General features: G+C 54.4%; 1 protein-coding gene and 1 long non-coding RNA gene across 3 annotated transcripts; both read right to left on the reverse strand.

Moving 5' to 3' along the window:
• Nucleotides 1–8,143: 8,143 nt before the first annotated feature.
• Nkd1 (NKD inhibitor of WNT signaling pathway 1) lies at nt 8,144–89,567 on the reverse strand. Of its 2 annotated transcripts, XM_047528892.1 has the most exons (10): nt 89,352–89,567; nt 89,183–89,215; nt 88,395–88,528; nt 33,843–33,909; nt 20,001–20,113; nt 16,554–16,649; nt 12,966–13,113; nt 12,430–12,514; nt 10,148–10,275; nt 8,144–9,427 (listed from the first exon to the last, which is right to left on the reverse strand). In XM_047528892.1, the coding sequence occupies exons 1-10, from the start codon at nt 89,374–89,376 to the stop codon at nt 8,838–8,840; spliced, it is 1,419 nt and encodes a 472-aa protein (XP_047384848.1). In that variant the 5' UTR covers nt 89,377–89,567; the 3' UTR covers nt 8,144–8,837. The 2 variants fall into 2 exon arrangements, with proteins under 2 accessions (XP_047384848.1, XP_047384849.1); XM_047528893.1 differs by lacking the exons at nt 89,183–89,215; nt 89,352–89,567 and adding an exon at nt 23,392–23,483 and having other exon boundaries at nt 88,395–88,457.
• Nucleotides 89,568–94,533: 4,966 nt separating this feature from the next.
• Nucleotides 94,534–99,451, reverse strand: LOC124965993 (uncharacterized). Its single transcript, XR_007105304.1, has 3 exons — nt 98,921–99,451; nt 98,216–98,459; nt 94,534–98,127 (listed from the first exon to the last, which is right to left on the reverse strand). It is a non-coding gene; the product is annotated as an uncharacterized LOC124965993 (long non-coding RNA).
• Between the last annotated feature and the right edge of the window lie 42,534 nt (nt 99,452–141,985).

A 141,985-nucleotide genomic window follows, 5' to 3' on the forward strand; every position in this document is an offset into this window, starting at 1 on the left:
CTGGGGGCAATGGCGCAGTGTTCGCTAATTCAGCATTCGAGGCGACGCCTAGGACACAAGCACCCAGTGGGTGACGGTAGTCACAAACACGACTGGCATTGTGAGTGAAGGGCGCCGGAGGCACCATGACAGCCCAGGGCCTCAGCCAGGCCAGCAGCGCAGCTCACCGGGTTCCCCCCTCACGCCTCCCTGGACCTGGCTGGAGTCGGACGGGCCCTGTCGGTCTCCGTGGGTGTCCACTGGTTTATGAGGAAGGAGGGCCAAGTGGCTAAGAGCTCGTCCCCATGGACAGGTGTCACACTGGGTTTAACTCCACCTCGCACCAGCCAAGGGTCTGGCGTGTGGATTAGCTGGACAGTCGCCTCATTGGTTTCCTCCCAAGGCTGTTCTAAGGACATGTAGGCCAAGCATACAGTAGGTGGCCCATAAGCGGTAGACAAGGCCATCTAGACTCCTCGGCAATCCTAGGGCTCGGGTTGGGCCAGATTCCTCGAGGGCGGGGGCCTCCCCAGACGTGGGGCAGCCAAACGGTTCCAAAGGCCTCCCCTTCTTGAAGGAGCCTTCAGGACGGCAGCCGCCCACTGCCTGGCCCTGTCGGCGCTCCGAGCTGTCACCCACAGGGTCCAGCTTCACAGCGGAAGGGAACACATCATCTAAAAGTGGGGTTTGGAGCTCCGAGGGGAAAGGGGCTTGTCCAAGTCCACCCGACCAAATCAGGCCTGGAAGGAATGGGGTGACCCCGTGACCTTGGAAAATCAGCAGGCAGGGGGACCAGCTGAAGCTCATGGCAGAGACGGCACCGCAGCAGCTGACCCCTGGGGGGCTCTGCAACCTGTCAGGACGGCCCCTTCCCCGAAGCCGTCTGCGGGCACAGTCTCCCAGCAGCAGCTGCTGTGTACGGGGGCTGCTACGTGCCAGACTCTGCGGGCAGCTTCGTGCCCCTCCTCCCATTAAAGCAGATCCTCACAACAGCTCAGCCGGGGGGGGACTCCGATGAGCCCCGCGGAGAAGAAAACCAAGGCACACAGAGGCCAGGTCCCTTGTCCAATGTCGCAAAGCTTGTAAGTGGCAGAACTAGGATCCAAAGTCCACACTGTCACCCATGGGTCCCTCCCTCAGCCCCACGCCTGCATTCTGTGACCTGGCTGCTGGATCCGTCACCTCTTCAAGCTCTAACCACTCAACCAAGCGTGCAGGATCCAAGACATCAGATGCCACAGGCTCCCAGAGCGTATGGAGCTATGTCCTCCTGGGTCTGTAGAACTTACAGCCCGTGCCTGAGCTGGACAGGGCAGTGCTGGGTCCCCTCGTGGCCACCCTGGGCCTCTGCAGACCAGCAGTCTTTCTGTTCCCCTCTCCAAGGTAGCAAGGGCATCCATCCAAGGAGCTCCATGTGTGAGAATCTCCTCCCATGCTTCTTGCCTGGCTGAAATCTCCAAAGACCCTGGAGCTGAAGCCACTCAGGCCTCATGAGGCCCACTTTACAGGAAAATAAACTGAGGCTCAGAGGGGTGAAGCCACTGATCTCAGTTAGCAGCTCACAGAGGCACTACCAGAGGGACTCCAGGCATCCTCGGTGGTACGTTTCCCCCCACCTTTGCGTAGGTAAGGAGGGTGGAGCAGAACTCACACAGGCGGGGACCCTTCACCAGGGGCCCCACCTAAGGGAGGGTTGAGGGTATGTGGTTTGTGAGGTTCCCCAGGATGTCCCCCAAAGCCCTCCCATGAAAATCCTCCCATGTACCAAACACCCCCTTGGCCATTCTCTCTATAACCCTCCACTGAACAGGTTGTTTTTAATTGGTGCCATTGACCCCCGAAGACCTAGAGGTGAGAGACACAGGGGTCGTGAACTGGAAGCCAAGCCAAGGAGGACACAGGTAGACAGGAGGAAGGCCATTTGCTGGGGTGAATGATGCTCAGCTCTTCCAGACCATTCTCATGAACCATGAACCTGGAAATGTGATCTTATTTTCTCATTTTTATAAGAAAAGTAAAAAAAAAAAAAAATTCTGGATTTTTAGGCAAAAACTTCAGGTTCAAAAATTCATCTAAAGGATTTGAAACCCTGGAGAGGTCGAATGTGACAAGCTGCGGGGCCACCCTAGGTGTGGTCCCAGCCATCAGAGGGTCGGCTCCTGGGTTGACGGGCGGTAGCCGGAAGGAGAGGGGTGGGCCAGAGGTCCAGACCCCGCAGCTTCTTGGGCAGAGTGACTGGGCAAATGGATCCCAGCCCTGCCCCAATCCTGCCCCGATCTTGCCCCGATCCCTCTGCCAGGCATCAAGGGACGTGACCAACTGCTGGACCAGCAGACAGGACCCAAATGGCCGGGGCTGCATCTGGGCCCACCCATACAAGCAGGACCACCATGGCTTCTGCAGTCTTGACCTTGACAGAGGCCATGCAAGGCCCTGTCCAAACATCACAGATGCCAACTCCAGGAGCCTCAGCCGGCAACGGAGGCCACAGGCTGGAAAGAGGCCTGCGAGTGGACCAGGCTGAGCAGCAGGCACACCATCGAGCTGGACCACATCCCTCCCTCGGCTCAGCCCGCCCAGCTCTAGAATGGGAAGCCTCCTTGCCTTACCCGATTCACTGTTCAAAAGCCCAAGAAACATGACCAAATTTTCACTGATTTCAGGGGTGGGAGACACTAAAACAACACAATGAAGGATTTTTCTTTTAAAATAAACTAATTAGACCTTCCTTTAAAAAAAAAAAAAAGTTTTTCTCTAAACCCTAAGAGACTACAAGTTTTTTTTTTTTTTTTCTTTTGTATCCTTATTTAGCAAAATTAAAAGTTGGAGGTGTTGTGTTGCTTTCCCAAACTTCTATTTGAAATGTCCCTGCTCCGTAAAATCCTAAATCAAGGCCTCACGGCAGGCAGGTGTCATGACTCTACGGCCCACCGATCCCTCGGGGATGGGAACCCTTCCATCCCCTCCCCTCCCATTCCCTCTCTTCCATTTATTAACCACCTACTGTATGCCCAACCCTAACGAGACAGCGGCCCGTCGGGGGAGGTTCTTCCTGCAGGGCTTTGCAGGCCAGGAGGACACAGCCCTCACACCAGGGCTCCGATCCCCTCTGCCCACCACCGCCCTCTGCCTGAGCACCACCTAAGGTGGCTCCAGGAAGCGAGGCCTCGCTGGAAAGGAGAAGCGTGCAGACCTGTTTTGATGAACTCATCCAGAATTTTCCCATCAGAAATATCTAAGAGAGTTGCTCAGTGGCACAGGGAGACTCAGAGCCTGGTGGGGTGGAAGGGATCCTTCCAGTGCCTGGGTCCTGAGGCCGAGGTCCTTTCTGCTTGTCACCCTGAGGCCGAGGTCCTTTCTGCTTGTCACCCTGCGGCCTCAGTGGTAGCCAGAGGGTCCGCTCATTCTCCCCATGCTGTTCTCAGGCCCCGCCGTTCCTGTGGCTGTGTGCTCTAAGCCTCTCGCGGCCTCCCCAGCTACCTCTCTCCCCTGACGGGGCTGGGGAAGGGCTCTCTGAAGGGGGCGTCCGGAGGTGACCCCCAAGGCGGACACTCATAGGGGCAGGACAGGACCCTATAGCCTGGGTCTGCAGGCAGCCATGTGGGACCATTGGTGACCTGGCCAAGCTTCTTCCCCAGCGCTGGCCTTGGCTGGGCCCCAAGGCCGTCAGAGCCTGCGGAGGGAGGATTGTGAGAGCTCGCTCACATCACCAGGATTCCAGGTCTCTGTGAGCCAAGGGAGGGCAGGGACTGGGTGGCCCACACACCAGGGGTCCCTCAGGCCACCCTCGTTGGAAGACATTCAGTCTCACTAAATCTGGCTCCCCTAGGGTGCCTGCGGCTTTATGATGGGGGAGAGGTGGGTTACTCAGGGGCCAGTCGGCAGAGCATCTAGCAGGCGGCACACGGAGGAGGGCCGGGGCTCTCTCTGCCTCCCCTGCCACTTTAAGACACGTGCCAGAGGCGCAGCCCTGCAATCCCCCCTGCTGGCTTCAGGGGGTAGGCACTGGGGTTCTCAGACTGTGGTCTGTGGGCCCAACTGCGACACCATTCCCTGGGCACAGGGAGCTCATTAAAAGTGCTGACCACGGCATCTCCCCGCCACACCCACTCTCGGGGCGGGACCGGGAGTCTGCATTTAATATGCTCTCTGGGAGACTCACCCAGCTTCTGGAGGTGTTCTGAGGTCATCTGGGGGAAATGCAAGGGTCTTACCCTGGCCACACAGGATGTCACGCAGGAGACTGAAGCGTCTTAATGCCCGGGCCACACCCAGACACGGACGGGCATCAGCACCGTGGGAGGTGGGACCCAGGACCAGTCTTTGAAAGAATTCTCCCCAGAGATTCTGAAATGCGGATGGGAGTTCCTGGTGTCAGCGGCCTGCTCTGCCCTCCCCAGCTGCTGCCGACAGACTGGTCTATGCCAAAGTCACACCTGTCTCACACATCCACTGGGGACCCTCTTGGCTCTGCCAGGCTCACAGACAAGTGTACCAGGATTCTTCTACCATGTGGGAAAAGTGGAGGGAGGAGGACCGTCCACACGGTCAGCTGGAAATAGGGCTTCTAAGCAGACTCTGCCTTCTTCCTCGGCTTCTGCTACTGGCAAGCGGTTCTCGCTCATCCCCTCCCAGGCTAGAGGAAGACGTGGGCTGCAGGACGACCCTGCAGGGAAATTCACTAAGCAGGAGAATCACTGGGAGGCCTCAGCCTCGGGAAGTTGAGAAGCGGAGGGTTGGGTTCAAAGGCGTGCTGGCTTGAGAAGCGATGAGACCAAAAAGCAGACCTTAGCCCCCAAGAAAGGGTGTGACAACAAAGAGAGGTGATAAGATAAAGCTTAATGACAGGGAGGGGCGCTCTGGGCGTGGCTCTGGGGACTTAATAAGCAGGTAGCTGAACCCACTGTCTGTTTTGCCAAAATCAGTCTGGAGCTTGTGAGGAGAAGGGTCCTGGGGAAGGCAAGGCAGGGACCCTGAGGGTGGCTAAGGAACAGAGTGCACAGGCGGCAGGCTGCTGTGGCGTCTCGCGGGCGCGTGGCCGGGCGTCTGCTGCGTGGCAGGTGGCCCCATCTTTGGCGAGGCGCCGAGGGTAATGGGTGACACTCAGCCCACCCCAGCACACTTCAGGGCTGGCTTTCACTCCCCGGAGCACCGCGCCTCCCGGGAGCCGGTTATTAGTGCAGCTTCGGTCAGCACTGGCGCTGAGGCGCGGGCCTCCCACCGCCACCTCCACGGCTGCCCACCCTCTGCTCAGGCACGGTTCAAGCTCTGGATGCTGAGAAAGTGGGGAAAGTCAAAGAAATGGCCCCAGTCTGTCCCCTTTGCCAGAAAAGTGTAATCGAAGGACTGGGCATCTGGGTAGTGGCCACCAGGGGCTCCCTGACCCTCCTTGCTGCAGCCCCCTTGAGCCAAGTGTCCTCAGTGCCCAGTGACAAGCCAGAGAAAACAGGGCAGTCTCCTGCCAACCAGCTCTGCCGTGGGTCTGAGGCTGGCAAAGCCCGGAGTCGTCTCCCTACAACGGCTCCGGGTCCCGGGAGCGCCACCCCATGCTCAGGACTCAGGGCCAGGGAAGTAGCAGCCGTCCTGAGCACTGGGGATCCGAGGACAAGCAGCACCCAACAATGGTGCCCACCCAGCCTGCGGGAGAGTGTGCTCAAAGCCACACAGGCGTCCGCCTCTCGGTGCTTTTCCTTCTTCCTTTATCCTTCCTCCCTTCCCCGCCCTCCTTCCCCCTCTCTTTTCTTTCTTCAATTTCTAAAGAATTGGCACAACCACTTTGTGAGGTCACTTCCGATAGCATCAACGTTGAAATCACACTAGCTCTGGAGCACAGCAGTTCCATGTTGACACCTTCCTGTCACCAGTGCACTTGGGGGACACTGAGACAAGACACATACAAGACCCTCTGTGCCGTGTGTCTGTCGCAGCCCAGGGTGAGAGATGACCCGCATTCTGGCTTCCAAGGGGTGACAGCACTTCTAAGCAATAGAAGGCCAACAGCTGTTCCAGAGAAGGGGACAGAGCCCGGTGACAGTGGGAGGGGGGCTCTCCAGATATATTAGGTTGCAGGGAAAAAGGACTGAGGTATGAACACTATGCTGCTCCTGTGTAAAAATAAAAGGGCGGGTTGGGAGGGGATTAGGCAGTAACTGAAGAGTTTTCATTCTTAAAAATAGATCTGAAATAAATATTGCAAAAGAGCAGCATTTATAAACTCTGGGTGGCATGCTCAGTTACTGGTACAGGCTTTTGCTTCAAACTTTATGTTTGCAATGTTTTAAAAATTAACAAAATTTGAATGGGGAGGTGTTTTATAGAAATGCATTTATTCTGGGAACGAAGGACGGCTAACACTGCATAGCGCTCACAAAAGCGAAAGGGAAAAAGAGACCCAGCGTTTCACTTGAAGCCCAGAGCCGTGAAGAGGGGCTGGACGTGACCCCAGCAGCCGCACCACAACCCTAGGGAGCTGCGTGGAGACTGGGCGGTGGGACAAAGGGTCGCCGACTTGTTACTGTGTGCTTTTTTGGTGCTGTTGGGATTGTTTACATGCTCACGTTTCTGTTTTTAAAAAATGAGGTTTGAAAGTTGGGTCAATCACAGTTACCAAGAAAGAGCAGGGTCCTGACAGGTGGGCACCAGAGGCCTCCTCGGAGGCCAAGGACCCCAGCTCCCTGGTCAGTGCCCACTGTCCTAGCACCTCTGGGCCAGAGCGTCCTTAGTTTCCTCTGCTCAGCACCCATCCCGACTGCCTTCAGGAGCTGACCAGCACCCCTGCTGCAGTGGACATGTGACCCCAGAGGGGTCATGGTTCAGGGATGAGCACCTGATCTAAGCCCAGCCAATCAGAAAACTTTCATTTTGGTCATGGAACCCAGAGTGCCAAGGGCCAGGGTCCCCTGCCACAGCATGTCTCAGGGTCCAAGTCCAGAGAGGGAAGGACGAGGACCCAGCTCAGCTTCAGACACACCTGGATGCCACCATCTCATCCCCCAGGTTTGGTCACATTTACCGCAGTCTGAGTTGGATCCTAATGGAACAGAAACCCACAACCTCAAGCAAGGAAATCCAAACCGGGGGTTTCGCCTCTCATGGTGCTTACCAGACCCGGGAAGACTGCAGCCCCAGCGCTGCCTCCTACTGTGTGGCCTCAAGGGAGTCGCTTAACCTTTCTGAGTCTCAAGATGTGCTGCCTGAGCTTCCACCATCTGTCTCTCAGGGTTGTCCTGGGGATTGTCTTCACCCAGTCCCAGGGACATTAGCAACTAGAGACATTTCTAAAAGGGGGACTGCAGCTGCTCACTGACCCCTCCAACCCCAGCTGGAGGCTCTGGAGGGAGGATCCCAGCTGTAGCAAAAGCAGCCGGAGGGAGGAGGCTGGAGTCCAGATTCACTGCCTACTCCTGAGAATGCCCACGGGACCCACATCCACAAGCTCCCCGGCTCCTGCTCCCGGTGGCTCGGCCACTGGTGCCTCAACAGAATATGGAGCAAGAAAGTGGGTCAGGATTTTCACTCCCCTGGAAGGTTCCTGCATCCCTCCTTCAGGTATTCCCTCAGCCCCCAACTTTGTCCTCACTTTGTCAAAACCCCTTCATTAGCCTCTCCTCAAATGACCCAATTTGAGTAAGTGATGATTTGGGTAGGGACCCCGACTGGCTGACAGTCGTTCTCTTCCTCATCTTTCCAGATCCTGGCCAGACAAAACTTTCCTCTGCAGAGGACAGTGCCCCAGGGTCCCAACTCTGGCCACTGTCCCTATTCCCCTCCAAGCTTCACTGCCCCATCAGGTCTCTCCAAAACCTAAAGACCCCAGATCTTGAGAGAGGACCTCCAATGAGAGGCAAGTGGCTCTTTGCCTCCCCACAGGAGGCGCATAGGGTCCCGTCTGGTCTCAGGAAGCATGCAGAGAAGTAGACCAGATTCCTGCACACCAGCACCTGAGAGTGCATTTATAGAAAGGTACGTAGACACAGAGGCGGCGTCTCCCTAGAGAGACAGAAGCTGTCAGAGGACCACGCGGGTGCATACGTACTCGCTGATGGTGGGAACCGGGTCTCCACAACCAACACAACACAACTGTTCCCTCTCGGAAAACCATGCTTGTTTATGTGGTTGGTACTCTTTAGCGGTTTCCAAAATGAGAAGACTGGATTCAGGGACAGTCCTTAAATATGTGTCTATCTTTCAAAAGAAGAGAGGAGAAACAGGGAAGGAGAAGTGGAGTCTCATGTTGTGCCTGGCAGAAGAGATGGGGCTGGTCTGGGGTGAGGGCGTGATCCCACTGGAAAGGCGTGAAAGAACACTCCAGAAAGGAGAGCTAAGGTTTCTAGGTTGGGACATAAAAACACAACAGTAAGGAGGTCGCGTGTCTGCAGTCCGCTGAAATCCCTTGTAGCACGTCACAATCAGTTAAGGGCAAAATCGAATCAGAAGAATACTAAGAGGTAGCAGCTGTTTGTCTTCTCAGAGATTCTGAGGGTCTCTGAAGCTGGACCAGGGAAGGGCGTTCTCCTGGGAGAGAGATTGGGGCGGGGCAGAGTTTTGGCTCCCGTGGCGCTGGGAAGGGTGTGGGCCGGTCCTCAGGGACACTGCAGCTTGGGAGCCCCGAGGGAGCCTCCACCTGCAGACCCCTCCGAAACCCAGAGTCGTTTCTTGGGTGTCAGGCAGTCCCCACAACATATAAATAAAAATTTAGTTCTGTGTTTCCATATATCTTCTACATGAAGGCTAGCTAAATATTAGTGGAGTAACAATAATTATTAATAACAATAGTCATAATAACAATAATTAATAGAATAATGCCTTGGGGGTGTGGGGCAGGGGTCCTTCATGTGGCGGGAGGGACTGGCAGGGCTCTAGGTCTGGTAGAAGTGGTGGTAATGGTGGTGATGTTCGTGGTGGTGATGGTGTTCGTGTCTCTGGACCGCCTGCCCGGCCGGGCTCTCATACACCACCACGGCGGGCAGCTCCCTCATGTGCTCCCGCCCCAGGACGGCACCACCTGCGGCCAGTGGCGCCTGCAGGCCCCGGCAGCCCGGCTGACTCTCCTTGGCTCGGTGCTTGTGCTTCTTGTGCCCGAGGGGTGCCAGGGTGGGGAGGAGGGCTGGACTGGTGGCCAGGTGGGCAGAGGGGGACACCACAGGGACCGCAGGTGCCAGAGGGGGCTTGCTCCTTGCTCCTCTGGCCATGTGGCCCACACCCACGCTCTTGCCCTGGGCCTTGGGGGACCTCACAAAGTGCTTGCTCCCATCCTGGGCGCCCCGGAGCCGCTGCTGGAGCTCTGAGACCTTGGCGAATGGGGTGTCAAGGAAGTGGAAGGAGCTGGGGTCCGCGCCTTGGGGCTTCCGGTGTGGGGCGTGGACGGCTTCTGGCTCATGGGAGCGAGATCGAGTAGGGTTGGAGGTGCGGGGGGGCAGTTCTGACTTCTGGACCACAGACGGGGAGCCTAGAAACCAATCGAACAGACACTTAATGAGCACCGACAGTGTGCGTGGGCTACCCCAGCAGAAATCACCCGGCCCTCAGTCCACCGAGCGAGGTGAATGCCAGCTCTTCCTTATCAGAGCTTCGGACCCCAACGCCCCTCGCTGCCTGGAAGGGAAACTCTGAGAGGTGGAACTTCTATCTGCTAAGTAGGACGAACTGGTTCTGCCATGGGTCTTCAAAAATAATAATCCTTCTCTGAAAGAGAGCTGGCGGGGAGAGACGGTGACGGAGACGAGATGATAAGGTTGGTGGGGCAGGAGAGAATTCCAAGCCTATTACCCGAGGACACCTGTAGAGGACAGGAGAAGGGGAGAGGAAGCTGGAGGAGTAAGAGAGAGGGGAACAGATGTGTCGGGCAGGCAGAGCAGGCGTTCCCGAGGGAGACCGTCCCGAGGGGCCGGAGGGGCCACCTTGGCCGCAGGGCTGGGGTGGGCCATGATGCAGCAGGGAGCTCTTGGTTTTTATTACCTTCTAAGCCCTCAGATACTATTTGGTGTTGTCCCACTTTGTGCACGTATTACTTTAATTTTGACAATGTTTTTAATGTCACCTCCTCCCAAGAGAGTTTTTGATCTGTCCAGTAAAAGCCACTTCTCCCTGCAAGCCCGGAGGAAGAGTGACCACCACAGACAAGGTGCGTCCCACCTGTCCAGCCCGCCCCCAGGCTGGCGTCCCTTACCGGGCCCGAACTGGGACGTGTAGTTCTCTATCCCTGCGAGGTCTAGGTAGTGGTTTCTCCTCTCGATGTTCTCATCCACGCAGTGGTGGAGGCAACCCGGCTGCTCCAGGCGGCTGTCACCCTGGAACCTAACCAAGAAAGGCCGGTGAGGGATCAAGCACTGGGCACCAGGTGGGGGCACCCCACAGGCTGCCACAAAGCCACAGGACAAACACTGGACCCTTGGATCATTCTCTTCGGGGTCTTGGAATGAGGGTGGGGGGAGGAGCAGACATCTTTGCAATCGGGGTCTGCACTGCCACCCTGCCCACGGAGTGTGCCCGCGGCCCAGCCTCCCTGGGGTTGCGGGAAGCGTGGAGAGGAACTGCACTTTGAACAGGCCCAAAGCAAAGGTGAAGGGTCAAACTTTAAGGAGACTCCAAAACCAGGCTTCGAACCACAGGTGCCCACTGGAGTCAGGTGGCCTAATACCTGGCCTGGTTCCCCAGGGGGTGTGGGCAACAGAACCCCCCAACTGTTGAGGCTCCAAGTCCTACGGGACATGTGTGAGTGCATGTCTGTTCATGAGTTTGTGCATATGATACATGTGACTGCACAACTGAGTGTGTCTTTGTGTATGAGAATGAGAAGGTGTGTGCATGACGGTGTGTTGTGGGTGTATGTGTGCACAAGTGCATATATGTGCTCTGTGTGAGCATGTGTCATATCATGTGCTGGTGAGCATGTGCACGTGTGTGTATATTTGTGTGTATGTGAGCACGTGTGTGCACCAGTGTGTGTGGGGATGTGTGTGACCATGGATGGTGTGGTTCGCGTCTGCATGTGTCAACGTGTACATATGTATATGTGTCTGCATCTGTGTTTGAAAGTGTGATGTGTGGGCTTTCATGTCTGAGTCAGGGAGGGGTGGGTGTGTGGATTTGTATATATTTATGTGTGTTAGTGCATTCTGTGTGTTTGTGTGTGTGCACATTAGTATGCAAGTATATGTGTGCATGCATGTGTGTGCATGTCATACAGGTGTGTGGTGTGTATATTCACATGCACGTACTTCTGTGTGTGTATGCTGAGTGCATGTGTGCTTCTTTGTGTAAATGTGTGCCTCTGTGTTTCTCTGTGTGAGTGAGCTTGTGTGTGTTTGGTGTGCAGGTATGAGTGTATATGTGTGTGCATGTGTAGTGTACAAGTGTGATGGTATATTCACAAGTATGTGATTGTGTGCATGTGATTACAGTATGTATGTGCTTTGCCATGTCTTTGTGTGTGTGTGTGTGTGTGTGTATGCATGTATATATGAGGAGGTATCTGTGTGAAAAAATATGTATGCCATTGTGCATGTGTGTGTGTGTTTTCACCAGTGTGTGTATGTACACACGTGCTTGTATTTGTGTGCATGGCCACGTGCACAAGTGTGTTCTGTCAGCGTGCACAGGAGTGGTAACAGTTGTGTGTGGGTGGATGTGAGTGTGTGTGCACATCAATGTGTGTCCACACCGTGCACATGGTGTGAGTGTGCATGTTTGTGTGAGAGTGTGTAAGTGTGCAGTCACAGAACTCCTTCCTCCCCTGCAGGACGCTGGGCCACCTGCTCCTCCTTCCGGTCCACTGTGGTCTGCCCACCTCCTAGAGGCCAGCGCCATCCCCATCTCCAGCCGGCCTGGATACCTCTGGCCCCAGCCTCTGCCCACCATGCCGGGCTCTGCTCCAGTCCCTCCTGGGAGGACTGCCCCTTCCGTGATGTCTGCCAGCAGGCGTGACTATGGGTGCACCTGCTGCACTGCTGTCACTCAATGTCGTCTTTAAACAGTCTCTCCCATTCCCTTTGCAGGTGCAGAAGTGACAGGGGGTGACACATAACTGCAGCCTTGCGAGCCGTTACCCACAATTTTGAAACCCAAAGTCTGAAAATAAGTGTCCCAGGCCACCCCAAGGAGGGAGAGGTGTTTGGGCCCTTGTCTTACTGCGTGAGCAGGCACACGTCCCCCAGCAGTGACACCACCACCAGGTGGACCCCCAGGACGCTGCCCAAACCCCGCCTGCAGTGCAGGCATACCCGCGGGGCTGCTTCCAAACTGCGCAGGGTTTTGCATCAAGGAGCATGCGCCCACAGCTCCTTATCTCTCAAATCCGAAGAGTTTATTTGCGAAGCTGTGTGTGTGAAATCGCTGGCCCCTGAAGAGAGCCCGGGCTAAAGCCTCTGGCCCAGAATCTTCCAGGTGCAGCTGGTGCTCAACAGGCGTTCAGGAGCACCAGGCTACCGCCGGCGCCCATGCCTGCCATACCTGAGGGGCGCGCGCTGCTTCTTCTCCCAGCTTCGCAGATCCTCGGCGGGCTTGGTCTCTGCTCTGGGCCTTGTGCTCTGCAGGTCTGAGTCCCCCCAGCAGCACAAGAAGCATCTGATGAGAGGCTTGCTCCTGGCCCTGCCCAGGGCTGCCTGGCCCTGCCGGAGCTGCCTGGCATGCAGCCCTTGAAAACCGCCCATAGCAGCTTTGCCACCACTCTGTGGAAGGGTCCCCAAGCTGACGCTAAATACAGGGGTCTCACAGCTACTTGTCCCACTTACCACCCCCTGGGACTCCCTAGCAGGCCTTCCCCGCCCCTCCCCAAGCTCCCTCGCTCACTGCTTGCCAGGCCCACGCCACTCCGCACCTGGGCCAGTGCAGGGCCTTCCATGGGGAACCCCTCCTCCTCTTCCCACCCCAGTCCTAGCCCTTCAAGGACCCACAGCTGCCTGTGGGAGCCCCTAAGGAGCCCCTGGAAGCCCCTCCCTCTCCCAGGCAAGCTCTGTCCCCATGAGACGTGGTCGGGGAGCCCTCACCGGCTTGACTGAGGAGGGTGCTCCTCTTGCTCTGGCTCCCGTCGGGGGCCACCGTGAGCTTCACCCGCAGCGTCTTGCTGGACGCCGGGGAGTGGTTGACGGAGGAATCGACCACCTCGTAGATGGTGTGCAGCAGGCTGGTGATGTCCTGCAGGGAGGAAGCAAGCGCCCGCCTGGGGTCAGCCACAGCGCACACTCGAGGGCCTGCTCGGGGCTTAGTGCTGGACCCCGGGCTGCCCAGAGCAGAGACGGAGGCAGAAACAGGTGAAGGGTGGATTTGGAGGTCCTAGAAAGCAGAAGCCAGGCAGCAGCGCGAATGAAGGGAGAAAGAGGTACAAAGAAAAATTCAGAGGGTGGTTAGGGCCCTGAGCAACTGGGCTCAGTGGCACTGGGACGCTCTGAGGGACCATGGGTTACCTGTGCCAGGCAGCCTCATCCAGATGGCGGGAGGGTTTACAAACACCCCCAGCCCTCCCACTGCCTATGGAAAGGTACCCCAAGGATGTCATGCCCCTGTGCTTTTAGCCTGTCCTGCAAGGGCTGAGCTAGCTAGCTCCCAGCACCAGGGGAAGCTCCCCACTGCCCACTGTCCACAGAGCACCAGGTGAACATAGAGGTGGGCTCAGGGAATACGCAGCTGGGCATTGGCAGCATCTGGTCTGATGAGCACCTTCTGAGCCAAAAAATGGAAAAGCAGATGTATCCCTGCTGCACCCTCCTTCATACGCTGACCACCCCAGGCTGGCTGGTGTTGGCCTAAGGAGGCAATTAGAGCTCAATGGGGTCATGGAAATGGGCCCGAATCCTACAGGGCTGGTCCCCTTATAAGATGAGGAGACGTCAGAGCTTGCTTGCTCTCTCCATCCTGAGAGGAGGTAGCAGGAGGGAGCCAGGAAGAGCCCTCGCCATGAGCCAAATCAGCTCGAGTCTCCAGCTTAGACTTCCAGCCATCAGAAATCCAAGAAGATAAACTCCTGTTGTCAAAGCCACCCAGTCTGTGGCCCTTTGTGTGGCAGCTGAGCTGCCTAAGACAGTCCCTAAAAGACATTCTGCAAGAGCCTGACCAAACCTCATCTCTCTGGGCCTCAGTGACCCCCTAAATCGTAACAGGGGTCTCCAACTGTATTCCGCGTCTCAGAGACTCTGACCTGGTGGAGGGATCCCAGTTCCCCAGGCTAGGCCTCCCTTGGTTCTGGGAATCTGCTAGGGTCCTTTGTGGTGTAGCTTCCTGCTTTAAATAACATTAGAAACTTCTGGAAAAGACATTTCCTTTCTACCCACCAGTTCCACAGATAGTTTTCTGCTCAGAAGCTCCGACGGATTCCACCCTCCCTTTCCTGCCTTCAGCTGTGGGGGCAGAGGAGCCCCTGTGCTGCACGCCGGGTATATGGTGGGGGGCCTGAGTGGGGGTTTAACCTGGGAGCTAGTCCCACCCACAGGAGGGTTGTCACTCCGCTCAGCTGACTTGCCCTTTGATTCTGTGGGCTGAGTCCTCTCAGAGAAGCCAAAAATCCAGAATCTTCTGTTAAATCTTCAGAATCACTGATATGGACAACTCAGTTTAGCTCTTAACTAAATCCTCGAAGGGACCAGTTAGCCCATGTGGGGTCAGACTGGAACCGTGGGGGCTGCCAGCGAGCGCCTCACTCCGGCTCCTGTGGCTCTCCTGGCTGTTCCAGCAGGACCCGTGGGGACTCTTCTCCCTCCCTTTCCTTCCTTGAGCTTCTCTGTGCAGCCACCTACTCACTTGCCATCTTAGGAAGACCCTGGAGGAAGCGTCACCAGAAATGTGACGTAACTGAGGTCCACCCGGAGCATCTCCTAAGCACCACACACCAGAGAAGGCCTGAGGCCCTGCCTTGTGACCTCAGTGGGTCCTGCCAATCTAGGGTCAAGAATAAGCATGCTTTGGCAATTCCACCTTGAAAAGCGACCCACCAAGGGCACCGGGCCAGGCGTGCGGGAATAGGCGCTGCTGTGGGTTAGACTTTGATGCTCTGCAAAGGTCCACATGGTAAAGGTCTGGTCCCCAGGACCAAGGTGGGGCCTGACTGGAGGTCTTGGGTTATCGCGAGTGTCTCCTCAAAGGGAACTGTGGCTCCGGCAGCAAGTCCTTTCTCTTTTTTCACTTTCTGGTCATAAGGTGGGCAGTTCTGCCAATCAGGATGTGCTGCCTCACCACAGGCCCAAAACCACAGGCCAACCAAACATGGCCTAGAACCTCCAAAGTTACAGACCAAAATAAACCTTTCCTCTTGATAAGTTGATGATCGCTGTTACCTGTTACAGCGACAGACAGCTAACGCTGCTGCCCACAAAGACTGACCGCACAAACAAACGCCTGAGAAGCAAACGCCTGCCTGGCCGGAGAGGAGATGAAAGAGCACAGCTTCGGTGCCCCGCCAGGGACACCCCAGAGCCCCCACATGCCAGATGAAGGCAGGTGAGGAGCCCAGCGTGCTGATCCAGAGCATGGGAAGCAAGGGGATGACACCAAGCCACCCGCAGCTCCCTGCAGCACCGAGAATCAAATCCAGTTGCCTTCAGGGCCTCTGAAGCTGGGGGGTGGTGGGGGTCTGGCCCTGCCGGCTCCTGGCCCCAGTGTCTCCTGAGAAGCAGCCACGCCGCCAGTCTCCTCCCGCTCCTCCAGCTCCTCCCGCTCCTCCAGCTCCTCCAGCTCCTCCCGCTCCTCCACGCCCTGCACTCGGCCTCCCCTCGCTGGCTCTGCAGTCTGTGGCTGCTCAGCACCCACGCCAGGTCTCCTCCAGGAAGCCCTCCCTGCACCCTGCAGTCTGCACCCCACCCTCCTGCTATGTCCTCCATGGACACAGCAGCTGAAGTTCTCCTAAGATCGTTTGCTGCTCTCACGGGACTGTCAGAGCCAAGAGGTGAGGAGCTGCGCCCACCCATGCCCACCGTGTCCCAGAGCTGCCACAGAGCAGACGCAGAGACGTGGGCGTGGAGCAAGGCGAGAGGAACTCTGGGGCAGGGCGTGGGCAGGAGGGCTCCGACGGGGAGGGGCGGCCTGCACAGGGCAGAAGCAGGGAGACCATGCTGCAGCAGGGCTGTGACCAGAGCCGCGATGGCAGGGCGTGGGCCGGGCTCTCAGCAGGCTGCTCATCCCTGTGCCGCCGGCCGCAGGAGGGGCTGCGTGGCCATGGGTGCCCGCCCCGCCCAAGCTCCTGAACCGAAGAGCTGGGCAGAGGAAGTGGCCTGGGGTGGCCAGGCCCTACCCCTGGAGCTCTGGGGCAGTAGAGAAGACAGCAAGGCGAGGCTCTGTTGGGACCAGGGTCCTCTCCAGACTCTGGGCCCCTCTCCCCAGCAGGAGCTCGGCCCAGGCTAAGCGCAGGGGACCAGCTGCCCTTTCCTGTCACCTCTCCACACTTCCCTGCAGCACCGGGGGGGGGGGGGGGCTGCCACGTCTCCCGGCAGCTCCTGGCTCCCCACCTCAACCCCCAGCTGCTGCTGGTCACAACTCTCTCAGGAGCAGGACTGACGTGGGTGGGGGAGTCAGCAGAGGCGGGTGCTGGGTGGGTCCCCAGGCCCAAGGGCCTGGCAAGCAGCCAGGAGACCCAACAGTGCACTCACCTCGCGGGTGACCTTGCCGTTGTTGTCAAAGTCATACAGGGTGAAGGTCCACTCCTGCCGGCTGTCCTCCTCCACAGACACATCACACTGTAGCTCCTGGACACAAACAGATGGGTGGGGCTGGTCACCTACCAGATGGAACACTGGCCAAAGAGTGGCGGGTGCCTGGGTCCAGAGGCCAGGCCATGGCGCAGCTGCCTGGCCTCCCCAGACTCTGAGGGAAAGAGAGGCACAATGGCCAACATGTGGCCCGCCAGGGAGAGGGTCACGGGGCACCAGCAGTCTCTGAGTCCCCAAAGGCAAGGGAGACGCCAGCTCAGAGGAGGCTTCCTGGCCTCAGGGAGGCTGAACGTGGGCCAAGGGCAGAAGCCTCTGGGAAGTCAACTAGGAACAGGGGCTTGGCAAGTCAGGCAGGACCCCAGGACAGGCCACCTGAACAGCAAGGCAGCAGAGGATGGCCAGGGGGTTCCAGGGTCCACCAAGTCCAGCCCCGGCTCTCCAGAGCTGTGCGCGCTGGAGCCCACTGTTTTCAGGTACCTCCGTTTCCCTCAAATAAGCCATGGGAAAGGACAGCAGCTGTCCATCACACTGGCGAGAAGGCAGACGCTTCCCCGCAGCTGCGGCACAGTCCACCCTCCCACCTCGGGCACCTGCTTCTCCTGCTGACACAGCCCCCAGGCTCCCAGAGGCACCTGGGCCAGGGCGGGACAGGAGCCAGGGGACGAGCAGCCACCTCCTTACCCCTCCAGGGACACATCCGAGCACACTCCATACGGCTCCTCGGGGGTACCCACAGGGACAGCCCCGGCTGCCAGGGTGGGTGACCCGAGTGCCCCCCACCCTTTATTAGCTCTCTCCCCTGCTCCCTAGCACTCTCCCTGGGATCCTCCCAGTACGCCGTCTCTCCCACGTCCTCTAAGGACCACGCTGCAGGAGCTGAACAGGGAGCAAGGTTCACAGTCCATGTGCCCAGCACTGTCCGGCACACAGAACCCAAGTAACGGTAGCTGTCACTTTTACGATCATGATTAATCCAACAACAATTTCATTATTATTCCTCACAGCAACTCGCAGCCTCCACGTCTGACTCCAGGGAACTGAGCTGGGAAGTGGTGAGCTCCCTCACCGAGGCCTGGCAGAGGCCAGCCGGGGACTGCACGGACGGTTCTCCAAGGAGGGCCACTTGGGGAAAGAGGTTCTAGAAAAGGCCTTCAAGAGCCGTCGGTCGGATTCCATCCACCCGCAGACAGGTGTTCCCCACTGCACCTGTCCTTCCTCTGCCACATGCAGATCTGGCTCACCTGGCAGGATGACAGGCTCGGCCCCCAGAGGGGGGACCTGGCCGGCGTGTGCTGAGTGTGGCCTCCCTGCCCAGCCTCTGCGGCTGGGAGCCGTTCCCTCCAGCAGCTCTCTGGCGGCCCACACTGAGTTCTGGGTCGGCCTTTCCTGAGTGACACCCGCCCAGGCCTGCTCTGCGCTCCAAGGAAGGATTCGCTGCATCATGACCACACGTCTTCACGAACGCACACCCACACACGCCTACCCGTACCTCCCCAGCGCCTTCATCCACGTCTACACCCCTGCACACGTGTCTACACCCACTCTCCACATACACACCAATCTCCCCACACACCTACACACACACCTACACACACACCCACACACACCTACACACACACCCACACACACACACACCTACACACACACACCCACACACACACCTACACACACCCACACACACACCCACCCCACACACACACACCCACACACACCCACACACACACCCACACACACCTACACACACACACACACACACACACACCTACACACACACCCACACACGGAGCATTCACCTATTTCCAAGACTGCAGCTTGCGTCTGGCCTTCCGAAGGTGAGTGTGGTCACTGGCCCTGCCCCCACCTGACCCACCTGGACTGTTCAGGTGAGCTCTTCATGGACCACGCAAGGCTCAGTCCCAAGCAGTCAGCTGCCCCCTCCAGAGAGAGCACACTGGGGCTTCCGGGCAAGCCGGATGCCTGGGTCTGGACCTTCCTCCTGCTGCTGGGCTTGGCCCTCAGCTTTGCCAGGCACCCAGAAGACCCTGTGGGGACCCAGGTGGGCTCAGGACAGGGTCGAGCTCCAGGGAGAAGCGGGCAGCCCTAGCCTCTCAAGTAGACACTGCCTGGACCCCCCTGCTGCCCCCAGGCCCCTCCACCCCTGGGCAAGACACGGTGCAGCCGGATTCCCACACACCATGCTGGTGCTGTCCAGCCCGGTGCTCCTGCTGCCCCCTGTGCCTGAAGGGCCCTCCTGTCCAAGGGCTCCCGGGCACCCTCCCTAAACCCTACTCCTTCACGCAGAGGGTCAGCTCCAATGCCCCTGCCCAACCCCTGCCCATGCACTGCTCCTGGCTCAGGCACCACAGTCTGAGATGGCCAAAGCGTCCCTCTCCATCCCACCCCACCTCGGCCTGCACTCGGTGACCACCTACCCTCCCAGACCCCATCTTATCACTGACTGGGTGGCCTCTGGGTCTGGGTCACTCATCTGTCCCCCTGACCACACTGCTCACTCTGTAAAGGCAAAATCCATGTCCAGGTCACTGCTGGGACCCTGGCCACCAGCAGGTGCCCCATTAGCACTAGTAGGGAAAGAGGGACGTGCCAGCTGTGATGGACACCCTCTTCAGCACCAGGTGCAGGAACCAGAAATGCCCACGGCCTCCCTCCACGCCGAGACCACGGCTATCCCCCTGCCCAGGTGACACAAGGGAAGCTGAGATGTTAAAGGACTTGCCCCAAAGTCACAGCTACTCTGCTGACTCCAAGCTACCTGCTGTGGTCTTGGGATGGACAGCAGAGGGAAGGAGGGAGGAGAGGGAGGGCGCAGAGACGCAGGAGAGTTCCGCATGGCAGCTGGGTCCTGCTCTCGGCCCCTGGCCCAGCGCTTGGTGTGGAGGAGCCTCGGGGACTCCTGGGGTCAGGCCAGACGCAGGTCTCACAGAACTTGAGTTCTAGGAGGCCACAGTCCTTTGTGTTGGCCACACAGGGAAACTGAGGCCCAGTCACCCAGCCTACCTGAGAGCCCCAGCCTCTACAGATCAGCCTCCAGGGCTGCAAGGGAAGAGCCAAGGAGTCAGGTCCAGAGAGGTGGCAGCAGCACCAGGGGTCAGAGCCTGTCCCCCTCACTCACAGGCCCTCCCCATGATGCTCCAGCCACTGCCCATGTGGCAAGGCCAGGGATGGGCAGCACAGAGTCCCCGGGGCCTGTGCTGAGCCCAGGACACCCTGATGCAGCAGCTGGAATCTCACGGAGGAGGCAGGTGAGGGCCCCTCTCATCTGACGGACTCCACTTCCCTCCTGGAACCTCGGCAGCAGGCGGGGAAAGCCCGGCTTGTCTCCCCAGGGCTCAGCCCCAGGGCTCAGCCCCAGGGAAGGACACTCACCTCAAATTTCAGCTGCTTCTTGGAGCCCGGGCAAGATTCGCTCACTCTCTCCACCCTCTTCTCATCTGCGCCACCTGGGCCTGGACCGTCGGTCTTCTCGGGTGGCAGGGCCACTGCAGAGAGGCAAGGGAGAAGGCGTGAGGGGGCGTCCACAGGTGGGGCTGCCATGGCTTTGTCCCCTGGGGCTGGAGTGGAGCACATCCTCGCCAGGGTGCCTGGCCATTTCCTGCCCTGCCCGTTGGCTAGAATCTACAGCCCTCCACTCTCCGGCCCTGGGAAGCCCCTCCGTGATGCATCCACACCAGCCACTCAGGTGTGGCTCTGGGCCCCTTGGATCCCCACTCTCTGCCCTGCTCAGCAGCCCAGGTAAGCAGCCTGTGACTTCAGTGCTCTGCAGGGACATGCCAGGCAGGGCAGACTCGGGCCGCAGAGCAGGTGGAGAAGGGCACAGAGGAGCTCCTGGAGCAGAGAGGGAGCGCGGAGACTGGCCATTCTTCTGCAGTCTCGCTGTCTTCTGTGCTGACATTCTGGCCTCTCAAAGATGCCACCTGCCTGGACCCAGCCTAGGGCACATTAGTGTAGACAGGAGGAGTGACAGAAACAGCTCAACCACTTGATTGACAAGGGCACGTGCGCCCAGCATGCTCACGCCAACGGTCTCCCAGGGGCTCGCTCACCCTGCGCTTTGGTTCCACCTCTGCTCACCCAGGTCACCCAGGGCACGGTTCTTTGTGTGTTCTTTCAGGAGCAGAGGGAAGGTGACCCACGGGCACCTCTTCCCTGGGAACACCTCCGAGAGGTGCCAGAAGGGCAGCTCAGGGCTGTGCCATTGCCCCGGACCTAGGAGCCAGGCTACGAGTTCCCATCCACTCTTCAAATGCCCGCCCAGAGCTCCCTGGCCCTCCTGCCTCCCTGGTCCCTGCCTGACGGGGGACAGGCTGGATTTGCAGGGACTTCCTTTGCCTCACAGGCCCACAGCCCCTCCCTCCTCAGATCCCCTCTGCTGACCAGGGCAGTGACCTCCTGGTCCTGATTCCTGTGTAAACCAACTGAGTGTGGCTCCCACTCAAGGGACCGTCCCTGGCCATCCTGACCTGGGTGGCCAGACTGCCGGGGGGCCCTGAGAGGAGCTGAGGTGCCCCAACCCGTCAGAAAGACACGGCCGTCTTCCCTGGGACGACAGGAGTCCGCAGCAGCGAGGTGCCGGCCAGGAGCCCAGGCGGGGACACTGCTGCTCCGCTGCTCACACACCAGCTTTGCAGACGTGCAGCCGAGAGCCGGGGACGTGGAGCCGGGCTCTTCTCGGCTTGGCCCTGCGGTGGGAGCTCTCCCGGTTCTCTGCAGTGCCCTCCCCACCACGCCCTGGGCCGCGACGCACACAGAAGAGGCAGTGGCCTCCGCGCTGACCCAGCACCCACTGTCTCCCAGCTGGGTCCCCACGGGGCCCTGTGAGGCAGCTCCTCCCGTGAGCTCCGCTCTCCACGGGGGCGACTGAGATGACAGAAGTGACAGAGCTGGGACCCGGACCCCAGCAGGCTGCCCCACGGTGCCTTCGGCGGCTTCCCCCTAGAGACTCCCCACCGCTGGACTTTGCCCACTGCACCGGGACCTCTGGAGGCCGCTCTCCCCAGCTGTAAAGCAAGCATGCTAATGGCTCCTTCCCGAGGGCTCCGGTATGGATTCAATGAGTCGTGACGGGGAAAGGCTGGAAGACCAGGCCCAGCGCACGGGTCCCCGGCCGGAGGAGCAACGGTCAGGGTAAGGCAGGCCCCGCCCTGGGGTCTTCTGGGAATCAGGATGGCACATGGAATAGACCCAACAGGGGTGGGAGCAGGAGGGGCGGGCGCTGGAGCTGGAGCTAAGGATGCGTCAGGCTCCCGATGTGGACAGGGTGGGGACAGGAAGGCCACAGCAGCATCCATCCCAGCTGCCCTCCCCACCTGCCCAGCAGCCCCTTGTCTCCCCCAATTCCAGCACAGAATGCCCCCATCCCTCAGTCCCCGACAGCAACAGTTCCTTAAGGCCACTGGGAGCACAGCCAGGGACTGGGTACTGGGTACTGGGTACTGACCTAGCTCCTTGGCTGCTGGCTGCCCAAACCTAAAGCAGCCAGGGCCTGAGACAGAGGCTGGGGCAGGTCGCTGACACCACCCTCCACACACAAAGCCCTGACCCCTGCTCCTCCAAAGCAGACCCCTCCATGGCCGGGCACCCCACTCCCGGGGGCCCCCACGCCCCAGGAGGCTAGGTGGGTGACCAGCCAGGGACCCAGGGACGGTCAAGCTTCCAGCCTGGATCACCTGACTCCTCCACACCAAATCCACCTGGTGCCCTGCTGGGCCACAGTCACCACACCACAGGTCCAGGCAGGGCACGAGGCACAGTCTCTCCCACCGGGCCACCAAGCAGGGAGCACTGCTGTCATCGCCGGGCCAGGGAGCTGGGGCACTCCCCACTCCTCCCTAGAAGCTGCCAGCACCTCCAGGGGTGCAGATGGGCTGGGCAGGGAGTCCATCCAGAGGACAGGGTGGCTTCCTGTCATCCTGGCTCTGCCACCGGCTGGCCTGGGCAGCCCTGGACAGGCACTTGATGTCTCCGGACCTCAGTCCCTCTCTGTAAAACGGAGACACGGCATCTCCCTCAGCACTGATGGGAGAGGGCGATGAGGAACCTGCTTACTGGATACAGTGGCTGGCACACAGCAAGTGCTTAATAGATGCTGGCTTTGCAAAGGATGGAGCTGAGCCATGGTCCCAGTCACAGCCCAGATCCAAAAGATGCCTCTTGTTCCAAAACTGCCCCACCAAAAATCCCATGGAGATGAGGTGGCCTGCGACCGCCTCTATCCCTGCTCCCCGGCGGAAAAGCAACGCCCGGGTCCATCTTCAAAGGCGCTGCTTCCCCCCGAGGTCCTGGCTGGAGCTGCCAGCCAGCCAGGCTTATCGAAACCCAACTCGAGTTCAAAGGGACGCTATCAGAAAAGCACCTTCAGGTTCAACGTGGCCTTTCCCGTTCCTCTTGATAAGAAACCTCCATCCTTGTCTCTTCTCTGGGGCACCCACCCGGCCACGCCCAGGACAGCCCGTCTCCCCTCGGGTCCTCCCGTCCCCTCCCTTTCTCCTCACCCAATGGGGAAGCGCTCCTCTCCACCCTCACTCGGCTTCCCCAGAGACCAGCCTGGCTGGACTGCCCTCTCTGCCCCTGCAAGTCCCTCATCCCCACCCAGCACAGAAAACCCCACAGCCAGCGGGTCAGCCAGCCTGCCGGGTCCTCCCCGCCAGGGACCAGCACAGATGGGCAGTAGCTCTGTGATCCATCCTGCCCTGGAGGGGTTAGGGGTCAGGGAAGGACAACCAGCACCCTCTCTCCCCACCAAAAAGGGACTTCTCACCTTTTGCTGTCTCCTTCCCAAGAGGAGATGGCAGAGAACCCATCAAACGCCACACAGACCCCAACGCCAGAGGCAGGACTGAGACTCGGGCCCTAAGGATGATCCTCAGATGAGTCCTTCGAAGCCCCCTGGCACCCTGTGCAGAGCAGAGCCCCCTCCCGTGGCAGGCTCCAGGGCAGAAGAGGGCGCTCACTGCGGGTGTGGTCACGCCAGCCAGGACACAAGGGTGGCATTTTGTTGAGTGGACTCTGGCATCTGAGCCTCATCCATTCTCTGCCTCTGCTTCCTGTTTAGTCCACCCATTTGGTTTCTTAGGTGATTTTCCAGGGGTATCATTACAGGGGCTCCAACTGCAAGTCCAAATAACGGCAGGAGATGCTGCTCTTTTGAAAGAGAAAGCCCAGCGCAGTGGTGCACACCAGTAATCCCTGCCGCTTGGGAGGCTGAGGCAGGAGGATCGCAAGTTCAAAGTCAGACTCAGCAATTTAGCAAGGCCCTAAGCAACTCAGTGAGACCCTGTCTCTAAATAGAATACAGAAAGGGTTGGGGATGTGGCTCAGTGGTTGAGGGTCCCTGTGTTCACAACTGAGAAAGAAAAGAAGGTAGGGGAAGGGCAGGAAGAGGAAGGGAGGAAAAGGAGAGAGGCCAGCATCACCTTCCACCTGCCTAGGATGCACCAGCTGGAAAACTACAGTGGTTTTTGTAAATAAAGTTTTATTGGGACACAGACACAATCACACAGGTTGTCTCTGGTGACTTTTGCTCTACAAAAGCAGAGTTGAATAGTTACATCAGAGACTAGATGGCCCACGAAGCCTATGGACAGGTACTCTCTGGCCCTCTACAGTAAAGTCTGGATGGCTGCTCTGCATATGCAGCCCTCCACCCCAACCAGGGTGCATGCTTGATAAGCAGGGCACAGACTGGATTTCACCTCCAACTTGCTTGTTCATCTGGAAACCCTTGTGCAGTGCACAACCTGCCCAACCATACACAGTGACCATAGAAGAAAGAAAATGCCAACTTTGCTTTCTTAAAATGGATTCTCAGCCCAAATGAGTCTGGGGGCAGTTTGTGGAGCTCTTTCTCTTTGGAAGTTGCTCCCTATCTCTCCTTACACCACAGCCACAGCCACAAGGAGTCTGCTCTGTGTTTACCAAATGATGATTCTCTCCCACATTAGCTCCCAACCTGGCTGCTCTCCACCCCCAACAACTGCCAGATTAAATGCATTACTTGACCATCTTCACCCAGCTCGCTTTGATGTTCCCTCCTCAAGCTTCAAAATACCTTTTGGAGGGAGATCAGACAGCATTAAACAGAATTACTAATTAATTAAGCAAAGTTAAATTTTAAACACTGTTTGTTGTGTTAGCCAAAAGCCTGAACAGAACAGACTTTTTTCCTCCACTGAGATCAAAGAGAGTCTCTTCCCTCTCCCCTCCCCCAGTTTAAAAAAGGGAAGGAGGAGGAGGAGGAGGAGGAAGAGAGAAAGAGGAGCAGAGGAGACACCTGAACAGAGCCAACTTTGATCACCCTCCGGACTCCGCCCCTCTCCCCTGGGGCCCAACTGGAGGCATGGAGGCCCCTCTGGGACAGCGTGCTGGGAGAGCCTCCTGGTCACTTCCTGGGGGCTGTTCACCCTGGCCAACAGCGATGACCCAGGGAGCAGGATGGCAGGCCCACCCTGCCAGAGCTGCTGACACCTGGCACCCCCCAAACAGCAGGAGCAGGCCCATCCCTGGCAGCCCACCCTCCCCGGCCCCCCAGCCCTCGCACACCGTGGGGCTCTGCCTGTGGTTTGGGGTCATTTGGGGTCACTGGGAGACAACGCTGAGAAACAGGCTGCGCACTGCACAAGCCCGGGAGGCGCCATTCCCATGTCAGACACCGCAGGTTTGTCAGGCCTGCTTCGACGTTTCTCCAACAGATGGCAGGCAGGTGTCTGGGGAGGACCAACCTCTGGTGGTAACGGGGCCAACGCATCTGGAGCCGGCGAGGCGTGTCTGCTCTGTTCGGTCTCAGGGTGGCTTGTGGGCCGTCTTTCTGGGAGCCTCTGACGGCTGCACAGCCAGAACCCAGCTTTCTGGGGTGCGGGGCCGGCGGCTCCTGCCCCTGGGCTGCCCGCAGGTGCGCAGGGCAGAGACTCCACCGTGGCTTGCTCAGCCGCGCCCGATCCTCCGGGCGGGCAGGGGCAAGACTGGCCACTGAAAACAGGCCGCGAGCTCCGGCAGGACGAGTCTGGACGCGGGGAAGGAGGCGGCCCGGTCAGGCGGCCATCCAAACCCGGGATGCTATCAGCCAATGCCAGCTCATCTCCCCGCCATCCAGGAAGGCCCCGGTGACACTGGACTTTCCAAAAAAGAGGGAAATCTGAACCACAGTTACGACTAACTCGGCCCCGCGGAGGAAGAACAGCAACGACCGCGTGTCCAACGCACGGCGGACGCCTCTCAGGCCACGGCTACCGGGCGCCCTGCAGCAGCGCGGGCAGCTCCGCAGCCCTCCTGTCAACCGCCGCCGGGAGGCGCTGGAGCCCCCGGCCCACCCGCAGCTGTTGGAGGAGGGCAGATGAATTTTAATATTAGCCTGTGCCAAATATAATCAGGCGGGTGGACCCGCTGCCAGTAACGAGAGAAAGCCATCGCCCGCGCATTCCAGGCCACTCGGCGCGCCTCCGCGCACCGGCTCTCCCGGGTGGGGCCGCCCCGAGGCGCACAGACCTGCGGCTGCTGCACGGCGGCCCCGCCCTGGTCCGCGTCTGCCCACCGCACCCTGCTGAAGGCACACAGCGTCCACGGCACTGAAGGCGACCGTCACCATCATCATGTCCACCATCATCGTCGTCATCGTCACCAGCGTCAAAACAGGGCTGCAGCACACAGCAGAACCAGCACAGGAACCCAGAAGCTTCCTGCCTCCCTGGCCACTGCGTTCCTGGGTCACACTACGGCAGTGGACACCTGCTCCCGCCTGTCCAGCAGCCCTCCTCCTCCTTCCAGTAATAGCATCTGCTCCTCGGCCGGGCTGCCCACCCCCACTCGACCCACGTGCGGGAGCAGCTGCCCGCCACCCCCTGCTGCCATGCAGGGGCGCACCCAGCACCCCATCACCCCCATCCTGGCAGCCTCCGCGGCTGGTCCCAGGTCAGGGGCTGGGGAAGCGGGAAGCTGGGCCAGTCTGGGGTTTTATCCTAGATCAGCCTAGACGGCCGCTCCTTTCTATTCTGACGGCCGGAGCTTCTCCTCACGGTGGGCAGCGTGGGGAGGACAAGGGCCCTCCTGGAAATGAGCTAAGGGAGGCTGAGCTGCCATTCAGGGTTTCAGATTTAGCAGGATGAAGTGTGTGTGTGTGTGAGATTCCATGGTCATTAAAAAAAATGTGTCTTCTTTTTTTTAAAGAGGTTCCCCCTGAATTGTACAAACTTCAGGTCTCACAAAACCTGGTGAATAAAGTGAGATTCAAACATCTTGTGAGTGGGTGGGTACCGGGAATTGAAGCCAGGGGTCCTCTAACACCGAGCTACATCTGCATCTCTTAGGGCCTCACTAAGTTTCCCAGGCTGGCCTCAGACTTGTGATCCTCCAGCCTTAGCCTCCCAAGTCGCTGAGATCACCAGTGTGTGCCACTGTGTCCCGGGAGATTTGAACAAGACACACCAGACTCAGGAGATGTTGTCTACCTAAGGCAGTCGAGCTCGCAGGATGGAGAGACTAGAGCTGGGGCCACAGGGGCCACATTCTGTGTCACAGCCCACACTGGGGCTTCTGGAGGTACTGCAGGAGAGCAGGGTAGGTCACGGGACCCTTCTACACAGGACAGGCTCTGGCCTCAGCAAGAGAAGCCAGGGGGTAGAACGGAGCTGCCCCTCCCTGGGACCAGTCCCTGCTGCTCTCTGCAGATCTCCAGGGAAGTCCCCAGGCGGCCCTGCAGATTGACAGGCTGAGAGGAAGGTGGAGGGAGGGAGGGAGATGGCATACATGTGTGCATGCGTGTGCACATGTGTGTGTCGACAGCATGGGCTGAGCCCCTGGATCCAGCAAAGCCTTTTAGACAAGATCTGCCCTAGGAGGACTTAATTTCATGAGCCAGAAGCTGAAGTGACTTTGGGTCCAGTTTCCAAAGGACCCCAAAGAATCCTGACCTGACCGACCCTCCCACTTCTGGGTGAGGACCACTAAGGCCCCGGCCAGCGGCAGCCCACCGGGGCTCTCCAGGGCGGCTTCCGGCCTTTTCCACCAGCAGGTGCCTGTCCCTTCCGGAGACCAGGAGCCAGCAGGGTCTTTTCCAACCCCCCTCTCGGGTGCATGGGCTTCTCCAAGATTCCGCCTCAGGAAGGGTTGCAGCTGAAAGGGCGGAAATGGAAGCAGGGGAAACGCCGTCCACCAAGGGGACGCTGGGCCTTGCGTCTCATCAGGAGAGGCCGCGGCCACTCTGCTTGGAGACATCTGCTCAGGGAGGGCCTCTCCCGGCCATTGGAGAGGGAGGGACCTTCTCTGGGCTAAAAATACCGCGTCCCCTCACCGCCCCCCTGGCCCCCAGAACGTGTGAGGAGATCCAGCTCCGCAATCTTGCCCGGCTGCTTGAACTCTGAGCCCGGGTGTCCGGCAGAGTCAGAGTTTCCACTGTTCACGCTGCGCTTGAGGAAGGACGGGCTGGGCCCAGCGGCCCGCAACAAAGTCCGCTTGTTCTCTGCGTCACTGCCGAAGCTCGGGCTTCTGGGGGGCCGGCGGGACGGGCTCCGTCCCAGCAGAGGGAGGGAGGCCCGAGGGTGGCCACCAGCACCCTCCCCTCTGCTGTCAGGACCTCCCTCTGCCAGGTCGAGGCCAGTGGAAGGGCCAGTAGCCACTTCCTGAGAGGAGTCCACTCCCTCTCTGCGGCCCCTGCTCGGCCTCAGCCTGGCCTCAGGCTCCGCCCAAGTCTGCATCCCCACCCAGATGGCCAACGGGCATCCAGACGGAGCAGGTCTGGAACAGAGGGTCTGTGTCACCCCGAGTCCACCTCCACAGTGACCACCACTGCCCTGGGTCCTGGCTTTCTTTCCTTTTTTGGTACTGGGGACAGAACCCGGGCGCTTGACCACTGAGCCACACCCCCAGCCCCTTCTGTATTTTATTCGGGAGACAGTGTCTCACCGAGTTGCTCAGGGCCTTGCTCACCTGCTGAGGCTGCCTTTGAACTCACCATCCTCCTGCCTCGGCCTCCCGCGCCCTTCCCTCCTTAGGCACAGTGGAAGGCACGTGGCGGCCCCTGCCCTTCCCTCCTGGACGGTCTCGCGGGCACAGCTCCGAACTCATGGACTCCCTGCCCTCTGGAGGGCCCTCCCGCCCAGGAGCCAGGCCTGTCTTACCGACATGGAGTCTGGACTGGGTAGCCCCAGGCGCCATCGGGCTCTCAGGGACAGTCAACCCCCTCCCTGACAGCGCCTGCCACGCTCTCCTCCCCAGGTTCTTCCCTGATGGCCAGGTCCCATCAGCCGCAGGGCCTTGCTCTGTGCCACTTGCTGCTCCCCCTCCACATCCTCCCATGGCTGGCTCCTACTGGCATCTGCATCTCAGCTCCCCAGAGCCTGCTCACCTCCACCCTCCGCTGGGCCAAGCACACGATGGGAAGCTCACCTGCTCATTGTCACGTCCGCCTCCCTCCCAGGAGTGCCCCATCCAGGGCCTACCTATCCCATTCACAGCAGAGCCCCAAAGCTGTAGCAGGTGCTCACCCTAAATGAGGAATTAGGGACCTGGAATCTAGTCTCAGTCTGCTGTGTGACCTTGAACAGGTCACTTCCCCTCTCTGAGCTTCCATTTTCCAACTAAGTTAGTCCCCAAGTGAAAGGAACTAAGGGTCTCTGCAGGGCTCCTCAGCTGGCTCACTAGCTGACCTCTCACACCTGGGAGACTGGACAGACTGGCACAGGACCAGGGAGGAAGTCCCCTGATGGCAGTGCTTCCTGGTGCCGGCTCACGTTCTTCCACTGAGTATTTATTGAGCACTTACATGGCGTGCCAAATTCCATGCCACGTACTGGGAGCACAAGGAGGTATTCAGAGATTCTAATGGGATTAAAGAAGCTTTGAAAACAGGCCCTCTTTGATCTGGACTAGGTAAATGGTCATAAACATGGGCTGGCCGCTCTTCAAGAAAACCGGACCCATGAGACAAGAATCGTGACAGCTCACGTATGCTGGGTGCTTGCTCTGTCCCAGAGCTGTTCCCAGGGCTTACATAAATCATCTGACTGTCTTCACAACAACCCTGATGCAGAAGTGCTACAAGGAACCCCTTAAAGAACTGGAAGCACAGAGAAGTTAAGTGACTTGCCCGAGATCACACAGCAAGCTGCAGTAAAGCTAGTTCCTAGAAATTCCTAGAAAGTCAGAAAAAAGGGGAGAGGGTGCTGCTCCTAGACTGACAAGGAAAGCAACATTCAGGACCAGTTCTGAGCTTATGGAGAGCTCCTCAGCCCCCGATCTCAGCCCCAAAGCCACTGCTCTACCCTGCTTGGCAGAAGCAGCTCCTCTAGGATCTCCAACCTCAGCCAGAGGAAATCAAAGACCCTCCCACAACTGCCACGTCCACACTCAGGCCCGAACCAGTGGGGATGGGCTGGGGGCCCAAGAAAGGCCTGCTGGGCAGCAGCCCTGGAGCCCGGAGGGTCTTGGTGGGGAGGGGGTGCAGCAGGGCAGGCCAGGTTCTGTGGGGCCAGCTTCCTGCAGAGCACACTAAGACGGGGAGGTGAACGGGCACTGGGAGGGACGGGGCAGAGCCAGAGAGCCACAGTCAGCCAGGAGCCTCGGCAGAGAGGGGACCAGAGGAGGCAGACGCAGCATTTGCAGTAAGTTGGCCAGAGCCTGCCCCTCCAGCAGGAGGACATCCTCAGACACAGAGTCCTGGAGGCCACGCGGGGTGACGTGGGTCTGCCAAACAGGCCAGCCCCGATGTCCACCTTGGGGCACAAGCCACGGGCTGCCACCACCTGGCCTACTGCCCAGCTGGGGAGGCAGGGAAGCCAGGTGGGCCTGGAGGTGAGGCGGGGGTCCCCCCTCCCCTGTCCGGAGACCCCAGCTGGGTCAGCAGGAGGGTCCCCTCCCCTCCACCCGCCAGAGCCTCAGCTCCCCATCCCGCCACGCCCGCAGCCAGGACTTGGAACTTTTGATGTTTACTTTGTTCGTCCCTGAGTTCAAAAGGAGCTTGGCAGCCCGGCCCTGCGCCGCCCGGGCCTTAATCTCCCTCCGCGAGCTCCCAGCTGGCCAGTTAAGGCGGCTAAGACCCGGGATTAGGGCCGGCTTTACATAACAACGCGGGAGCTAAAGCCACCCTCTCCCGGGATGGCTAAAAGACTTCTTTTTATCTTCACGCCTCAGATGGCCTTTTTTCTCCCTTAAACAGCTCTCCAGCCCGCCAAGAGGCAATGAACTTGGCCAAGAGGAAGACAAAGAAGACTTTCAGGGCTCAGCTGGCTCCCCCTGGGCCAGCCAGTGGCACCGAGGGACCCTGCAGCCCCAGGCTCAGGCCAGGTGATGGCCCTGCAGGGGCTGCGGTCCCTCCCCATCTCCAGCCACCGCACCAAGGGCGGACACTGGGCCCGGGTCCCTCCGAAGGGCCTGGGGGACTGAGTGGCAGGACGGGCCCAGGTGAGCAGGTGCTGGAACCAAAGCAGCTGCTGATCGGCTTCACTCGCTGGCTGCTCCGCCTGGGTGACTGCAGGAGGGACGGGCGCTCCGGAGAGCCCAGGCGGCCCTCCAGGACACCCTCGCCGACCGCCGAGGCCTCTGTCGAGCCAGCAGCACCTGCAGGAGGCACCCCAGGGAAGCCCAGGCGCCTCTGCTCACACCGGCCACCTCAGCCACACCAGGGCCTCGGCGGCCCGATTGCTCCAGTTCCCGTGGGGGTTTCTGTGCGCACGGGTTGAAGGAGGCTGAGAAGCCACACAGCACCCACCGCGCCCAGGCCCTACCTGGGAAACTGAGGCGGGCAGGTGACCTGGGGCTCCACCAGGCCTGGATGTCACCGGTGGCTGGAAAGTCTGCCAACGTGCGGCGGGTGAGCCTCGGGTCAGACTGAGTGCGCGACCCTCCCGCCTTCCCTGGTGGGAACCAGGCGCTCAGGCCCCTCACCATGTCCCCCACCCGCCAATCAGTGTTGGTCAGCAGCGCCTCCAAAACAGTGGGTGCCAATTCACCCACGAGGTGAGCGACCACCGAGTCCAGCTCCCTGTTACCACTCGCCATGCCACAGAGGGCAACAGGGATCCCCGCCGGAGAGGGAGAGACCTGCCCAGGTGGCAAGGCCTGAACCGCGAGGGAGCCAGGCCCACGGCTCATTTCGTTTTGTCTGTTTGCAGGTGGACATGGCCTTTTCTGAAATCAGTCGCATGACTTCAGATGGACCCTCAACACAAAAAAGGCCCAGGCTTTGGCTCTAACCAGAAACCCAAACTGACGGAGACCGGGCTCAGCAGCGCAGGCCTGTAATCCCAGCAGCTCTGGAGGCTGAGGCAGGAGGACCAGGAATTCAAGGCCAGCCTCGGCAACTCAGTGAGACTGGCTGGCTGGGGATGTGGTTCAGTGATTCAGCACCCCTGGGTTCAATCTTTGGTACCCAAAATACCCCGATGGAGCATGCAGAGACAGAGGAGGGGTGACGGGTCATCTGTGGAAGGTGTCTGAAGGGATGGACGCCAAACAGATGGTGCAGATGGTGCAGGACCCACTGCAGGGCTGTCAGATGAGTGGCGGGGACTGGGTGAGGGGCGAGCGGCAGGTGACAGGGGTCAGGAGCGCTGGTTGGCAGGCCAGGGACCAATGGGCGAGCAGGCGGTGACCGGAGGGAGACTGGATGGGTGACGGTGGGACAGAGAGCACACCGTCACGTGAGTGAAGGAGCCAATGAACGGGAACAGCCGCGTAACCCCGTAACCACAGGCCCGGTCTCACCCCATTCGCCGACGTCCTGCAGGCACCAAATCCCAGCCTCTCCCCCCGGAGCCACGGAGGACAGCTGAGGCTTTGGGAGCCCAGGGAATGACAAGAGTCGGCGCCAGGGCCACAGACGACCACGGTCCGGGGACACCACGGCCGGGACGGGGCGCTCTGGGCCGGGGACCCCGCCCTCCCTCTGGGGCCTGCTCCTAGATGGCAAGGCGCGACAGGCCGGGGTCCTCAGCCTGCCTCCATCTCTGGGCGAGCAGTGTCGCCTGGCGGCTCCTGCAAACGCTCCGGACTCACAAGGGGCTCCATCCATCACAGCTCTCTGGCCAGACGGGGCCCCCGCAGACAGCCCGGGCGCCCCGAGAGAACTCTCTGGCACTCTCTGCCCTCCACTTGCAGCCCTCAGGACCCCCAAGGCCAAATCCCCAGGGACCCCCGGGGACTCCTGCACCCGGCCCCTGCTTGGCCTCAGCTGAGGTCCTTGGATGCCCCACGTAGGCGACGCTCTTCTCTGACACCGAATAACAGACGGAACTCAGTCCCAATCAGCAAAAGCTCTCAGCTCAGGAAGTCAGCTGTGCCTTGAGGCAGCTCCCAGCTCCGGCAGCCTCCCAGGGAAAAGGCCCTTGTTCCCACCGGTGGATGTGGAGACAGAGGCCAGGAAGGTGATGTATTTTGCCAAAGTTGAGTCTGTGTGCTGGTGGCCAGGCCTGCACACAGGTCCCCCATCTCCCTACAGTACGCCCTTGTCTTGAAGAAAGGGAGAGTGAGACAGGAGAGGCTGTGCGTGTGTGTGCAGGTGTGCGGGTGTGCATACAGGTGTGCATGTGTGCGCACAGGTGTGCATGTGTGTACATGCGTGCATGTGTGTGCATGTGTGCAAGGTGTATACATGTGTGCAAGGTGTATGCATGTGTGCGCACAGGCGTGCATGTGTGCATGTGTGTGCACAGGTGTGCATGTGTGTACGTGTGTGCATGTGTGTGTGTATGTGCAGGTGTATGCATGTGTGCGCACAGGTGTGCACGTGTGTATATGTGTGTGCATGTGTGCATGTGTGTGTGTGCAGGTGTATGCATGTGTGCAAGGTGTATGCATGTGTGCGCACAGGTGTGCACGTGTGTACATGTGTGTGCATGTGTGCAAGGTGTGTGCATGTGTGCAAGGTGTATGCATGTGCGCACGCAGGTGTGCATGTGTGCACGCAGGTGTGCGAGTGTGCACGTGTGTGCATGTATGTATGCGCGCACACATGTATGTGTATATGTGTGTGTGCGTATGACACAGGCCGTGTGTGCCAGGGGTGACACACACCAAGAACTGACCACACCCACTGCAGCCTGGGGCTTCCACGAGGCCCTGGCATTGCCAGTGATACCTGACCAGGGCGTGGCTGACAGGCACAGGGCCAGATGGCCCGACTGGGCTGGGGCTCCTCTTGGACTGCGACCCCATCCCTTCTCCCGACCGAGGGCCAGAGACTGCAGACCAGGCCCCTCCCCAGCTCAGCCGGATGCCAAGTACCTTCCAGCCGGAAGTCCTCCTCCTCCTCCTCGCTGAGTGCGTCTCTGAACACCTCGCCCACGAGCTCCTGGGGAGACAAAGGTGAGGGCGTTACAGAGGCGGGGCAGGCGGGAGCCCAGGGGGCTGGTGCTGAGCTTCGGACAGGACTGAGGTCAGCTGAGGCCGGCACGCGCCAGGAGGGAACCGTGGCGAGGCTTTCCAGGAAGCCGGGAAACCCTACCCAGGACCCTCAGAGAGGAAGTCCCCTGCCCACCTGGAGCTGCCAGGCAACTGTCCCTCGTCCGTCCCTCCGAGCCAGCCCCGGAAGAGACCTCACTCTGGATCCACCCCGTGGACGGCCTCAGCGGGTTCCAAAGCAGCGCTGGGGCCTGGAGTGCACTACGGGGACCCCTGCTGCCCTTCACGTGAGCCCAAAGCCTTCCGCAAACATCCGGGGCCTCAGGCCCAGGCTGCGGCCGGCCCTCGCCAGCCCCCAGGTCTCACTGACCCTCCCATCTTCCGTCACCGGCCTGGTCCTGGCACGCGCCTGGTCTGTTCCCGCTGCAGGTGGAACACGAGGCCTGGCTGTCCCGCGCGGCAGGGCTCCTCCTGCCAGCCCCACCAGGCCGCCTCTCAGGTGTTATCAGGCTGGCAAGGGGAGCTCTGGTCCACAGGCTGGGAAGCGTCCACAGTGTCAACAGACTCAGCCCCCGTCCACCTGTCTGCCCACCCCAGCAGGACGACCCGGGATAGGGCAGAAGCTCGAACAGGGCTTGCCAGACTCGCTTCCGTATTGATTGGGATTCTGCCAAGAAGAGCTCTGTGGCCAAAGCAGATTGTGCCCCACAAAGCGAAGGAGGTGCTGCTGCAGGACTTCTCAGGGCCTCTGCTGTGCTTCTGCTCACTGGGGGTCTCCAGGCGCGGCCCACCCTGCCGGCTCCCAGCCAGGCTTCGCCTTTCAAAAGCATCGTATGAGATTCAGGTTCCCAGGGCTCCACTTTGGGAAACAGTCCTCTCTGGGGGCACAGACGAGACTGGGCGCTGTTCTACCACCTCTCTCTCCACAGCGAGGCTACGGTGGTGCTTCCTGAACCCACCCAGTGACAAGCAATGACAAGGCCACATGTGGCAGCTGTCACGACTGCTCTTTGTAAAAAGAAAAAAAGAGAAAGAAAAACACCCTCTCCCTGGGGGGAAAAAACCCCGCACCTCGGATGCTCAGAGGAAGAGCAGGGCCTGCCTCGGCGCACCAGAGACGGACAGCGCTGTGCACCCAGCTCACCCACGGCCACAGCTGGCGGCCAGATGCTTGCTTCCTGGCACTTCGTTTTAAAGACAAACAGTTCCCATTTGGTGGCTGAGGATGGTCTCCTCCGCTCGCTCTTTTCTTTCCAACCATTCCAGAGCACCACGCACTCCTCAGAGGTTGTTAAAATGTGGCCATTCGCGGTGTCCCGGGGACTTCAGAACCAGGCTACTTTCTTCCCGAAATTCCTGGCTGGCTTCTCTCTCCTCCTCTGCCAATTATTATAATCACCAAACATTTCCTGGGCTTGTAAACTGGCGGTTTGTGTTAACAGCCAGAGCTGATGGGGAGCTGAGAGCCAGCCACAGGAAAGGGCGCACACAGGTGGCACCGTCAGATGGCGGGGACACCCCAGCAGCCAATTAACGCCCGCCTTTCATGCCAGAGAAACACGGCTGCTGCCTCCCCCGGGGGCCGGCGGGCGGCGCTTCCTACAGGGCAGGCGACAGTCTTCAAGGGAAAGCACAGACGCACCCTGCCGCGGTCCTCTGCAGAGAGGGGCTCGGCGCTGACCCCGCCCGCTGCCCTGGCCACACCACGGCGAGGCCTCCAGCACCAAGGAGCCTTCTGAGTCCCTGTGTCCCCTGACTGGCCACCTGGAGGAGGGGCTTAAAGCCTCCAAGGGCCGCCCCAGACAAGGCAGTCCTGGGGCCCGGTGCTGCACCCCAGCAGCCCCGCTGTGACCAGGGCCACTGTGCTCCCTGTGGGGACGCAGAGCCCAGGCGAGTCCCGAGGCCCCCTCTTACCCCTGAACTGCGCCCAACTCTGCAAAACACTGTGAATGCTCCCTGGCAGGCACGCAGAGCCTGCAAACAGCAAAAAGTCCTCTCCTCGGCTGAGACACGGGGACGGGACGGGGTTTGTGGCATGCAGTGTCTGTGGTCCTCAGGGATTGGGGCACCAGACCCAGAGGCCAACTGGGACGTGGGGCCAGCACAGGAGCCTGCGGTTTCACGCCTCCTGTGTGCTCAGACCTCAGTCTACTGATCTATAAAAAGGGCACACTAGAAAAATCACACCACATCCACACAGCAGGCACCCTGGGTGCCTTCCCTGCCTGACAGACCCCAGGCTGAGCAGCTGAGGTATTCAAGCAGCTCCCCTGGTCACCAACAGCCCACCCTTTCTGCCTCCCAGGAATAAGTGACTTGCAGATTGTAAAATGAGAGGTATAATCATTACCTTTATTTTATTTTATTTTATTTTCTGCAAAGAATGAAGCCCCAATCCCCCAGGGACAGGGGACAGGACGAGGCCAGGACACGTTCACGATACCCTACCAGGTGGGGCAGGGTCTTGGATCCTCTCCAGAGAGGGGCACTCCAACAACCTGGGGCTTCAATGCCAGACCCCAGGAAGCAGGAGACCCACTCTGGGCTGGTGCCCAGACCCTCGGCAGCCCCACGCAGAGGGCACACCCCGTGCAGACGCCAGCTCTGCCCCCACCCGCCGTGCCATCTGGCGGAGGGACTTCACTCTGCGTGGCTCAGCCCTCCCACTTGTGGGCCTTGGGGTGGCCCGCGGGCAAGTGCTCATCCAGTCCCTGCTGCCATGAGTGGGACAGGGCCACTGTCACGGTTTACTGCTTCTTCTACAGTTATGACCAAATGGCTGAGAGGTTGAGGGACTCACAGGTCCCCAGACAGCCTCACAGGTGCCCAGCCTGCCCGACACACTGCTGGCAGTCCTTTGTATTTGACCCTCAGGGCAATCACTGAGGTATTCCGAAGGACTGCCACTATTATGCTCACTTGATAGAGATAAAACAGAAGCACAGTGAGGTTAAGTGACTTTCCCAAGGTCACACAGTTAGCAAATGCCTGAGTCAGAGCCTCTACCCTTCACGGCTGCATGTACTTACAAGAAGCCTGGTTGGGGGACTTGCCATGCAGTGACTGCCCTTCACTGACTTATCCACTCACTGTCCTTCTGGCCCCCAAACCCCAGGCCTCTCCTCTCAGGTCTCCGGGTCTATTAGCTTCAGCCTCTGCTCTAAGGTCTGGTTAAAATCCTCCCTGGATCCCCAGAATTCCTGCCCAGGGGTCTGGCTTGGTAGCCTCTCAGGTCACAGAGTGTAGACATGCCTCCTTCCTGAGTCCCAGCACTGTCCCTTCTGCTGGCCCCAGGAACCCATGCCCTGCCCCTCGCTGGGCCCCAGAAAGAGAGGCCAGCTCCTCCGGGCACTGGATGTGCAGCCAGCACCAGCCCCAAGTCCAGAATTGCAGGCACAATGCCTTATAAGGCCTCTGGGGACAGGAAAACCACATCAAAGCGGGGCCTTGGGGAGCGGCTGGGCCGGGCTGGGGTTTTCTGCTTTGTCTCTGAGACCTCCTACTCCTGGACTTCATGTCCCCACCCACTGCCCCACAGGTCTGTGTCAATCTTCCTGTCTCTAAGAGCTAGCAGATGTTGGTACCCTGGGTTTCAAAGCAAACTCCTGGCGCCCACGGAACACGGCACGACTTACGGATTCCAAGAACGGGGCTGGGACGGTCCAGCAGAACACAGGCAGCTCCCGGAACCCTTGGATCTGAGCGGCCTGCCCTGGGGCCACCCCAGGAGATGCCTGGCAAGCTCTCCCCTCTGGGCACACTGTGGGGATGCAGCCAGGTCAGACCCTCCCGGACCCCGCTGAGAGCAGGGTAAGCCTTCCTCTTGTCCGCCCTCAGGAGGCAGGACAGGCAGGACAGGCCGGTTCCCCAGCCCTGGGAGGGCTCGGCTCGGGCCCCTCCACCTGCAGCTGCTGAGAGGCAGCACTTGACTTAACTTCCTGGCCCCCATTGTCCTCCTGGGAAGACAGAGACAGAGATGCCCCGGAGGCGTCCATGAGAAGATGGAGACGCCCAGGAGGGCAGCTGACCTAAGGCCAGGGGTGCTGCCATGCGCTCTGGAACATTCTCAGAGCTTGGCCTCACAACCCACAATTCAACCATCTTCACACGAGGCGCCTTCAAGTTCAGTGATGTTTAGGACCACGTGGTTCCTCTGAACCAGCCGTCAGAACCACCCTGAAGGTCATCCAAGGACACTGCACTGAGGCCCTGCAGTGGAGCACTGCTCTGTGGTTCAAAAGAACGAGGCAGACCCGTCCATCCCGCCACGCCACCGGAGGAGCGAGAGAGCCAAGGCAGCGGGGAGAGACGCGGAGGAGGAAGTTACCCGGACACCCAGGGAACACGGTGGGCCAGGCGCCCACAGGTGGGGTGCATGGGAAGAGACCACCGAGGCCGTCTCCCTGGGAGGGACGCAGGATGGAGAAGCGGCGGGTCAGACACTCCAGCCTTATCAGAACTGCTCTAACGTGGAACCGAAGGGCACACTTGTCTCCGGTATCCGTGAAGGCCTGGTGCCAGGACCCTCAGATACCCAGATCCTCAAAGCCTCGAATCCCTTATGTAAAACAGTGTCCTGTTTACACAGAAGCTACACACATCCCCTGCCGACTTTCGCCGTCTCTAGAGGACCCATAATGCCTAATAGGATGCCAATGCTGTGTAAATACCTGTTGCACTGTATTGTTTGGGGAATGACAAGAAGATAAAAGTCTGCGTATGTTCAATAAAAACACAACTCTTCCCTCAAAAACATTTCTACCCAGTTGATTGAATGCGGAACCCAGAGGTCCAGAGGGCCAACTCTATATTCAGGTGTTACTTGGTAATTAAAACCTGATTTGACAAAAACCCAGACAATGACCCACTTTATAAGAGAAAGAACTGAGGCTCAGGCAGATGGAAAGTGTTGGGTCCAAGATCCCACCAGAGAAAGTGGCAGGTTAGGAGCCTCCGGGCCTCGGCCGCCGCATCTGCTAGAACGGCAGAGGCCGAGCTGAGACTCATCGTCCCCTCCAGGCCAGGCCTTCTGGGGTTCCAGCACCCACCCCATCAGCGGGCAGATTCCCTTTCTGGGTTGTGCCAAGGAAATAAAAGAGGAAACCAGGGAGGCCCACTCTGGCCTCAGTCTCTGTATGTCTAATGTGCACCTGTGGCCCTCTGTTCCTTCTGCCAGTTTCCTGGACCCTGCTGGGCTTCCTCTGGTCTGCAGAGCCCACTCTACTCCAGAGCGCAGCAGGCCCGAGGCGCTGGGGACCGCCCACTCTGGCTCAGCCACGTGTGGCCTCCAGGCTAGGGGTGCAAAGTCGATCGCCAGCACGGGGCCGGGAGAGCAAGTGGGCGGCTCCCAGAGGCCCGGGCTCCAGCGGGCAGCTGGGGACGCCCTCCTGCTCAGGGCGGGAAGAACCCCGCTCACTGGCTCCGTGAGCATCATCAGAACCTAGACCTCACGGGCTGCTTCCGAAGAGACTCGGCACCTCCTCGAATGAGCGGAAGCATGGAGCAGCGCCCTGAGCCACTCCCCACGACGGCGCGCCTGCCGCGGCCACAGGTCACCCAGCGGCGGCTCTCAGTTCCATCCCACCAGCACTCGTCCCCAGGGTGGCCAGGCCAGCAGGACCCTTCCCTGGGATCCTCCGCCTGGGAGCTGGCGGGAGGCGACCTCTCTGGTGCCAGGGTCGCATCTCGTCTCTCCTCCAGCTTCCGGAGTCGGTTCCCTTGAAGAGGAAGCTCACGGGGACACAGGGGAAAGCAGGCAGAGGCCAGTGCTGGACGGGGACAGGCCTCAGGACACCGTCCCTGCAGCTTGGTCCCAGGCTTGTGCTGGCAGGGTGCCCACCACCTGAGAGGGGCTCAGAACATCTGCTGGAGGAGCCCCAGGGCCAGGCCCAGCCTGCTGCCTGTCCTGAAAGTCACAGGAGCCACTGACCGCCCAGTTGCTTCCAGCAACTTGTGTGGAGCTTCCACTACCTGAACCACAGGGCCTGGCCCCACAGCCCCCAGAGCCCAGCCACAGCCTCCAGAGGCCACAGTCCACCTCTCCCGGCCATGGACACTTCCTCCCACCCACACACCACACTGCGGCCCCTTCTCCACCGGCCTTTTGCCTTGGCCTACGGGGAATGCGACTCCAGCCCCCAAAGACGCAGTGAGCCATTAAGATTCCTCACATTTCTCCCTGACTATTTTTATCTGCTTGAGATGTGACCCATGTGTATCTCATTGCGCATCCCCAGGCCTCAGCTCCGTCCATCCGGGGACTCCAGTGCAAGCTTGCTTCTTGGCTCCAGGGGCCGCTTGTGGAAGGTGGGTGTCCAGCACGGTGGGTCAGTAGAACTCATCGGGTGGACCCTCGGGCCTGGCTCTGAAGCCTCAGGCCTGCGACCCTCAGGGGGCAAAGTCCCTAGGCATGGTTTGCACGCCTTGGGAACAAGCCAGCCAGAGGCAGCAAAGGGTCCACCAGGTCCAATCCCCGGGACATCAGCCCAGCCAGCTGTGGGCATCTACGCATTACCATCCCACCTCCTGCCAGAGCCAGGCCCACCTGGGCCACTATGAGCACGCACTCCTCCTCTAAACTAGCTCTGGCGCTCTCCTGCTCTCTCTCCAGCTCTCTTTCTACCTGGTTCTGCCCTAAGCAATAAGACCGGTGAAGTCATGGAAATGAGTCCTGGTTAAATTTGTTTTGTTAAATATAATTCATATTAAACAAACACAGAACCTTAAAATAGAGGCTGTGCAAAACGCACCACCGCCAGGCCCTGCTCGCGGACCAGACTCTGGGACTACAACATGTATTTATTTATTTATTTTATTTTTTATTATCAGTTGATACCAGGGATTGAACCCAGGGGCACTCGACCACGGAGCCACACCCCCAGCCCTTCTGTGTATTTTGTTTAGAGACAGGGTCTCGCTGAGTTGCTTAGGGCCTCTAAGTGGCTGAGCTTGCTTTGAGCTCGCCACTCTCCCCAGTCATGGGATTACAGGTGTGCACCCCGAGCCAGACAGGAACTGTGAGATTTGAAGAGCCCGAAGATGAAGTCCTGTGCCCCGCATGTGGTCAGGCTGGTTCCCGCAGGAGAGAGGAGCGCCCAGGCAAGGCCGGCACAGGGTGAGGCCCAGCTCCCCGCCCACCTGCAGGCTCATGTTCGAGGAGCACAGAGAAAAACGGCTGATGGAGGTGGGGGAGCCAGAACTACCAGAAAGTGGTACACTTTGGCCCTCCCAGAATGCTCTCGTGTCTCAAACTGTAGGCATGGCGGAGGTCTCCGGAGGTGGCCCAGGGCAGGAAATGTGTCCGGAGCAGGCCAGGCATGGACTCTGCTGCTGGCCTGGCTGGGATTCTCCCGCAGGCAGCGTTCAAAGGCCTCTGTAGTGGGAACCAGGATCCCACGGGTCTGCCGGGGCGTCAGGGCAACGGAGGTCGTGAGTGTAAAGCAGCCTCGGTGATGAGTGACCGGCAGTTACTGGGCGTGGGGCACGGCAGGTCCTCTGCAGAGCACCAAGAGTGTGTCACTAACTCTACGAGAGCCCTGAGCGGAGCCCTGCCCTCGCCCATGCAGGCCGCGGGACACGGAGCCTCGAGGAGGGCGAGGACTCCTGCCGGGGCGGCCGGGCCTGGGGCTGAGCCCGCCGCCTCCGCTCCACGCCGCCTGGCTTTGTACAAAGGACTCCACCTGCCTGTGCCTCGGTTTCCTCAGCTGAAGAGGGAAGTGACGGCCCCACCTGGGAGGGGTTGTGAAGGGGACAGGAGCCTGCCTGGGCACCGTGGCTCCTTCCCCAGCCTGTGGCCTCCATTCTCCCCTGCCCTCCTCTCTCCTGCCCCCACTGTCCTCGAGGACCATACGGCTGAGCACAGCCAGGGCTGCCTCAGTCACCCCAAAGGCCGCCATGTCCCCGCCTCTGTCCAGCTGCCTGCACCCCCCGGCCCCTCCTGCTGGCCCCGCCATGCCTGGGCCTGTCACGCTGCTGCCCTGCCCAGCGCTGGCCCGCCATGCTGGAGAGCTGAGAACCAAGGCCACAAGCGGCCATGGCCGAGCTGCTTCCCCAGCCGCTTCCAGCTCAGGGTTGGGCTCCAGGTCTGTGCCCAGGTCCAGACCCTGGTCCTACAGAGCAAGGTGGCAGTGAGCCAGGCTGCTGTGACAAATAGTCACATGGTGCCCCCACAGCCCGTGGGCCACCGCACTACGGGAGGGATATGCACGGGCCCGGGGTGGCGGCCAGCCCAGCCGCACACCTCACAGGGGCCTGGAGCCCAGGAGAAGCCTGGGGAGAGGGGTCGGGGCTTCCTGCCCCTGATAACTAGAGGTGCAGTAAGATCCCTGCCATTCACGTCCCGAGGGGCCTCGCTTTCTGGAGAGGACAAGAGGACAAAGCCCTGGGCCAGACTCTGGGACCATCCTGCTGTGCAAACACTCATACACACCCAGTGCTCCAGCGCTCAGGAGGAACCTCCCTTTTGCAGTCCCTGGACCCTCTGTCACCTGCCCCACCATCCAGCGCAGGCCACAGACCCTCCTAGAGAGCTTCACGGTGGAGTATCCCCGCCCTGCAGCAGGAGGGACCCCGGCCGCCCAGCCTGGGCAGGGTCAAGGGTCACGACTCTGGACTCCTCCTCTCTCTGACCCTCCCCCACCATAGTGCTATACTTTAAAACAGTGGTTTTCCATGAAGAGGAACGCAGGCTCCACTGCTGGCCAGACGGCGGTCACCAAGAGCCCAGCAGTCCTCTCCAGCTTCGTGGGTCCCAAACTGGCTTGTGGCACCACAGGGCTGTCGCCCCTCTGCTCAGACTGCAGCTCCCACGCCCCCGTCCTGGTCAGACCCCTGGAGTCACCTGCAGCTTCTCTTCCGAGCCGGGATCCCCTGCCCCGGCACCGCCGCCAGCTCTCCCCATAGGGCGCGCCCTGGCCGACCATCCTCACCCGCTCCACGGCTACCCAGTGCTCAGGTCGCGGCCTCGCACACCAAGATGACGACAATCATGTACTGTTCTCTTTCCATCACTGTGACAAAATGCCAGAGGTTACCAACTTAATGGACGAAAGGTTATTCTGGCTCACAGTTCCAGAGGTTTGAGTCTCTGGTTGCTCGGCCCAGTCCCTCTGGGCCTGGGTGGCACAGTACCTTATGATGAGACCTGCGGCAGAGGGGCTGCTCGCCTCAGGGTGGCCGGGGCTCGGAGTCCCAGCAGCCCCATCAGCGGCACATCCCAGTGACCTAACTAGTCCCTCTGGGCCTCCCCTCCTAAAGGTCCCACCACTCCTCAGTGGCACCAAAGTCCAGGGAAAACCCTCTAACACACGAGCTTCTGGTGGACATTCAAGATCCAAACGATAGTGTGGTCCTTGCCCTACCCAGTCCATTCCCGGTTCTCCAGAGTCCTACCAATGTCCCGCAAGGCCTCACCCAGTCTGCCTGCCCCATCTCTTCCCTGGCCTTGTCCCCTACTCCCTCCACACTTCCTCTGCTGAAGCCACCTGGACCTTCTTATCGTTGCTCGTGTTTGGCACCTGTCCACCTCAGGGCCTTTGCACTCGCTGTTCCCTCTCCCTGGAATACTCTATCTCCAGACAGTCCCTCCCTCCTCAGGTTTTTGCTTACTGTCACTTTGTCACCTCGTCATCTTGCTGCCTTTCCCCAAACCTCTGTGTTGAAAGTTGGAGTCTCCTCCTCCCCACTCGGCCTCATTTCCTCTGGGGTGCTCACCACCATCTGACATACCATGTGTCAAAGCCTGAAAAGAGGGTCACCAGTGAGCATGGTGACCCATGCTGGGCAAATAACACGCCTCTATATTTACCGACTCAGAAAAGCATTCCCCGCATTTTCCTGAAAGAAGAAGGCAGTTGCCAAAGAGCACGGAGAAGGGACCACGCCTGCTAAAGTCATCCGTGCGTCCCGGGCACTGTGGTCAGGGACAGCTGTCTGGAGAGACCGACCGGCACCCAAATGCTCCCGGAGGTCGTGCGGTCATCAAATCGTCCGCCGTGAGCGTGTGAGATCACTTGTTCAGTCGGAAAGAAAAGCCAGGCGTGCTGAAGAGAACACCCCAGGGCGCCGACCAGCAACGGGACCAGGGGCGCTGGACGCGCTCGGACGTCGGCTCTGAGGTTCCCGGTCCCGGTGTTGGGAGCTCCGCTCCTTCCCAGTGAAATGGGTGGCTTTCTGACTCCAGCTGGGAGGGAAGCAGAGGCCCCAGACCCCCTGCGCCCCAGGCCCCTGCTCTCTGCCACAGCCACGCTGTGCACACGGCCCCAGGGGGCCCTGCAGAGCCCGCCTGCTCATTGCCCTGGGCTGCACACACAGGAAGCTGGGAGGCTGAGAGACCCTTTCTGTGGTCATGTAAGGCAGACAGGGCTTTGCTTCCAACAGCGGCTGAGCCGGCACTGAGGACTGCGGATCCCCCCTCCCCACACCGGCCACCACCGCACACCAACGCTCAGCGTTTCTGTTCTCCAGCAGCCAGAGAGCTCAGTGACTCTACCCGCACCTGCCACCCAGAGGCCGACAGCTGAGCGGCCACCCCCTTCACAGATGAGGAGACTGAGGGTCTAAGAGAAGACCCCAGGAAGGGATTCAGTTGAGGTGCCGAGTCCTCCTGAGAAGGCCAGGCTCTCGGGAGACCACGGCACGTGGAGAGGTCCTCGGAAGAACAAGGTCTGCAAGGCCTCCAGGCCAAACCCAGCAGAGGGGCCAGGCCAGAGGCTCTGACCCGGGAGGACGCAGACCCCTCGGAAAATGCCACACAAATAGAATGGCAGGCTCAACACCGCGGGCTCCTGGACCCCCGCTACGAGTCCATCAGCAAAGCCAAACAGGCCCTCTCAAGAGTCCAGAAGAGGAAAGGGGGGTCTCAAAGGGTCACAAGGTCAGAGAGCAGCTGGGCCAAAGCAGGCGCAGACGAGCCAGCAAGAGCTCAGCTCAGAGCCCCAGCTCCACCCGCAGGCCTGGCCTTCAGACGGTGCTGCCCAAGCAGGGTCCTGTGTCCAGGAAGCTCCCCTCATGACCTTTGGGGAACGTGGGGCAGGACTTCTGGCACTTTCGCTGACCTTGTGGGTCAGGTCCACGGAGCTGGGGCCTGCACATCCCCTGGGGCTGGCTGGCCCTGTGACCGGGGCCCACTTCCCCGGGGAGTTCCCATGCCCATCTTCCCTGTGGGCCTTCCTCAGAGGCCTGCCCCAGGGCTTGGCCTGCGGGTTCAGAGAACTGCTAGTGCCCCCACCCCACAGGTGGCCCTGAGCCCGGTACAGGAGGTTGAAAGCCCATTCACTGGAATCTGGACAAACTCCAGGCATGATTTAGACCACACTGCTCCCCCGCAGGGCCAGAGCCAAGCCAGGACTTGGCCTGAAAGGGCACCTGCGTCCAGCCTCTTCCCATCCTCTGTCCTGCGCCCGCCCTCCCCTGCGGGTCTGCCCTGGGGGACTGTTCTTAAGGAATCACTTGCACAGAATCCTTGCCTCAGGCTCTGCTCCTGTGCCTGGCCTAGGACAGGTTCCCACTGAAGCACCTGGGGAGCGGGAGGGACCCCGGGCCCCTTGGGGTTTTCAGAGGGAGCAGACAGGCCAGGGGAAGGCCAGCAGCTTAACTTCAGGCTAACCCAGGGGACAGTGGTCCAGCCTGGGCAGTCAAGTGTCACACGGTAGCCAGTGTGGCTAAGTGAGGACCAAGGGCCCTAATGCTACGGGCTCAGGCCTGCATGGCAGGTGGATGGGAATGAACACTTTCTCCACCCCACGCCACCAACACCCCTCTCCATCTTAGGGCCTAACTCAAGTACAGGAGGCCCTTTCTGAGCACCTCACAGACTGCACCTTTAAGAAGGAGCCAACACTATAAAGCTCTCTGTCCTTTTTGCTCCTGGGCATCTGTGACCTGGAAGACCCCTACCCGACCCCACTCCCAGCATCCCTTCCCTGTCCTTCTGGGAATATTAACGATTTACCTTGGAGAGCCACCCCTACCCATAAAACACAGGACACTCAGTTAAAGGTGAATTTCAGACAAGCAAATAATTGCTTAGCATACACACATCCCATGATGCAATATTCGAAATATATTTAAAACAAAAACATTGTGTGTTCCATACCCGAAATTCAATCTCGAGGGGCCTACAGTTTATCTGAATCCTACCCTTCCTTAATCTCATTCTCAGGGTACAGGCAGAACAGATGGGCACATGACCCAGTTCTGACCAGTGAGAACTCTGCACAGCCCCAGCCACAGGAACTGGTCAGGGTGCATGATTCAAGCCAAGTAAAAATGATATAGTCCCAGGACTTGTAAGTGTGGGAAGGTGACATTGCTGAGAACGTTTCACCTCCTTACAGGAAGATCCTAGCTAAGAAATAAGCCAACACAAAGGAAAAAGGGTTAAGAAGAGAGTCAAGAGAAAATGGGTCCTGATGACATCACTTGACCCCCTAGATCAAATCATGCCTGAAGCTAGTTCCCTAGACCTTTCCATAATGTGAAACCACTAACTCTCCCCTTTTCGCTTCAGCCAGTTTGAGCTGGTTTCTGCCACAGGCCACTGAATGAGTTCTGCTCAGTCAACGTGCCCACCCCAGCATGATGACACTCGGGTTTACCCTTCACTTGTGGAAGGCAGTATGGGAGTGGGGAAACCCTGGCTTTCAAGTCAGACAGGCTCAGTTCCCATTCCGGCTCTGTCCCATCCCTATTCCAGAGCTCTGCATAACTAATTCAAGGCACTGTGAGCCTCGGCTTCCTTATCTGTAAAACACAGATCTATTCCCACATTTGGGGTTCGCCTTAGTCAGTTTGCCATCACTGTAACGCATGCTGGAGAAAATCAACACATAAAGAGAAAAGGGTTATCCTGGCTCATATTTGAGAGGCTCTAGTCCAAGATCAGGCAGACTGACTGCTTCAGGTCTCTGGCTGCAGAGGGCATGGTGGGGACACATGGTGGAGGGAGCAAAAGAGAACCGGGAGGGGGCTGAGGCTCTAAGAGTCCCTTCAGGGGCACACCCTTGATGGCCCAAAGACCTTCCAACTCTTCCTGCTTCTGGAAGCTTCATCGCCTCCCAAAGGGCCCCGGCCCCCATGAACCTTGACGCTCCACCACCCAAACACCGAGTGCACCTGAGTGCCGTTAACCAAGCAGGACAACGGGAGGGACCGGAACCGTCACAGGGAAATGGACGCAGGACGTACCGTCCACCACTGGCTGGTCTGCCCGCGTCTCTGCTCCCAGGGCACCATGGCAGTGCCTCCATGCCACGCACCCTCCCCCGACCTCCGCTGCCCTCCGCCCGCATGTTCTCCCTCCCCTTCTAGCCAACTCCTAATTCGGGGTCAGCTTCAGTGTCCCCTCTCAGAGAAGCCATTCTGGGAAGCCAGGCTCCCTGTGGAGCCCACTGTGGCCCCCAGCACCCTGTGGGTGGCTGCTCTCCTGGTGCAGCTGAGCTCGGGGACCAAGGGCCCAACATGGCCTCCCCTGACTGACAGGCCTCCTGCCCCAGCGCTGCCTGGCACACACCACGGGGCAGACGGGAACGGCAGCCCCTCGTCCTGGGCCGCTCTGAACTCTCTCCACAGCCACGAAAACCACCCGCAGTGAGGTGTCAGCAGGGACAGGGACCAGTGGGACAACCACAGAGCGGGGAAGGCAAGGGGCATCCCTGGTGGGCCTGGGGCAAGCTGACAATGTCCTCGGAGGCACTGGCTCCGGGGACAGTGGCCTCGGGAGGCCCCGCCCAGCCCAGCAGCCCCCGGGCAGCGGTGGCGGCAACTTGCTGGCCCCAGGACAGCCCTTGCTGATCTGAGGCCAGCAGGACTGGCCTGGAGCCGGCGTTATTCCAGAGCCTGCCCTGGCTCCTGCCCAAAACCCAGGCCCGAGCCTCCCTGCAGCCTCCCCAGCTCCGTCCTCGGCAGCAGCCAAGTCACTGCCCGGAATGCAAACTGGGCAGGTGCAAAGGGACCCACCACGCCGAGCCCGAGGCCATCACGTCCCACCCACGGCCCAGGCTGTTCCACCCCCGAGCAGACGGCGCCCCTGGAGTGGCCCGGCCTCTCCCACACGGTCCTCCCGGCCTCCCCTGGGCGGCCTCCCTCATAAGCGCTTGGCTCGGTCAGGCCCACAGCCTGAGGTCAGCTCCCTGGCTGTCACCCCAGGCCAGATGGCACAGTCCCTCTCTGTTTTCACAGGATCCCGTCCCTGTTCCCCAGCCCTCCACGCTGCCCACGCCAACCAGCCTAAACCCTCTGAAGTCCTGCCCGGCCTTCCCAGTCCTGCCCACTGGGGAAAAGTGACCACAGGGGTAGAAGTGACGCCCGGAGAGCTGAGTGTCCGCCTCAGTTTCCCCGTATGTACCAAGGCGGCAGAAAGGGCCAGAGGGCGGGCATCCCCAAACTTGTTCCTGCTGTAAGAGTCCGTGATTCCAGAGCTCATGTCAGGGTCAATTCAACCCCCTCTTGCCTCTGTGGTCTTCAGGTCACCCTGAAGGGCCACTGCCCACTCGTAAAGTCCCTCAGGGCCTCTGTCTCAGGAGGCAGAAGTACCTCAGGGAGGGAAGAAAGGGGGGACTAAACACCTCCCTGAACCAGGCTCTGCCTTGGTGCAACACCCAGCTCTCCCAAAACCCTGCACCAAGGAGCGGCAGACAGACGGAAGCTCCGCTGGCAGACGAAGGGACAGCCATGTGTACAGGTCGAGGATCCCTTATCCAAAACGTCTGGGTCCAGATGCATGCTGGAGTTCAGATTCCGCACGACTGGCACATAACGAGCTTATCTTGGTGACAGAACCCAAGTCCGAACACGGAATTTGTGTATGTTCCACACACACCTTCCACACAGAGCCGATGTTCATTTCGTACAACAGTTTTGATAATTCTGTGCATGGAACCAAGTTTCCTGGCAGGGGGTTTCCACGGGCTGCCAGGGCAGCACTCATGGGGTCTTGGATCTTGGAGCATTTCAGGTTTCGGATTAGGTGAGCTCAACTCGTCCCACGCCTACACGTCCACCCCGCGAGGGAAGAACACTCACAGCTTTGGCCTGACAACTGGCACCTCAAAAACTGAGTGACCAGGTCAATTTTAAAACAGGTAGAACCCTAATGGCCACAAGACCACAGCGGAGCTCCAAGGAAGACGCCCTGCCAAGGGGGATGTGGCCCCAGACTGTCCCCCGTTGCCGAGGGGCTGGGGGCTGGCTGTCATTCACCAGCTGTATGGAGCTGGGCCAATTATTAAACTTCTTGGGGTCTCAGCTGCCTCCTGCAAATCAAGGCATGTCAAACCTATCTTACGGAGCTGTTGGGACATTTGTAAATGCTCTATAGAGTGAGTGGCTGGCTCATTGGAACCACTACACAAAAGCTTGTTAAATAAAGAAAGATGGATATAAAGCACACACAGATGGACTTGCCATACCAAAGAACGAGGAGCCCAAGGAAAAGGACGACCATTTCAGAACACCTTCAGCATTTATTGGTTACGAACACAGTACGCGGGTATTTTTGTCCTTCCACTGGGAATGTGGCGGTTGTACAGGAAGTACCCAAGCCTTCCTGGGTCGTCTGTACAAGCACAGAAGGATCGATCGGAGGAGATGGAAGTCCTGGGAAAGGTTAGGCCGCTTCCAAAAACAGGAAGGCTGGACGGGCAGGAGAGGTCACCCACGGTCCCAAGGTCGAAGGAGCATCTGACACAGGGCTCCAAGTGATCGACGGGCCCGATGCCTTTAGACGGGGCCATGAACTACCCAGGGTGCTCCAATAATCACAGGACGGCACCAGCAAGGCACAGCCCTGCCGTGGTCGCGGCCCTGACCAGGCAGTGGCAGCCGGCTGGCTGCATGTGGCAGGGCACAGGGTTTCCACCGTGCGGCAGGCACCTCGGGGCAAGCTGGACAGCAGAACAGCTGAACCAAAGTACCCACCAGAAGGCGAGGGCGTAAAAAGCCCTGTTGTGGCACAGTGGAGCCGAACCCTAAAACCAAGTCAGGAAGGTCGGCCGGCTGCTGTGCCCTGGCAGCTGGCGCAAAGGGACTCGTTCCTGTATTCTCTCTACTTTCGTGTATGCCTGAAATTTTTTTATAATAAATAGGGAAGAAAGGAAGGGAGGAGACCGGGAGGGAAGGGAAGCTTAGCCTACAGACCAGGGGCTTGAGCTTGAATTGGCTGGGAGAAGCAGCAGGGTCCTGGGAGGCCAGGCTGGAGAAGACACCGGACTTCCTTGAGGCATAGTGAGGTCACAGCAAATCAGGAAGAAACTGTGTGGCACACTGACCAGGGGCCAGACGCCACCCCAAGCCTTCACTGTTCACCAACTCATCAACCGTCACAGTGACCATGAGGTGGACGCCGCTACTGCCCCACTTCACTGAGGAGGAAACTGAGGCAGAGGATAACTAAGAAACTTGACCAAGTGCCTTAGAAGTGACAGCCTGGGGATCCAAACGGAAGCCACCGTGATGCACAGGCTGTGTCCTCGCCGGCGTGCTGACCTGCTGCTGTATTTCAGCCCAGAGCAGACCTGGGCCCAGCAGGAGCAGAGAGAAAGAAGGAGAAACACAAAAGGCCAAAAAATACATGAGAACATGTTCGACACTGTCAGCAAGTCGGGAAATGCAAATCCAAGCCACAAGGAGATCCCGCCTCACCCCAGTCAGAACGGTGGTCATCAAGAACACAGGCAAGGATAAGTGCTGGAGAGGACGTGGAGAAAAAGGAGCCCCTTCACACGGTTCGCAGGACTGTAAATCATACAGCCACGACGGAACTCAGTATGGAGGCTCCTCCAAAGACTAGGCATGGGACCACCATAGGACCCGGCTGTACCATTCCCCAGTGTTTATCCTGAAGAATTAAAGTCACCGTACTGCAGTGATCCACGCACACCCCTGTTTATAGCTGCACAATTCACAATGGCCGAACTATGGGACCAGCCTAGCTGTCCACCCATGGATGAATGGATAAAGAAAGTGTGGTGTGTGGACACAATGGAGTTTTATTCAGCCATGGAGGAAAATGAAATTATGTCCTTTGCAGGAAAATGGATGGAACTTGAAAACATTACGTTAAGTAAAAGAAGCCAAACTCAGAAGGTCAAAGGTCATATGTTTTCTCTCATTTGTGGAAAGTAGAGAGGAAAAAAGAAAAGAAAGGTGGGGAGATCTCATGAAAATCAAAGGGAGATCAGCAGAATAGAGGATAGGGAAGTGGGAGGGAAGACAGAAGGGGAAATATTGATTAAATCGTATTGCTATACGGTGCAGGTACAAATATGGTACAAGTCCCACCGTTACATACGACTATAATGCGCTAATAAAAAATATGGGGAAAAAGAATCAACAAAGAAATGCGAGTCAGGACCACTGGCTGACATCTCAGCTCTGGAAGAGGTTTAACTGTAAGAGCCAGGATAAGCTGGTAACGACAATATCTGCAGTTCGAGTCATCATCTAAAACTTTTATTCTAAGTTCCAACTGTTTATAGGAACCGACCATGTAATTAGCACTTAAATATTTAAGAAGAATTGGTCCCTCCCATAAAGATGGAAGTTGGATTAACGGAGCAATAAGCAAAGTTTTAAGGTCCAGGGTCTCCTTGGCAGGCACAACGTCTGCCAGACCCTAAAGAACCCAGAAGCACCAGGAGGCAGGCCATTGCTGTCACCTGCCGGGCTCATTCTCCACCCACCTGTATCAGCCACCTCTGCACTGAGGACACTCACTCGCCAGGCTCCTCTGGGGTGCCACTTACTGACTGAGCTCCAGGTTTGGTCACATGATACATCCCAAGTCCTGGAGCAGAGGGACGTCCAGAGGTCAGCCATCACTCCCCAGAGACCCTCAGTCCTTCAGATCCATCAAAACACAGCAAACTACAGGGCAGTGTCTCCCGAGGTGACTGGGTGAGACTCAGAAGCCCAAAGATAAAAATTATCCTGCTAGCCTGGATAACTTTAGTTGCTCCCCTCAGTAATACAGAGCAAGTTGCATCAATGGGATTAATGTATACCGGGGAGGGGACCATACTACCACCACTGGAATAGGGCAGACCCCGGCTGGAAAATGCAGCTTCGCACCTAGGAAAGGCACAGATACATTAGTCCTGCTATTCACAGTGGGGGCTGGTGTGTCTGGGTACGTAGTCTTCACTTTGGGAAGTTGTCAGAAATGCAGCCTTGAGCCTCACTTAGGAAATAAGAATATACTTAAGAATATGCATTTGCACATGATTCAGATGCATATTCATGTCTGAGAGGCCCTGGTCGACCAGGAAGGTGACTGCATTAATAGAGCTAATGTTTTATACTTAGCATGTCCCACACCCTATTTTCATACATGGAAGTACTTTACATGTATTATCTCATTTAATCCTCACAAGAAGTCTGAGGCAGGGACCATGGCTACCTCCTTTTTATAAAAAAAAACTAAGACTCAGGCTAAATAACTTACTCCAGGGCACACAGTTTGGTGGCAGAACTGTTAGTATAATGGAGAAGGACTGGGAACAACTTTACTGGAGCAGCTGAGAACCTAGATGACCTGAGAGAGAGGGTGGGAGAAGCCAGGTTCCTGCCTTCCCAGGGGAAGAAGGGCCCCTCAACAGAACAAGGTCATTCTGGGAGGCTTTGGGAGGCAGAGCAGGCCTAACAGCAGGAAGAATCCAAATTTTCTATCTCAGGAGCTGCAGCCATCATGAAGGCAGTGAGCTCCCTGTCACAGGAGGCATTCAAGCAGAGGCCAGGAGATCTTTCCTATAGAATGCACTGGAGCAGACTCCTAGTTCACCAGGAAAGCAGTCTTCATGAGGTGGACTTTCCCCTCTAATTCCAAGGCCAGGAAGATGTTTTCTTTTTTCTTTTTTTTGTTGTTGGTTTTTTGTTTTTTTCTTTTTTTTTGAACCCAGAGGCACTTAATCACCGATCCCCAGCCCTTTTTTATATTTTACTTAGAAACAGAGTCTCCATAAGTTGCTGAGGCTGGCTTTGATCCTCCTGCCTCAGCCTCCCGAGCCGCTGGGATTACAGGCGTGCACCCCCGCGCCCAGTCAGGAAGATGTTTTCTGCATCCACCGGGAGGACGTCACGGCGGGGTGTTGCCCTTCTCCACCCTGCACAAGCTGCTGGCGACAGCTACAGCCCAGGAAGCCTCTGAGGCCCTCCAGTCTGAGCAGATCACGGGGCCTATTTCTGACCCTCCAGCCTAAGTACCACCATCCCTAATGCAGGGCGCAGCATGATCCTCAGACAACAGCAGAGCTAACGGAGCCCTGGAGGGGTGGTAGGGAGACCTCTGTGACCCGCGATCCGGTTTTTCTCAGGCTGAGAAGGCCTGGAAAGTCCCCCCGTAGAGTGTCAGCAAGGCCTTTGCTAACCAGAGCCACTTGCCAGCATCTTCAGGGACCTGCCATTTTTCTCTTCCCACAGGAGCACCAGGTGAAAAACGGGAAACCCTGATAGGAACCTGCCTTCTAAAATGTCAAAGACCAGGGAAATTCACAGGGACAGCAACGGAGGGCCAGCGGGGAGGCAGCAGGGCAGAGGGCAGCGCCTGACCACCAGCGTTCAAAGCCCAGCACCCGGGGGAACCAACCACTTGGGGCCTCCCATTCCTGTCTGGGACGTGAAGACAACAGCAAGGCCCCTAGCACGGTGCTCAGCACAAGGCAAGCACGACGTCTGTGAATGCACAGGGAAAGTGGACACACACTTGACACCGAGGAGGACGCACCCGACTAGGTGAAGCAGCAAAGACCCAATGCAATGGGAAGCAGCGCGCTCGGCTCCGGGACCCGCGGGTTCTCTGGCTGCCGGTCAGCTGTTACCGCTGCGTTCTCCCGCCACCATTATCACCACAGTTACCAAACTCTAACTGGAAGGGGAAAATGACCTCGGTGTCCAGCTCCGGGGTCGGGGTACAGCGAGCAGCGGATGTGAGGCTCTGGGCGCAGGGCTTGTGGGGGAGGCCCTGCTTGGAGAAACGCTTGGCGGCTGGATCTTGGAGGCAACGGGGCCTCGGGAGAGCCAGCTCCACAGGCCTCAGAAGTCAGGCCAGCTTTCGATTCCTGGCATTCCAGCCCCGCGTCCTCGGTCGGGCCTGCTGCCCAGGGTGCTTGGATTCTTCCAGGGCCCGGGATGTGCTTCCAAAGCAGCCTCATCTCAGGCTGAGGCCGAATTCCTTGGCAGGCAGGGATCACGTCTCCACGACACTGACAGAGTCCAGCTGTGGGGCACCTTCTCCTTTGCTCCCACCAAGGCCCCGTCCAGCTCCTAAGCAGACAGACCTAGCGCTACAGTGTCCCCAGTCCCCACTCCTGAATATTCAGTACAAATGCCAGGGAAGGACTGCAGTGACCTTTCTCCATCCCTTGGTGTCTGAATGGTGGCAGGTGGTCAAAATCTGCATCTGATGACAGGTTTCCCCACACTCCCTCTGGGTCCTTTTACGAGGCTAAAATCAACTCCCACAAAGGGGCAAATTCTGAGCTAATCTGTAAACCTAGACCAAATCTGGGAACCTAGGTTTGGGCAACTGGGACTTGTTGGTACCTATACGTGAAAGCACAACGTTTTCAGATCCACAGGGTCAAGAGGATGTCTGGGGAAGAGGTGTCAAGGGGCCCCTGCTGTCCAGTTACAGAGAAAGGGCTCATCAGGGGCTACTGAGATGGCACAGACCTTTATTTTATCCATGAAGGTCGAATAAAATAAACCAACAGCCCCAGTGGCTAGCTACCAATTATCCACGTGCCTGTGACCAAGGGTCACCTGTAAGATGGCTGGTATTTTTAAAATTGCCACATTGTTAAGTGCTTACTCTGTGCCAGACCCTGTGCACCATATGCTTTCCATTTATCCTCTTTTAAAACCCTTGCAGCATCCCTTCGATTGACAGAATGCCCATTTTACAGATGACAAGTTGAGGCACAGGATAAATAATGCCCAAAGTTACACATTAGAAAAGTGGCTCAATAGGAGTTGGCCTGACTACAGGGCCTGTGGTCAGGAGAGAGACTACTCAACCCAACCGTGGTTGACTGGTTGCATTGGTGGCTCCAATTTGTTCACGCCTTCCTGAAACCCATACCCTTTGGCGGGGTTCTCCCCACACTGAGTCTGGAATTAGCCACTTGACCCGCTCTGGTCAATGGGACAGTAGTAAATGTGACACAAGACTTCATAAAGCACTTGGGATTTGCACTCCCACCCTGAGGCCTGTCCCTGTAAGGAGAAATGCCTGGGCTTGGGCTTGCCTGCGGGATGCATGTGAAATACACATGAAGAGGCGGCAACTCATCCAGGCTAATCTGACTCTAGACCAGGTAGTTGCCAGCTGACCTGTCAACTGTCCCCAGAAGCAAGAACATGTCCAATCTAATCAGCCTAGAACTATCCAGATCAACCCAGATCAGCCTCGACTGGCTTAGCCCAATGCAGATCAGCTCAGCCCAGCCCTGATCAGCTCGGTCTAATCCTGCTCAGCCCAACCCTGATCAGCAGAGCCCAACACTGATTGGCTCAACCCAACACTGAAGCTCACCCTGATCAGCTCAGCCCAACCCAACCCAGTCCAATCCTGATCAGCTCAGCCTAACCCAGACCAGCTCAGCCCAACCCTGACCAACTCAGCCCAACACAGCTCAGCCCAACTCAGATCAGCCCAACCCAGTTCAGCCCAGCCTAACCCAGACCAGCTAAGTCCAACCCAGACCAGCTCAGCCCAACCATGATCAGCTCAGCCCAACACAGCTCAGCCTAACCCAGACCAGCTCAGCCCAACCCTGATCAACTCAGCCCAACACAGCTCAGCCCAACTCAGATCAGCCCAACCCAGTTCAGCCCAGCTCAACCCTGATCAGCTCAGCCTAACCCAGACCAGCTAAGTCCAACTCAGACCTGCTCAGTCCAATCCTGATCAGCTCAGTCCAACCCAGATCAGCCCAACCCAGTTCAGCCCAGCCCAACCCTGATCAGCTCAGCCTAACCCAGACCAGCTCAGCCCAATCATGATCAGCTCAGCCCAGCCCAACCCTGATCAGCTCAGCCTAACCCAGACCAGCTAAGTCCAACTCAGACCTGCTCAACCCAATCCTGATCAGCTCAGTCCGACGCAGATCAGCCCAACCCAGTTCAGCCCAGCCCAACCCCGATCAGCTCAGCCTAACCCAGACCAGCCAAGTCCAACCCAGTCCAGCTGAGCCCAACCTGATTAGCTCAGTCCAACCCACACCAGCTCAGCCCAACCCTGAACTCCAACCCTGATCAGCTCAGTTCAGCCCAAACCTGATCAGTTGAGTCCAACCCAGACCAGCTCAGCCCAACCCTGATCAGCTGAGCCCAACCCAACTCAGATCAGCTCAACCCAACCTAGTTCAGCCCAACCCAATCCAGATGAGCTCAATCCAACCTGATTGGCTCAGCCCAATACTGAAGCCCAAATCTGATCCACTCAGCCCAACTCAGACCAGTCCAGTTCAATGATACGGTGCCAACTAATCCACAGATGCACAAGGGATAACAAATGTTTTAAGTTACTAAGTCTTGAGGTGGTTCGTTACACAGCAATATACCAACTTTACTGCTCGTTCTGACATCGGAAAAAACTTCCTGAGAATTAACAGGGTCAATTGTTACCAGAGGTTGAGTGTTCCTGATTCACAAAGGGATAGAAATGTTTCAGACCTTGAACTTTTCAGATTTTGGAATACTTGACATTGTGGTAAGATACCTTGGAAAGGGGGACCCAACTCTAAACATGAAGTTCATTTATGTTTCATACACACATTATGCACATAGCCTGAAAGTCATTTTACGTAATATTTTCAGGGTCCATATTTCAATGGCCACCTGCCACATGAAGTCAGATGTGAATTTTTTCACTTATGGAATCAGGTTTGTGCTCAAAAAGTTTCATATTTTGGTGCATTTTTGGATTTTGAATTTCTGGATTAGGGATGTTCAGCCCATTTTTCATTCGAATGAGAAACACATTTAAATCAAAGGCTTTGCTCTAAGTGAGCGATGGTGGATGAGTCCCCATGTTTAGACCTGGATTTGAATCCTAGAACCTACTACAACCCCAACGGGATCAAGTCACAACTGCAGTCACAGACCGCCTTGCTCCCTCCATTACACCTGTGCACCGTGTCCCTTAGGTGAAGCTCTTCGCTGCTCCTGCCCTGCTCTCACACGCTTATGAAGCAATGCTGCACCACACGCCGAGGACACACCGTCTTTCTTCCACGCCAGCCTGACATTAAGCTACACCTCTCTTTCGGTTGTCCACTGTCATGTAACTAACCACCCCCAGACCCAGAGGCATAAACCCACCCTTTATTATCTCTCGCAATGCTTTGGGCTGGCTGGACTCCACTGGGCAGCTCTCTTGGTCACACCTGAGTCTTGCATAGCAGCACACAGGTGAAGGCTGGGGCCACCATCATCAGGAGCTCCACTGGGCTGGTTACACAAAATGGTCCCCTCCGCACCTGGAACCTTGATGGGGAAGCCTGGGGTGATGGGGTCTCTCTCCTACTCCATTCTATCTCTGAGCCCCACTCCCCTCATGTGGGATTCACCAGCAAAGTGGCTGGACCTCTCCTACGGCAACCGAAGGGTCTTGAGAGCACAAAAGCAGCTGCCTAGCCTTCTTAGGTGTCCCCTCCACGGCCTGCTACTGGTTCAAGTAGTTCCAGGACCTGCTCAGATTCGAGGTCAAAGAATAAACTCTACCTCTTATTGACAGGGTGACAAAGAAGTGCAGCCGTTGAACCCTCCACAACCTCTGACCTCCACATGCAGCCCACTCAGCCTAACACCCAAGTCAGTAGCGGCACAAATCCTCGCGTGGCAGACGGCCCGACCCGGGGCTGCAGCATCATGCATCAAGGAAGCCAATGGCATTTCCCCTAGAATCAGGGACCTTCCCCTACACGAGGCAGCAGCAGGACCCCAGGATACCCGTCACAGTATCTCTCCAGAATGAAGCTGTGTGAGGACCATTGCAAGGCGACGGCCCCTGCCTGCACATACCCAGGGGCGTCCGGCAGATGCAAGGCAGCCCCGTTCTTGGTGAAGAACTCGGTCTGGAAATGGGCACCTGCAAGATTCAAACTCCCTTGCTCTCTGGGGGGCAGTGCTTCCCCAGGACACTAGCGAATCTTGACTTGGCCAGGGCTCTAGGCACAGGCCTGAGGGACTGCTGTAGGGAGAACAGCCCTGGGAGAGCCCTTAATCGTTTAACTAAAATCACATTCAAGGCATAATTAGCAGACAGCTCCAAATTCATGATCTGAGGCCCATCGGCTCTAATGGGCTAATTAGTTCAGACATCCTTGGGCGGGCAATACACTCTGGCCTTCTCAGAAACAGCCCAGGGAGCTCAGGAGATCAAGGCTGGCATCTGGTCCAGGAGCTGCCTTGCTATGACTGGGCAAAGAGACAAACGCATTTCCTGGGCAAGAAATATACCTTACCACGTGCACAGCTTAGAGAGAACAAGCATCTCCCTGACTCCCAAGAACCAATCCTCGCAATATTCGTGTCCCAAAATTCTTCACTCTTGGCAATCAGAGGCATGATCCCTGCCTCCTGAACTACCCAGCTCTTTCCAAATTAAAGCTAATAGTGATAAAGGGCATGCACACCTACACATACAATTCTGCTCTGCCCAGGTCCCCCTCACAGCAACTGAGAATTGCTGGAAATAGCGACATCATGCTGGAGCAGAAAAATGAATGAAGCCCCCAAAATACCCAGGGCCACAAGCCAATTCCAGAGAGCAGGTACTTGCTGCTTGGCCAGCTTTCTCAATCCAAGCGCTTCTGAGCAAGAGGCAAGGGTCCCATACAGCGAGGAGGACTCAAATCTCAGTCAAAAGTCAGCAGAAGCATGGTCTGCATCTCTGGGAGGCCCCCAGTGCGTCTGGCATGGCAGCAGGTGCAGACACAGAGCGCGGTCCATGCTCTGAACGCAGCAGACAGCACCCAAGAGGCGAGGGTGCTCCAACCCCCCAGCGCAACCTCCCAGAGGGCTCCCTGGCTGGAGAAGCTTGGAAACTGCTCCCTAAATGGGAGGCACTGAGTTACACTGAAGCCACATATTTGAGATTCACAATTTTATATTAGCACAATAAAGGCTCTAAGAAGTTCTGTGGTCAAGAGATTTTGTTTAACTGATTGTCACAGTCATTGTTTTCCAAACTTAGTTTTGCACTGGATCTTTTCCCCCCAGAATCTAGTGGGATAATAATTTGGGGAACTAGTGTCTTTAAGAAAGAGTACATCTGGGCAGGGTAGACAGCACAAGCTGCAATCCCCTGGGGGCTGTGACTGAAAAGTGAAGTGGCTAGGGTTAGGGTCTGCGCAGGAGCCACAGAAACATCCACTTCCAGGAAGAAATACGCTCTCGTTTTTCTTAAAGAACCATCTTGGCTCATTTCTCCCATACCACTTCTTTGGTAGCAATTTTTTTTTTCTAGGAGAGAAATAGAAAGTGTTTATTTAAAAGGAATATCTCTGTAAGAAGACTGTGCAAGAGGAATGATTAAAAACAAGAGAACCAGATACAGGACTGGTGGACACCAAGCAGCCTGGGGGACACAGGCCCCCCAGAGGCACTGGTACACAGCCCTGGCCAAGAAATTAAGGCTGGGGAGACCAGGTTTCCAACTTTTAAACAGAAGTCTGAAATCTGGACCTCTACGTGAAAACCCCAAGTTTCTTTAACATTAGCTCAAAATTTTTAAAAAATTGGTAGGTCAAATGAAACCTTCTTCACGAGGGCAAGAGTCAGCCCACCAGGCTGCAATCTCAGCCCAACGGGATGGAGTGAACGCTGAGGAAACTGAGGCTGCCACTCGCTTCCTGAGTCTGTGGCCAGGGAAACCTCTGGGAGAACTGGCCCCACGTGGCTGGAAAGGTCTTACAGGTGCCACGTCCTGCAGTGCCCTGCACCCTGGCGCTCCTGCCGAGATGCCCCATGCACTGAGGGCCTCCCAAAGACACAGACGTGGCCTCTGCTTAGCCACGCTGCACCGCCCTCCGATCAGGGTGGCTCCCGGGCTGCGCAGGAGAACCACGGGCCTGGGGGAGGCCTCCAGAGCACTTTCAGAATCGTGAGAGATGGGGTGTGTTTCTCAGAACATCCACAAGTGTGGGCAGGCAGGGCACATGATGAGAAGCTGGGCAGGCGTCTCTCGGCAAAGCACCTGCAGCCCCCAGCAGCAGAGCCACTCCACGTGGTAAAAGAGGTAGAAGCTTCTGGAATGCAGAGCTAGACAGGGCCAGCTAAGGAAGCAGAAGTGGGCTGAAAAGGAGGCTCAGGCACCAGGGCATTTATAAAGGGAGTAAGGACTTGAGCCTGCGGCAGAGACAGCTGCTGGCCCCTCAAGATCCCTGCTCTCCCTTCATAAGAATGAATGTCACTGGAAGGTGGCTTCCCAGATAGGACAGTTCCCAGCACCTCTTGCCTCAGGACAGAGCCAGGCAGTTCATTCTCACCAATGAACATGAACAATGTGAGCACAAGTAGCACAAGCGCCTTGCAGCCAGGGGTCTCAGGAAGTGGGGAGAGTTGCCCCTGCCATCCCCCTTCACCAGCTGGAAGGAGGGCGCTCGAAGGTCCTGGCCGACAAAGGAGCCACAAGACGGAAGGCACCTGGGCCTCCCTGATCACCTTGACCTTCCAAATCAAGATACCGGTTCTGGACTGGTACATGATAAATAAAAATTCTAGTGCACTGGGCCACTACAGTGTCAAGGTTTATTTGCACAACTAAGGTTAGTTCACCTAAAATAGGAGAAAAAAGAAGGAAAAAAATACCAAGGGTCAAGAAAACAACTCCTCAGCTGCACGAGCAGCTCGAGGCCAAAGCACTCTGCTAAGTGGGAGCGGCCCACCTCCCAGCACCATGGGCTCTCGTCACGCACACTCACACGCACTCGTGCAGACACTAGTGCTTTGGAAGACGACAGATACGCCTGTGGCCTTGATGGTCGAGGTTTCACGGGTATATGCTTAACCCCAGACTCACCGGGCTGTACATTAAATAAGTACAGCTTTTTAAATGTCAATCAAATCTCCATAAAGCCAATTTTAAGAAGTGAATTGTATAAACATAATTTTGGAAAAGTGAACTAATTTACCAAGCCTACTCTGTCACATACCCAATGGTGCTAGGAAGGTATCATACTATCTCCATCAACAGGGGAGAGCTCTGAGGTCAAGAGGTCGGAGGACTTGTCCAGGTCACCATGCCAGCAGAGCCAAGGTCGTACATCAGCCCTCCTCCTTCCAACAGTCCCTCCTGCTCTGGAACACTGTACACCTCGTCCCTTTCAGCCTGTCCAAGCCACACAAGCAGGGTGTCACGACACTGGGAACCACCTAAAAGTGGGGCTTGGGCTATCAGTGTGAACTCAGGGCATGCAGGGGGACAGGGGTCCCTCATTATCTCTGCAGCGAGTGGCAGGCCCACTCGCAGAGCTCTTGGGCCAATGGTGGTGTCCCCGAGTACACTCTGGCTCACACCCCAAGTCCAGCTCCCTCAGCCAGCCCTCTCCACACGGGACCACCAGACGTCACGGTGGGCAGGCTGCTGTTTTCCTGAGCACCGCTCCATCACACCGAGAATCTTCTTAGTCCCCAGTTAGCATGGCTTAACTAGGAATTCCCGGGAGTTTGCATCTTCTTTGCTGCCTGGGGTGTGAACGTCCTCCGATCCTTGGGCTTGACAGTGTAGACTGCTGCTCCTCCCCGCTCTGCTCTGCTGAAGCGATACACACCTCGGGCGGCCACCGAGCGTCCCTTAGTCCAACACTTGCTCAAGGGCTGGGTAGGACCCTTGTGGGAGGGGGGAGGGCAAATTAGCACACAGTTCCAAGAAAGGCAGGTATAGGCCAAGAAGCCAGCAATCCATCTCAGGAACATGGAATCTTCTAGGATTATTCTGAAGAGGTGTGCTTGTCACCAACTGGAGCCCGCATGCTCCCTTCTCAACCTCAGCACAACTGACACTCGGGGTGGGTAATTCACTCTTGGGATGGGGGCTGTCCTGTCCCCTGCGGGATGTTGGGGAAGCAGCCCTGGTCTCAACCCACTAGATGCCAGGGGCACCTCCCACTCAGTCATGGCAATGAAGAACGTATGCAGACGTCACCAAACGTCCCACGCTCCCACTGAGATCCCCTGCTGGGAAGGGCGCAACGAACAGTTCCACGCCAAAACCTAGGTCTGGCGATCTCACATCCTCCATCTTCTAAACCTAGGTTTCTATACGCCAAATCTGTTTCTAAATTTTGACACCTGGTTAAGTTCTTTTATGCCCTGAGAGTCCCAAACACGTGTGCAGCCACCACCTTTCCAAGCCCTCTGCTGAGTACAAAACGATAAAGGGCCTAGTCCACCTCTCAACGAGGGTGGCCCTGAGGTCCCAAAAGACCAGAAGGATCCAGGCCTGGGGAAGGAGCTGGCACCTGAGGGATCCAGCAACGGTGGAGGTGGAGAAGAAAGCTGCCCGTCTCTCCCCGTCCCCCAGCGCTTCCTCCCCTCTCCTCTCTCAGGAACCCAGGCCAACGTGGCACCCCCGGGGCTGGGACCAGAGTCCCTTTACAGGTCCCGTCACACCTTTCTTCTTTCTCCCCGCAAACGCAGCTGCCCTCCTGCTCACGCTCCCAGCTCCTGTGCCGAGTCGGCTTCTGGTCTAGGAAGCAAACACCGAAGAACCTCCCTCCTGGAAAACCAGGCCGCCCCAGAGCCAGTGACTCTCCTGGTGACAACACGCCCACTTCAGAAAACAGCGTCTCCTCTCTCCCAGCACCTAGTTTCAGAACGTGTTCTGAGCAAATTTCCTTTCCTTTCCTTGGAGCAAGAATCTGGGTTACTAGGGGGAGGGCAGTGGAGAATCTAATAAATCTTCCAATATACTTCTTGGCTAAAGGAGGAAAACACACACACACACACACACACACACACACACACACACACCTCCTTACCGGTGTCATGAAACAACTCTGCCCGCTCTCTGAAGAGCCCGGTTCAGAAGTTACTATTGTATTCAAGCTGTATTAAATCAAGCTGTGAGAAGCTCCGGGGTGATGCTTTTAAAGAACGCCCTGAGCCAATTCTGATGTTTAAAGGGAAAAGGAAAAAGTTTGCAAAGCTTCCATAAATTCTGAGGAGAGGAAGTTTCAAACTTGGGTGTTCAGAGTCCATGGCCCCCACATGGAAACAGCTTGGTTTCATGTATTTGGTTTTACTGTTCAAACTTTAGGGTCTTTTAACTTCTTATTTTTACAGGGCTCAGAAGAAAAGGGAGACGGAGCCATTTGCTCAGGCAGTGCCAAAGAAAACCCCAGCGCTCCCTCAGAGGGCCTCTGCCCGCGACGGCAGCGAGGCGGGGACGTGGGGAGGGACCCCCTGGCTCCTGGCACGCCCCAGCACAGCTCCTCCTGCCCGCTGGAGGCCAGGTCTGCAAGGCCAGCTGCTAATTAACTGACAGGATCAATTCGGGCCAGAGCTTGCGCAAGTGGAGGCCAGGCAGGGCTGTCACTCGGCTGCCACAGGGCCCCAGTCCGCAGCGGCAGCAGAACAAAATGGAGACTTTCCAAACACAAAACGAGGCCCAGCCAAGACCCCGGGAATCCTAAATTTAGTCCCCAGGGAAGGACAGCCAGGGCACCCATGAGGCCTGGCATTCCTTGTAAATGTCAACTAAACCAAACAGGCCCTCTCGGACACCTCAACCCCAAGGCCCGACGTTGAGAAGGTCACCCTCAGCTGGAAGAGTGATCCATGTGCACCAGTCTCCAGCCCCAGGTCCCAGGTGCCAAGTCCACCAGCAAGCAAGGCCAGTCTACCCACCGGACAGGTGAAGAAACCCAGCCCCAAACAGCAGCCGCAGCGAGGGAGCATGTGCACAGGGGTCCTGAATCTGGATCCGATACTGACTTTCTACCCCGGATACCCATGTGACTGGAAGAGGGCACTTTGTCACTTTGAGCCTCTGTTTTACCATTGGTAAAAGGGGAGTGAGGAGCTCCTACCTGAAAAGACACCGACAGGACTTTAAAAGGTCCGTGTGAATACACATGCATGCACGTGGTTAAAGAAGAGCCTCCTGGAGGCTCCCTGGACAGAGACAGCCACAGCTGCTGTGGGTGCCAGCTCAGCACCACCCCTGCCTGGTGGAAGCTCCAGGTGTCCCTCTGGGTGGCCACCTCTCCCCCCCTCACCCCATGGCTGAGGAGGTCTGACCCATTTCCATGAGCGTGCTCAGCCTCCATCCAACCCCGGGTCAACTCCCCAGCCTGTCTGTCCTCATGCCCAAGAGACAGTCGCAGGAACAGCCACCAGAAAAGCCCTGGGGGTGAGTGGTTGTGCTGAGAGAGGGCCCTGACCAACCCCACCCTGCCACACCGCCAGGAAGCTGCTCATCTACATGGGTCTCAGGTTCTCAAGGACATCAGGATAGGATCCTCTCCCAGTCCTGGGACAAGATGGTGTCCACAAAGGAGGGTGAGGACCAGCCCAGATGGGGCAGGCGGGGAATGTCCACCTGCCCACAGGGCAATTCAGCATATGGAGGTTTCCATGGCAACCCTCCAGCTGCAGTCATTTATGAGGCACCTGGAGACCAGACGGAGTGCAGGGGGCACCCTAACGGACAGGGATAGGGCGGGGTGAGGGTTTCCAGCAAAGAAGGAAACAAAGCCCCTTCTATGGTGGGGGAAAGAGTTCCGGAGAGGTTTCCTATTGGAGGAAAACCGCTCCTAGGAAGGGCAGCTTCACCGAGCACCTGGGCTACTCAGGGCCACGTGGGTTCACACGCCGGCCCTACTGAAGGCACATGCCAACCACCACGAAAGGTTCAAACAGTAGTCCCATTTTACAGATGGAGAGACTGGGGACTCCGAAACACCAGGAAAGCTGCCGAAGGCACGTGCCTGGTGGGCAGCAGACTCTCCTGCCTCTTCCACCCGGGCAGGCGGGCAGAGCCCCCCGTTCATCTCTGGGTCCATCTCTGTCTGTCTTAGATGTGCCCAAGCCATGACACTGAGCAGTGTCCAGCCTGGTGAAGAAAAACCGTAGGAGTGGTAAGAACCCATTTTTAGTGATGGGCTAGTTGGTGCCCAGAGGATTCCTGTTTCCCAGAATTCCAGTCAATTCCCTAAGCCCCCACCCAGCGAGGGCAAAAAGGACAAGGCAGGGCAAATAATCCCACCACATTCAGCCAGCCGGCCAGGCCCAAGTAACCTTCACTCTACAAGAATCCAAGATGGCAGCAACTCAGAAGTGCCTTAAGGTAACACCTCCCACCTATTTAACAGACGGGAAAATGGAAGCTCAGAGAGGGAAAGGTGCTTGTCCAAGGTACACAGCAAAGCAATTTCATTCTCCATGTATGAAAGGATGCCATTATGTGTCAGGCGCCATGCTGGATTATGGAGCTCCAGGGGTTAGTGGCAATAACCTACCCCTAGCACCAGGATGTTGGTGTTCCTGCGGGAGACAGGCAATAACTCAATTGCCACATGAGTAAGTTGTTAGTGGTGATGAACACCCAAGGAAGAGCAAGGAGCAGGACATGATGAGAAGGAACCATGGCAACGAGGGAAGCCAGTGTCGAGTGAGGCTTCGGGAAAGCTAAGTCCCATGGGGTGAGCAGGAGAATGCCAGGGAAAGAGGATCAGGAAGCATCTCAAGCAGAGGGCACATGTGCAAAGGCCCTGAGGTGGGAACATGATGGTGTGATCCAAAAAGAACTAGAGTACCTGGGACAGAGGAAGTGGGGGCAGGAAAGGGGTAGGTGGCGCTGTGGAGAGGAATTCAGACATCCCTCTAAGTGTTGTGGGAAGTCGCAGAAGAGATTCAAGTGGGAGCATAATGTGATCTCGCTGTGTGCTGTAAAATCAGCCTGGCTGATATACTGGGGATCATTTCAGGGCCACTGGAGTCATCTAGGTCCAATAAGATGGCAGCTTAAGACCAGCATGGGGACAGTGGCACACAATGGACAAATTTGAGATTCTCAAAGTCACAGAATTGACAAAAGGTGTCCATCTGTTGGCTCTTGAGCTGGAGAGGCGTCAGGAATGGCCCCCGGGTTCTTGGGCTGGGCAACAGTTACCCTGAGGGCCCTTCGCTGGGTCGGGCAGGCCTGGCACAGACGGGCTTGGGTAGAGGAGGCATCTCTTGACAGGTCGTGTGACGGATGCTCAGGGAGGTGTCAGGCAGTGGGCACCCAGGTCTTCAGACCACGTGAAGCTCCACGGCCGCCTCCCAGGCCCAAAGCCACCACGTGCACCCACCCAGCCTGGCCGGCCAGCTACACTCCTGGCCCACCCCTCTCCTTTCCCACAGATGGCAGAGGCTGGGCCTCCGTGTCTCCCACACCGTGATCACAAAAGAGATATGGAAAGGCCGTGCCTGCGTCCCCAGGCCAGCTCCAAGTCACTGACAATGTCTGAGCCTTCAAAGGAACCTCTGACCCAACTGCCCATGAGGGGCAGTGGACATGCAGCCGGTCCTTCCCCACCCACTACACCCAGACCTCCCTGGAAGGCAGCCCCAGGGACAAGATGCCCAGCACAGCTCAGCCCTGATGGCTGGACACTGGCACAGGCAGGAGGGTCTGCTGTGAGCCCAGCCCTGGGGCACAAACCTCCCGGGCCTGGTCCAGCGCAGCTACGGTTGGGGGCAGGGGCTGCGGGGCTCAGTCACCCTCCAGCCACAATCCACCCTCAGCACCAAGTGCTGCAAAGATGTCACAGCCCCCCAGTGACACACTTCCCAGGTGGGAAATGGAGACCTTGTGGTCACTCTGCAAATTCCAGAAGTGGACTCCTTCTCTGCACTGCCTTCAAAAGCCAAGCTTGTTAGCTGTAGGATGAAGAACTGTCCTGTGCCTTGCCTGCTTTCTGGGACACAGATACTGAGCTAAGGGTTTCTCGGGCATGCTCACTGGCTCCCATTTTACAGATGAGAAAACAGAGGCACAGAGAGGTTAATGCACTTGCCCAGACGTCACACAGCTAGTAAGTGGCAAAGGCAGCATCTGCATCAGCCTGGCTGTCTCTGAACCAGAGCTTCACATTTTTTGTTACCCCTCCCCGACACAGAGCCTGTGTAGACATTTATTTTTCCAAATCGCCCCACCATGAAATTTTAAAACACCATCATTCTGTGTATCTGATTACATACTGCATGTTTTTCTGTGCTTTGCCACTTAAAGGAATAAGACTTTAAAGTGTAAAGAATAAATTCTCACTCCCCTGGGGACAGTGTCTTCCTCACCGGGAACAGTCTAGAGCCAAGACCAGTATTGTCCAAAAGGAGTAGGACACACACCACATACGCAATTTTATATTTTCTAGCAGTCACATTAAAAAAAGTTAAAAATTGTTGATTTTAATTAACGTTAATAACATTATTTAAACTAGCACATCCAAAATATTAACATTTCAAAAGATTGTCATCATATGTACAAAAAAAAAAAATCAGAAAAACTTTAGCCTTCTCTTTTCCCACACTAAGGCTTTGGACAGAGGCCACCATGGTGGACAGTCAGCTCCAACACTCTGCTAACGCAGTATTGTTGATGTCCCTCAGAGCTCCTGACAGTCAAGCTCAAGGGACCTTCTCCATGCAAGAACCCTCCAGAGTCGCTACCTCTCCTAAGCAGCAGGGAACAGGTTCTCGAGACCTAGTATGCACCAGCCACCATGTTAAGAAGGGAGAAGAGCTGGCCTCTGCCCTCCTCCAGCTTATAATCTAAGTGGGGTAAGCGGAATCCAGTGTGGACCCTACAGACGGTTGTTCTCCTCGTTACACTAAAGGGCATCGACCGTTTCCACGGCACTGACACTTACTGGACGCTCTGCGTAAGGCCGATCTGAAGCACACCCAGGGTGTGAGCGGGCTATACGCAAGTGCCGCTCCACTGTACGCAAGGAACGTGAGCATCCGCGAGTTCTGGTATTGGGGGGGTGGGCTTCCCAGAACCAATCCCCTGCCATACCAAGGGACAACTGTACATGCCAAACCCTCCTGCCACCAGGCCTGCGGCTTCCACCTGCTGCCTTCTGAGCCTCAGACTCGGTCTAGGATGTGGGTTATTTTAGGACCATTCCCGTTTTACTGATGAGGAAACTGAGGTTTGGGAGAGCCTGGATCTTGCCCAGGGCCCACCCGTGTGTCTTGCCAGATCCAGGACAGACAAGAGAAGGCGCCCGCAGAACAAGGCGAGAGCTCTCAGGCAGAGCCGGGCGACCTCAGGGAAGGCTTCAGGAGGTGAGTAAGCAGGGGGCGGCGTGAGGGGCAGACGGACGCAGGTTCCCAGGACAAGGCAGAAGCACACAAGGGTAAGGATAAGGATAAGCACAGAAGCGATGGGTGTGTTCGCGATGGACAGGACAGCACAGGGAATCCCTGCAGCCAGGGGAAAGCAAGAGTCCCGGGCTCGGAGATGCCTCAGCAGGCACCGTATGAGAAGAGCCCACGTTCAACCACCTAGTCGTGGAAAAGCACCCACCACCCACCCAGGGGCCATGATGCCAACAGAATCCAACTTCCCCAAATATTTACCAGAAGGCTCTGGGCACCAGACTCCGTTCTGTAAACTCGGATGCCATTCCAGAGCCAAAACGATAGATCTCCCAGAGAACAAGATAAACTCTCCCTCACATTCTAAATAATGAAAGGGAGGTGAGGAGGAGAAGGAAATAAATCAAGCCTCCCCAACCGCCCAACTTAAAAGGGATTAGGGTCAGCCGCGAGCAGGGAGCAGCAATGCCGTGTCCTTATCAGGCCTGGGGCTGCTCCAGACACAAACAAAAGTTTTGGCAGGCATTCTTCTTCCGCATCAGGCAGGGGGACACAGAGCCTTCGCCTGCAAAGGTCGGACCCATCCTCCTGAGTACAATCGGGCTGACATCCTTCCCCAGTTTCCAGGAGAGGCCGTCCCCTCCGTGAACGGAGGCAAGGACGGGGACTCGAGGAGTGAGACCCGCGCGGGGCTAGGGTGGTCCAGGTCTCAAAGCTCCCACTGCAGGGACCACCGCGCCCAAACACACAGGCACAGGAAGTTTCAGGATGGACTGACGGGGCAGGTGGATGAAGGAAGGCGGTCTCCTGCTGGAGTGGGTGATTGCCACGGATCCTCAGGACTCACCAGGCAGGTACTGCTGCTGTGATCCCCAAATGACAAACAGAAAAAGGCAGATTTACCTGGCAGATAAACGGCGGAGTCCGCTCTGACCCACACTTCCTGGCCCTCCAGCTGGGGGCCTTCCCATGGGTGCACCTGCCCCCCAGGTTCTGGCTCTGTCCCCCATGCCTCTCCAGATGAGAGCTCCACTCTGATCACCTTAATACCTAAGGCTTCCTGCTGTCTGCAAAATAAGCCCCAGTTCCCAGGGAGAGGCAAGAGGGTAGGTGCTCAGGGGCCCCCTGGGCCTCCCAGAGCCATCCCATGGCACCCACTCCCGACTCCAGAAATGCAGCCCAGCTTCTAAATGGCCCGTCCAAGAAGCAGGCTTTCTAGCATAATATTTTCCTCCCACAGAACATGAGAATAAAGGGCTCTTTGCTTGTCTCCTGAAATAACTGATTCTTGCCATAAAGCAATCTTCTGCCCAGGAAAAATATTTCTGTAAAACTTGGTAACTCTATCTGCGGTTCCTTTTCTGAAAGTCAAAAATCTTGGAGAGTGAAATACGGCAGGGGCAGACGTTATGACAAGCTCATGAAGTCATGTCTACCCGAGACGGTCCCTCCTTAACGCGGTGATTAATTTGCTGTTAACCACAGGGACTTTGTGTCTTAATACACTCAAAGCAAAGCTCCGGTTCGCATTTCCACCAGAACAATACCCACCACCCTGGCCTTGGGGTCCAGCCAGGCAGGCAGCAGAGCCATGGCTGAGCTCAGGGGCCAGGAAGGACTCGGTTGAGATCTGGGAATTCCTACAAGAGGCCACGGTGCACAGGTGCGCCATCCCTGTGGCTGTGGCCCTGCCAAGGATGAGATGCAGCTTTATAACTCCAGTGAAGGGTGTCCCAGGTCAGAGCGCAAAAGCACCCACAAGTAAAACAAACCAACCACAAGACACCTGGGGAAGACGGTGACACCTGCCTCAGTCAGACTCCTCCGTCCACAGGTGAGAGGACCTCTCTGAACCTCTTCCCCTTTGAACAGCAATCAAGCCCCTGGCAGGTGCTGTCTTAGGCCCCATGGAGATGGAGGGTTTTACAGGGACCCTTCCAGGGTTGCCTGTGTATTTACTGAGTGCCTGCTGCATGCTAAGCCTTAAATGGCTACATGCATTATTTCATTTAATCCTGGAAACAACTCCAAGGGGTGGATCCAGTTCCTCATTTTACAGGTAAGGAAACAAAGATCCAACTTTAACACAGTTCAGTGTAAACCAGGCCTGAAGCCCACATCCGAAGCTCTGTGACCCCCATGAATTGGGAGAAAATCCACTTGGGGGTTGTTAAATAGGGAACTGAAGCCAAAAAAAAAAAAAAAAAAAGAAAAAGAAAAGAAGCAGCAACCACACCCCCCCAGCAGGACCTCCTACCCCGGGAGCTCAGGGTACACAGCACTGAGCTGGGGAGGGAAACACCATCAGGTCAGTGAACTCCAGGGCTTGTTCCCAAGCCCCTGTGGGTTAAGAATGACCCACCAGTGATCATCACAGAGGGCCCAGAGCTTGAAAGGAAGGCTGTGACCCCGGCAGGCGAGCTGGAGGCAGTCCACCCAGGCTCTTCCCAGATCTAATGGCGCGACATGGCTCCTTCCCGCCACTTTACCCGGCAGCCTGTCCCACCTCTTGGTGGCACTGGCCGGAGCCTCCCTGGGTTGAGCCTCACCCCTGGGGCTGGGCACACACAGCTGTGGCCTTCCTACTCCCCACGGGCATTCTGCAGCCTTCTCCAAGAGGCGGTTTCTTTTTACAGAGGTTCAAGGGGGCGAGCATGTGACCCAGGACTTTCAGGGACTGGTTCTGGAGTGAGCACATGACCCTTGTCAAAACAACAGAAGCTCAGTTTTGAGTTTTCGATGGAACATTTTTTTCTTCCCACTGAAGACAGAAGGCCGAACCTCTATGAGCCAAACTGCCACGACCTGGGTAGAGTCTGCCCAAGAATGAAGCTGACCCAAAAGAAACCAGAGTTGGAGGCTCAGATCACCGTGCTGGGACATGGCTGGATCCAGCTGTACCTGAAGTCAACTCTGTGGTTACACAAGCCAATTACTCGCCTTTCATGACACAGCTGAGATGGCTGAAAGCAAGGTCCCCTCAAGTCCACACAGAGAAGCATTGCCCTACCAAGCCGCAATCCCCGCAGCAGATGCCGCTCTCCTAGATTTTTGAAGACACCAGCTACAGGGAGAAACTCTGGCTTTGGCAGAAAACTAGCAGAGCCACACCTGGAAATGACAGGAGGTTGGGCAGCATGTGCCGGGGCCCAGGGGAGGGCAGCCTGATTACAGAAACACACGCCATTGACCTAGAGTCAAACAGGCAACCTGAATGCCCAAGAAGAGGGGGTCTGTGTAATAAATTATGATCCATTCTTATAAGGTGAGGCTCAACAGCCATGAAGGAAACAAAGATGAGCCGTCCTGACATGGAATCATTTCCAAGACACACTGGTAACTTAGAAAAACAAGGTGCAGGCCAGATGCATAGCACGCAGCTCAAGTTCAAAGAAAACGTTTAAGGTCTACACAGCTGTTTTATGACTCTCCACCGGAAATGAATTTTTAAGTTAACCTACAAATACCAGGGCTTCAGTGGCCGCCAAGTATACATAAACACAGAGAGCAAGACTAGAGGAACCTCGAGGAACTGTCTCAGCAGATAAATCTAAAGAGGGGTGGGAGGCGGTGTGAGAAGGAGGCTTCCTGTGCATGGCACACCCTTTAGTACTGGTTTGGATTTTCTTCCTTTTTATTTATTTATTCTTTCAACCATGTGCATGACTTAACTTACCAAAAGGGACAATGTGAGGTCCTTTCTGCAGAGCAGAGGAGAAGCAAGCAGAAGATCTCTTCAAAGGCACACAGCGGCATGGCTCCATGAAACGTCATAGGGCTACAGGGACAAAACCTGAATCCCTGTCCCCTCTGCAGCTGTGTGCCCTCTGCCCAAGCCACTGGGCCCTCTAAGCCTCATCTCCTGGCAAAGGTTCTTGGAGCATCTGCCGTGTGCTAAGCAGTGCAAAGGACCCTGAAGCTACACGTGGAGTCACGGAGAACCTGGCCCACGGACAAAGCAGCCTGGCCTCAGTTTCCCCGTGGTAAGAGCACTGATTCTGGCCAGGTCTCCGCGAACGTTCAGTGCTTCACAAATCACTGGGAGGAAGCTTGGCCGACCATAAATCCCGGGATAACAATGTGCAGGACAAACGCTGATCCCTCCTCAGTGCTGCAGCCTTCGGCCCCACAGGGGCTTTACCTTCAGGACACTCCAGACCAGGGCCCAGGGGATGAGCCATCAGCCAGGAATTCCACAGGCAGATGCCAAGCAGGTTCTCCAGGGTTAAGGAGGCCCCACACTGTGACATTAGAAGAAGGTGCTCCAATTCGCCCACCTAGGAGGAAGCCCAGGATCCTTCCCAGCAGTGACAGGTGGCTGTGACCAGCCAGGGCTGCCGCCCTCCAAGCTTGTATGGAGCCAGACCTCCTGGGAGCAGCCTCTGACAGGTCTGGAGAGAGGGCTGAACCAGTGCCTCCCCGGGAGGGCATGGACGGTATTCTTTCCACCACCTGCTGCAAACACTGCTCCGACCCCCGTGGCACAGGGTCCAGCCTGACCTACGGCAGTGCTGGACCCCTCCCATTGGTCCGCAGCTGGCCTGTTCAATGCAGGAGCCACCAACTTCAGGTGGCTATTCAGATTTACTATGTAAATTCATTCCGATCCACTCCCAGTGCTCAGTGGCAGGTAGCTAACGGCTCCCGGCTCCCGTAGAGGCCAGCGCAGAACAGAGCATTTCCAAGGCCAGAGGGCTCCTGGGCCACACAGTCCATTTGTTCTTTTCACACCCCTTCTTGCTTCCAGTTCTGAAAGGAGGGGCTTGGTGGCCCTTTAAAGAGATGGCTATCATATGATCAGTCAGCTCTCCATAACTGTCAGTGAGGTTCGGGGCTGTGGAGGTTTACGCAGACACTGCCAGGGGAAGAGGAGACAGAACCACGCACGAACTAAGAGCTTGTCGCAAGTTCCGAAGGTGCCAGCTTCTCCATAGGGCCATCCTCCGGGCCCCTGAGATTCTACGCCGGGGTGCCAAGACTCCCCCGACCCCCTCACTCCTGCAACACTCCAACTGTCCTTCCTCCAGGGTCAGTTAACATGGCTGTGCCCCAGCACAGGGAGGTCTGGATCCAGAGGGTGGCAAGTGGGGAGACCGAGGATTCTGCATTTGAAACAGCACCCAGGAGGTTCAGAAGTAGGAGGTCCTTGGGACATCCCAAGTCCATCCCCAGGACCCACAGCCCCTCCATCCTGTCCTCTCTCTCCACCCCTCCCAGGGAGCTTCTCCACACATGTGTCTGCACCTGCTGTCTCTCTCCTCATCTCTCATTCTCACTGTGAATAGAACAGCTTTTTTGAAAAACACAAAAAGTAGTACATACTCCTTTCTTTAAAAAAGTCAAACAGTGTAGAAATGTATAATATGAGAAATGAAATTCTGCACTCCTCGGTCTTTGACAGATCTTTCTCTATGCACCTGCAAATAGTCAGAGACACAGTCCTGCCCAGACATTTCTATACTGCTGTCCCTCGGGTTCCAGAACCCCCCATGGGTACCAAAATTCACCAATGCTCGAGACCCTTAAACAAAATGGCCCAGTATTTGGATATAACCTAAGCACATCCTCTAGTACTTTTAAATCATCTCTACACATAATACCGAACACAACGTAAATGCTATGCAAATAGTCATTACACTGTATTGTTTAGGGAATGAGGACAAGATTAAAATGTCTATATGTGTTCTTCTTGAACCCAGGGGTGCTTAACCACTGAGCCAAAACCTCAGCCCTTTTTAAAATATTTTATTTAGAGACAGGGTCTCACTAAGTTGCTTAGGGCCACACTAAATTGCTGAGGCTAGTTTCAAACCTGCGATCCTCCTGCCTCAGCCTCCAGAGCTGCTGGGATTACGGGCACGTGCCACCATACCAGGACTCTTTTGTTTTTTAAAAGATAGTTGGTTGACTCCACAGAGGCGGAGGCCGTGGATACAGAGGGGACAGCGCTGCGACAAACGGGCCTCGGTGCACTCAGGCCTTTGCACGTGCTCTGCTCCTGCGCAGCATTCCCTGGCCTCCTTGTGGCGTACACGCCAGGCCCGCACTCACCTGCTGACCCCTACAGAGATCACAAACCGGCCACACCACCATCCATCCCCTCATGACGGGTATTTTAGGTTGTCACCAATTTTTCATTCTTCCAAACGTCATAGTCACCGACTTTCTGGAAACTCTGTGCTTCTGCTCACATGCAAATGTTTCTTGGTCCCTTGTGACCACTGCATTCTCACCTCTGCTGTCACTCACCAGGACCACTCCCACTGAACCCAACTGTGACCACAATCCAGTGCCACCAAACCCAGGGGCCACCTCACCTTCCAGTCCTTTCTCCAACAGCATCCTCTCTGACAGACGACGGTGATGGCCCCTAATGAACCCCCATTCCCAGCACTTATGGCCCTGTGTGGTCCTTTCCCCTCAATCTGGGCTGGACCTGGGTCTTGCTTTACCTGAGATCATGGTGGTGTCAGTTCCAGGCTAACCCTTGGGCAGCCTGGCAGGCTCCACTCCTGCACTCTGAGGGAAGCTAGCTGGTGGCCACCATGTCAGTGTGACCGCTGGAGACCACCGTGCTCCGAGGAAGCCCACGCTAGCCATGAAGTGAGGCCAGCTGGAAGGGACGCCAGGCTCCAGATACATCACCCAAGTGCAGCTGTTGCGGGCAGACCACCTCAACCAGACCTGTGGAGCCACGGGCCAGCTGCCTGCCCAATTCTACCCAAATGCATCATCTTAGGAAAATCAGAAGACAGTTCAGTCATGACGTTTTAGACTTTTTCCACAGAAACAGAAAGCACACTCCTGTTCTCTAGCATGTATCTGAGAGAAGACAGCAAAGGCCAAGGGAGGCCATCACAGATACCCACAGTTAAGCTGGGCCACTCTCAGGCCACTGAGGCCTCAAAGATTCAGGTACATCTTTCTCCCCAGACGTTGCTGCCAATGTTCAGGCTCAGACGGTAGCTTCTCAGGGGTGAGGCCAGGAGGACCACCAAGGGCCTCCTCACTCTCTTCACCCCTGAGCAAAGGGGGTAGGTGAGCAAGAACTAAGCATAGCAGTCTACTCTGACCCACCCTCAAATAGCCAAAAGGCTCTGAAGCCAAGAAAGAAAATGGAGGCACAGAGAGATCAGGAACCTTGTCCAAGACACACGGCTAGTGAGAAGTAAAGTTAAGGCTTCAAACTAGGCATTCGGGCTCAGCGCCCGCACCCGTGACCAAACACCAGGGCTTTTCCAATATTTGATCATGACTGACAGTAAGAATTATATTGCATAATGGGCTTTTGTATATATGGTTTGAAGTTTAAATATGTATGCATTTAAAGTAACACAAAAAGTAACACAAAACTATCCTTATCCTTACTGACACAGCTCCCGATCCTACCGATCCCAGCCAACAAGTGGCGGTGGACGAGAACAGCGGAGTGAGTGGGCTCAGCATGGGCAGCAAGCACGGTCCCGGGGAGCCTGCCACACAGGTGAGCCAGCGCCATGGACGCCAGGCCTGGGCACGGTATGGACACCTGCTGCAGAAGCCCACTCTGCACAGCCCCATCCAACCAGGCTCAACCTCCTGCTTCCTGAGCTGTGGCAAGGAAATGGGAATGGGGCAGACCTGAACGGAGAGCGTCAGTGTGTGTCCAAGCCCTAATTAGCATAAATAGGGGCCAAGAGCATTGGTACTTTGTTCAAACCTCATTAGCATAATTTTGGACCAATAACAGTGAACCAAGTGCCATAAGAGCCCCTAGACTAGCACACTCCACACTCCGGCGGAGAAAACCTGCTGTCGGGTCCCCTCTGGCGATACAAGAGTTTCTTTTCCTATTTCTATTCTTCAAAAAAATCCTACCCTTACACTCACTCATCCTGGTCTGTGGAATTCGTTCTTTGAATTCACAAGGCAAGAACCTAGAAAGAAGAAGAAATGGACAGTGAGCTGCCGGGCTCTGCTACAGTGCAGGAGGGCACGGTCCACCACCAAGAGCTGCGACACTTCTCAACTGCAGGAGCCTGCAGCCCGGGCGGACCCCACCTACCAGCAGAAGCAGCAAAGCGAGTTCCATCTCAAAACGCCAGGTTCATTACCAGAGAGGAGGTCTTCTTATGTTTTTATTGTTTTCCAATTTATTTTTCATCACTAAGCTGATTTCATGAGCCATGAATGGGATGATGGCATATGGTTTGAAAAAATGAAAATGAAAACGTATTGGCACTGATGTCAGGTGGCTCTACAATGGATGGACTTAAATTTGGATTTTGCTGGAGCAAGATTTCCCTTCCAAGTCAAGTGACCTTGGGCAAGGTGGTAGACTTCTTCAAGCCTCAGTTTCCCAGGCTGAGAGAGAGATTAGCAACACCCACCTCAGGAGGGTGCTGAGAGCTGGCCACTGAGGCTGCAGGGGGTTCAGGGCCAGGCATGCACAGAGAATCAGCAAACAAACCCAAGGCTACGTTGTTACCCCCTGCATCTTGGTGGGCACCGGGCTGCGCCCACAGGCAACAATTAATAAATGCATGGAGCCTGCAACCACGAAGCAGCCAGAAAGGAGGCACATGCCCAGAGCAAGGAAAAAAAAAAAAAAAAAGCCCCAAGAAAAAAGGAAAAAGCAGCCCCCAGCGCCCAGGGAACAGCAACTTTGTTCCAGGCTTACTGTTATTTTCTTAAAGCATCTCTTTGCTTTTGTAGTCTACCTAGATCACCGGGGAAAAGCAAGGTAAAACAACAAATTCAAGGTCCGGAGCCACCTCTAACAAAGCACCCTCTGGAAGCCAGGCAGGGAGTGAGCAATGTACCCTAACCAACACTCCTAAACCCACACAGCAGAGTGCCCAGAGCTGAGGGGAGCAGCAGTCCATGCAGCCACTTCAGGAAAGCATTCTGGCTGGAGCCCATTTGGGAGGCTCTGGCTTTGCCCAGGTGGAGACGGGACCATCCTCCTAACCAGCCTTTATGCTCTGCCCCCACCCTCACCAAGGTATGGGCTCCAAATGCAAAGTCAGGGCCTGGAGAACCCACAGGAGGCCAGCCAAAGACCTCCAAGATGACACGAGTTCTTGTGACCAAGAGGTTCTCCCCCTGCCTCCCAGAAAGGAGAGAAGCTGGAGCCAGGGGAGGTTTGCAGCTTTGGGCTGCAAGGCCCCGGGAACCGCCTAGCCCTGTGCTAGAGCCCAGATCCCTGCCCTCCCATCTCCGAGGTGAGCCGGCTCCTGAGCCAGACACCAGAGTGGGCTGGGGGCTTTCTCTGCCCCCTGGTCTCTGTAACGCCCTTTGCCTAAAAGGCTTTCACCAAACCTGTCATCACCTGGCTCTCTCCTATTTACTCTTGGGGTCTCAACAACTTCACTGTTACTCCCCAATCCAAAGCAGAATCCCCCCTCCCCTCACCCACACTGTTCTTTCCTGCATCTCGCTGGCCCACAGGTGCGGACTTAGCACACATCGGGGTGCTCATCAGCAAATCATGCAGAAAGCTGCAGGAGGGGTGACATCCGCTTTATTTTCCAAGCTGCTGAAATGAACTCACATTCATTCACTCACTGTCCCCTCCCCCTTCCACGATGTGAAGACTGAGGATCAGAGCCGAGTCCTCACCTGGCCCACGCCCACCCAACGGGAAGAAGTACACCTGAACTTGGCCCAAAAGTCTGAAGCTGCAAGCTGTGACCACCGCTGGCCCCTTCTCTGCGCCCGTGCTGCTGCTCCAGAGAGCAGTTCAAACCACGTCTTCACCATACTGACCCCACCTGCCCACTGCGCCCCACGCTCCTGCCAGACTGCAAGCCACTGTCCAGTTTTCCAGCACCGAGCCTCTGCTGAGGCTGCATCCTCGCTTCCGGATGAAGCCTGAATCCTGCTCTCCCTGGTTGGGCCAGTGGCGGTTCCTCGGTGAGGTACAGCCTCCTCATCAACACACCACAGGCATCCGGCAGGAGGCCACTGCAAGGAATCAGCAGGAGCACACGAAAGCACTAAGCACCTGCTACCTGGCATCAGGCTCACGTGTACAGGCTATTATCACTAACGCACGGACACCCCACCACCACCCCCATCAAAACCTTACAGGCCCAGACCAGCAATCACAAGCTGGGGTTCAACAGGTCAAAGCCAGCCATCTGGATCTTTCAAAGAAAGCACTGTCTAAAATACTCAACGAGTTGAAAACTGTTTAAAATAGAAAGGTTTTACATTAAAATCCAGATAGGTGCATTCCCTTAATGATCAGAGAGTGCTGCAATGACAGGGTCACGTCCCCATGTGACCACAGCTGGGTGAGGTTGAGTAGTACTGCCCCCTGGAGGCAGGGCGTGTGCTGCCAGGGCACCCTAGTCCCCACTTCTCCCAGATGTCTCCTCCTCAGCCTGCTGCATTCATTAATAGGACCTCTCTGGTCCCCCATGGGTCCCTAATCCATGATCCTTCAAAGCCATATTCATGTGTCACTTCCTTCAAAAGTCCTTCCAGTTGAAAAACTCCAAAAACATTTCTAAAGTCCTCCCAAACCACTGCAGCCCTGTGTCTTGTGGCTTTACATCCTTAATCTTTAACTTTTACTGAGCACTTACTATGTGCCAGGTCATTTTACAGTAAGAGCCCTCACAGCACCATGGGAAGCAAGCAATACTATAATCCCAGCTCACAGATGCAGAAACTGAGGCCCAGAGAGGATAAGTCTATTGCCAGCTGCACCCCCAACCATTCCTTTCCCTTCTCCACACAGCTCTGTGCCCCAGGAAGCTGACCCCTGGGCACCAAGTCCCTGGGGCTTCCTTGCCTGTTGGCTTCTGGATTCTGCTCATGGGAAGCCCTGGTGTTTAAGGGCAGTTTAGGGGCACAAGACTCTGAGTCTAGAACAGGCAGTCTACTGCTCCAGGGTCAGAGTGGTCTTGGAGGAGATGTGTAAGCTGAGGCCCAGAGGTGGGGAGGGGGAGAAGCCGGGGCACCTCATCACTGCCTCTGCACCACGGCTCTGGCTCCCGGCTCTCCTCCACGCCCGTAACCCAGACCCTCTGCCTGCCCACCCATCCCCTGCTCCACAAGCAGCTCCTACAAGGACCAGGACAGTCCTCCCCCAGCTCCTGCTCCACAACCAGTAACCACCTCCCTGTTGCTTTGGCCTCAGTGCCTCAACATCCCGAGGGGCCCCCAATCCCTGCTTGCACCTCTGGGAGCGCTGGAAGACTTTTCACTTAAATACCTAGTGCACCCTTTCCCTGCCAGCACCCCTGCTGCCACTGAGGTCCGGCACCACGCCCAGGGTTCACAGAAAACAGACAGCCAGGCCTGGAACCCAGGATGCTGGCCTCCACAGCCCCTGCTCTTTAACCTTACATTCTCTCCTAACTCTTCTGGTCCCTCGCCTGCCTGTCTGTGTCTTCCTCTAGGGTTCCCTGATGGCCCCCAGAGAGTCAGAGTTGGGCCAGCCCAAGGAAGACATTCTGGAATCTCACTGAGCCCACAGAATATAGTCTGTCACTTGATTCCTCTTTATCCTCCACAGTATTTTTATCACTGAGAGCCCATCTCCACATTCCCGCTCCCCCAAATGACAGCATGGGCTCACCTCTGTCCTGCTGGCCTCTCAATCACAGCCTGCCATAGATCTCCCTTCTGGACAAAGACCAAGGTCCATAATATGGCTGAGAAGGAGTCCAGGCCCCCATGACCCCTCTGCAGCCAACGGAACCTCAGTCAGCACCCCAAACAATCTGCCCTCTTTGCTACAGAGCTTCCCACGCACTCTGTCCCCTCCACCTGCCAAACACACATAACACCACGAAACATCCCCCTCCCCACCTCTGGGCCTCCACTTACACATCTCCTCTAAGACCACCTCTGACCCTGGAGCAGTAGACTCTGCCTGTTCTAGACTCAGAGTCTTGTGCCCCTAAACTGCCCTTAACATGACTTTCATGGCTCAGTATCTATCTTCCCAAACCATAAGCAACTGGACTTACAAATATCCATACCCAGATCCAAAGCAAAATTCCTGCATATCAAATAGAGTCACATTTTAAAAGAGTACAGTCGTTCCTTGGTATCCACAGGATTCGTTCCAGGAGCCCCATGGGTACCGAAATCCACAGATGCTCAAGGCCCTTATAGAACAAGGTATAGTGTTTGAATAAAACCTACTCTCATCCTCCTGTACACTTTAAATTCTCTCTACATTACCTACAATACCTAAGACAATGTAAATATTGTGTAAATAGTCAAGCTATATTGTTTGGGGAATAATGACAAGAAAAAAAGTCTATTCATGTTCAGTATGGGCACAAATTATTTTTTCAAATACCTCCGACTTGGGTTGGTTGAGTCCATGGATACAGAACCTATGGATATGGATGGAGCCCACTCCACAGTCTATCATGGACTCTCTCATGACAAAGAGGGGTTTAGTTCAGGAGGGAAAAGATGTTGAACACTAGAAAATGCAGCAATGGGAAACATGCATATGAATCCTACATCATATGGGCAAAGAATGACCTGCTCCATCAAAACCCCAATGGTTTTTGATAAAAGTCAATCATTATTCCTGAATTTACAAATCTTAGCGAGCCAGCAGCAGAAGATTGTGCTCTTAACTATATAAACAACAAACATCATACTTCATGGCTATTAAGCAGCACTGGAGACTCTAACCAATGCAATAGGAGAAGAAAAATGGATGAGAGGCGATGATAAAGAGTTCAGTTCCACTAAACACTAAGTTCTGTGAGGCAAGAATTACATCCTGTTCCTCATCATCTCCGCGGCATCCTGCACACAGCACTTGGCAAACAGAAGGCGGTCATATACTTGTGAAAATGAATTACCACCCAGATGAGGTCTGGCCCCTCAAAAAGCACCCGCCACTTCTTTGAGATCCATGTCACAACTTAAATTGTGTAATTTGTTTTTGTTTTGTTTTGTTTTGGGGGGGACCAGGGGTTGAACTCAGGGGCACTCGACCACTGAGCCATATCCCTAGCCCAATTTTGTATTTTATCCAGAGATTCGATGAGTTGTTCACCGCCCCGCTTTTTGCTGAGGCTGGCTTTGAACTCGTGATCCTGCTGCCTCAGGCTCCTGAGCTGCTGGGATTACAGGCGTGCACCACTGAGCCCAGCTTGTGTTTTAAAAGTTCTCTTTTCCTACTGGATTCTAAGTCCTATGAAAACAAGGCCTGAGCTCTGTTCACAGGGCAGGGGTACCCCTGGCCTAGCGGGGATGTCACACGTCTACTACAGGTGTGGGAGTGACTGGGCAGAACAGTCAATAGAGAGTGCAAAGTTAGAATGACTGTTCTTGCTTCTCAGCTGAAGACTCCAAGGCCCAGGGAAAACAGGGGCCCTTCAGCTGATGTCACACCACTGTGAAGCCACCTGGTACCCTGAGGCCCTCTGAAAGGCATCAGCCACACACAAGGCCACCCATACATGCCACAACCAATGTGGCTCACCAAGCAAGGAAAGCAAACCCCAGACCAATTCCTCAGAGCACTCAAACAAACAGGCCCGGGACCCGCCCTGGTGGGCAGAGCCGGGCAGACTGGCCAGAGCTCGTGCGTGCAGCAGCTTTGGGGCTAAGGATGACTTCAGTGGCCGGACTTGAGGCTTTCCTCCCTGAGCCCCGTGACTGGTGCCCACACGGATAAACAGCCCCTTCTGCTTGCCCAGTAAGCTATCAAAGAATCACTTATGCCTCTAGAAGTGCGTGTTTAGAAAAGGTTCCCCACCCGCCTGGGCTTGGCAGGGGCTGCAGCGTCACTGGGCTGCCCTTTGGGGAGTGAGTAGGCCTTTCCCCAGGCCCCTCGGCCATTCTTCAGGCGGAGAGTCTAAAGCCATAGAGAAGCAGGCAGCTTCCCAGGATAAACGGAGCAGGGTGACATCAAAGCCCTCCTTCCAGATTAAACAACTGAGGCCTTCAGCTCCCTCTGGCATTTCTTCCAGGATATTCTGGGCTCCTGCCTCAGTTCTCCCTCGGAGAGAGTGGCAGATATTTTGTTTGTGAGAGGCTGAAGTTTTCCTTCCTCTGAGAGAGGGCGAGAGGAGAAGGGAGGGGCAGAGCAAGGGCAAGAGGAAGAAAAAGAATGCCTGGGAGAGACAGGAGCTGCAGAGAGACCGTGTGTCAGCGAGCGAGAGAAAGGGAAGTCGGGAGGCCGCAGCCGGAAGCGCCTGTTTTGGAATCCAACTGGAGACCTAAGAATTCCAAAAAGTTTCTAAACCAAAACACAGCAGGGATCCACAGACTCTTGATGAGGCTGAAGTGCCCCTGAGCCGGAAGGTTCTGGGCTCCCCGGCTCACCACTGCACGCTCTCTGTGCCTGGAGGTAACTCTGCCCACCCCTTGACTGGACTGCTCCGTTCACCCAGGCAAGGGAGCCTCTTCCCCCAGCTCTGGGGAAGGAAGGGCTCCCTCTGGGGTTGGTTCTCACTGCCTTTTGTCCCTTGGCCCTTCGAGGGCCTCTCTGCCTTTCAGTAGCCAATCTCGCCCCTCAGTTCCCCAAGCCCACCAGAGCTGAGCCCCTGGCCCCATAGCTGGCTTCCTCCTCCAACAGTGCTACAGGGGCCACCAAACCATTCAAACAGCTAGGTCATGTCCCCAGACCCATACATGATGCTACACATGAATCAACTCCAAGGAGTGTGCGGGCAGCTGGAGGCGCAGAGACTGCCCACCCTCCTCCATCCAACACGCCTGTCTGGAGGGGCAGGTAGCTCAAGGTTTTCCAGGAAGAATAAGGACAGGAAAGACTTTCAGTCCCCATGGGCTGCACAGACAAGTCCCTTCACAATCATCCAGTCCAGTAACCCACCCAGTCCATCTTCCAAAGACAACAGTGGGGGGGACGGGCCTCGATCAGCCCTTCCCAGGATGAAGAAATCCCCTCCCTCAACGCGTGCTCTCTCTCACTGACTTGCAGGCCACCACCTATTCCTGCCTGTCTACTTTGCTTCTGGGGTTCATTCATTAGACTGGAAGCCACAGGAGGACAGGGAGCGGGTCTCTTTTACTCTCCACTATAGCCCCAGTGTCTGGCCCAGTTCATTATTATCAATAACAAATAGCGACTCATTTTTAATTTGCGATTCCCTAATTCATCAGTTAAGCTCAGTACCTGAAAGAAAAGCCTGGTTCTTCTCTTCCACTCAGGAGAGCGGGAACTGGGGAACAGGAAGAAAGCGGAGACGCTAGCTGGGAAGGGCAAGCAAGGAGGCCCAAGGTCTCATTTCATTCAGTCAGTCAACTGACGGGGAGTCCTACTCTGTGCTGGGGCGGGGTTGCCATGGGGAGGACACTGTATTCAGTAACTGACTGTCTTGTTGCTGACAGGTCAGTCTTGATGTTCGAAGCCTGCAAGGGGACAGTATGGTCCCTGAGAGTGTGTCTGAGCTTCCCAGCTCAAATAGGAACCCTCCCGATCACCCCACCTTCTCTCTTCCTTCTTACAACTCCACTGGATACAGGGAAGAAAAACATTCCCCGAGTTCTAGGTCCCAGCAGGTCGCCCAGTGGGTGCCTCTTGGATTTGACTTTCCCTGGGTTCCCTACAAAATGTGAATGTAGAGGGGCAATCCTGACTTCCAGGAAATAGAACGACCACGCGCGCAGCTCAGGGATCCGGCCTCCTTCTCAAAGAAGAAGAGTCTGAGAGAGAAGACAAGCCACACCGAGGCGTCCCTACCGGAAACCACCTCACAGAGATGTATGAAAGCATCCAGAAGGCGACACCCTTGCCCACCATCCAGATACCCTGTCAGGCCCAGACCTACAGCAAACCTAAGCCTGGCTCTTCAGCCAGCTGAGGTCTTCCCGGCCTCCCCTGTCCACTCCCAGGGGTACAGACAGCATCCAGGCGGGGCTGTGAAGTGGGCAGAGACCCTCCATGGGGGAACTCAAAAGATGCCAGTAAGCGGGGGCTCAAATGCCTCCACCTTGAGTCCTCCACCATCTCAGAGCAAATCATCTTTTAATTCTGAAACACCAAATATTTAATTTATGCTCTACCTCAAATGTCAAGTCCACCTCCCGGCACATAGCTTTGAAACCACGTAAGGAGGTCTAACACTTTCCATATGGTGAGGACTTGGGACCTTTTAATTGTGCCAACTGGTATCATTCAAGGGTAATTCCCCTGGAATCCAGCATTCGGGCAGCAGCTGGGCCAGCCTCCAATCTCATCACCCAGCCCCATACGTCCCCAGGGCTCCAACCAGGCCTGCACCCTCCTAATCTTCCCCAAATATCAAAATGCACTAGGTACCCCCTAATCAAATTACCAAACCGCCTGGCAGCCGCCTTTGATCTGGAGGAGGGCTTGCCTGCCCCGCAGCTCACGGCCTATTTCTCCAGGCAGCTCTGCTATAAAAGAACAAAAGGGTCAAGCTGGTGGGGGGGGGGGGGTTGTTTTAAATCTGGTTGTGCACATTCACATATGCACGTGTGTCCATGCCACGTGAGCGTGCAGAGAGGCAGGGAAGTTGTTTCTCCAAGTTGGCCACCATACCTGCATCCGCTCTGCTACTCCGTCCATCTGTGCAGCTCTGCTGTCCACTCGCTGCATGTTCCAAACCCAGCATTTCTGACTGGTTTCTTTTGTTACTGCTACTGCCGCTTCACGTTCCAAGACACTCCACTATCTCTTGCAGATGATTGTGCTGCTTCTGCCTTCTCAGTCTCCTTAGCGCATGGCCTGCACGTGGCTAGTCTATTGTTGTGCTTTCAGAGTACTTCTGTGCCTCCCTTTTCTCATTATTTTTTTCCTATGAGCTCATATTCCTTGGACTTCATCATGTGCCCAGGCAAAGGGCAGAAACCCAGGCCTCAATCTGTTTCCCTCCAAGTGAGCCTGCTGTGGAAGAATGGGCAGGCAGGGGCACAGAAGTTCGGTTCCGTGATCCCTCTTCGTGGGCTCCCACCTCCCCTCTACAGGTGCCTCAGCATTCCAGAGAATTCCCAGAGTCTACTCTTTGGGAAGAGCTGTCTGCCCTGACTCTGCCACGGATGAGAATAACACTACACCCATTTTACAGATGAGCTGATTAAAGTATCCAAAGGCAAAATGGCTTGCACAAGGTGACAAGCTCTTGTGGCACAGCCTGGCCTCATTCATTTCTGTATTTAGGAGGGCAGGCTAAGTTTAGTGCCAGTGTGGTCACCCCCTCACACACCAGGACCTTGCATGTAACTTGGATCCACCCCAAACATTTGCCAAGCTCTTCAGACCCCATCGGAGAGGAAGAAGCAGAACGAGGGCCCCTCCTGCCTCTGCAGGCCCCTCGCCAGCTCATCTAATCTCACAGAGCTTGGCAGCTGGTCGGCAAGCCCCCTCCCCAGGAATGAGTCACTGCAGCGCCCTTCCAGGGGATGTTCTGTGCAGGGCTTTACCACACATGACTTCCTTTCTCCTAGAAAGTACACCAGGCGGGAGAGCGCACCAGCTGGCTGGCAACTCCAGAGGGTTACGGGGAGATTAAGATAATGTAAGCAAAGCTTGACACACACAGGCACTTAATAAATAGTAGCTATCATTGCAATAATAAGAATGCTAGTTGGATAAGCCACTAATGTGTCCCCAGTCACTTTGGTGACATGCCAGGTGAAAGAGTGCAGACAGAAGTCATCCCCAAGGCAGACCTGGGGCAAGCTGAGGACCGCTGCCAGCCCTGGAAGCCAGCAGACTTCGGAGCCCACACCCTCCTACATCCTGATGATATCACAGAGGAACCTGCCAGCCACCCCTTCGGTGCCGGTGGGAACAGGGAAATGAAGCAGGACTGCGGGGTGCCCACCAGCAACCTCTGCAGAACCTCAGCATTCCTCAAACTTTGGGCATCCCATCTTCACGTTCATAATTTTGACCACTTGTACTGAGTATTTTTCTCTGAATCAACTTTAAGTTAGATTACCTCTTCTAACTTAACTTCATCCTAAGCAATACTACCTGTGAAATCATGGTTTTGAGGGCCTAGCTATCTTTTCTGATTAATAAAAAAAAGAAAAGGTAACTATTAAGACTAAAAGCATTCCTCCAGGTGCCACCTGAAATTGTGTCACAGACCCCACGCCACAGTGCTGCTCACCTCCTGGACTTGCCCTGATCACCTCCCATGGGGACTCACCAGCCCCACCTCTAGACTCAGAAGCTGGGCCATCTTGAGCCAAGGCAGGTGAGAACCCAGAAATCCAAATCCCAGTGACTAAGAACAACTCCCAGAGAGTCAGAGGCTCCCCCTTAACACCTCTAATGGCTGGGCCCACCCGCCACATGCCACGCGGATGGCTCTATGCCTCACATCTTCAAAAGTACTTTGAACAAATATTAATGACCACTCAGCGCTTCTCTGAGAGAGGGGGCGAGGGATAAAGGGAGGGGAGCAAGCACCATCCCATACTGTCCTCAGCTGGGGGAAGAAACCAGGCAACAGAATTCCGTGACTTCACCAAAGCCACAAACTTAAGCTGGGGCCCCCTCCCCACCCTCCCTCATTTCCCCCAATGGCAACTTTTACTGGCTCGCATTCCTCTTGCTGGGAACACTACTATTTAATTAAAAACGACAGACTTTTGTTTTCCTCTCCTTCTTTCCTCCTCCCTCTCATCCTCCCGGACTGGATGCCAAGGAGACCCACCAAAAACATGCGGGTAACATTTGTTATGGCTTTGAAGATAAAAGTCAATTGAAGTAAGCCCTTGCTGTATTTCAAGTTTCCCCTCTAGCATGGAGCAAGAGCTGCCTGGCAGTTAAGGGGGAAAAAAAGGGACTGCAAATAAATGTCATTCTGCAGGAATAGTTTGTAAAAATAAACAGGCTGAAAAAAAAAAAAAAAAAACCCAAAACTTGATTAATGGAAATCCACTCAGTTGGCCTCTGTCTTGAGCTACAAATACATTTGTTCATATGGCTACATTGGATCGTTTTCATTGGCCTTTAAATTTAAAAAAGTAGATCAAACACCAGAAATGGTGGGAGAAAAAGTAGTTTGTAGTTCTGTTGTTATAGGGCCCGACTGCAGTGCCCCCCACCCACCAAGTTTTGACCTTTACTAGGGGCCAGCAGCTCCAATTCCAACCCAGGCAACAGATGAGGAGAAATGGAGAAGAGAAAGCCCCCAGCCAAGCAGTGGGGAGGGAGGCTGCGGACACAGAGGAGGCTATTTCACACGCGCACAGGCCCCCCGCCCAACACCAGCCCCTGCAATGGAACTGCCAGGTCCCACCACCCAAATACACACACGCGTCTGAAGACTCCACCAGGCTCTCCCCAGCCGTGGGCAAGACCAAAGAACTCACCAGACCCGAGACTCAGTCTGTTCCCCTCCAAGTTAAAAAAAAAAATTAAATGTCACATCAAAAAGTTGATTCATCCTTTGATCCTCTGCTTGCGAGAGTTCCACGCAGACCATCTGAAAGCCCCGTGCAGAGTTCTGCAGCTCACACGACATCTGTGAACACCAGTCCCAGGCCAGGAGCTGCGGCTGCACTCACTCATTCCCCTGTCACACTCGCTGCTCCAACAGGAACAACCCCAACCTCTTGGACCCACTGAGTGAAGGCAGGGGGGTGTTCCAGGCTACAGTGGAGTGAGGCCCTTTCCCACCCCGTGAGCCTCACTAAGGGGTCTGCTGGGTCCCAATGGCCCCCAAGCTCCCCACTCAGATAGCAGAAGGCACTAATGAATGCCACAGACACTAAGACACACCCGGAAGTGGCCGTGAGACCCTGGGCCAGCACAGCTCTGCCCTCCACCCAGACAGACCCAGTGTCTCCCCTCCCTACTCCCACTTGCAGCTCCCCCTTTGAATGCTGGTCACAGAAACAAGGTAGAAGTCAGGCCCCCAAACCCAGGCTAGCACAGACCAGCTTTCCCATCAACTGGACCTATACCACCTCCTCACCCAGGACCTTCTTTCGCCCCGACAGCCCTGTGCCCCCAACTGGGGAGGAGACTGGTCCACTTGACCTCTAAGGTTCCCCATAGCATGGGGACACAGGGCCATGCCGGTGGGTCAGGGGAATGCAGACACAGGATTTTCAGACCTGGACACTGTGCCAGGAGGGTGCTAAAAGTGGGAATGGGTGGAGACCCATCTCTGAGGCTGAAAGGGGTGAGGGGATAGGGCAGGGTGGGGACCGTACCCGGGTGCCTCGACCAACGGTGCCCGCCAACCGCAGCTGTCGGGGTCCTGAGACACCGCCTGGGCAGCGCTGCCTCCCGATCCACTCCTCGATGCCCTTCCGAGCCCAGGCAGCGCTCACGGCGAAGCTGTCACCTGGGACGGAGATGACACGAAGCCCCTGAGTCTGGGCCCCCGGCCGGCCTGAAAGTTACCCGAGAGCAGGGGAAGGAGTGGGCGCGGCAGACAGCAAAGGCACCGAGGGGTCCGCTGGGGGTTCAAGAGCTTGGGCAAAATCCAAGAGACACGCAGGTAATCAGGAGAACCGGGTTCGGCAAAGCCCCAAGAGCAAGGATCCAGAAGGGGGCAAGAGGGAAGGCAGAACCCCGGGAGGAGGGGATTGGGGATCAGGAAGCCAGACTGCAGAGGACTGAGGGTCAGGAGAGGGCGAGCAGTGGGCACAGAAGCCAAGATCTCAGGGAAAGGGGCTGGGGGCCAGAAGGAGGGCAGCAGGATCTTGGGGTAGAGCACTTGGGGGTCTGAAGAAGGGGCGCAGTGAGCACAGAGGGCCGGGACGCAGAGGGGTGGGGCTTTAGGGTCAGAAGTGGGAGAGCAGGACCGCCGGGAGGGAGTAGGCGGGACAGAGGCGGGGGCCCGAAGATTGCTCTAGGAGCGGTTTGGGGGCACTGGTCGCCAGAGTTGGGGGTTGGGGTGGCCCTGGTAATGAAATCCAGCGGGCTGGGCCATTCGGCAGCCGTCCGCCGTGCTTCCCCCATCCATCCCCCGGGCCGGTGCCCCGCGCGCCCCTACCTTCCGGGCTCTCCCTGCGCTTGCACACGGCGGCTGCAGGCACATCGCGCGCGGCGGCGGCGGCGGCGGCGGCGGCGGGAGCCGGAAAGAAAGGAGAGGGAGAGAGTTAGCAACGGCGGTGGTGAGGACGCCGGGGCCAGGGGGCCGGCGCGCGGGCGGGGGCACTGACCCGGCTTGGAGTGAAGTTTCCCCATGCTGGGGGCGCGGCAGGCGGGGGCGTCCCTAAGCCATGCGCGCGGCCCGCGGGCCCGGCGCCTCGCCTCGCTCTCCTTCTCCCGGAGCAGACCCAGAGCCGATGGCAGCCCGAGGCGGCGCCGGGACGCGCTCCTGCCGCCGTCGCCGCGGCCCGACTGACGCCCGGGCGCGCCGAGCCCCCAGCCCGCCGCCGCGGCCCCGCGCCTCCCCGCGCGCCCATTGGCCAGGCGCGGCGCATCAAAGGCGAGGCGGGCCGCGGCGGGGGCGGGGCCGGCGGGCCGGGGGCGGGGCGCGGCGCCGCGCGGGAGGGGCCCACAGGGCGCTCTGATCGCCGCGGCGGTCGTCAACCAGGGTCTGGGGGCTGAGGACCCGTGCAGAGCTGTGACCAGCAGGCGTATTGGGACCGACCCCTTCTTGGGTGCTGCCCTCAGTAGAACATTCGCTCCCTCGGTAACCGTACTGTCTTCCCTCCGCTCTGTATTTCCTCCAAGCGAGCAATTTACAGGCGGCTCCAATTTACAGGTGGGGAAACTGAGGTCCGGCGAGAAGACCCCCAGCTGCTCTAGCGCAAGCGTCTCCCGCGCTTCTGCGCTCCTGCTACGTCGCCTCTTCCCATTCCTCACACAATCTGCCTTCTGTAGCTGGTGTTACAAGCCCCTCCTCCGACCCCTCTAATTTTTTAGTCGGGAGTCCAGGAGAAGCCCCCGCTGCACCTTAAGCCAGTGTGTATCCAGCTCACGATTAGCGGCGACAAGTGTCCAGAAGCCCCGAGTTGTCAGCCAGTCGTTCAAATCTCCTTGTCCAGGGGCCCGTGGGTGCCCGCCGGGGTTCGCGGCGCGCTGCCAAGTTGCGCGGCCCGGAAGGGGGTAAACCGCTGGGTCTTTGATCTTTCTTGGTTTCCGCTCCCCGCTGCAGTTCGTCAGACCCAAGCGCTTGTTTGTTTTGTCTGGGGAGGTCTCTGCGGAGGTGAGGGCGACATCAAGGGGTTCCACCCCACCTTAGCGATTCTCAGAACGCCTGCTCTGCTGGGGACACCGTGGATCTGTATTAAGCTCGCCCTTAGGTCAGACAACCTGGGCGTGGGAAAAGACCCCTCCAACCCAAATTCAAGAGTGAAGATACTAGTCCTGCCTGAGTTCTCTGTGAGAGCCTCAATTTTATGATCTGTAAAATGGACACTCGATCTGCCTTCTGCCTCCTCCCTAAAGCAGCACTATCCAGCAGAAATGTAATGTGAGCCACGTTTATAGTGGCTCAATTTTCTAGCAGTCACATTTTTTTTTAAAGTTAAAAGACACAGGTGAAATTAATATTTATTTGACCCAATATATTCAAAACATAATTTCAACATAAGATGTTACATTCTTAGTCTTGCACTACCTTTAAAACTCACTATGTATTTGGCACTCAATACACATCTCATTCCAGACTGGCCACATTGCCAGGGATCCTTAGCATGTGGAAAGTGACTACAGTGTTGGGCAGCACGGCTCTGAGCATCTGTGACCCAAAAGGACACTGGGAACTGCATGCCCTCCAGAGTCACAAAGCTCTTCATCCAGCAGTATTGCGCCTTCCATTCTCCAAGCTTCCTTTTTTACACATTTTGTTTGGACAAAATGAAGGCTAATCTTATAAGCAAGTACATTAATGCTGTTGGCAGGGTGCTTTCATTCGCAGAGGGCTGGGATGGCACAAAACATGACTGTTGTCACTCATGTTGCAGTTCCTTATCCAGTACCTACTGTATGCCAGTCGCTTCCTGCGCCATGTATAGCACAGCTGCTCTGAGGCAGACCTGTAGAAAGGAGGGAACCTAATAGGCTCAGAGATGTGAAGTGACTTGCCCAAGGTCACATAGCTAATCAGCAACCCAGTTGGGAACTAAACCCAGGTCTGTTGATTCCATTACTCCTGCTCACTTCAGTCTATCAGGTTGTCCCAACAATTTTCCAAACCTAATATCCCACCATTAAAGAGCTAGTCCTCCATCTGGAAAGAAATCTTAAGTGCCAGCTAGCTCTGTGGCAAGCATTGTTTTAGGCGCTTAAAATACATTAGCAGTGAATAAAATGGACAATCGCCCTCCCAGGGAGCTCACCCTCTACAGGCAGAAGATAGGTAGTGAATGGGTTAATAGCAGTTTGCCCCATCCCCACTCATTGCCCCATTTGGCAATGAGTGGAGCATCTAGCGGGCAGAGGGCAGAGATGCTACTGAACGTCCCATAGTGCACAGGACACCCCCACAACAAAGACTTATCTGGCCCCCAATGTCAGTAGTGGGCAAGGGAGCACCCAGGAGCTGCAGTAACGAAGGAACAGAGGTGGAGCAAGGCAGGAGTCTGGAGGCACTGGGTGAGCGTGGGCGCTTCCTGCAGACCCCTCTGAAGGAAAGGGAGTTCACCTGGCGTTGCTGTCTGTCTCCTGCACCCCACCCCCACTGGTACCAGGGCGCATCAGAATCAAAGTGAAGCTCTGAGCGCTCTCTCGCCGCGCTTAGAAAGTTGGTTACTTCCTTAAACCGGTCATGGCTTTCTTCTTTCATGAGAAAACAGTATCCCCTCTTCCCCTTGGGAATTTCTTTTTACAGTTCAAAAAGAGATAAAAGCAAGAACTAAAACTCTGCAGTTACCAGCTTGAGTCTTAGGGGAAGTAAATCCCAAATGTCCAGCCCAGATGGAGGGGCCCCCTCCACCTGGGGTCTGGTGCTTCCCAGCCCAGCGGGCACCTGGGACTTTGCTGCTCTTGGAATCCTGACGCCCCCTCTACACCTGGCCCTGGGGTGAGGAAGCAGAGGTGCCCGCCTTGGGGTAAAACAGCCCATCCAGGACTCTGAGGAGGGACTCCCCAGAGGCCCTTAGCCACTGGGGTGGCTATCCGTCCTCCGGGCCTTCCCGCCCCACCGCTCACTCTCTTTTTATGTGTTTTAATAATTTATCTGGCCCATTTCTTGGGCTGTATACTTACAGTGACACATCTTTTTCTTTGAAGATTTCCCATCCTTTGGGGGAGGAGAATGGGAGAGGAAGCAAGGAAGAGATAAGAGAGAGAGATTATAACAAACGGGTTGCATGGGGCTGGAGACGCAGCCAGGCTGGGTTAGGTGAAATCTGTCAGATGTTGAGCTGGGAGATTTTTTGGTGTTTTTAAAAACCACATCACCCTGGTGGGCGGCCTGCAGCCCACACCAAGCCGTCAGGTCCGGCTCCCTTCAGACGTTACTTCCTAAAGAAAGCCTTCCTTGGCCTTCCAGCCTGAAGGGCTCTTCCCTGCTCCGAACAGCCCAGCATCTCCCTCTCCCAGCATCTATTGGCCTCCTCATTTTGGAATGAGGAAGCCAAGCCTCCCTCTGGGAGACCCCTTGAGGCAGGGGTCTTATATGACTAAGCTGCAGGGCCCAACAACTCATAGTAGGGCTCTATTTGGAAGGACAGGAACCTGCCTTGACCCCCTCAGTCCCCTGTGTCAATAAGACAGTAGGAGAGCTGCCAAGAGTACGATTTGGACTCTATGAATTAAAAAGATATCGATTCCCCAGCCCGTTGGTTCCTCCCAGGTCCCTGGAGTTATTCCATTCCGTGGTTCCTGTGAGTCTGGGCGTTGTTAAGGGGCCTGGAAGCCGGGTCTGGCTGAGGAGAAGGTTAAATGGGTCTGCGGCATGAGAAAGTTTGCAGGGATTTTGGAGATGGCAACCAGGGGAGGGAGAGGGAAGTTCTCAGGGTACAGGAGTGTGAGGAAGAGTGAAAGCCAGGGCCCAAGAAAGGCGGCGCCCGGGGAGGTGGGGAGCAGCCCAGGCCCTCGCCGGAGGCGGGGTCCAACGTGCTCTCGGCAGGGGTCACGGGCATGCCGTCATCTCCCCCCCATCACTCCGCCCTTGGCAAAGTCCTAACCACATCCCTGGTTTAGTGGCACAGGACAGAGTGAAGAAATCAGAAAGATGGACTCACACAGGCCATGGCCACAAGCAGGCTTCAGAAGGGAGCTGGTCAGTGAGAGGAAGGGTGGGAGCCGGGGGCAGGCAGGGCTGACACGGGCCCACTTCAGTCCCTGGGGATGGGTCCTGACGGCGGGAGTTTCCCCAAGCAAGGCCTGGAGTCCCCAAGCCACTCCATCTGGGTATTAAAGGCAGGAGGCCCCAGAAGATAGCTTGGGATTCCTCCAGATGTGGGTTGATTCAATTTGGATCTTTATGGCCCGACCCTTTCCCGTGGAGACTGCTTTAACAAGCTCAGAGCACAGGCTTCCTGGGCTCAGCGCGGAAACCCTTCTGGCCACGGGCCCCACCTCTCTCTATTTGCAGACTTCTTTTACAAAAGAAAGAAAAACTATCTTTTTAAGCCTTTGTTTTTCAGTTATGTGCAGCCAACTCAGCCCAATCACTATACCTGGTATCGCCATCCAAATATCAAAAGAGTCAGGCAGATCGGCATTTCCCAAAATGGGTTTCACTGGACACCGTTCTATTACAGGCTGTTAAGTGAAAGAAGCATTGGGCAGCCCTGGCTCAGCCAAAGGGGGATGAGTTCTTTTCCCGCAGGACTTGTCAGAGCCTTCATGACCCGCCAAGCATCACAGCAAGGCTTCTTGAACTCATCTCAAGAGGGAGCCCTTTGGGGGAAGTTCCAGTGACGACAAGTTTCCATGGAATTGCTTTGGAACGTGTTGGACCCAATGGCTTTCTTCTAAAGTTCCTTCCAAGTCTGAGTCCGGAGGTAGGCTGAGGGTTTGGTGGGAAGGAGAACTCGTGAGGACAGCCCGCGTGGAGAGTCTCCCTGGAGGTGAACACCCACCTGCGTCTGTTGGACAGGTCTGAGGGCACGCGTGTTCCCTGAGCGGCCGGACACTTGCTATGCACGAGGCTCTGTGTGCGCTCCTGGGGCTTCTTAAGGCCTCGGCTCAAGGAGTCGAGGAAAAGCAGTCCCCGCAGCCACGCTCATGGTCCCTGCCGCCGTGATGGCACCACCTGACCCCTTGGCTCCCTGGCCGCAGCTGAATGGCTCCCTTGCCTGTGAGTCTGAACAATCGGGATCTCTTTGCAGAATTTTAATAGGCGGAGGGCCTGGGGCAGTCCCGGGGGCTAGAGATGCTTGGGGTCCTTGTGGGCCGATGAACGAACAGAAGGAAGCAGGGGAGGAACAGGAATGGTAGGCACAGACTTGGTCCCCGACAGGCCCTTGGTCCTCCTTTCTTAGACTGGTCGTCAAGCAGCCTCGTGGAGGCTCCTTGGGACGGAGTGCACATGCGGCCGCTGGACCATGTTACAGTGCCAGCGAGCAGGACCTGAGGGTCCGCCCTTCCAATAAGACCCCGGGGAGACTGGCCACGTGGAACCGCGGCTCTGGAAAGGTCAGCCTTCTCTCCGTAGCTACTAAGGTCTGGGACTTGCCTCGGCGGCGCTGCTGTGTGAGTCGCAGCCCTGGGGAGGCGAGGGTGAGGCCGAGTCAGGGAGGAAGGGATCATGGGGGGTGTTTTTGTTTTTGTTTCTGTTTTTCCATTAATCAAGTCATTCAGCAAAGATTTGCTGGAGCCCTGATTTATACCAGGCTCTGTGTCCACTATATAGACAAAAATGCCTGTCCTCAGGAAGCTTACCTGCCAGCGAGGGAGACAGACAATAAATCAGTCAGTGGGTGAAATATGTGGTGTCTGTGAGAGTAAAAATCAAGTGGGGAAAGAAGATGACGAACTACCAGGGCAGGAGATGACTGTCTCAGATACACAGGTCAGACATGGCAACCTTTGAGCAAAGACTTGAAAATGAGGAAGGGGACCATAGGATATCGGGAAGGCAGGTCCAGACTGGGAACAGCAAGTGCAAAGGCCCTGAGGTGGGCACATGCCACAGATGTTTTGGAAACAGCAAGGATTCCACTGCTTCTGAAGCAGAGAGAGCAAAGAATCAGGGGCTGGGAGGGGAGCAGGGGTTGTGGGTGACAGGATCACATCTTGAGACCCTATGGGCCTCAGCAAAGGCTTTAGTTTTACCCAAGAGAAAGGACTGGGACCTGGAGGAACTGGACTGCTGTGTTGAAAACAGAGTGTGGTTGCAGGGTGATGGGAGGTGGCCAGGTCTGAGATGATGGTGGTGTAGACCAGGGTGATGACAGCAAAGGGGCTGGAAAGAGTGGGTGCTGAATGCGCCTTGAAGTTAGAGGCTTCAGGATCAGCCAACGTATGGGACCTGGGGCGGCAGGGAATGAAGGAAGATGCGCAGGTTGGAGACTGAGCAACCAGAAGGATGGAGTCACCATTCACTGTGCAGAAGACGCCCCGGGGGAGCCGGTCGGCAGAGCAAGGTGGATGAAGAGCTCCTTCACGGTGGACCGCGGGCCCCAGGAGCAGCAGGTGAGTGGCAGCAGCTTGATCTGCAGCTGTTTGGAGGCAAGCTGCCCAGAGGTGTCATAGGCTAGAGGTGGCGCCCAAATCCAGGCCCCAGAGGTGGTCCCCTGGGGAGTGAGCATGGACCGAGAATAGAAGAGCGTCCAGAGTAGACCCTGGGGCCCTGCCAGGCTGGAGGTGTGGCCCGTCCGTCCCTCCACGCTGCCCAGCTCCTCGGCGGCTCAGCGCGACAGTGGCTGCCTACCCTCCATTCGGTCCCCAGGGGGTCCCCTCCGGGAGAGCCCCCTTCCCCATACCTGCAGGCCACCAGCCCCTCCCTCAGCCCCTTGGCAGGCAGGCTCCTGGCCTCCCATCTGAACTCTTCAAAGTGCTTCTTTGTTCCTGGAGATCAGTGAGACAATGCCTGTGAAACCGGGGCGCCCTGCTGGGGGCCGGGGTGCCCCTCTGTCTGACGGAGGTCACAGCGCGGCACCCGCCCTGCACGTGGGCCCCGACGCCAGGTCCGTCCCCTGTGCGCCCGCCGTGCCCCGCACCTTGCCTGGTACGTGGCAGCCGCGTTGGAAAGGTCTGCTGAGTGGCTGAGCCAACAGGCCTGTGTGGCCGGAGGTGACGCCCCGGCCCGTGGCGTCTTCTGTCCTTCCCCGAGCACCCGCCCCAGGATACACCAATTTTGTCTCTTCTGCCTCTGAGCCCCCGCCCCGGCAGCCCGCGCCTGAGCCCACCACCCTGCCAGAGCAGGAGGGCAGACGGTGGCCGCCCTCCTGCCCAGCCCCTGTCCTCTGTTTCCTCTGAAACCTCAAGGGACAGAAGGGAGACTTCTCCACCCGCGCCTCCCAGCAGGGAGCCAGGGTACATCCTCCACCTGGCGCCTCTTTTAACCTCATCTTCTGGGGACTTCTCCTGGTGACAAGTATCTTTGTGCGGAGCCCCCTCCCTCTCTCCCTGGATTCTAACTCTCTCGCAGGCTTCCGTCTGCACAAAGGGACCATTGAGAGGCAGGCTGTGGGGCGCCGCCTTTGATCTGGGCTTCTAATAACGTGTGTATGTTTGCGTCCCAAAGCAAGGCAGCAGCAGCCTGGCGGCTCACGGGCCGGGGGAGGAAGAGAGTCAGTAGATGGCACACCCCAGGTTGGGTAGTGAGCGTGGGCACGGTGGGAGGGCATCCCCCAGGATTCTCCCTGGCGAGGGACCCCCGTTCCACAGGTGAAGACCAAGAGGACATAAAGGAGCTCCATACAGCCAGCCGTCTCAAGTTCAGCCTCAGAAGGGAGGGAAACGAAACCAGGGACTTGCAGCAGGTAGAGTCATTCGGTGGTGGACTGGATGACATGCGCCCGGCATGAAGCCTGTGAATGCCAGATAGCAGCCGAGGGCCCACGGTGGCTAGATCTTCTGATTTTTCAAGAGTAGTTGGAAATCCAGGTTCGTATATACAATCCCTCAACTTTTAAATGTTGACAACCAAGTTTAGGAAACATTAAGTCATGGTGTGGATAAATGAAGCTCTCACCCTTCCTGCAAGACAGTCCGTGGACACTGTTTTCTCCTGCTGCTTGAGTGAGCTCACCTGAGGAGATGCTTCCGGAGGCAGGGAAGGGTGGCGGGAAGGCAGGTGAGCCCAGATCCGAGTGACATGCCAGGCTGCCACCTGCCCTAGCGCCCCACTGCCCTGAGTTGCTCCATCAGTCTCCCAACAGATAGGTACCGGGTCCTGCCCACCGGCCAGGGCAGACAGGGCTGGACACGAGGATGCAGGCACAGTGAGGTCCCAACAGGGGGACGGAAGTGCAAGAAACGAAGCCGTACTGAGGGCCACCAGGGCCTGGCTCTGTGGAGGTCTGTGTGTGATTTGTCATCCCAAGCAACCCCAGAGGAGAAGGGACTGCATTCCATCCCCACCTCACAGATGAGGAACTGGGCTCAGGGAGAGTAATGAAGCTTCTCAACCAGGTCACAGAGACCCGATCCTAACCCTACCGCCTGTCAGCTCAGCTCTCAAGTGCGGTCACCCACACACACCATCCCAGAGGTTGCAAGATGGGTTGCCCAGGCTTATGCCACTTAACTCCTGCAGTTGTGCAGTGCATCATCTGCACAACTGTACATGCCAACCCTGTGGTCAAACAGACAAATTACAACAAATTAAACACCCATCAAGGTGTAAACAAAGCCCCCGGGCTTAGCCTAGAAATGTGGAGGCAGGTCTTCCCCGGAGATCCCTCTTCCCAGCCCAGGTCTTGCTTCTGGCAAAGAAACATTTTCTGCCTTTGCCCAGATCTGCCTTCCACAGGTATCCCAGAGAAGCAGAGCTTGAAGAAAAGTAGCACCATTTGCCCTCGGCTTTCTCATCTGTCAGTGGGGCCGTCAAACCATCCTCACAATTACTGCTAGGAAGTGAACCAGACATGCCTGAAATGACAAGACAGGGACTCTAGGTTAGACAAAGTGACCGTGACTTCCTCACCCTCCAGCGGGGTAACCTTGGCCAGCAACTCACCTTCATTGCTTTCATCTGCAAAAATACAGGGGCGCCCTGCTCAGTGTGGGTTCTCGGTAGGGCTTAGCTACCCTTACTGTGGTCTTGTCATTATAATCATCTCATGACTTTCTACCAATGGAGCTGTGCTCAGAAGGAAGTGTCTGCATACAAACATCCATGGCTCCCACTTTCCTTAGGCATCATGCCAACTGCCTCCAGGAACTCACTGGCCGCACAGTACTGCTAACCTTTCCAGAAGTATCTGCCACACAGAAGCAAAGTGACATTAAAGTGGGATGGCCCACACTGCCTGCACCCTCCATCCCCACTTGCTGGTGCCTTGAGTCAGGGAGAAAGGAGCGAGGGCAGGGCCCAGGGACTGGCCCCTTCATCCATTGCCTTGGGTCTCTCCAGGGAAGGTGCTAGGGGAAGGAGGTCCTGGTCACCATGCATTATATGAGGTTGGGCAGGTCAAGCCCTAAGAGAATGGTGCTGACCTCAGAAAGAACAGGGAGGGGGAGGGCTGAGCACTGGGCCTGGGAGGCCTCCCGCCAGGCTCCCTGCTCCTCCCCTAGACCCCTAATCTTCCTCCTTGTCAGAGCATGCTGTCAGGGTCCTCTGGAACCACAGGAGGGCCCAAGCAGCTCTGGGGACAGACTGAGGACAGAGAACCTTTGAAGAGGCTCTCAGCCTCACCAAGGGAACTGAACAGCAATAAGATACCTTGAAAGGGTTTCATGCAGGAGAGCTGCAGGCTCTTTCAAAGCCAGTGATCTCTGCTTTCGGTTCAACATTTCAATGCTCGTGGTATTCTGGATGTCCCTAGCTCCAGATGAAAATAATCCAGATTTCAAATTGTTTTAATTGCCAAAGGGAGCGCCAGTTTTTCTGTTCTTCAAAAGTCGTGGAATGTGCTAGAATATTGAAAGCCGGTGCTGGGGATGTCCACTCTCTCCCTCCACTGAACTCCACCCTCTGTCCAGTCCCTCAGCTGCCTCCAGAGTCTGTGTCCTCTTTCTGCTGCTCTCAGTGTGCTCTCCCACATCCTGCTCTGCCGGCCCTGAGTCCCAGTATAGGTGACCCTTGTTCCTCCACCAGTCAGATGGAGCCCTGGCGAGGTCTCACCTACACCCCAGGTGGTTTAGCCGAAGCAGAAAGTTGTCCTCATCCTGCTATTTGCCCACAGCCCCCCAGAGGAATTCCCAGCCAGCTATAAAAACAGAAATAGGTGGTATGGTTTGGATATGGCTTGTTCCCAAAGGCTCATGTGCCCAAAAGCTTGGTCCCTGGGGTAGTGAAGTTGAGAATTGAAAGTTGCAGTGTCACACGCCTGTAATCCCAGCAGCTTGGGAGGCTGAGGCAGAAGGATCAGAAGTTCAAAGCCACCTTCAGCAACTTAGTGAGGTCCTAAGCAACTTAGTGAGACTCTGTCTCTAAATAAAATATTAAAAAGAGCTGGGATGTAGCTCAGTGGTCAAGCACCCCTGGATTCAATCCTGATAACAACAACAACAACAAAGTGGGACCTAGTGCAAGGTAATTAGATCCTGGGTCTTACCATCATTCCGGCAGGACTCCAATAAGTTCCCGCAAGAGTGAGTTGTTATAAAAGGAGCAGACCTGGCTCTGAGTCCCCACTGCCTCCTGTGTCGCCATGTGACTGCTCTCTCCCTTTCCATGACGTCCACCCACTATGTTGTGATGCAGCCAAGGAGGCCCTCACCAGAGTTCAAAAATGAAACTGGCTGATTTTGCACTTTCAGTCTCCAAAACTGTGAGTTAAATAAACCTCTTTTCCATATAAAGTATACAGTCTCAGGTATTTTGTTATGGCAATAAACTAATATAATTGGAAAAAAGGACCTGAGACTGGGGTTTTCAGAATGAGCAGGAGCAGAACCAATTTTATGTGACCACTCCCCCAAAATCAATTCCCCAACCAACCTGACCAGAGGACTAACTCTGTGTCTGTACTACCCTGACTGCCCTGAGTACCTCCATGCCACATGCTAAGTCTACAGTGACCCTTGGAGGGGCTTCCATTAGGCTTACAGGTATCTATGCAGGCATAAAATGGAGTTCACAGAGAAATGCTGAGATGAATCCAACCTCGAACAGATCAGGTGTAGTGGGGGGGCAGGGAGTGCTACCATGCACACATTCAAACAATTCTGATCAGGACAAACCATGAGCCAATACATGCAAGTGCTTGGCACAGAGTTTGGCAAATAGCAGACATGCAGTAAAAGCGGTTGTTATTTTTATTTGGAATTAAAAAGTGATGTTTTCTTTGTGACTTTTTGGTCATAAAGTACAGTGACTGAAGTAAACTAAAGCTAACCCAAACAAAAAGGAACTCTATGGGCTCACATGACCCAAGTATTGTCAGGGAAGTTTACGGACAACTTCAGATTTATAACCTAACAACCTGTACTGAGAGTGAAATGAGAACTGTTATGCCCCAGTTCTGGTGAGAAAAATCCTGGGTAAGACTCTGATTGGTCTAGTTTGGGTCATGTGCACATTCCTGAACCAATCACTACCAGAGTTTGAATCAGTTGCCCAACTCTGTGTCTAGATGGAGTTGATTGGCAGCCCCACTTCAACCGAGTCCTGGATGAGAAGGAGCAAGTCTCCCAAAGGAAGGAAGGGGAAGGGGAACATTACTGACCTGAGGAAGGTAGAATGTCCTTGTAACTGGACATTTCCAAAGGACAGGACTCAGGATCTGTCAGAGAGTTATCAGCCCCACTTTATGGATGAATGGGAATAGTCTCAACCTATAGAATAGCTTGCCTAAGGTTGCATGGTTTCTTAGTGGTGGCCTGGAGCCCAGTCTACAGGTGTCTGCCTCCACAGTTTAACCTACATCTAATCCCCATGAGCCTGGTGTCCAGAAGGCAGAGAAAGACTGACCACATGCAGGTGCTCATGTTTCCCACAGCTGAGCCAGCAATGTGCCTGGGCCGGTCCAGTCCCATCCAGAACCAAGGGTGGTCTTTGTGTCTTCCAGTGAGTGAACCTGACCTCTTGGTCAAGGAAAAGGAAGGAGTAACTGAACAATCTGAGGAGCAAGTTAGCAACCTTCCTCAGCCCTAAAGCATAGGTAACACTGAGATCCAAATCCCCTGACCCCAAGGAAAGCTGACTTGGTGAGGGAGCTGGAGGGAAAAAATGCTTTAGTGAACAAAGGAAAGAAAAGTGCATCACACACTTGACACATGACTGCCCTTCACGGCCAGGTCTCAACAAGGCTCAGAAAGATGCCTTTTGGATTGTCACCCATTAAGTGAAGACTTCCTTCACCAGGTGGCCCCGTACCTCCAAGAATAGAAGGAAATCATGCAAGAGGTGTTACGTCAAGACTTACCACCTGGATCACCCTGTGCCTCGGGGAGGAGGCCAGTGCCCTCTAAAGGGAGAACAATTCTGTCTCCAAAAACAGCTGCAAGAACTTGACTCCAGGGTAATCGGAGGCCAGCCTCTGTCCTTCTCCCTGATCTCTTCATCTCCATCCCATTTGACTTTCCAATCCTCTTCTCCTGGGAAGACCCAGTACTTTTCCTCTCCTGCCTCCTCGGCTCTCACCGTTTACCTGTCCTGTGTCCTCTTCCGTTGGTGTTACATGAGAAGCACAGCTAATCTGACTGGCTGATACCTGCTGGGGTGGTGGTTAGTGTTCTGGGCAAGGGTGCTGATCACCTTTCCCTCACAGGAAACACACTTACGACCTCGCAGGCTGTTCCACGTCAGAACTCCACAGCTAACTCTAGGGTTTGAAGTGACCATCCTGAAAAACCCTCAGGCTGAGACTCTCAGGGCATCCCCAAGTCTTCTTTGCATGACCGTTTGATTCTTTCTAAATCACTCTTGGATCTGTAGCCCCTGCCACTGCCCAGGTGTGATTGATTAAATAATTAAATTATTCATCACCCCCCTGAGAAACCCTTGAGTCTGGGCTGGCCCTGTGACCACCAAACCAATAGACCAGCAGAAGTGAGAATGGGCGAAGGCTGGACCTATGAGAAAAGCAGCTTTATGTTCTGCCTCTTGGAATGCTCACTTCCAGAACATTCCCTCTCAGAACCAGCTGCTATGCTGGAAGGGCAAGCCATGTGGGAAAGTAACATGCGGTTCTGTCAACCGCTCCAACTGAACTTCCAAGAGAGAGCAACCACAGCTAGCCATGGGAGTGCGCCATCTTGGACGTCTAGCAACAAAGAGTCTCCAAATGACTGCCGTCCCCAGTGGACATCACAGGGAGCAGAACTACCCCACTGAGACTGGACCATCCCCAGAGTTCCAAGAGCTAATAAAACAGGTGTGTGTTAAGCCACTGAGTTTCTTGGTGGTTGACTACATAGCCGTAGGGGTCAGAATGTCAGATTCGAGTCCTCAGCACATCACTGCTTCTGGGTCAGTCCCAACAGTGTGCTCCACTAGCTAGGCTCCGCGACCACCCATTCCCAAGCCCAACACTGATCACATCATTCTTCTGTTCATAAGCCTGCAATGGCTTTTCATGGCCCATCGCCCAGTCCTTATCCCAGGAGAGTGCTCATCAAAATCACCAGGATGATTTTTTCAGAACACAGATATTCTGCTCAAAGACTTGGTCAAGATATCAAATTACAAAAACAAAACAAGAGAGAGAAAAAACAAACCACCCCTGGCATGAGAGATTAAATGATTTGCCCAAAATTCTTCCTTATCTACTTCTATGATTTACCATGAGCAGAAGGGACCCTCCCACCAGTATGCTGGATTTGGCCATGTGATTCGTTTTGTTCAATTAAATATGGGTAGAAGTGACACAGAGCCAGTTCCAAGCTGAGGCCTTAGGTGGCACTGCCTAGTTCTACTCCTCCTTCTTGCACTGTTGCTATTCTTCATGAAAGACTTTGCCACAGATGGATGCTGCCCCTTCAGCCGGAGTCCTTAAATTGAGAAACATAAAGAAGAGACCCAAACCCAGCCCCTGTCCTGAACCACTCCACCAACATTAGTCCAGTTTCTCAGAGTCACCCCAACTGATTTGCAGACCTATAGTGAGAAAAATTATGTTTGCTGTTACATGCCCTGGGAGGGGTCACGTGTTATGCAGCATCCTCGCAGTAAGAACTGACTAATACAGCAGGTGATCAGAAGCACAGGCCCGATCGAGAACTGCCGGACAAAAAGGAGAAAATTCCCGAAACACAGTCTGTCAGTCAAGTGCTTGTGTGGTCTGGCTCCCACGTGTATCCAGCCTCAACTTCCAGCTTCTGAACCAATCAAAGTTCTGGGTGCTAACACAGACTCCAACCCTGAGCAACTCTAACAGACAAGGGATATAGAGGCGGCTGTAAAATCCAACTGAGAAAATGGACAGAGAACAGTCAAAGTCAGGCACCTGGCCAGAAGAGGTCACAGGTGTGGTGGAAAGGGAGACCGTACTTGGGTACCGCACACCAGATACTGGCTTCTAAAGCCACTGCATACAGACAGGGGACCTCCAGCTCTCCCTGCTCCTTTGGGGAGGGAAACACCCCATTGGCCCTGTGACATCCTGACCATTATGGGGAAAGAGAGCAGATACACAACTCCTGAAGGCGACTGAGTCACATGCCAGTTAGCCCAAATCTCCACAAATATCCCTTGTAGTTTCACATTACCTACAAACGTGAACTGAGTTCATACTTAAAGCTCTCAAACTTTTTTTGGCTCTTAGTAAGTGCCATGTGAATCTTTCTCAAATAAATTTTCAAAATATATTTTAATAGGCCAGGGGCTAACCAAGGCCCCTTTGATAACTCTTTTCCAATTCAGTAAATGCAGATTCTTTTCATGACCCGCAGGAAGATGAAGATTGCACGCTCCTGGAGGGATTCCCTGATCTCCAGGGGGACTCCACAGTCTAGAGACACTTGAGGTTCCTGGGTTTTTTTCTGACATAGAGCAGGAACTAGAGTCATCTGCAGCTGGGGAGACATGAGGCTCCCTCAGTGCCGTTCAGACTCCGGAAGTGGAGAGAAGACCTGAGCAGGTGGGACTTTTGCCAGCTGTGAAAATCCCAATCTGCCTGTAAACCCTCCCACGTGGGCCACCAGGAAAACCATCCCTTTTCTCTACTGTGTGAGCCTGGGCTGGTCTGGGCGGCCTGACCCAGCCTGGGGCCTGCTGGTGAAAAGCCACAAGGTACAGGTCCTCCCGGTTGGAATCTCGGTTCCTCAGGCTAGGATTTTACAAAAGCTCCCAGGTTTTGAGCTGAGCATCTGGAGCCTCAGGGGGTACCAAGCCTCTGGGTGTGCAGAAGCGCTTTGTAAATCAGCAGCTCCGAGGAGAGCACCCTGAAGCCCAGTAAGTGAGCTCCCTCAGAAGGGAGGGGCTCTGCTTAGCCCTCCCCCCTCGGGTAAAGTCATTTTCCTCCTCATGTCCCGTGTGTGGATAAGGGAGAGCCAAGGAGGACACGTGGGGGTGCCCCACCCATATTTCCTCAGACCCCTTACCCTGGTGTGTTTTGACCACCCAAAGCTGGCACCTGTGTCTCAGTGTCAGAAGGCCCTCCTGGGCATGCCGGAGACCTCAGAGACGGCAGGCCACGTGCGGGAATCCATGCCCCAGCTCCCTGGCTCCATACTCACGTCTCCAGAACTCCCCCATGGAATTCAGCCGAACGACTCCCTGGAATTTGCGTGGCCTCCCTCCATTCCCTCACCACATTCACCCTCTGCTCATCTCCAGAGTCTACTTCTGGAAAACCCACCTACAATAACTGAGGGGGAGGAAAATGCACACGATTAGAAAGAGCCACCGACCATTATAATGCTTCCTCTACTTCAAGATCCTTGCCTGCAAATCGCGTCTAAAATTATCCCACCTTTCCAACAAGGAATTTGTATCCCCCTTTTAAAGATGAAGACATTGATGCTCAGAGAAGTCAAGTCACTTGCCCAGGTTATACAGTGGATAGGATTGAGCCAAGAGCTTCTAATTATTAAATTCACCGTCTCCCATTACAAAGATGCCCTCAATAAAGTCTATCTGGTCATCTGTGAGTGAAAGCTGGAGAATAGACAGACAGCCCACGGGGCCAACGAGGCCAACGACAGTATGCACAGGACATGCTCAGGAGGTAGCATGCTTCAGAACTTCTTTCCCTCGCTTGCTTTTGCACAGAGACCCTTCTGTGGAAGGGGCTCCCACAGAAACATCAACCCTTCTGTGGCTGACATTCTGAGGCTGCTTCCAGATCTCACTCTTCAGCCCTTCCTCAGGCCTTGACTGAAGCCACCCCAGGCTCATTCCAATAAAAATCCCAAAAGGCTCAGACTTTCAGAGTCTATAGCTGCTGCTGGTTGACAAGATTCTGTGGTACAGAAGATGGCACCAGGAAAGGCCTGTTGAGAGTGGCCCACCCTGAACACTGAGTTGGACAGTATATGAGCCAGTCAAGTGCCCTTGATTACATAAGCACATTTAAGCGGGGTCTGGCACACGCAGCCTGGCCTGGGGGGCATTGGGGCAGGGGGATCTTGGTGTTACCCCCAACCCTGACTCCAGCTTGCCGTTTATCACTGGACAAGAGTCAGCCCTCCTGACACAGCCTCTCCCTTGATAGAATGAGAGGGAGCTCTCTTAGGTCCATTTAGACGTGACATGTTCAGATACTTGGAAAAACGGAAGGACCTGGCCTCAATCACATGCCCAGACCTACCAAGCAGCAGGAGGCAGCCACCCAGGGTGCTGAATCTACACGGTCCTCTCTTCTTGGGCACGAGCAGCTCCTGGAAGCTAAGAGTCCTCAGAAGCTACTCTTTGTAAAATTTTTATTTGTTCGTTTTAGTTATACATGGCAGTAGAGTCTATTCTGACATATTTATACAAACATAGAGTTCATCTTATTCTAATTAGGATCCCAGTCTTGCAGATATACACGATGTTGAGATTCGCCGTGGTGTATTCATATGGGACACAGGAAAGTTATGTCAGATTCATTCCACTCTCTTGCCTATTCCTTTCCCGCTCCCTTCCCTTCATTCCCCTTTGTCTAACCCACTGAACTTCTATTCTTACTGTGAGTCAGCATCCGCATATCAGAGAGAACATTTGACCTTTGGTTTTGGGGAGGATGGCTTATTTCACTTAGTATGATAGTCTCCAGTTCCTTTCACTTACCAGTGAATGTCATAAAGTCATTCTTTTTTATGGCTAAGTAATACTCTATTGTGTATATGCACCACATTTTCTTTATCCAATCATCTGTTGAAGGGCATCCAGGTTGGTTCCGTAGCTTAGCTATTGTGAATTGAGCTACTATAAACATTGATGTGGCTGTGTCACTGTAATATGCTGATACTAAAAGTGCTACATTTTTACTATTTCCACCTTTTCCTTTCCTGATCGTAGACCTCCACCATTGCAGAAGGAACTGCTACCTGTCCCCTGGCATCCATTCACCCTTTTTTCTTTTTACTATGGAATGTCCACGCAGCTAGATACTACACTTTGCAGACCCTCTGGCAGCCAAGAGTGGCCCCACATGATGGGACATGAGCACATATCACATCTTCCCACCATCTATGTTCTTTGTAGGTTGGAACACAGACATGGTGCATTGATCCAGACTTAACCCTGGGAGGGCAGAGAACTAGGCAGGTGTCAACTGAGTCCCTGACCCAATGGAGGAGTCAAATCACCTCTCAGACCACTCCCTAAGTTAGAGTTTCATGGGCAAGAAACAATCTTCCATCTTGTTTAGGTTACTGGGCTTGGGAGATTGTTCTTAAAACCACTTACCCTGCGCCCTAACCACACCCAGGTCTCAGGAGCCAGGACCATGGAGCTAATCTTCACCAAATAGGGAAGGAAGGCGAGAAAGGCAGGCAGGGGAGAGAAAGGCTTGATTGCACTCCCTCTCCATCCAAGCATCGATGTCCACTGTCTTGACAGCTTGGATTTTAGCACTGAAAACAAACATGGTCCAATCCTTTCCTTGAAGTGATGGATTTGCTCCGTCCATTTTCAAGAAAATACCTGGCAATGCTTGAATGCGAGCCACAGAATTTTTCTGTTAGCCTCTTTTTCCCCCAAGTAAAAACGCTGTTCAGTCAGGTCAGGCTCGCAACCCAACAGCACACGTCCTTTTCCTGGGGACAGCTGTCCTTCTTCAGGATGCAAAGGACAGGCTGGCACTGCCTCTGGGTCGCACAGAATATAGACAGGATTGTGCTCGAGTGTCGAGAAATGAACACATTAATAAACGCTCCTGCTTCAAGGACAGCTTACAGGGCACTGCCTCTTTTTTTTGGTTTTCGCTTAGCGGCAGGAGTGTCCCAGCCTGACACGCGCTGCCACACCAGCAGATGTGCCCGCCATTATCCTCGCACCCAGTGACAGGGACAAATGCCACCTCAGCATTGTTATGAAAATAACCCTGACCCTGCGCACCCCTGAGAGGGCCCGGGGACCTCCCTGCATTTGCAGACCACGCTTCGATCAGCGCCGCCTTTCGTCCCAAGCATCCAAGTGTGCACACGCACGTGCGCGCGCGCACGAACCCACAGAACTCCGCTCATGTGATCTTTGAAAGGGCATCTGAATATCAAAAAGCGGAAGGACGTCATCTCGCAAGAAAGGGTGCTCCATCAGAACGGGGGCATTTAGCTTTAGGAACAACCCACGGCATTGTCCTTCCTCTCCGCCCGGCTGGGGCCGGAGGGCAGACGTTGGCGTGGAGGCTGGTGTTTGGGAGAGGCGTCCAGCCCGACAGGCCCCTCCTTGTGCAGAAGAGAGACTCTTGCCCGCAGGCGGGGAGCCCCAGCGGCGGCACACAGCTGGAGAGGGCTCTGCAGCTGCCCCTGGCCGCCTGCAGACAGGGCACCGGGCGCAGGAGGGCTGGGGCACCCACCCGGCCCTCCCAGGAGAGCGGGGCGCAGAGCTGCCCACTCACGCCCCAGCGAGGTCTGCGTGCAAGCGGCTGAGACCGAATCGGTGGAGAAAGGACTTTAGTCACCAACCGGCCGCACAGCCTGGCCCCTGCCCAGCGCAGGCTCCACTCCCGAGCTGTGGTGGAGAGGCTTGTGCGCATGCTCCACACGCCCACGGCCACTCGGCACGCGTCACGTTACTTTGATCCCCTTCGCCACTCAGCCCGCAGCCCTCTGCTCACCACCTCTCCACGTCCACTGTCCCCTGGGGATGCATGTGAAGACCACCCCATGGGAAACCACCCCAGACAAGTCCCTTCCCACCTAGAACTCAGTTCCCAACTTTAAGAAGGGAGAAGAGGATTGGGGAGGATGCGCCTCCTTCAAAGTTCTGCCAGCCCCAGCAGGCTGTGGGTCTCCAGTGAAAGGGTACGGGCCACCCTGGCAGCCCAGGCAAGATGAGAGTGGCCTCCGGCAGGCAGGAGACAACAGGTGTCAACCACGGGCTGCAGGTGTCTGGGACCCCCAGGACCAAGGCTCTGGGACTGGAGGAGATTGAGGGGGCACCCTTAAGGGGTGGGCCTCAGGAGTGGGGCAGGCAGAAAGGATGACTGGGGGTAAGTCTGCCATCAGCAAGGACGTGAAAGTGCAGCATAGATTTACTCTAGAACATTCCCAGAGACCCCCAGAGTGGGCCATTGCCTGCCTCTGCTGCACAATCCTTTCCCAGCAGGGCCACACTGGTGGACACAGGACCTCTAGGAGAGGCTATAATGGTGAATTTCATAGGTCAGCTGGACTGAGGTGGGGGGTGCCCAGATCAGACGTTTGACCCAAGACTGTCCTGAGTGCTGTGAGGGTGTTTCTGAATAAGATCAACACAGGATTCTGAGGACTGAGCTGGGTAGATGATGCTTCCCAGGGTGGGTGAGCCTCGTCCAATCAGTCAAAGAGCCCAATGGAACTTACGGTAAGGCTGAGGAAGCTGGAGCTTCTGCCAGACTGCTTGGGTCTTCAGACTTGGACAGAATCATAGGTCTTCTTGGGTCTCGAGCCTGCTGGCTTTCAGACTGGAACGTACACTGTCGCCTCTCTGGGTCCTCAGTCTTCAGACTCAGACTGGAATCACACGGGGCCCCTGGGTCTCCAGTGTGCACCTTACCGATCTCAGGACTTCGCAGCCTTCCGGTTGCATGAGGCGAGTCCTTATTTCATGTATATGTGTGCACCTTCCATGGCTTCTGTTTCTCTGAAAAACCATGCTTAACACGGAGGCCGTGTGATAATACACAAGAGCCACACTCAGGTCGGCACCACGTACGTAGCAGGAGAGCTCGGGGCACGGGGCCCCCTCTGTTCTCATGCTCCCTCTGGGGCACACGCTTATCTTCTGCCTATTTGGATATGAGGTGTCCCCCAAAAGCGCATGTGCGAGTAAATGTTAGAACTTTCGGAGGAGAAATGATTGGGTTAGGAGAGCCCTAACCCAGTCCGTGGATTAATCCCGCGGTGGGGCGAACTGAGTGGTGACTGGAGGCAGGTGGGTGTGGCCGGAGGAGGCGGGCATGGGGCGTGGCTGTGGGTGTATGTTTTGTATCCGGCATTGGAGTCTGCTTTTTTTTGGTGGTGCTAGGGACTGAACCCAGGGCCGTGTGCGTGCAAGACAAGCCCTCTACCAACTGAGCTACATCCCAGCCCTCTCTCTGCTTCCTGCTCACCATGTGAGCTGCTGCCCTCCACCACACTCTTCCGCCATGATGTTCAGCCTCACCTCCAGCCCCAGGAACGGAGTCAGCTGTCTGTGGACTGAGACCTCTGAAATCCCAAATAAACTTCTCCTTCTCTGAAGTCGTTCTTGTCAGAGCTTTAGCGATAGCAGCCAACAAGCTGACTAAGGCACCAGGCTCCACACCATGGCTGAGCCTCACCTGCAGCCCCTCCTGCCCTCTCTCTCCTCCTTCCCTGGTGCCTCTGTCTCCATCTCATTCTGTGATGGTGGGCATGGCAGGAAGCAGATGCTGGGATGGACTCAGGAGCTCCGTCAGTGTGTCTGGGTGATGCTCGGGAAAGATCCAGCAGGGAGGGATCTGGGGAGGGGCTCGGCCCCATGCTGACCCGCACACCTGCAGGGGAAGGGAGCTGGAGTGGGCAGGGTCACCACGCAAAGCCATCAGCATCTCAGCCAACTCCAAGGTCGGGAGCTTCCTGAGAAGGACGTGGCCGGGCTGGAGAGCTGAGGCAGATCCTGCAGGCGCAGCCCGCGAGGTGTCGCCAGCCGTGCTTCCTGCGGCTGGTGGCAGGGTTTCTCTCAAGGGCAGCCCGTGGGGCGCGGGGTGTGCGGGCAGTGTCTTCTCCACGTTCTTCCTCCTGCTTTGGGCCAGGCAGGTAGAGTGGAGTAGCGTGCCCGTGAGACACCCGTGATCCTGCTAATGGGGCCGCCGGCGCCTGACGTTCACTGTGTGCTTACAGGATGTCCAACTGTGAGGTTCTGCCTACGTGATCCCATTAAATCATGGCGCTGACCCCACACAGGTAGGAACTGACCACTCACCTTTAAATGAGGGAGCGGAGGCTCAGAGAGGCCTCTGCATGGCCTCAGTTTTCACAGCTCTTGGAGCTCGGACTGGGTCTCAACCTGGCTCTCTCTGATCTGGAGTCTGAACTTGGAAGCCCTACGTGAAGGAAAGAGCAAGAGCTTGTCGCTCCTGGCTGCTCCTATCCCGGTGCCGCCTAGGGGTTAGGATCCCCATGAGATGAGCACCAGCTTAAAGTCACAGAAAAAGGGGCCTTGACCACCCCCCAGAATGCCAGAAAGAGCAGGCACCCCATCGACACGCTTTGGGCTCTACCTGGACCCAACTCCACAACATGGTTGGCACTGGAGCCAGGCACAGGTCAGGTGTGACTCCATGAACCCAACGCCACAGCATCAGACCCTAAAATTCTGTGACCACATGTGTGTCTCCGAAGTTGCCTCCAGGGTGGCCTCCTGGATTTGCTTGTCCTTGCTCCCATGAGAACTGGCTTGACCTCCCAGGCTCTGCTCCAAAAGCTAAGTCGGAGTCACAAGTCCAAACAGGGGCTGGGGTTGTGGCTCAGTGGTAAAGCACTGGCCTAGCATGTGTGAGGGCCTAGGTTTGATCCCCAGCACTGCGTATAAATAAATCAATAAAATAAAGGTCCATCGACAATTTAAAAAATATTTTTAAAAAGCAAAACAAGGGACTGGGGATGTAGCTCAGTTGGTAGAGGGCTTGCCTCGCATGCACAAGGTCCTGGGTTCAATCCCCACCACCGCAAAAGAGAAAAAAAAAAAAAGAGTCCAAACAGCCCTGCCTCCTGTCCCCCCAGGCACTTGGAGGATGCAGGACAGCACTTGGGAGTCTTTCTCTTTTCTTAAAATAAAAAATAATAATAATAATAATAAAAGCTATTCTCCCGTCACTGAGCAGATAGGAGCAAGGCTAATGTCCCAATTTCTTCCACTCACTACCGTTTGGAAACGGTGGATGGTGAGTCAGACCAAATGAGCTGAAGCTAATAATCAGAGAAACACAAGAATCGATGGAGAGGAGAGGGCTGCCTGCTTCTATGGTCAACAGGATGGGGAAACCCAGACGTCCTCCGGCAGTCTCCCTGGAGGCTGGACGCAGGGCCCCTCGCAGGGAGGACGAGGGTCTGTGAATTATTCCTGCTGCCTCTGAAACGCAGGGCCCATGGCAGGTGGCTCCTGGGCAGAGGTGTGCTGGCTGACCAAGGAGGAGGACCCAGCACCCCAGGAAGCTCCTGCCGGGGGATCCTGGCCCACTGGGGACAACTCTGAGGTAGGGCAGAATGAATATTCTTTTCCCAGGTTTTCTCAGGTGAATGGAATAAAAAATGTAAAGGGGGTAAAAATAAATAAGCAACGTGTCAGACCAAGTAACTGAAAAGGAGGTGTTACAATGACGGCGCGGTGGCTGACGTCACGGTTGAGACATCACGGGCGGCGGCTGACGTCATGGTTGGTGGCTGACGTCATGGGCGGCGGCTGACGTCACGGGCTTCAGGAGCCCGGCTGCTTGAACTCCACTGTCCACAACTCTGCTTACCGAGTGTCTTTGGACAAGGTGTTTCAAGTCCAGGCTGCCTCGGCTTCCTCATCTATAAAATGGAGATGATGACCACTGTAGCCACCCCACCGGGATGGGTATTCATGGCTTCCTATACACTAACTGTAGAATCGCATCTATTAAATCCACGCTCCATTCTAAAGACCTACTCAGCGTCACAGCAAGAGGTGATAACATAGGAGCCTCAGGACCCAGGAGGCTCTTCATTTTCAGGTTAGTCATCTTGTTTTAGGGAATATCATTTCACCATCTCCCAACCCCCACCACTGAGCCTTGGTTTCCTCATTTGAGAACCAGAATCGCTGCCTTGCAGCCTTATCATGAAGGAAAATGCAGTTATGGAAAAGATTCACTCCCTAGACTGTAAATGGATCCCCTAGAGTTGTGCAGTGTACAACCTGGGCAACCATACACAGCAGTCCTGTTGATGACCATAAAACAATCAGCATGTTGGAGATAGCATCCCTCTGCCTCCTTCTGTAAAAAGGAACACATCAAACCATTGACTGAAACTCAAAAGATGCACTATGCCTTGTCCCCAAGGAAAAAGTTTGCTGCAGGAAGTAGCCCAAGCACTGCTGTAGTACAAGACAAGATTCTGTGGGGGCAGGCTCCAAAGAATGAGGCATCCCCACAACAGGAGGAGAAGCTGCAGAACCATCTTCCTCAAGGAGGGTGGCCAAGGTGGCCTTGATTCACACACATCAGGTGGAGGGGGTCACTATGGTGCCAGCAGCTGCACCTGCCAAGGCAGAGGTGGGAGGGTCGTGCCTCAGCGGCAGGGTCCTATGGTCTATTCTGATGGCCCCTATGCCCAGGAGTGCCACCCACCCGAGGGTGGGGGTGAGGCCAGAGGCCTAGGAGAGGCCCTGGGGGACCTTGTCCCCTCTCTCACACCAACTGGTTAATTCCACTTCAAATGGGGCAACTCGGGACAATCCCAAGTGGCTCTCCTTTCCTATGACAGCCACTTAGATCTTTTATTTTATTACAAACATTCTTTAGCCCAGTCACGGGCTGATCTCCTAATTGGAGCGGCTGCCTCCACCCCCACCCAGATCAAAGCGCCCCGTTTGTTTGTGGAGGATGGAGGATGAACTGTCTTGCCGGCCTTTGAACATGAAGGCCCCTTTTGTCTCCCAGCTGAAGTCACCCCTGGCACCAGGCGGGAGGAGGCTCCGGGGCAGGGTGGGAGGCAGCGGCAATTCTGTAGCCCTGTCCGAGGCTGGAGGCTGACCAGGGCGTGAGCAGGCCCCTGACCTCCTGCCGACCTGGGGAGGGGTCTCCAACCGGCAGCCCCAGGGCGCGCCTTACTTGACTCCATGGTGATTTTTTGTTTACATACTATCTCAAACATGGAAAGACTTTAAAAGGTCAACAAAAATCAGATAGTTAACTATTTCTTAAAGAAATGGAATATCTCTCATTTCTCTAAAAGTTCGGATATCTGGCAATCCTGGAGCTCTGCAGAGAGCATGAGCTAATCGGGTCTGAAGGCTTTTCCTAGTCCTGGGGGTATTCGAGTTTTCCACCCTATGCAGCCTTCTTCTTCTTCTTCTTCTTCTTTTTTTTTTTTTTCTCTTGGTGTGAAGTCTGATTTCCTGGAAGTTGCTGCTTTTATACCCTTGGGACCACCACCAAAAGCTCTTGTCCCTAGAGATGGGGGGAGGGGTAGAAGGGAAGACTGCAATTTTTACAGATGTGGCATTGAGATAGCTGACAGCGATTAATGATAGACTCAAGGAAGGACAAGACAAAAGGTATTGACGCTTATTTGTCTTCTCTTATTTTGGTACTGTGGCCAATATAGCCATAAAAGCACAAGGGTACTGGTCCCTGTAACTCGAGAGGTGCCCCGTTAGCGCCGGGCTCTTGTGGGTGAGGAACTGAACAGACATCTGTTCAGGGCGGGTCAGGTTTTCTACCTCTTCAGCGGAGGAACGTAAGACCCTGGATGTTCAAGGACTTGCCAGAGGTTCCACAGCGGCTGGGGCTCAGCCCGCGGCCGCCCGGATCAACACCCCAGGCAGAGGCTTCCATTCTGGTCCCTGGTGATCTGGCTGCATCTTAGACCAATTATTTCCCAGGGCCTCAGTTTGCCCCCAACAGCGGGGAGCTTCTTGCTCAGAGAACACATTGGCCACTTGGGGTGGACCCTTCCCTGCCCCAACCTGAGTGAGAGGCCCACTTCGGGTCCTCCTCTGAAAAAGCCAATCAGGACCGATGGACTCCTGACCCACGCTGGGCCCATCGGATCCTCCCTCCCCAGAGGAGAGTCCTGTGAGCCACACTGCAGTGGCCAAATGGGAACCAAGGCCAGAGGGAGGAAGTAGGCAGCAGGGAACAGGGAATGGAGGGAGCTGTGCCCAGGCCAGACGCCCCGCCCCGGAGCTGGGGCGGAGCCGTGCCTCCAGGTCTGGACCCTCTCCCAGGCCAGCTTCACCTCCAGCCTTGCCCTGGGACATCACCCTGTATGCTGCCGTGAAGCACCAGGTTCCGTATGAGAGCATTCGAGGGACTATTTGCTCTTGCAGCTGTATAATCATCTGCATAAACAGACCGAGAAGGTCTAGGTTCGAATCCTGCCATTACCCTGTCGTTTAAACTCAGTTTCTATTTCTAAAGTGAGAATAAGAAATTCTTACCTTATGACTTTTGGCGAGATTCAAAATAATATAATTTGAATCCTCGCTCACAGGAGCATGCCACCCCTGGGCCAGGCTCTGTGTTGTTGCTACGTTTCAAAGCTTTGGTGATGGGTAGCGCTAGCAGTCATTTGAACTGACTCCCGACTACTCCACTTTGCAGACTATCCACAAACCAGTTTTGATTATCCACTGATTTGTTTGCATCATCAGTTTATGATGGTCAAGAAACAGAGGACCCTCAGGTGCAAGGTTGCACACTTATAATCCCAGCTGCTCTGGAGGCTGAGGCAGGAGGATCACAAGCGGCCAGCCTGGCAATTTAGTGAGACCTGTCTCAAAATAAAAACTAGAAAGGGCTAGGGATGTAGCTCACTGGTAGAGCCCTTGCCTAGCATGTGCGCGGACTTGGTTTCAATCCCCAGAACGGCAGCAAAAAGAAAAAGAAAGACAAGATTCTTATATTTTTGACCAAACTCTTGCAATTGTGAAGGTAGCAATACTTAAGACTAAAATTATAGAGAGCAGGTGAGACATTTAGTCCATGATCTTAGACAATAAGAATCATTGCTTTATTATTCTAAACCAAATGATGGACAAAGAGGGCTTCGGCAAGGTGGCAGAACAGGAATGTCAGCACTTTTCTGTCCCCTCACAGAAAAACTGATGTGAACAACTATGCATGCATGAAAATACCACTTTAAGAGCCTCAGAATCCAGGTGAGAGTTCTTGAGTGGATTACACCTCTTGAGTGGAGCACAGGAAGAAGAAAACCACATTGAAGAGGGGGGGAAGGAGAGTTTCACATTACCCATGTCCACCTCCCTCCAAGCCTGGACAGTGCAGCAGAGAAAGGGATATTCTCTGTGAGGGGAAGCCAGCACCTGACTTCACCCAAGACCCAAACACCAGGCCCACAACTGTGAACCACGGTACCAGGCTGGCCCCTGGAGCCCCAAGTTCCAGCCTCTCCTAGTGACAAGACTACACCGGCAATCCAGGTTCCATTCTGGTCCTATGCCACTGCCCCATGACCCCAGGCTCCAGACACACCCCAATACCAGGTTCCAGGCCATTCAAGTGTCCAACTGAACTCAGGCTCCAGGGCTGCCCCAGTACCAAGTCCACCTCCACAGACCCAGGATCTAGGCCTACCCTACTGTCAAACCCACCCCTGTGTCCCAGGGCCAAGGACAGCCACAGTGCCAGGCTATCCCTTGAGGCCTCAGGCTCCCATGGACCTAGGTCCAGATGTGCCTCAGTAGATTTCAGCACAAGGCAGGCTCCCTTGGACCCAGGCACCAGGCTGACCTCCATGAACTCAGGACTGAGGCTCATCCCCACAGACCCAGATTCCAGGCCCAACTCTGTGACCCAGATGCTAAGTTCAACCCCAGCGGACTCTGGTACCAGGCTGGCATCTGCAGACTCAGGACCATGTCCATCCTTGTTGACCTAGGTACCCTCACAGGTTCTGGGTCAATTTCTGCCCTAGTGCCAGCCTGATCTCATACCCAGGCTCCAGACCAACCCCACTTACCATTCACCAGGCCACCCAGTGGACCCTGGACCCAGGTCGACCCCACAGACCCAACCTGCAGTCCTGCCCTGAACAGGGGACCAGGCCATCCTACCTGAGGATTCTTTCTGGACCCCATCAGACTGCCTTCCCAGAATGTCTGCACAGACTGGTGGAGGACCCTTCAGGCCACCAGTGGGTAAAGACTGGAAGAGGAATCTACTTCTTCAAATGTGCAGACCCCAAAGTGAGGCTTAGAAATCACAAAAAGAAAAATATGATACCACCAAAGGAACAAATAACACACCAGTAACCAACTCTAAAGAAGTGAAAATTCAGGAACTGCTTGATAAAGAATTCATAATAATGGTCTCAAAGAAGTTCAGTGAGCTAAAAGATAACCCAGATAGACAACTAAAGGATACAAAGAAATCAACACACGAGCAAAACTAGAGATTCCCCAGAGATGGAAACCATAATAAAGAACCAGGCAAATTCTGAAGCTGAAGTACACACGATTGAACTGAAAAACTTCTGCAGAGAGCTTGAACAGCCCCCAATCAAGCAACAGAAAGAATCGATGAATTCCAAGGGAGGTCACCGGAAACTGAAAGAAGCGGCGAAGCCACAGTCTAAAACTAATCACTGGAGAAGTCTCGTTTTATTTTAAAAATGCACACACATATATAGGGCCAGGAAGAGGCTGATTGGTTGAGGCATGAAACGGGGTGAGAGTTGATTGGGTGAGCCTTGTTGCTGGGGGGCGGGGCGATGGTTGATTGGGTGAGCCGCGTTCCTGGGGGTCTGGGCGGGGTGTCCAGAGCCAATTGGGTGTGAGTTCGGGCTGGCGGAAGAAGTTTTGAGGAGTAAAATCAGGAAGAGAAGCTCGGTCAGCGCCACGTTGGCACCTAAGGGGGGTGGGGGGCGGGTGTTGACCTTATAGAAACCACCCAGTAAGAAGAACAGAAAGAAAGAAGAATGAAAAAGTGAACAGAGTGTACAGGAGTCCTGGGGCACTAGTAGCAAATTAATGTTTACATTTTAGGACCCCAGAAGGAACAAAGAGAAAGGTCAGAGAAATTATTTAAAGAAATACAGCTGGGTGTGCTGACACGCACCTATCATCCCAGCAACTCAAGAGGTTTAGGCAGGAGGAGTGCAAGTTCAAGGTCAACCTGAGCAACTTAGTGAGACCCTGTCTCAAAATAAAAAATAAAAAGGTCTGGGGATGTAGCTAAGTTGAAGAGCATTCCTGGGTCAATATCCAGTACCAAAACAATAAAAATGAAAAAATTAAATAAAGAAATTCAGAAGATTCCCTAAACTGGAATAGGGAAAGGAACATGCAGATCCAAGAAATCCAAGAAAGAACCCCAAACATATTAAATACAAGAAGATCTTCACCAAGACACATTATAATCAAATTCTCAAAGTCAGACAGAGAGAGAATTTTGAAAGTAGTAAGAGATAAGTAACACATCATATATACAAGGGAACCTCCATAAGATTAGCCACAGATTTCTTAGAAGAAATCTTGAAGGCCAAAAGAGAGAGGCATGATATATTTGAAATGATGGGGGGAAAAATGCCACCCAAGAACACTATGTACAGCAAAGCTGTCCTTCAGAAATAGGGAGAGAAAAAGACTTTCCTAGGCAAACAAAAACTGAGAGTTCATTGCCATTGGAACTGACTTACAAGAAATAGTAAAGGGAAATCCTCAAGTTGAAATGAAAGGATACTAAATAACAACATGAAAACATAAATACAAAACCGTCTGTACAGGAAAGAATATCATCAAAATCACAATGTTCCCAGACTCTAGAGAGTTTAAAAGAAAATATGCTAAAAGTAGCTACAGTTACAACAAATTGTTCATGGACACACACTATATAAAAGATGTAAATTGTGGCATTAAAAACACAAAATACACTCCATTTATGTAAGATTTATCAAAATATATAAATGCATTCTACTGTCATGTACAACCCATTTAGAACAAATTTTAAAAAATTAAATACAAAATATGGTTGCAGGGGAAATAAAATGTAGATTTTTTTAAAAATTAAAAGTGAAGTTTTGATCAACTTTAATTAGGATGATATAACTGTAGGACATTTTATGTAAGTCTCATGATAACCGCACAGAAAAACCTGTAGCAGATATACAAAAGATAAAGAGAAATGAAAGCATGCCGCTAAAAGTCCTCAAATCCTCAACAAAGACAGCAAGAAGGAAGAACAGAACAAAGAAACTACAAACTCATAAGAATATTGTCCTTTTTTTTTTTTTGGCACTATGAAGTCTTTGTCTATCAAAATTTTAAAAATTACTTTAAATATAACTGGAATAAATTTTCCAGTCAAAAGGAATAGAACAACAGACTGGATTTTAAAAAACAAGATCCAAGTATATGCTGCCTACAAGAGAGAGACTCACTTTAGCTTTAAGGACAGACATGGGCTAAAAGTGAAGGTAGTTCATACCAATGAAAACCCAAAGCAGGGTGGCTATACTTAGTCAGACAAAGTAAAATTTAAGTAAAAAAACTCTCACAAGAGACAAAGCAGGTTATTACATAATGATAAATGGGTCAATTCATCAAAAGAATATAGCAACTATAAACAAATATGCTCCCAACTTGAAAGCACCTAAATAAATAAAGCAAATATTAATGGGACTGAAGGAAGGAATAAATCTATTAACAGTAGGCATGTTAATCAGCTTTTTGTCATTGTGGCCAACCTACCTAATAAGAGCAATTGGAGGAAAATTTTATTTTGGCTCGTGGTTTCAGAGGTTCATTCCCTGGTCAGTCAATGCCATAGCTCTGGGCCCAAGGTGAGGCAGAACATCATGGCAGAAGGACGTGAAGAAGGAAGGCAGCTCAGGATGTGTCAGCCAGGAAGCAGAAAGAACTCTGCTCACCAGGGCAAAATATAAACCCCAAAGGCCACCCCCAGTGATCTACTTCCCCCAGCTGCACCCTACCCACTACATTCAAGTGGATTAGGTGTTTATGTCACAGTACTGAAAATCTGATCATTCCACCTCTGAACTCTTGCATTGTCTCACACATGAGCTTTTGGGAAGATACCTTTTATCCAGACCATAACAGCAGGGGACTTCAATACCCCATTTTCAACAATGACTGGATCATCCAGAGAGAAAAATCAGTAAGGAAACCACAGTCTTGAATAACACTGCAGACCCAATGGATCTGAAAAATGCATTCAGAATATTCCATCCAAGTCGTAGATAACATTCTTTCAAGTATGCAACAGACCATTCTCCAGGATAGATCCTATATTAGGCCACAAAATGAGTCTTCACCCATTTCAAAAGATCAAAGTCATATCAAGTCTCTCTTCAAACCACAGTGCTATGAAACTAGAAATCAATAACAGGAGAAATATTGGGAAATGCACAAGTATGTGGAAAGTAAACAACACACTTCTGATGAATGCATCAAAGAAGAAATCAAACTAAAAATAAAACATGATCTGTAGGCCAATGAAAATGGAAATTCTACATACCAAAACTTATGAGATGCAGTAAAAGCAGTTCTAAGAGGGAGTTTTATAATAAAAAATACCTACATTAAGAAAAAAGAAAGCTATCAAATAGACAACCTAACTTCATGCCTCAAAAAGTAAATCGAGAAGAAAAAGCGAAGCCCAAAGTTAGCCAAGGAAGGAAATAATACAAAATCAGAGCGGATATAAATAAGACAGACTAGACAAATGATAGAAAAGATGACTGAAAAACTACAAATGGAACTACCACATGATCCAGCAATCCCATCTCTGCATGTAGCTATAAAGGAAATGAAATCAATATCTTGAAGAAATATCCACACTCGTATGTTCACTGCAGCATTACTCACCATAGCTAAGACATGGAAACAACCTAAATGTACAAGAGATGTGTGAATAAAGAAAACTGAGAGAGTTGGGGGGGAGGAATATTACTCAGCCTTAAAGAAGGAAATCTAGTCATTTGTGATAACATGGGTGAACCTGGAAAAACTTATGCTAAGTGATATAAGTCAGTGACAAAAAGGCAAATACTAAATGGGCTCACTTATATGTGGAATCTAAAAAAAGCAGGTTTCGGAGACACTGAGGGCAGAATGGAGGTTATCAGGATCAGGGGATGGTAAAATCACCTAAAGGTCAGTTATGCAGCATGGATAAGCTCTGGAGATCTAATATGGTGACATTAAATCGAATGGTGTGCTTGAAATTGTTAAGAGAATAGATCTTAAATGTTCCCACCACACACGTACACACACCACACACACACACACAGGGATATGAGGTGATGTATATGTTCACACATTTTGCAATGTATCCATGTATCACAACATTACATTGTACACCATAAATATATACAACTTTTGTCAATAAAACACACAAAAAAATAAGACCTTTTAAATGAAATCATATCAAACATGATTCCAAGCTTCTGCCCAGTGAATCTGACTGGAAGAGCACTCCTGGTCACTGTTGGCGGGTCCCCACGCTGTTCCGCAGCTGTGAGGCTTCCAGTCACACCAAGGCTAGGATCTTCCCTAAGTTCTGGAGCCCCGCTCTGGCTAGTTGTAGTCGTTCCTTTTGGGGAGTCAGCTACGCCCTCTCCCCAAGAACGGTTCTACTGCTTTAGGTGCCACAGAATTCACACGCCCTTTCCCACACTCAGGGCCTTCGATCTTCCTGTCCTGGCCTCCTTTCCTGGCCTCCTTTCCCTAACTGAGCCTCTGCTCAGAGTCACGCTCCTCCCCTCCCCACTGGGGTTGTCTAACAGGGTGGTCCTCAGAGTACATCATCTGCATCACCTGGGGCCGTTGTTAGGCATGACGATCATTGTCCCCGCCCCCAAGACCTAGGTGCCTCAGGTACTTTGGGAGAGGGGCCTGGAGCTCAGCAATCTGGGCTTCTTCGAGCATTTCAGATGACTGGTGCGTGCTCTCGGTTGGTGCGTGACCCTCACCGTGAATTCACACTTTTAATGCGAAAAGCTAAGCAGGGGATTATCTTGAGATGACTTCAGGTTTTAGTCTCTTCCTACCTGATCAGCAAACCACAAATGCCAGAGTGTCCCAGGTTAGGGAGGGACAAAGGATAGGGCCCACAACTCTTCAGGGATGCCATCCACATACACTGGTCCAACGAGATGGACAGGTGGGAGCATCAAGAACCCCAGGGGCATAGGAGGGGCCTCCGGTAGTCATTTGAATAAGTGGGTATGGGGGAACTCAGTCCCCAGCAAGGGACAAATTGGAAAAAGGAAAGAAAAATGACTTCAAACCTGAACTCAGCCCTAGCGGGTGCTGCCCATGAAAACAATCCACATCCCAGATGAAGCGGAGAGTACGTTATCCAGGAGGGCACAGACTCAGATTCCTCGAGAAACCCAGCTGGAGGCACAGAGTAGCAGGCCGGGGACCAGCCACATGGTGCCACATACAACCAGCCTTGAAAAAAAAAAAAAAAAGAAAGAAAAACAAGCAAAAACAGAATCCATACACTCATTTGGAATCTCTTTAATATTTTTAATAGATTATGATTTTTAAAAACATTTTCTATTGTATCTAGAATATAAAAATCACTATCAAAACCCAAATTAAAAATGAAAGAAGCAAGAGTTGGACACTTGGCCAAAAAAGAGATACAGACGGGCCAATAAGCCCATGAAAAGATGCTCAATGTCATTACTCACCCGGGAAATCCAACTCAAAACCACAGCAAGGGGCCGGGGCTGCGACTCGGCGGCAGAGGGCCTGCCCAGCACACAAGAGGCACTGGGTTCCATCCTCAGCACCCCATAAAAATAATCAGTAAAATAAAGGCATTGTGTCCATCTACAACTAAGACACACACACACACACACACACACACACACACACACAAGACGACTCTATGCATCCATTAAGATGGCTAAATTAAAAACAACAACAAAAAATTGACACTACCAAGTGCTGATGTGGAGCAACTAGAATTCTCCTACATTGTGGGTGGAAAGCAAAATGGTACCCATACTACTTGGGAAACCATTTGGTGGCTTCTTTTTTATTTTTTGCGGGGGGAGTGAGGGGGTACCAGGAATTGAACTTAGGGGCACTCAACCACTGAGCCACATCCCCAGTCCCATTTTGTATTTAATTTAGAGACAGGGTCTCACTGAGTTGCTTAGCACCTTGCTCTTGCTGAGGCTGGCTTTGAACTTGCAATCCTCCTGCCTCAGCCTCCCGAGCCGCTGGGATTACAGGTGTGTGCCACCACGCCCAGCCCATTTGGCAGCTTTTTACAAGGCTAAGCATTCTTACACTGTGACCCAGCAATCACACTCCTACATATTTGCCCAAGAGAAATGGAAAATCAGGTTCACACAAAAACCTGTAGGTAAATGTTTATGACAACTTTACTAGTAATCAACAAAAACTAGAAGGAATCGTATGTCCCTCAACTGGAAGATAGATTGACAAATTGTGCAATATCAGAGAGCAGGATACAAGCCAGCAGTAAAAAGGAACAAGCCAGCTAGACAGGCAACAGAGCCCCTGAGTCTCAAATGCATTCTGCTCAGGTGAAGGGCTCTGGGCCTGCAAGACTCCACAGTGTGGAATTCCATGGCTCTGACATTCTGGAAAGCAGATCAGTGATTCCAATGATTGCAGGTAGAGACAGAGACATTGGGGGACATTTGGAGAGGGAGGGAAATAATCTATCCATTGATTACACTGCTGTCAAGATTTACAGAACTACATACTTAAAAGTGTGAGTTTTAGGGGCTGGAGTTGTGGCTCAGTGGCAGAGCACTTGCCTAGCATGTGTGAGGCACTGGGTTCAATCCTCAGTGCCACATAAAAATAAATGAATAAAATAAAGACAGCAGGTCCATTTACAACTATTTGTATATAAAATTCATTATGCAATAAAATTATAACTTAATAAGAATGAAATAAAATTAAAATCACCCTGTGGACCAAACCAAACAGTATTGCAAGCAGAGTCCCACCTGTGGTCTGAGCCGGTTGAATGTCACAGAGGATAGACAGCAGAGGGAGCGTCTTAGTGCGCTGTCTGCTGCTACAACAAAACCCGAGACCAGGTCAACTACAAAGAATAGAAATTCACAGTGCAGGAGGCTGAGAAGCCCAAGAGCACAGCACAGCATCCGGTGAGGGCCCTCTGGCCACATCGACACAGGGCCCAGGGTGTCGCATGGAGAATCAGAGCTGGCATGCTGCTTGGGGTCTCTCTTCCTTTTCTTATCAAGTCACTAATGCCATCGAGGGGCCCACCCTCATGACATCATCTAATCCCAGTTACCTCCCGATGGCTCCACCTCCAAACTTGTGGACATAGGAATTGGAGAACTGGAGGATTAGGTGTCCAGCACAGGAATCTGCGGTGCAGGAGGACACAGTCAAACCAGAGCAGGCCGGAAGATTTCCCCGGCCCACGAGTGGAGCGGCAGAGAGGCAAGGCCTCAGCTGTGCCCAGACAGCCGTGCTCCCCGCCCTCTCCCTGGGCGGGGGCAAGCCAGCAAGCAGAGTGGAACACAAAGCAAGGAGATGCTGGCACTCGGAGCCTCGGTTTCCTCATCTCTCAAGTGGGGATCAGTCATGTCAACGTCACAGGGTTTTTCGAGGTTCACAAGACGGCTGTGTGCCAGGCATGGGATGGGTGTGCAGAGATGGTCGTTTCCTTGGAAACTTGGAAACTCGACACTCTCAGCAGCCGTCGGTCCAGGGACGAGTCCTGGCTGTGCCCACAACAGGAAGGAAGGCCGTGGCCACAGTCATCGCTTCTGAAAGGACAACCTCAGAGAACTGAGGCGGCAGAGGGAGCCAGACTGACCCTCCACTGGGAACAGGGGAAAAAACGACTGAGGACAGGGAGAGAGCGAAGGGATCCTAGAAGCTGAACAGAAGAGCCGGGAGAAGGGAGAGGTGGTTTCCAGGGTCCCGAAGGACCCGCCAGGAGCAGGAGACTGACGTCTCAGGAAGTAAGGGAGCCAGACCCAGGAGTCACTTAGGAACAGCACGCTGCTGCTGTCCTTGCCCAGAGTCCGCTGGGCTCCTTGGCTGTGCTCACCTCCACACAATGGTTTGAAAATGGCTTATCCCGCCCCAAACTCATACAGGAGCTGCATCCCCAACGCCTTAGTGGATAAAGAGGGCAGAAACATGATCCCATTGTGCTGTTTAGACATGAGGCCTTTGGAAACAGATTAGATTAGGTCATTACAGTGGAGGCACCCCGATTGAATCCTGGTGGCTTTATAAAGAGATGGAAAGACCACACAGAGAGAATCACACACATACACCCCTAGCCATGATGTGATCCAAAGGGAATTCTTATAAGAACCTGTGCAATGCTATTTGGATTTTTGGCCTCCAGAATTATAAGTGGAGTAAACCTGTTTTTTCTATAAAGTACCCTTGGGTATTTTGTTATAGTACCAAAAAGCTGGCAAACACACTCATTTTTCAGTTGTTAAAGCTGAGGCCCCACAGATCATACATACATCTAATAAGTGACTGAGCAAGATTCAAACCCTGAGTCTCCTGAGTCAGCTGGATTTAGGTCCCAGCTCTGCCATTAACTCATTAAGGGAGTCTGAAAATTTTCCTTGCTTCTCTCTGGACGTCAGTTTCCCCATCTTGATGAATACTGGAAGGCTGCCTGGTTCCTAAAAATCCCAAATCCTAGAACTTGTGGCATCCCAGCATCAGCTTCCCTTCCACTTCAAGACTGGTTACTCCTTCAGAGAACCCCTCAGCCATGATTTGGCACTGATCCCCAGGTTACCCTGCCCTGGACAAACAGTGACTGAGACCCCTACCCCAGGAAGGAATCCCAGATCTGAGCACTCAACTTTCTGGAAGAACGACTCCATTCTCCTTGCTCATCTCCGGCTCAGCTACTTCAGGCCACTTCCTCCTCCCTGCCTCTGCAGACAATGCCGCAGGCCCAGGCTGGACCCACTGCTTCCTGTCCTCCCCCGTACCATGACACACAGGCACGCTCACTACCCCTGGCCCTTCAGCATCAGGCATCTGCTACCCTTCTGGAATCTGTGACAGCCAGGGAAGAGGCAGGCAGGCCTCCAGCCCCGAGGCCCAGGGCCCCTGAATGCCCTCTGGTCGCCCCCACCCCCACCCAGGGTCTGCCCAGGTTGCTTGGGAAACCATTTCAGGTCATTTGAGATGATGAGGAGTCTTAGATCTGTCCAGAGCTGAACGACATGGAGAAGCAAGCCCCTGTCTGTCAGAGTCCATCGGGCAGAGTCCTCCCGCGGCTGGGGCGCGGGCTGCACACTTCTCCAGGGGCCTGTCCTGCTGGGCTGCTTTTCATGCAGCTCCACAACTGTTTAGCTGCTGGCAGGCAGGTACTGGGGTCCAGGGAGGTTGGCAGGGGTGACTAGGTCCTTGGGAGGAGACAGGGGAACCTCAAGAGGAAGCAGTTTCAGTCCCTGTCCAGAGGGACTCTGCTTTCTCAAAGTAAAGGTGTTTGATATCTGTCCCCGAACACGTGCCCCACAGAGTGGCAACAGCGCCCTTTGTTTCTAAGTGGTTATGAGACCCAAGGTGGAAAGCAAAGACCCAGAGAACCACAGTCTTATGGGAAGTGGACACTTTTATTGTTCTTTCCTTGGTTTTCCAACTTAGTGCTATGCGCAATTATTACTTTTGAAATTGGAGATCTAGAGTGTATGGGTTTAGGATTTGTAAAATATGGGGAGCATTCATGGGAGGTGGCTGCAGGAGTTACTCTGCTCATTGTAAAAATTCAGACAAGAGCAAAAAAACAGTGAAGGAAGTGAGAAGCCACCCATCATCACTGATCCAAAAGAAGCTTCGAGCGGCTGGGGCTTTGCAGTGAACCTCCCGCATGATGAGAGCCTTGGTCCCGCCCGCAGGCTAGGGCCTGGACCAGCGGGAGGCACTGGTAGGGGCTCCCTGAGTCGTGCTCCCCAGCACCACCCTCTGAGGGAGACTGGGAGCTCCCCGCCAGAGTGGAGTTCAGCAAGGGCTGGTCCTCACCGTTCAGCCTGCTGGCGTGGGGTTCCCAAAACCCGACTTCGGAACCCCAATTTGGCCTATCCATATGATACGGCCAATTTTTAAAATGGACGTTTTAGGTCAAGCAAGGACATTTGAAAAAGAAATCAGCTGCCATTCATTATCACCGGGAATTCACAAGAGAACAGACATTTGAACGCCCAAAATAGGAAAGCCCGCCTCTCAGAATAAAAGCTTTCTGAGGACCTCGGGATCCTGCCCTGGCTCCCCTCGTTTGCCTGGGGGGGTGAAAGGTCCAGATGAAGGCCGAGGTCAGGCCAGGATGGAGAACTGGCTCCTTTCTCTCTGGGCCTGCTTCCTCGTTGGTCTAGTACTCTTTCTGCTGGAAGATTCCAAGTCACCTCCTAAAATTCTTTTTTTTTCCAACAAAGGCTTTGCCCGCAGCATCCACACCCAGCATGCTGGACGACGGTGCCAACCCCTGGTCAGACCAATAGGGCACCCAACAACCTTGGAGAAGTAGCAGAGTGACCAGGCAAGGGGAAGGGAGGGAGAAGAGACGCAGGCAATGGCCGGGCCCAGGTGGGTCTAGATAGGGAGGCAGCAGGGAGGAAGGGGAGGCAGCCCTGCTGGGGAGAGTCTCCGTGGTGGCCTGGAAAGGGCACGGATGGACCCGGGGTGAGTAGAACACCCAGAGACAGGGTCGTTTTCCAGATGATGGTGAGCGTACAAAGTATATGCAGGAGTCAACGGGTTAGGTCACAGGAGGGGCCCAGTAGGAGCCCCAGCAGAGAAATAGAAGGAAGGAATGAAGCTCCCCGCCTTGCCCCGCACCACCTGGCTCCTCCGCCTCGCCCCACATCCTGGGGCCCCCAGAGTGTGTTCTGAAAGCCCCCCTCACACACACACAGAGGCACAGCCTCCTGGGGCTCAGGGCTTGGGACTCACCGGGACCATGATGGGACCAGAGAGGGCTTTGGCACCTCCTCCTGGCCAGCACCCCGGGGCTCTGTGCAGGGTCCCAGGACCCTTCCCCATCTCGTCAACCCAGCCATACAAAGTACAGGAGAGGGACAGGTGGTAGGAGTCAGGGTGGGGGGCAGTCGGGTCATCTCACTCAATACGCCCTGGTTCCAGAGAGAGACCAGTAAAAGACCAGAGGAGGACCGCCATCCCACGTCAACAAGTTCATGGCCGAGCGGGAACAACAACCACCTGATTAATAATAATGATGACAACAAGGAGAGCCGATCCAGCTCCAGGCTCCTGACCCCTCTCTTCCCCAGGTCTTCAGCCGGAGCGCTGGATACTGGGGCCACTGGGTCCTCAGACAGCGGCTGGCCCTGGGGAGGAAAGCGCTCCGGGCGCCTCGAGGGCCACCCCGGCCGGCCAGCGCTCAGCCCGAGCCTCTCCCATGTGGTCATTTTTAAGCAGTTAGATTTTCTGTTCTTTCCAGCCCCTCGGCCCACCCCCACCCCTCCTAGCAAATGGATAACAGGAAACAGGCAAAGCTTCTTAACTTTTCTTTAATCTTCCCCTCTCTGCAAACTGAAAAATCAAACGATAATTGTCTGGGTGATCTCATTATTGTCAACAAAATCCGGGCCTTGAAGTCCGAATCCGCTGAAACGCGGACACATTAAACACAAAGAGAAACTGTGCCTGCCTGTTGTTCAATAAATAAATAAGGCTGGCGGAGCTCGGCCGGCCTGGCACGCAGCAGGGCCGGGCTGGCGGTCGCGCTGGGACGGCGAGATGGTCACGGGGACCCCGGAACCCTGGCTAGACCAGGGAGGTCACGGGGCCAGCCTTCCTGTCGGTGTGAGTGCAGCCCTGCAGGAAGCACCTGGCACCTGCCCAAGGGCGACTGAGGAGAGGCTGGTGGCCCAGCTCTGCACAGGGCGGGGACTGGAGAGGAGAGGCCAGGCACCCCCGACGGGCACCGGCAGGAAGCCCTTATCACCACTAGGCCTGAAAGACAGCGGGCAGAGCTGAGCAGGTACCAGAACCCAAAGCAGGTGGCCTGTGGAGAGCAATGGGGGCTTTGCAGGAGGGAACATCAAAGCTACCGGTTCTGGCCTGGCCAGGGAAGGACCCAAAAACGGACAACCCCAATACCGTCCCCATCACCTTCTCTTCTCCCAATGGGCCCCACGTTGTCCAGACTCAAGAAAAACCAGAGGACCCAGGAGTCAGGACAATGCAGATAGAGGAGGAGTCAGGCCACCCAGAGCACAGATCTGGGTCTGGAAGGGCAAACTGGACATTTTGCAACCCATGCACAATGACCCGGCTCATTCTTTGATCCTGACCTTGGCCAACCTAAGACCCCAGCATGAAAAAAGAGTTCCCTCTCTCCTTCCTCCCTCCCTAACTCTCTACCATCCAAAAGGTAGAGAAGCAAGTGACTGCTTTCTATCCTGAGAAGTTACAGCTTATTATAATTTTTTGTGGGTGTGTGAGGAATTCCCATGAGCACCCTGGAGTTGGCAAAGGGCCTCCTGCCCATTGTCACATTTGGTATTTTGCCAAGAGCTCCCCCTGTTTTGCCCATTTTGTCATGACGTGGGCAGAAGGGACAAGGGAGGACCAGCATCCCTGACTCATTTCTCAAACCAGAGACTGTTCCTGCACTCCCCGCCTCGGGTTAGCCCACCTCTCTGAGTCTTGGTTTCCTCATCTGTAAATCTAGGGGTGCAGGTATCATAACCACATAAGTGTGCCCATAGAGCATTTAACCAATGCCTGTGCGCAGGAAGGAATCAATGGACAGCCAGGGTTGTCATTGTCTTTCTTTCTGTTACAAAGAACTGCTGAAGCATTAGGCTCAAGTTACACCCTTGGTGCAGTTAAAGTTCCCCTACAAAGCCAGCTAGTTCTGACACATGCCTGTCAAGCCACTGAGGGAGCCCTGGCCCTTTTTGCCCATCTTCCTTCCCTGCAGGCTCCAGCAGGAAAACACTCACCAGAGAACTGTGGAAAATTAGGCCAAAAGAGCTTTCTGTAAAATGCAAAGGACTGCATGCTTCTAAGGAATTAAAAAATATGTTGATCTTTTCATCTATAGATGCCTTGTCACCATGAGTAGGTTCTAAGCTCTTTGAGGGTAGAAAATAAAAGCAGGAAACTCATGTTTACTGAACACTGTGATAGACATTACAAGGGTTCCTCAATATCTGTTACCATTTTTCTTCCTGAACGTAGAGAAAACTATATCCCAGCACACTCGACATGAAATGGAACCATCAGACTAGCTGGGGCCAGCTAATTGAGAGTCGAAGTTTTTTGTTCAATTCTTTAGTTGATCTCTTCTGCCACAGTGAACATGGAGGCTTTGTGTTGAAATGGGGGGGCAAGAATTCAATCCTCTGGGTCATTATCATTCATGGAGGAAACTGCACTGGGTAGTGACTTGGATGTGCAACAGATTTGGAGTGAAAATTGAATTTCTATTATGTTAAGCCCCTCAATTTTGAGACATGTTTGTTACTGCAGCATAGCCTCCCCTGTACTGACTGGTACCAGCACTAACAGTTGCAAGTACTCTAATGTATTATCTTTTATGTATTCTTTTATGTATTATTATCTCATTGATCTTCACCACATTTCAAAAACTGAAACAGGTATGTTAGGTCATTGGCCCCAAATCAATAAGAGCCAATCTTACTCGCCTCCTGACCTCTGTGTATGAGCTACAGTGGGTTTCACCACCCAGAAATGGAAAATTAGAGAAGCAGGCATGTAAACGGTCAACCCAATGTAGAAATGCCCATGGTCACCATGGGGTCTTTGCTAAGAAAATCATAATCCTTCAAGTGTGGCCTTCCAGGGCCTGGGAAAAAATGTTCCCAGCTAAAAGTAGCTACACCAGAGGGTCCCAGCCAAAGTCCAACTCCAGGTTGACAGAATTCTTGGATAGCTTTGAATTCCTGCTGGCTAGGGTTCCACTGGCATAGAAGTGTTTACACTTGCCTCAAATTAGTTCTCCCACGCCTTCCAGAGCTCCAGCCCATATTTGGGATGGAAAAGGGAAAATGATTCCCAGTGGGCATTCAAAAGCATCAGAAAAATTCCACTGGGGCCATGGCGGCTCCTTGTGGGCCAGGGCTCCAAGTGGTCATGCACTCTGCTCCCTCACACCTGAACCCTGTGCCCAGCAAGGCAAGCAGACCAGAGGGACATGAAGCCCCTAACACACTGATTCAGAAGGAAGGCACTTCTGGAAGCCTCCTTAGGAAGGTTTGGACAAGTCTACAGACAGATGAAGTGCAAGGAACAAGAAGAGAAGATCTGGTGTGTTTCTTCTTTTTCCCTTCAAGAAGGCGCTGTGTGATTGTACTACCTTCGTAGGTGAGGAACAGGAAGCCCAAATAAGAGTCTTTGCAGAGAGAAGACTTCCTGGAAGACCATGCACCCTTTCCATAAGGCTGAAAAGCAGGCCTAAATAGCAGTGTGTTGTTTGAATGAACATTTACACGTGGTAAGACAACACACGCATACGTGGGGGTGATAACGATGCAGAACAGTGCTTCTGGGGGTGAGACGGGCAAAGAAGGGGTGCGATCAGGAGGCCAGTTGGACAGTCACCACTTTTGGCAAAAGTTTTTCAGTTGAGTGACAGATTCAGAGGTGCTTGATATCAGTGACACATCATGAATCAAGGCTTCCAATGACTCCAATTTTGTCTACCTATGGTCTATTTTTAAAGGAGACACTAAAGCCAAACACTTTATGTATCATTTCCTGAGTGTCAGGAACTACGATAAGCCCTTCACATGTATAAAACACATTTATACCTCTCAGAAACCTTATAAAGTGGGTCTTATTTTAAGTCCATTTTACAGAAAGGTGAAGCATCTTGCTGATAGGCTCTGTTAGTCAGGTTTCCTTTGCTGTGACAAAATACCCCAGATAATTAACTTAAAAGAAGGGAAGTTTATTTGGCTCACAGTTTCAGTCCATGGTCACTTGAACACATTGCTTTCATCTTACAGTGTCAGGCAGAACGTCAGAGTGGGAGCTGACTGCAGAGGAGGCTACTTGCCTTATGGCAACTGGGTAGCAAAGAGAGAGACAGGAAAGGGGTGGGATCCAATATCCCCTTCAAGGGCACGTCTCCAATGACATAACTTCCTCCCACCTCCTAAAGTATCCACCATCTCCCAATGGCACCACAGGCAGCAAAGAAACCCTCAGCCTAGGGGCCTTGTAATACCACAAGGTATTACAGATGCCACAAGACACTTAAGATTCAAACCACAGGCACAGTGGTGCCCGCCTGTAATTCCCACTACTCGGGAGGCTGAGGCAGGAGGATCACAACTTCGGAGACAGCCTGGGCAACTTGACAAGTCCCTGTCTCAAGATATTACACAAATTTTTAAAGGGCTGGAGATGTAGCTGAGTGGCAGTGTGCTTGCCTAGCATGTGCAAAGCCTCAGGTTCAATCCCCAGCACCGCCAAACGACAACAAAAAAGATCCAGACCATAGCGCAGGGCAATCGGGTTTCAGAGGCTTGCTTCTTAGATGCTGTACCACAAGAATGCTGAACCCCTCCCGCAGCCACAGGCCCAGAAATAGAACTGTTGTGGGCGGGTTAGTTCTACGGTTCAGTGACATCACCAAAGTCCTCACCACGTCCACCATGTCCTCCCACCTACTCGGTCTTATGGTATTTGCAGCATTTTCAGGCAATTCCACGCAGTTCAGCAACATGAAACCCTCCCTCCCATGTGCTGCATGTCACTGGTAAAGAAATTCCTTCCCAGATCTAACCTTGACACTTCCCTTTGGGGCAAATAACCAAGCCAAGCTCCATGCCAAGACCCAAACCAATCAGAATGGGCTTAGAGCATTCATCCCCTGAGACTGCAAGGAGGGTCAGGAATGACTGAGGGGAAGGCAAACAAGAGTGTTTACCTCTGTCACTATTGGGGTTCTCCTGCAAGAGCTAGGAGAGGATGAGATGGTGACCCCACTGGTCTGGGAGCTCCCAAGACAGAAACCATTTCTAAATCATTCTGTCCTCCCTGCCCCCAGATCCTTATCTGTTTTCAGCGGCTATAACACAATATCTGACACTGGGTAATATAGAGAGAAAAGAGGTTTATTTAGCTGACAGTTTAGCAAGTTCAAAAGCATGGTCCTGGCCTCTGCTCAGCTCTTCCAGCTATATCACAACATGGCATATGGAATCATAGGGGAAGTGGTGTGCAAGAAAGAGGGAGAGATCGCCTGGTAAGACAGGAAGCAAGACCTGAGGCAAGGAAGCTGAACAAGCCATTCATGCAGGAACTAACCCATTCCAAGAGACCAGCATTACTCCTTCCCAAGGGCAACCCTGCCACAGCTCCATACTGGGGACCAAGCTTCCAGCACATGAGCTCTGGGGTCAAAACACACCAAACCATACCATCTACTCAAGGCCCATCAAATAGTAAGCACCTGGTACTGGGCCTGCCACGCTCAGTCTCATGATGAGGAAAAAGGAGACAATCTACCCTTGGGACTCAGGGGGCTAATGTCTGTCCCATCCCACCTCTGGCCAGAAATGATTGATCAAGAGTCAGTCACCTGACCTAAGGGAAGTTCCATCTTAGGCTAGCCAGGAACTTCCGCCACGTGATTCAAAGATCTCCCCAAATGGTGCTGGCTTAGTGGTGTCTTAACCCAGACCTTCTAGAAAGCAGGGCCTGAAAGCTCACCTACAAATGAATGCTCTACTAGGAGACGCATCCGGGGGGATGCAGAGGGCAGGGAAGGGCGGCTCCCTCCAGAACTGAAGGGCTTGATCCCAGCCCCGGGGAGCGCCCCCGGCAAGCAGCCCCCCAGATTCCCTCTTTGGAATTGCCTCTTAGAAGCAAGCTCCCTTGCCCCAGGCCCTGCTCCCTTCCCGGGAAGGACTGGAAAGCACGGAGCACAGAAGCCCAGTCCCTGGACTCAACTCAGGACAACCCTGAAGGGCTGTCCCAGCTTCAGAGCTCCCGTTGGGACTGCCGTACAGGTCACTTCTCCCTCTGCCCAGCACCGCGGCCTTCCTGCCCTTCATCCTAAGGCGGTCATCCTAAGCACGCCTCCCAGTTAGCCTTCTGCATCCAAGCTCCACCTCAGAAGCTGCCTTCCGAGGAACCAGGGGAACAATTCAAATGTTAGGGCAGCCAGGACCCCAGGACTTCCGTGAGCCTGGTCACGTCAGTCCTAAGGGCTAGAGCTGCCGCCCATCACACCTGGCAGGCACGTGGAGGCCATGCCAAATCCCAAGCTTTGCCCCCAGGTGAGGTTGAGACGATCAGCAGCGCCAAGAGCTGAGATGACAGGGACAGCAGCCGGAGCTCTGCAGCCGTGGGAGCAGCACGAGTCACTGACGGGGCCAGGCTGGCGGGGGACAGGGCGAGAGGCAAGGGCGGAGAGCAGGACGGGGTCAAGGTCTGGGCTGCAGCCGAGTCTCTTCTTTCAGACTGGGAACTATGAGGGCAAAGGCTCAGGAGCAGGAACAGAGGCTGAGAGGCCTTGAGAGGGAGAAGGAGCCATCGGGAACCACAAGGGTGGAGGCCTGAGTGGGAAGAAGTCAGGAGGAAGTGGAAGTGAGGTGGAGGGAAACCCAGGAGGGCCCAGGAGGGCTCCAACTGGCCGCAGGAGGTCACCTGGAGGACAGTGCTCCTAAACTGAGACTGCCGTGCTCCACACACAGGGCACAGGAAGAGCGCCCTGGGAGGATCGCTGCCAGGCACTCCGGACAACCGTCCCTGTTCCCGGAACTTCAGGGGCTCATCCCATGTGAGAGAGGGCTCCCCAGGTCCGGGAGCCAGGGTGGACTTCACTCCTGAGGGTGCGTTAGGAGGCTGCTCATCCATCTCCGCCCACAGAGGAGGAAGTCCTGAAGTGAGAAGGGAGGCCAGGCAGTCGTGGGCAGGAGCAGGGACCCTGGGGGGTCCAGGGGCTCAGCCAGCATGAGGGCCGGTGGAAAGAAGGAACCTCAGCTGAGAGAAGCCAGGCCTGGGGCCTCGCTTCAGCCTTGAGCCTTCGTCTCTGTTCTTCCTTCTGTCAGGAGTATCCCTTCCTTAGCACCAATCTTTCGGGGACCCACGAGGACATGAACACCGAGCCAGAAACAGACAATTCAACTAGAAAATGGGCAAAGAACGTGAGTGGCCATTTCTCCAAAGAGGCTCGACCGATGGCCACGTGAGCACATGAGATGTCGAGGGAACTAACCATTAGGGAAATGCAAACTCGGTCGTGAGAAACCACTTCAGACCCATCAGAACGGCTAAGATTACCGAAGGAGACGTGGAGAAACCCAGGCGCACTGCTGTTGGGAATGTAAAGGTGGAGCTGCTGCAGCAGATGGTATGGAAAGTCAAAAAAGTAAACATGGAGGCTGGGCGCGGGGGCGCAGGCCTGTGATCCCAGTGGATTGGGAGGCTGAGGCAGGAGGATCGCGAGTTCAAAGCCAGACTCAGCAACAGTGAGTTGCGCTAAGCAATTCAGTGAGACCCGATCTCTAAATAAAATACGAAATAGGGCCGGGGATGTGGCTCAGTGGCGAGGGTCCCTGGGTTCAAGCCCTGGTACCAAAAATTAATTTGAAATAAATAAAAATAAACATGGAATTACCATGAAATGCAGTAATTCTGCTTTTGCACATGTATCCAAAAGAAGTGAAAGCAGGAACTCAAACAAATATCTGTACATCCAAGTTCATAGCAGCCTTATTGACAATAGAAGCTGGAAGCAAACTTGGTGCCCGTCAATGGATGAATGGATTAAACAAAATGGGGTCTAACCATCCAATGGAATACTACTCACCCTGGAAAAGGAATTCCAACACAAACAATCTGTGGATGAATTTTGAACGTTTTGCTAAGTGAAACCAGCCAGTCACGGAAAGATGAATACTATGCGATTCCACTCATGTGAGGTACCTAGAGAGGCAAACTCATAGGGGCAGAAAGTAGAGCAGTTATATGATAAACTTTTATATTTTCTGATGCATTGACATTCCCACAAACGAGCTGGGCGACCCCACCCATCAACCATGTGCACCAGTGTGATAAGGCTGCCCTGCCACCCGTCCCCTTCTTGCCCACCCCTGACTATGACCTAGTGACCTTCGGACATACCATTGAGATCCTCTCATTCTTTTTGCTCCTGCACTCCACCCTGACACCAGTGAGGACCCTTGCCCGTGGCCCTCTGTCTGTCTGTCTGTCTGTCTGTCTCCCGACTCCTTCCCCACCAGCTTATTGAGCCTCCTCCCTGGGCTCCCCCTCCAATGTGGTCTCCTGAACAGAAGGCCCTGCCTCCCTCTCTAGCACCTGTGAAGATAATAAATTCCTTCCTTTCTTTTGCCTCTGAGGGTAACTTCTCTGGCCGGGTTGAAGTGATCCTTAACAACCGCACAAGAGGGGCCGACTCCCCATTTCCAACACAACAGGGGTCCTCAGGGGCTGGGAAGAGGGAGGAGAGGGAGTCGCGGTTTAACGGGTACAGAGCTTCAGTTGTGGAGGACAGAACACTTCTGGAGATGGAGGCGGGATAGTGGTATAACAGTGCGGATGTATTTTTGCCACAAAACCACATACTTAAAAATCGATAAAACAGTAGATCTTATATGTGTGTACTTTACCACGACTTTTTAAAAAGTAGACTGCTGGACTGGTCAGGGCGAGAGCTTGTGGGGATCTGTGCGGTCGGGGTGGAGGAGGAGGCCAGTCCGGGCAGCTCACGGCAGGGGCAGGAGGGGAGCGGGCGTCCTGACTCAGGCCTTCGGCCCTGACACTTCAGCTCAAGCGCTCTGGACTCGGACCCGGATGGATCCCAGGGTCATCTCTGCTGCAAACAAGGGCCAGGCCTTCCGAGGTCACAGGATCTATCTCTACAACGACTGACCGACGGCCCCCAGGGAGCACAGGCCTGGAAGCCTCAGGCTCTGGGGGCCAGAAGAGGTGCCCAGACACAGCCCAGGGGTCACCCGAAGGCTCCGCATGCTCAGAACCTTGGGAATTCCCATCTGGTAATCCTGAGCCTCATCCCTAGAACAACCAGACGGCAGTTCGTGAAGGAGCTTCCCCATTTCACGCCTGTGTTCCTGCTCTGAGTTTCAGTGTCTCCATCCTGCCAGAACTCTCCAGAAGTGCCTGCCCTGAGGGTCTACGTCAGAATGCCCCTCAGCGCCTAGGCGGGAATGGCCAAAACTTGGCATAGGCGCTGCATGCCCCCTCCAGTGCCCGTGGCAGACATTACTAAGCCATCAAGAGTCTGTTCCCCACTGAGCAAGGTGGAGACCCCAGACTCACCATGGCCAGGGACCCCGGCTGCGGGGTCACTCAGCAGCCACGCCCCAGGGAGCTCTGCTTCAGGCGTCTTCTGCGCTAATCTAACACCCTCTGGGATTGTGGGAAAATCTTTTCTCGCTTGGTCTTAATTTTTTCACCTACATAATGAAATCATTTTTATGTCTCTGCCGGCTCTGTGAGCCACTGAATTCCTCCATGGAACGAGAGGATATAGAACGGGACGATTCCATACTGTGGATAATAGGGGAACATTCCATTAGTTCTGAGTGAAATTCGGCGCATTTTTTTTAGTATTTTTCTGGGTATAAATTTGCCGTCTCTCTCTTATTTGCATTTGCATGGGCCAGCGGATGGTGGACTCCAAGGATACCGGCGTCTGGATGAGGCCACCAAGTTCCAACCCCATGAAGGCAGACACTGGGACTGGACCGTGCTTCTGGCCCACCGTGCACCATGCTAAGCTTTTCTTTGAGGAGGGACACCACTGCCGGCTCACCATTCCCTGGCAGGAAAGAGTCAGGAAGGATGTTTCTGCTCCTCACACTGCACACCCCCCACCCCCGCGATTTGTCCTGTGCCCTGTCCCGGGAGCCCGCCATGTTCCTCCAACCAGAGCTCAGCAGCTTTTCTCATTCGCCTGCCAGCTATCAGGCTGCCCTCCCCAGCCAGCTCCCAGCGAGACAGAAAAGGACGCATCAGAGGGAGGGGAGAGGACGGGACCGCCGCCTGCCACCAAGCATTGTAAAAGAGAGAACTTTAAATCTTGGCCCCCACTGGGAACCGCCTTAATTAGGGTGGCGCCGAGCACGATGCTGTAATTAACTGTGTGTCTGTTTCCATCCCCAACGCCCATTTCCAGAGCTTTATGATCCAGTCTTCTAAGAGAGGCTCCAACCAGAAACTTGGCATCGGCAGCCCCAGAAGGGAGGGATGACTGGTTTCCCCGGCTCTCTCCTCTCGGGGCTCCACTGACGGACAGCCTTTGGAAGTGGGAGCACGGATCCTCCCTAAAAGGTGTGTTCATGTGAAACTACTAGAAGAAAATATAGGGGAAATGCTTCAGGACCTTGGTCTGGGCAAACATTTTTGGTACGACCTCAGTAGCGCAGATGACAAAAGCAGAAATCGGCCAATGGAACCACATCAAGCTGAACAGCTTCTGCACAGCAAAGGGGAGAACAGAGTGAGGGACAACCTAGAGAGAGATGATACTGGCAAACCATTCATTCATTCCACAAGAGATTAATTTCCAGAATATAGAAGGAACTCTGAAAACTTCATAGCAAAAAGACAAAAATCTGATTTCAAAATGGACAAATGACTTAAGTAGACATTTCTCAAAAGATGAGACACAAATGCTCATCAAATGTGTGAAAAGATGTTCACCATTACTAGTCATCAGGGAAATGTGAATAAATACAATATGGTCTCACTCCAGGTAGAATGGCTAGTATCAAAAAGACAAAAAACAATCCTGGTGCAAATCAGTACAGCCATCATGGAAAGCCGTATGAAGGTCCATCAAAAAACTAGAAACGGAACAACCATCCGATTCAGCAATTCCAGTCCCAATACACATGCACAAGAATGGAAGTCGGTTTTTCAAAGAGACTTCTGCAATAAGCAGCTCTGTTCATAAGATGTGGAAGCAACCTAAGAGTTCACTATTGGATGGATGGATGGATGGAAGGATGGATGAATGGATAAAGAAACGTGTTATATATACACAATGGAAAATTATTCAGCTATGAAAGGAATGAAGACCCGTCATTTGAAGGAATGTGGCTGGAGCTGGAGGACATTATGTTAAGTGAAATAAGTCGGGCTCAGAAAGATACATGCTGTATGTTTTCACTTATGTCCGGAAGCTAAAAAATGAATCTCATAGAAATAGAGAATAAAATAGAGGTTTCCAGAACCTAGAGAATATGGGGTGGGTGGGGGATGGCTAACAGGTACAGGAGTGTAGTTGGATAAGGGGAATAGCTGCTAAGGTCCTATAGCACAGTAGAATAAGAGTAACTATGATTGAAAAATCAGTTGAATATTTCAAAATAGCTTGGAGGAAAGATTTTGAAGGTTCCCAATACAAAGAAATGGTATATGCTTGAGTAGAAGATATGCTAATTATCCTGTATGCATGTTTTAAGCTGTCACACTATACCCCATAAATATGTACAATTACTATGAGTCAATTAAAGTATATATTCAAAATAAATAAAAAGGGTGTTCATTGTGGGTTCAGAGTACACACCTGTAAATTTTACTTGAGAAACATTCATTTTTCATTATTCCATCACTTTTCTCTTCCTTGGGGAATCAGCCTCAGTTAATTAGGAAACAGAAAGGATCTAAGATCTAGGTTGGTCAATTGGGGTATTCATCTCCTTGTCACAGTGATTGGTTCAGAGTGGGTCATGTGACCACTCTGGGCCAATAAGACTCTGCCACAGGACTTTTGATGGAACTATTGAGGAATGGCATTTGCTTTCCATTAGGGTTGCTGGGCTGGAAGGTTGTCAACCAGGAGCTACTGGGGACCATGACTGTCACATCCTGGGCAGAATCTGCCCAAGAATAAGACCAAATTAAAGAAAGCATGGAAAACGGATAGAGGGGTGACAGAAAGAAAGAGGAACCAACATAATGGCATCCTTTAAGTGTTTAACTCTCCCATAGACTTTTAATTATAGGTAGGCAATAAATTTCTGTTTTTGTTTGTCAACTTTAACTGTTCATCACTTAGAGATTTAACTAAAACTTTAGTGAACAACCCAGACACTAGTCTTGAAACCAAATCCATTCCCAAACTTTTCAGTCATGTGTACCAATTAATGACAATTTTTTTTATAAAAGATTAAATTTGGTTTCTGACTCTCACAGCCTGAGTCCTCATGATGTATATTTGCCCTAATTATAAACGCACGTACCTACAGAAAACAAGCAGAACATATTGACAAATACACGAAGAAAAATAAAAATGGTTCCTAATCCTACCGCCCAGAAACAATTTTAGATCTAATACAGTAAGTGTCCCTTTAAACTTGTTTCTATACATATACATGTTTATTTAAATGAGATCTTACTCTAATGCTCTAATGTTTTCCACTCTTTATTGAAGTAAAAAATTATGTATATACATATGTGCATCTGTGTATATATGCATACATACATATATGTGTATAGGGATATGTGCATATATGTATATATGTGTGTACGTGCGTATGTGTATGCATGTGTACATATCACACAATCACACATCATAAGGCTACAGCTTGATAAATCCATAAAATTTATTATACCTGTGTTATCAGCATCCAGATTAAGAAACAGAACATTACTAGTACCTCACCAGGAAGTGGCTTGGGCCCCCTCCCAATCATTAATACCCCCCAAAACTGACTACTGTGCTGACTTCTACTAGTATAACATTTATGTGGTCCATTTTTTAACTTCATAGAGTCACAAGTAAGATTGGATCACCAATTTTTTTTTTTTTTTTTTTTTTTTTTTGCAGTGCTGGGGATTGAACCCAGGGCCTTGTGCTTGCAAGGCAAGCACTTTACCAACTGAGCTATCTCCCCAGCCCTGGATCACCAATTAAAGCACTCAGCTCCTGGCCTCAGCAGCTGGTCCAGTGACTGGGCCGGTAAGACTGTTGTAGGACTTTCAAATGAATGAGCTCCTCAGCCTCAGGCTGCTTTCTCTGCATTTTGCCTGTGAATGCAGCTTTGGAACCTGCCTCTCTCACTTTCCCACAGTCTAGCCTGTTCCCAAATCTAGTTGTTCTTCTCCAACCTTCTTCTCTCACGTGGAGGAATCCTCCTTAACTCTGCCAATCTCTCACTGTGGACATTTTGGCCACTTTTCATTTTTTGCTATTATAAACAGTGCTGTGATAGACAGCCTCATACTTCAGAAAGTACTGACAGACCAATAAACATAAAATGTTAACAATAAAGGTTCGAGTAACAGTTGAAGGCAGCTGATCTTCCAGGGATGAGAGAGGGGGTCAGACCCAACCAGCAAAGAGGTAGGATCGGCCGAGGACCTGCAGACTTTTTCCACTCATCCTGCATTAGCAGAGAACTGCCCCTCCCCCTGGAATTAGCCTCCTCAGTTCTTGGTGAGCAACCAATTTGTTTCCAATGTTTCGTCACTGAAAACAACGTAGCAGGAAACCTCCCCTCAGCACTCATCCTAGGACAGATCCTAAGGGCGGTAACTAACATTTCTCAAGCCTTTTCTGCCAGGCACTGAGTTAAATTATTTTTATGGATTAGCTCATTTGAACCTCTCAACAAGCTGCTGAAATGGAGACCCTAATTGTCCCCATTTTACAGAAGTGGCACTCCTGGATTACAGGGCAGGTGCATTTTGCAACTTGAGTCACATTTTCTAGCTGCCCTTCATATGACTGCAGTAATCAGCTCTCTCCAGAACGGTGCCAATGGTCCTTTTCATGCATGCCCAAGTTTGATGCTATCAATTATCTTATTGCCAATCATATGATACTGATAGGTGAAAAATTATAGCTCATTATAGATACTCGTTCTTTTTTTTTTTTTTTTTTTTTTTTTTGTGAGTGTCTTGGTCCACCTGGGTTGCTATAACAAAATGCTATAAACTGGGTATCTTTAAAAAAAATGGAAATTTATTTTCACAGTTTTGTAGGCTGGGAAATCCAAAACACAACAAATCTGGTGTCTGATGAGGGCCCGTGTCTTGGTTCTGGGGTGGTGCCTTCTCTGTGTGTCTTCACAGGTGGGAAGGGCCAAGGCAGCCCTCCAGGGCTTTTGTTATAAGGATAGAAAACCTGACCACGAGGGCAGAGCCTCCCAAGGCACCGTCTCCTATCACCCCATTGGTGATTAGTTTTGAACATAAGAATTTGGTTTGGTTTGGTTTGGTTTGTGGTTGGGGATTAAACCTAGGGCCTCATGCATGCTAAACACATGCTCTATCACTTAGCTACACCCCCATCCCCTAACATGAATTTCAGAGAAACACGAACATTCAGACCATAGCAGTGAGATTGAACATCTTGTCTCATATTAATTGGCCATCTGTATTTCTTTCCTAAATTGCCTGTTCATATCTTTTGCCTATTTTTCTGTCTGTTGGGGGTCCGTTTATTTTTTGCTTATTTAAGGTGAAGCCAGAACAAAGAACAGTCAGTCAGTAGATAATAAATAATTGGGTCCTATCGGGAAGATGGGGGCTGGTTGGAAAGGAAGGGAAGTCAAATGCTGATGTCTCCAGAGCCCTTCC

This window comes from Sciurus carolinensis, chromosome 16 (genome assembly GCF_902686445.1).
Source record: "Sciurus carolinensis chromosome 16, mSciCar1.2, whole genome shotgun sequence".
Classification (NCBI taxonomy): Eukaryota; Metazoa; Chordata; class Mammalia; order Rodentia; family Sciuridae; genus Sciurus; species Sciurus carolinensis.

Bases quoted from the DNA above. Each gene is read 5' to 3' on its own strand.
- Nkd1 (XM_047528892.1), bottom strand. From the start codon at position 89,376: ATGGGGAAACTTCACTCCAAGCCGG. The intron at 16,650-20,000 runs GTGAGTGTCCTT...GTTTGTGTCCAG, and splicing joins AGAAGCAGCTGAAATTTGAG to GAGCTACAGTGTGATGTGTC. The intron at 9,428-10,147 runs GTAAGGGACGCC...ATTGGTTTCTAG, and splicing joins CACGTCCCAGTTCGGGCCCG to GCTCCCCGTCTGTGGTCCAG.